Source organism: Anas acuta, chromosome 7 (genome assembly GCF_963932015.1).
Source record: "Anas acuta chromosome 7, bAnaAcu1.1, whole genome shotgun sequence".
NCBI classification, from domain to species: Eukaryota; Metazoa; Chordata; class Aves; order Anseriformes; family Anatidae; genus Anas; species Anas acuta.
Window position 1 is genome coordinate 27,621,874 of NC_088985.1, and position 112,599 is coordinate 27,734,472.

The 112,599-nt window shown below is 43.1% G+C and overlaps 1 protein-coding gene across 6 annotated transcripts; it reads left to right on the plus strand.

Moving 5' to 3' along the window:
• The first annotated feature begins 14,425 nt into the window (after positions 1 to 14,425).
• On the plus strand, positions 14,426 to 112,177 carry ADD3 (adducin 3). 6 transcript variants are annotated; one of them, XM_068688493.1, is made up of 16 exons: positions 14,428 to 14,561; positions 49,084 to 49,129; positions 86,604 to 86,827; positions 97,977 to 98,115; positions 99,377 to 99,528; positions 99,656 to 99,736; positions 101,008 to 101,157; positions 102,101 to 102,244; positions 102,333 to 102,431; positions 103,169 to 103,351; positions 104,158 to 104,415; positions 105,558 to 105,677; positions 106,980 to 107,069; positions 107,618 to 107,741; positions 109,009 to 109,104; positions 109,769 to 112,177. In XM_068688493.1, the coding sequence occupies exons 3-16, from the start codon at positions 86,633 to 86,635 to the stop codon at positions 110,068 to 110,070; spliced, it is 2,133 nt and encodes a 710-aa protein (XP_068544594.1). In that variant the 5' UTR covers positions 14,428 to 14,561; positions 49,084 to 49,129; positions 86,604 to 86,632; the 3' UTR covers positions 110,071 to 112,177. The 6 variants fall into 6 exon arrangements, with proteins under 6 accessions (XP_068544596.1, XP_068544594.1, XP_068544599.1 ...); XM_068688495.1 differs by lacking the exon at positions 49,084 to 49,129 and having other exon boundaries at positions 14,426 to 14,561; XM_068688498.1 differs by lacking the exon at positions 109,009 to 109,104 and having other exon boundaries at positions 14,429 to 14,561.
• Positions 112,178 to 112,599: the final 422 nt, after the last annotated feature.

The following is a 112,599-nucleotide window of genomic DNA, read 5'->3' on the forward strand; positions in this document are numbered from 1 at the left end:
ATTTCCACCCTATAAAATTACCTAGCATTTAGCACCTGCATTTTGGTATTGTATAACAGCAGCACGTAGCGTGCCGAGGCACGGTGAGTCCTGAGAATGGTTCAGCACAAAAGGGATGGTATTTTAAGCTCTCTGCTCTGAGTTAAACAGAGAGACTCCAAACACGTGTAATGAGTCTCTTCTGGATCACATTTAAAATAATTTTGGTATGTTTGGAAACAGTGAAACTAGAGACTGCAACAACAAATGGTGTGTTAGTTGGTTAATGTCAAGATAGCAGAGAGAGATTGAACAAACCTATCTAGAGATCCTGTCTCAGCTTTCCTTAGGAGGACGCCTCATCCAGCCAGCAGTGGAAGTTCATCGGGTTTGGCTGGTTCCAGCAGCTGCCTTTGTGCATTTAGGGTGGAAAGGGAGGCAGCAGCAGGCCAGGTAGATGTCCCAGGGCTCTTTTCAGTTGAGTAGCAGATGGTAGGACTTCACTCATAAACCTTTAATGCCAAGGATGGAAATAAAATCACAGAATCACAGAATTTTAGGGGTTCAAATGGAGCTCCAGAGATCATCGGGTCCAACCCCCCTGCCAAAGCAGGTTCCCTAGAGAAGGTTGGCAGCGTAGGCATCCAGACAGGCCTTGAATATCTCCAGAAAATATTCCAGAAAAATGTTTGCTGAGCTCTCCCCCCAAATCTGTTTCCACACTGAGCAGCACACATCCCTGCTCATCTGCACTCAGCTGTTTGCAAGGGAAGTGTGAGCCTCGTAGCAACTTCCAAGACCTCTTCATTTCCCCTTGTCTGCTATAGCAGGAAAAAGAAAAAAAAAAATGGAAAAAGCTAGATCTAATGCCTGCAAAGACAGCATGGAGACACTGCTGCCCTGTCAAGTACTTTAGGAGATGATTTGTTCCGCTTGCATAAAACAGTGCTGCTAAGGAGGTGTATCCTGATGGACTGGACATACTGTCTGTATTTAAATACCAAAAAAAAAAAAAAAAAAAAAAAAAAGTGCTTATTGTGCAACAGAGACTTTTCCTCAGCTAACTTGATGCCACTTTTCCCCGAGGTCTTCGTCAGCACAGACATTACTGGGGCTCAGTACCCGGCATGCCCACGTTTTTGCCCAAAACCTGGGAGCACCGTTATCACGCAAGCTTCCTGTGTCTCCCTGGGGAATGATACCAGTGATGCCATGTGCCTGCAACCCACAGCCTGGCCCCCCCTGAAGTGGCCAGGGCCAGGGCCAGCACCCATCTCCTCCAGCAGCACTGGCCTGGGGCTCTCCCCACTCCCTGTCCTGCCATCAGGCTTGCTGGGAGCTGCACGAGGGGCCCCAAACCTCTGTAAGGTGGTGATGGACGGGCGGATGGACAGAGCACACAGCCTGTGCAGCCTCATTTCCTTAGGAAACTGGTTACCCACCAGGCACGCATTGAATTCAGCATTGTCAGGACTCCACGATGCATCTGGCATTGACAGAGAAGGACCAGATGTGGATTTTGTTTGCAATTAGCATTCACCACAGAGCAGAGATTCATTCATAAATATACATAAGGACCCCACTTTACAAGCCCCAGCTCCCACCCGAAGTCACAACCTCTGCGAGCGAGACCTGCTCACCTGTGGAAAAATCCCTGGGGCCTGAGCACATGGGAAATAATTTGGCATACCGAGCTGTGCAATATATTAAATGGATCGCAGCACAAGAAACAGATGTTTATTCCAGTGGGTGCAGGAGTCCAGACACGAAGTATTGGGTTACCGTCTGTCTCAGATAACAGGACAAAGGGGAAAAGCTGGGATTAAACGTGCTGCCTGTGCCCCGTGTAGGGGCTGCGATCCCCAACCACATAGCCTGGGTCCTGTGGCGGGTATTTCGCACCCGGACCTGCCCACTGCACCGAGCACACGGGCTGTTTGGGGCTTAGTTTGCTTCCTGACCACTTGTTTTAACTCCTGTGCCCAAGGCAGGATGATTCATAGCCCACATCCATGGGCAGTTTGGGATCATGAGCCCCCAGCCATAATCCTTCAGGTCCTTGGGGGCTGCGAGAGTAGGGGCAGACCTCAAACCAACAAGAGCCAGGGCAGGGCTTGAGCAGACATCACATCTGCCCCCCAAAAGCCTGTGAGGAGCACACAGTGACAGCAGGTCAGGAGGACAGGCAAAAACTTGTCTGAAAGCAACAGGGAGGTTTTAACTCCACGTATAATGCTGGTTGGGACAGTCTGTCAGGTCTGGGTGCCTCTTCTGTCCTCCTGTGAAGGAGTTCTGGGTCTCCTTCACACCACGGCAACTTCAAATGATGGGCACAGAGCAGCAGGGGCTGGGGAACAGATTGGGCCGTATCTTCCCGTGGTTACCCTTTAACGAGCCTTCCCATTGTTCAGGTCACAGCTTATGGATCCTACTCCTTTGAAAAAATATGGTCTGTGTTATGGAAAAGCACAGATGACGTTCAGCCTGCACAAAGTGCTCCTTGCTATGATGGATGGGAAGAGGCCAAGTGCTTCACCCCGTCCTTGGGAGTGGAGGCGCAGGAAGGAGGTGGGACAGGGCAGGGGGAAACTTCCACGCTGCTGCCTCGACTACACCCCCACTGTGTCTTCCATGGGTTAAAAACCCTCCTCGTTCATTCAAGGCTCATCTGGCTCGAAAAGCCTGGTCTCCACCATGGTGTTTTTTTCTCAAGACCTCACACCAATGACTCAGGCCAAACTCGTGACATTGGGGTCGCGACAACCCATGGATGACATGGGGACGACCAGTCCCCTGCACGCCTGCTCCCAAATCACCCAGCCAGGATTCCCATAATATCGCCGCAGCTCTGCCAGGAAACAGACTGTAAAAGTTCCTGTTTTAAGCCGGGAGATGAGTTTTATTGTCGGCAGTCGTTATAGCAACGCGAGGTGCCGGCGAGCAGCACGGCGGCGCGTTGCAGCAGCCCCTGACAAGTTCAAGGCTGCTGCCTTGCTGCTGAAGCTTGTTGCCAAGGCAATGCAACAGAAGGCGAGAGCTGGAGAAGTGACTGCTGCCGGCAGCTCGTGCCAAAAGGCTCCGTCTGCTGCAAGGAGAACTTGGGGAAGTCGTGGTAGTGTCACAGCACAGCCCCACAGCAGAGGAAGGGGCATGGGGATGGAGGGAAGGAGCCCGGGGAGAAGCAGCTTCAAGCACCGGGTATCACGGAAAAGCAGCGCCAGGATGACCAGGGTGTCCTAACCTGCAGTGAAAAAAAATGCACCACGTGTTTGGAGGAAGTAAAGATAATCACAACATCCTAATTTTTTTACATTTCTTTAACTCAGGCAACACCACTTGAAAGGGGAATTGGGCTTTTTCCCAATGGCACCAACAGCAACAATTGTTTTCTCGATGCATTTGTTCTGTGATGTGGCTATTGCTGCTGCTGTGGTAAAAGGCATGAAGTAGCTCGGTTATCTCTCAATTTTATGCTCATTTCCAGCCTTTTTAAACATGCTTCATGACAAAACATTAGCAAGAAAAGAGATGGGGCTACATGCTGGTTGTTCTCTCCTGGCTATGCGTGTATGCTAATGTTAATGTTAATGTTAGCATGACAGCATCCTCTGAGTTGAAGGAGGACTACTTCTATTTGACCCCAGAGTCAAATAGATGATCAATGCAGAAGAAATCAGGTACCTGAGATTAATTTAATTTCAGCTACCAATGCAATATTTTGATGTGTGCTGGGTGGTACTGGAGTAGTAAAACACAGGTACTGCTAGAGTGCCTCAGATCCGTTGTTGACTTGCCTATTGATCAGTAAAAGCTTAATATTTCCTAAACAATTACCGTAGCAGTATTCTGATCCAATCCTACTTCCATCCCATGCATTTCACCTTTGCGTGGTCTGTCAATAGCTAAAAACGACCTCATCTTTTGCTACTGAAGGACTACTTCAGCAAGTGCGACTTGCAGTACAGCAGCAATGTGACCGTAGTATACCCGAAACCTCCAAATGTCCCACGGTGGAGTTTGTCCTCCTGGATCCTGCTATGGGCCATGGAAAATTGTCAGGTCTGCAAGCATTTTATGCCATCTAGAAACGGGAAACTAAGACGTGGGAAGTGATTTGTCAAGTGTGCTAAAAGTTTTTGTGTGAGATCATAGGCTGAGCCGTCTCTACTGACCTTCACAAAAGTAAGGCTTTTAATTAACTGTGAAGCATTTTTGTACTAATTTGCAGTTTTGAAGCTATGGGCCAAGAAGCAGAGAGTGACTGGTCATATGCTTGTAGCCATCACTCATTTTTCAGCAGCTAAATTATATTCAAAGGAATTACGATGTTTTACTTGCAACCTTACTGCTGCTACTGGTATTTTTCCACAGCCACCAGAGCTAGCTGTGAGATACTCTGTGATCAGAAAGGAGAGAAAACCTGGTTCAGGCAATTGTGAAGGGAATAAAACATTGCCCAAGAGGATGGTTTTGTTGTTTATTATTACGATTATTATCTTATTTTAAGACTGACTGTTGTATGAAGGAACACAAGAATCCTAAAACCAGGCATTAGCATTTTTTTGAATAAGAAAGCAAAAGGAAACTATTTTTAGTCCCAGTCTAATTTCTCTGCTGGTGATTCTGCACATGATGTTTACTTCTCAGCATATCCAGGAGATGGTTTCACAGCCCCCTGGAATAACCTTCCTTTTTTCTGAAGAGATGCACAAACAGAAGCCTGGCTCGTAAAAAGGCAAAACCATATGGGCAGGACCCTGAACTCGATCTGCAGGATCCCAGCCCGTTTCCAAGACCTGGCTCTCCTGACCACAGGTCCCATCTGCCCTTGATGCCTGTGACAGTAGGAGCCTCCTGGAAGCTTTCTGGACCTGCTTCACCACCCTGAGTGTGCTGTGTGATGTCTCCTCCAGGACAGATGGGATGTGTAGGGGAAATTCAGCCCCCCCGAAGAAACCAGGGCTGAATCGTGCTGCAGCTAAGTGCACCTCAGCAGATGCTCCACGCCATGGGGCACAGCCAAAGGGCATCCCCTCGGTTTGCTTCTGCCCGCTGCCCTGGCCCTGGCTGTGCCTCTATTTCATTGCTCAGGAGCTAGCCCCAGGAAGCAGGGACGCAGTGGGGAGCCAGGGCAGCGCCATCAAGATAGCTACTGGTAACAGAAGAGACGGAGCTATTTCCAGAATGATTAATACTATTAGCACATGCTGAAGCTTAAGGCTTAACATAAGCTTTAAAGGAATGGATTTTGATGTAAAAAGTGAATAAATGAGACAACTGTCAGAACAATGAGTGGCGAACCAAATAAAGATCCTTAGCGTAGGAGATAAAAATCCCTCCCTGCTGCCTTCTTTTCTCTGCAGCTGCTGGTAAAAGTCTTGCTGTTCTTCAGGCTGGAGAGGGAGCCTGGCAATGATGCGTGGCACTGAGACACCCAGACTAGCATGCAGCAAGGCAGCTCCCATGATTAAGAAGCCACATGGCATTTTAGCACGGGCACAGCCATTGCAAGGCACCGGGAGCCAAGGGCTGCTCAGTCCAGCCCCAGCCACGCTGCTGGAGCCTGCTGGGGGCATCTCTGGGCTGCCCTTCCCTGGGCACACCTTGGATGCTTGCAAGACTACCAGTCGGAGGGCTGGCTCATCCTCTGGCTGAATAAAAATCATGTCTCCGAGGGCCATCTTGACTGGATCATCTTCTCCTAATCCCCACCGCGGTGTTCTCAATGACATAATTGAAAACCTGCGGCTCATCTTTTGAGAGCCAGGTTTAACCTTCCATAGGCAACTCCCAGGAGGACAGAGGTTTGCATAATCTGCCACATAGCAGGGATCAGGTTTAGCATTATTCTGTTTTGCTTCTCTTGACACTCTCGTCTCACTGTAGAGCAGGCAAACAAAATCTAGTAATAGTTGTACAACATCCTCTTCCCTGATTCCTTTTTTATTTTAACTCCAGTCATGCAGGCTGTTTGTTTTGCTAAGAATATCGCGTTGCATGGGCGGCTTTTATTTCCCTTTCAAAAATATGTTCCTCTCCTCTTACATGAGACATTTGGAAAATAGCCGCCTCTAATGGATCCTCCAAAACCTGGTGGGTTTTGTTCCATTGGATGTGTCCGAGAGGAGGTCACACACTCAGTGTTTCTGTGGAGAGGCTCATTCAGCCTTGACCAAGCCCCGTGATCCTCCTTCCCGTCTCGCCTTATGGCCTCTGAGGAATGCTGCATTGGCTGCGAGGGAATTACGAGGTCTTGGCAAGACACGCTAATATCCTCGCAAAGACTTGTCGGGGACCAAGACTTCAGCCTCCAACTATTTCCTCTGATAAAGCCGAGCATTCACAGTAGTTCATCAGGCTCGATTCAACAGTTTGACTTTGTTTGAGAGAAATGCAAGGTCCGCACGGAGCAGAGAGGCTCTGTGAGCACAGCTGGCTGGTGCTGCCGGCCTGGCAGCAGGCTCTGCGACAGAAATCCAGCATCGGGTCCTACTGGAGGCATCGGTAGCTCAGGACACTTCAGTCTGGGCTTGGGAAAATGAGGACCCAGGTGGAAGGCAGGCTGCGAGTTATGAAAACACCTGCTGCATTAGGATTCAAAAGACAAATGAAGTCTTTCGGTACATCTGAAAGCTTGGACTCTCACATGTGGGGATGCAAATTTGATGGAAACGTTTCCTCCTGAAGACCTGCCAGTGTTTGTACACAAAGTTTGTAGCAGAGACAGAAATGCAATCCAACTTCATTGCATCTGTCCTTTGCTTGTCACACTCGGTGTTATCTTTCCACTAGCGTTAGGAATTACACTGATAATCCTTGAAAGTACGAGAGCGAGCATTGTAATGCAGCTAGATCTAGGCAGCCAGTTGCACAGCATGGAAAGTATTTTTGCTATCTTGTTTTGAACCACAGATAACAGCATCACCAGTGAAGGGACCGCATTGTTTGCTCGTGGGATAGGGATGGATGTCCCCAGCCCGTGGCTGTCCCAGCGCTACTCCCGCGGCACGGAGGCGAGGTCTGAGCAGCACGTTGCATGGAGAGGAACAGCTTTCCGATGGCGTCAGAGCTCTGGTGCCAGTGACAGAAGGTGGATCACGAAAGAGATCCAGCGTGTGAGAGGAAACGGCATTTGAACAAGCAGTTTGTAAGACCAGCAGAGCAGATGAAGCTGCCGGGAGCTCCCCTTGCAGTGACCCTGTGGGTAGGGCTGTCAGACTGCTGAAGGACAGGGCACCTGCAGCAGAGCCTTTTCTCTCCTCTCCACTTCAGCCTCCTGGTCCTCCTCTCTCCATACAGACCCCATGCAAAGCCGGAGCTGTCCCCTCCAACCTGCCAGTGCCACCGAGCTGGGCTCCGGAGCGTGGCGTGGAGCAGCTGCTGCCAGCCCTAGCCCTAGCTGCCGGAGGGCTCCAGGCAGGTGAGGGCATCATCAGATGCTCAAAAACTTCCAGCTGACTCAAGGCTTCTTCTCCTGGTGCCGTACCAGCCTCTGAACACCTCTGTGGTGTAAAATGAGGTGAAACAGATGGTTTCTTGTGTGCACCCTCAAGAGCTTTGGAAAGTCCCCAGCTTGTAGAAAACGGAGCAGAGCTGCCAGCTCTGGAGCTGGTTTCCCACCCAAACATCAGGCAGGATGCTGGATCTGTAGCTGCAGATAGTTTGACAGAGTGCCAGCTCCTGCACAGCCATCCTCATCTGCTTTAATGTCAGCTGAATATTTATGTACCATTTCCCCGTCCAGCACATCCAAGCCTATCCTGCAGGCTAAAGTCCCCCCAGCCTCCCAAGGAGCAGTAGCACAAATTGCAGTCTTGTACGGTGCCATTTGGTGTCACCCAATTCATCTCTTTTACACAAGGACTCAAACCAAGATGCCAGGTCAGCAGGTACACGAGGACCTGCCCTGTGCCAGTGCAGCACCTCTTGGGCTGTGCACGTCTTTAGCGAGGCACGTGTTTGAATAACTTGTTACAGCCACGCTGAAAGCGGAGGAAAAGAGTGATAGCAGGAAGACAGGGAGCCAGCTCTATCAGCCAGGCACAAGTGGATGTGTTTGAACCAGCTGATGGCTGATCCTGCGTGTACACACGGCAAAGCCACAGCACAGCTCGCTGCCCTGCTTGGCAAAAGGCTGCTATCGCCTCCTGGGAAACGAGCAGTCCTGATCAAACCCTCATGCAGAAAATAATCAGACAAAACTAATGCATGCATTTGTGTGTGTATATATCCAGCTCACAGGGATTTAAGAGATGTGTTGCGTACGTGATGTGGGTCCTGCTGAGAGTGTCGGGGCTGCTGGGGAAGCTGCAGCTCCAGCGCAAGGATGAGAATTTTCTGGTGAACCTCAGCATGGCAGGCAGACTAATCTCAGAGGTCGTTAAAGACTTCTGAAGCCTGCTAATTATACATTAGCCAAATCTTATTACAAATAAGTAATAAGTATAGGCACGTTTGTTGTTTTTACTAATGACATTAATGTCTTTTCTGATGATTTGCAGAACTCCAGGGGACCAGATACTCAATTTACACTGATGTATCTCCCACTCTGGGGAACTCTGTTGATGTTTGCTGTCTTTTTGCCATCGATCTTGAGACAATCCGAGGTCTGTTTTCTGCACAGTGGGTCGAGCTTCCTCTTCTGCCGTACAACAGTTACACAGATTTAGTGCTTTTCCTATATAATGGATCTGGGCGCAATTTTCCAGTCTGTAAGTCACCGTACGCAGTCTCACATATTACTATTGTTAGAGATTTGTGCTTTTCCTCCCCCGCAGCTTCCTTATCTCCCGTAGGGAAATGGCTGTGACCATTTATCTTTCCCCTGCAGAATCCCAGAGAGTTCAGGCACCCCGGTCAAAGCCCTGACGTTGCACTTCTCGCTGCGCCAGCAGCAGGGAAAGAGCCAGGCGTGGAGCTGGTTAAAACACTTTCTGCAGATTGATCCGGCTTTGCCGGGCACAGACAAGCACGGGTTTTTCCCTCGCATCCATCCACGTCTCTCAGGGACTGATGTGCTGTGAGTTTCCACCGGCTGTTTGCACAGACCCGACCGTGGGTCCACGCCGCCCCGCTCCGCTTCCTGTCTGGGAACAAACTGGGACAGTCAGCAGAAACAGCCTCACGTCCTCGCAGACGAAACCACGGAACACAGTTTGTCCCGCCAGGGAAATCAGTGCTCTAAGTGCATGAGTAATCCACTGACTTCATAGGAATATCTCCGGGTGGGTTTTTTAAGCGTGCTCTCGGCGGTGCCAGGATGCTCGGGGTGCGTGCTGCTGACCCGTGCTGCCCTTTGGGGTTTTGGGCATCCCGGTGGCACATCCCACGAGCACATCTGGCCCCTGCTGTGCTGGGGGGTGAGCTCCTGCAACCTGGCTTTCCATCACTGACAGGCAGCCGTTCCTAGCGTTAGCATCCCTGGGAACACGCTCAGAAAGTACAGATGAGGTCATTCCCCAGAGTCTGCTTAGGTATTTGGGGCCCTTGACATAGAGAGGAGCTAGAATCTTACTCTCGCTGAATGGTTTTTAAAGGGAAACTGAAGCTCTTTTTATAGTGCACTCGGAGTTTGGTAATCTTGCAGCGGTAAATGATTAACAATTTGTTTATCCTAATCACTAGATGTTGTACTAGGATATGTTCTTCACTCTTATTTGCTTCAAAAGGGGCATTGGGAGTAACAGTTGCCCATGCAGAATCAAAATGAAACATTATTCATGAATTAATGTTGTTTATGCACATTAACAAATCTGAGGCTGATTTCATCTCTGTCCTTTCAAGTGGTCCCTCAGGCACGCTAAGCAGCGGCTTGCCCCAAAGGCCCTGAGTTTGACTTTATGCTCTAAACTCCCAAAACTTCAGCCCAGGAGATGACAGCACACTCTTCCCTGTGGGTCCGTGGTGAGAACAAGAAGCACGGTGCCAAAAGAGCCATCACTGCTGAGGGCAGGGAGGGCTCCAGCCTTGTCCTGCACCTGGAGGTAACAAAGAAGTAGGAGCTTGGCCCGGAGTCCAGCACAGGGCTGGAAATCTCCTGAAACTCACCCTCCAGCCCATCACCTTGTGCCCTGACACGTCCCCATGCTTTCCCCCAGCAGCCAGGCTGCAGCTCTGCCCCCAGCACACCCCCTGGGAGGGGGCGGCTGGCTTGGGGACACAGCCGATGTGCCGGCAAGGAGCTGCTGGCTCCTCACGCAACCAGCAGAAGCCTTCTGCCCAAGTGTGAGTGGTGCCGAGGCGACAAACCTGGCTTTCTTGCTGCAGAAGGATGTGCTGTGCTCCACAGGCATCATCAGAATCACAGATTAGAGAAAGTCTTTTGAAAACCGTGCTCTGAGCGTGATTTTTTTTTTTCTTCCAAAAATAACTCGTATTTTGCTCATATTAAAAGAGCAGGATGTTCTTTCCTGTCCTGCAGGGATAAGGAGGAAATGAGAACTATGTTTTTTTTTAATATGATATGAGCTACCATTCTTCTGGACTAGTGCTGTGAATCTTGATTTTTTTTTTCCCCAGACATTAGCATTTTATTCCCCACGGACCTCATTTCGCTTCCATTCATGCTGATTATCCCTCAGCGAAGCTCTCTTTGATTTCAAAGGGATCCTTCCATATTTACACCTCTCGCATCCCAAGGCGGTGTGGATTGAAGGGAGACAACCCACTGAACTCAGTGACTGCCGAAAGCCTCCGATCCCTTCTCACACGACACAAAGTCGGTCGAGAAACACGAGTGGGGGCAGAGAGCATCCTTTCCTGTCCTCTGTGTTTGAAGGAAAGAGACTGTGGTTTGGAGGAAATGTGAACGTAATGAACTGGACATTTGTGTCCCATTGTGCTGAGGTTTGACAGGAAACACTTGGGGCTTGATTCAGGAAAAAGTACATAGTATTCCTTTATTATACTCTCATAACCCCAGCTATCCTGCAGCACTGGCCTGCCTGCCTGCCTTTAATGTATATATTCTCACAGCTCTCTCCAGAAGACCAGAAGGAAATCTGGCCGCTGGGGAGCGGGGGAGGCATGGGAAGAAGCTGCAGGGCCATTTCCAGCGAGCAGCTCTCCTCAATGACAGCGCAAGGCCGGCAGCTCTCTCCCTTTCCAACCAAAGGGACCCCAGAGCAACCACCCCTGCTGCCTTGGAGGTCTGCTGGGGGATGAGGGATGCTTCTGCGGGCAGGGGGGCTGCAAAATGCCCCGAGTTTCATAAAAGCAAAATCAAAGCCCTGAATTACGCCATGGGAAGCAGGAGGGCGAGATGGCGATGCTCTTGCTGTGAAAGCCTCCTCGAGAAAGCAGCTGTGAATGCCAAACTTTGTGTAATTTCTGAGCAGCCTCCCCCAGGGCCGTGAGAGTGCTCCCCACCCATCGGCTCTCACCGTAACCTATGGATAGGTAGCCGAGGCAGGTCTCCTGGGCACCTTGGCTTGGGGCTCACCCTGCAGCAATGGGTAGAAGGCTCCAGCCCTCAGCATTCAGCACCTTTGATCCTCATTTTGGCCGATTGAAGGTGGTCCCTGGAGCAAGGAGTGACAGTCCCTTGTCCATGGCGAACGTGCAGTGCCATCAGGGGCTGGCGCTTCACCGCACGGCTCTCCAGGCTGCAAAGAGTGCAGGAGAAACCTCAAAACCCCACACAACCCAGGAGTGAGAGACTGAGGACATAGCGCCCTTGATTGGAAAAGGAGGCACCCAGGAAACCTTGTGGTGTATATATATATATTATTTTTTTTTAACTAGAGCTCAAGTAATTTGACTTGCATGTCCCCTGAGCTGCTTCCTAAACCACAGCTGCATGAGGAATTATCTAGCTCTTAGCTGAAGTAACTCCCTAAAAAATAAAAATAAAAAAAAAATGTAGGCCATTAAAGTGCTAATAAAAAATGTTGATGAATCTCTGAGCAGTGCTCTGATTATCTCTCTGTGGGGAACGAAGAACTCATTAACATGAGCTTCGTGCCACTCCCTCCTCCTTTCTTGGAGTTTGGCATAAAGCAAGGAAACAAATGTTTGTGGTTTGGCCAAGATTCTAACGAGTAGCTCAGCTCGGTCCCCTGATTAGACACATGGCTTTATGGAGGGTGAAAAGGCTGCAGGACCGTGTAAGTGGCAAAGTGCGTCTGCTGGATCGGGCCCCCAGGAAGGAGACACGTTATCTGTTGTATGTAGTTCTGTGGTGTTTTTTTGTTTGTTTGTCTGTTTGTTTAGGAAAGTATTTAGCTGGATGCAGGAAATGTGCAGAGAGAGGGCTTCACTGGCACTGCAAACAGGGACAAGGGCACGAAGCCCAGAGAGAGGAGCACAGCCCTAATTCCTTCTGAGGACCCACTCTCCAAAAACACAATGTCACATTAGCTTTCTGTGGGCTTGGGCTCACTCGTTAAAGTGCATTTTTTAATCCAGAGCTCCAGTCTGACCCCAGTGGATCTGTCCTGGCTGCTATCTGCCCTCGCTGCACTACCTGTTGCCTATCTGCAGGCTGATGGGCACCTTGGCAGCAGCACCCAGGCACCCCAGGAGTCTTGGCATCGAGACCTGTCCAACGGGACTGGGCTGAGCTCAGCAGCACCCAGTAGCCACTCCGAAGGAACAAAACCTCCAGAACTGATGGGAAAAGTCTCTCCTGTGCAGGAATGTTTCTTCTTGGTCCTGCTTGTAATCCGTTCATGGTCTGAATCGTGAGAATTTGTCATCTCCGTCAGCTTTTCAGGACTAGAGTAATGGGAAAACTTAGCCACATGCCCAGGAGAAGAGAACTTGCCCTGCAATAAACACACAAGGCATCTTTACATGTCTGAAAGCATTCTGCTGGGGCAAGCGGTGCCTCTGAAATTCAGATTTCCAGGTGTGTGATCAATGTCACGCAGCCCCTCAGCACTCAAATCAGCCTCCCCAGACATCATGTGTGCTGAGCAGACAGAGCCTCTTGTCATGGCTTTAATAAACTTTATCTCCAAAGCAGCGAGGTTTTTCCATTCCTGATACCCTCCTGGGGAAGGCTGAGCCTGATCGCTCTGAGGGTTGACAACTCCCCTCTGATTTCCAGCCGAAATTGGTCAGTGGCTGGAGGGAGTTCCCGATCCTCACCGCGGCACCACCCTCACTTCCAAAACCGCAACTGCATCGTGGCATTCCTTGGATTTTCAGATTGAAAGCTTACCAAAACATGATACAGCTGTATTATTATTTTTCTTCCTGCAAGGCAAAAACGAGCGTTGCAGCGAATAACCACGCACGAGGAAGCCGATTGCCTCAGCACACTCCACATGCAGGTAGGGGTGTGTGTGTGTGAACGCACCCGCTCCTCCCGTGCCCAAGGTAAGCTTTAATTCCCCACGGCCGCCAGATGGTTAGAGGTCCTGCACTAAATAACAGGTGCTGCTCCACCTCATCCCATTATTACTGGCCGGCACCTACGGGTTCCCAGAGCACTGGTCCTGCCAGCTGGGGCCATCTCAGCTGTAAGTAGAAATTTGCAAAGCTAAAACACGTCCTCCTTGCACACCCCAGGGCTGGGCAGCTCGGAGCCTCGAGCAGTTGTGTCTCTGAGGCCCTCTGTAGCTCCCGAGGGACCTGGGGCTCACGGTGACGTGGTGGCACAGCCAGTGGGGCTGGTGCCTCCCTGCTGGCTCCCACCAAAGGCCCTCGGCGCACGCAGCCCTCGCCCTGCCCTTGCTGCATCCCAATCCTGTCCCTGCCATCGCAGTCCCCAAGGAGCCCTTCCAAAGCCAGCAGGTTGCCGAATTACAAGGCTCTGTCCCCAAAACCACACAAAGCCGGTTGTGTGAGCGGCTTTACACCTGCAAGCACTGCTGTCGGGTCTCAAAGGGAACTTTTAAGCCCTCCAAGCGCGTTTTGCACAACTTTTGAATCTTAAAAACGATTCCAAATATAATTACAGGCTCTTAACATTATTATTATTATGGCATGGGATTTATTTTATTATTTTTTTTTGCAGGCATGCATGCATATCACCCAGGGCTTTATGCATGCACTGAGACGTGCTTCTGCGAATTCAAAGGGCTGGTCAGGGGTGGGCCAGCCAACCCCAAACCCCAAACCCCAAACCCCTGTAACGCCGCGCAGGGAGCAGCACAGGGGCGACTGCAGCCGCAGAGCCCAGCCGCGGGGCCGGCTATTGAAAAAAAAAAAAGAAAAAAAAAAGCGATTTGCATGTTGCGCACACACTGCAGCACAGCGGGGGGGGGGAACCAGGTCCCTCCCCTCCTCTCCGGGCGGGAACAACAATGGAGGGAGGCGGGCGGGGCCTCCTCTTCCTCCTCCTCTCCTTCCTCCTCCTCCTCCTCTTCTTCATCCTCCTCTTCCTCCTCCTCCTCCTCGCAGCCCCCCCCCCCCCCAGACTCAGCCTGGAGGCGGCCGCTGCCAGATAGTGCTCCACCGGGGGAAGGAGGAGGAGCCCAGGTGTCCCTTCCTGCCACATCGTGCACCGCCCCCCCCGGCCCTCCCCCATCCCGTCCCCTCCCCGGCCCTGCCCCCTGCCCCTCCCCGGCCGTGCCCGCGGCGGGGCGGAGAGGCGAGGAGGGAAGGGAAGGGATGGAGTGAGCAGCGGGGCCGCCGAGGTAACGCTGCCGTGCCCGTGATGGGGGTCGGGGAGGGGGGATTTGAGGGTAGGGGGGGTCCCAAAATGTCCCCTCCAGGCCCCGCCGAGGGCGCAGCGGGGCGGGCGGGATGCGCTGGGGATGCGCTGTGGGGCCGGGCTTGGGGTTGGGGGGGGGCAGGACCCAAACGGGGGGGCTCCAGGGTTTGTGTGTAGGGTATGGGGGTGTGTATGGGGTATGGGGGTGTGTGTAGGGTGTGTGTGTGTTGGGGGGGTGCAGTTGGCGCCGTGCGCGTGCAAGCAGCGCGTGCAGCCCGGCGGGGCCGCGCGGCGGCGCACAAAGGCTGCGGGGCGGCTGCTGCTGCGCGCCCGGGGGCACGGCGAGGACCCCCACCTTGCACCCCTTTTTCACCCCCTTTGCACCCCCTTTTTGCACCCCCGCACCCTGGTGCCGGACCCACCGCACCCCCACCCGCCTGGCCGGAGCGCAGCGGTGAGTGCGCGGCGTTTCGCTGCCTTGCTCTCCCCCAAATCCCCCCGGCGGGTGGCCGCCCCCATCCCTTTTTCCCCTTTATTTTCCCTCTCCTGGGGGGTCTCTGCACGCTTGGGAGCCCCCGGGGGTGCTGCGGTGCTGCCTCCTTGGCTGCTGGCTCCGGTGCGGCTGTGGAAAGGACGGGGCGCGGAGCAGCGCGCCTGGGTTTGGAGACGCTGACCCCAAAAAGCCGGGGGGCTGATTGCAATTAGGGCCGGCCGTTAGCACGGGGCCCGGCCGCATGGGGCTGAGAAAACCGCTGAGAATCTGCGTGCTCCGTGAGAGCCGGGCTTTGGAAATGCTCACACACGTCCAGCTCCACCTTTGCTGCTTGTAGTGGTGCGGGCAGCCCGGGAGCTCAATTTCAATGCGTTCCCATCGTGGATTTGCTGGGCTGCCAGTGGCACAACCCCCAGTGCCACCAGTACCTGCCCTGACACCACCAGTACCTGTCCCCCTTATCCCCTTTCTCCTCTGCTTTCTCCCCGAGGAGCAGCCTCTTTTGGGAAGAGTTTGGTGTTTTGGCTCTGTCGCGTGTTGCTCTGTGTGTGTGGTGGTCACGACAAATTTCAATGTTTGTGTCTTGAACTTTGGTAACAAGGTTGCAATGGGATCTCCTTTGGGGAGTTTGGAGACTGAGTCCTCTTCTCGCGTTAAAACCACCTTGAATTTTTAAATGAGTTTTTATTATATAAACCAACATTTATCCCAGACTCAAGGGTGGTCTGGCAGCTAGGCAGTGTCTGCATTACCAAAGGACACGGTTTCAGTGGGGAAGCCTTGCAGTGGTGTAGGGAAATGAGCGAGGAACTGACTTGAAAAACAGCCAGCACCACCGCTGCTAGCGGAGGTAGTGGCTTGTGGTTTGGTCTTCTGAGCATCCTTATCTTGCCGTTGAGCCCGCACCAGTGGCTTGCCCTTCGTCCAGGGGTATGGGGCTATCTCGAGGGTGGTGATGTGCTTGTGAGCAGAGGGAAAAAGGAGCAGGATTGAGCCTCATCTGGGCAGCACTCCTAGAAGGAGCTAAGTTTTCAAACAGAATCAGTGGCAATGAATGAGCAAAAAAAATAATCAGCCAAGGGTTCTAAAAGAATCAAGGTATGAAATTGCCAAATTACTTATTGTGCTGGATAAGCTGTTGCTTAAATTGGCTTTGGGACCAGAGGAGTGAAGCTGCTAAATGTGACCTCAGCCGCTGGGCTTCGGTGTGACCACGGGGACTTCAGGTTTCCTCCTGCTCCAGGCGCAGGTGGCTGGTGCCGCGCTGCCACCAGCGGTGGTGGCTTTGGAGGGACAAGGCTTACTTTGTGCCTGGGGTTGCCGGGACATTTTGCACCAGCGAGCTCTCAGTGGAGGTGTTCTGCACACCCAGGCATTGCGGTGGCGTGGCCAAAAACCCCAGGTGAGTCCTTGCAGCCTGCTGCGGCGCTGCCCAGGGCTTGGCGAGGAGAGCAGGTGTGGGTCTGGGAATGCGGCCGGCTCCTGGGCTGGTGCCAAAAGGGCTGGCAGGTGCTGCTTTGAGAAAGGAGAGCACGAGCTCCTTAATTTGTTTGCCCACTCGTTAATAGCGGATACTGGTTTTAGCTTTACGAGTCTTCACGTCCTCAGCTTTAGAACATTTCTGTTTTTTCAGGACAAATTATAACTTGTGCTTAGTTTTCAGTGGGAGAACATGAAGCCTAAAGCAGGGGCTCTTGAGGGACCGAGTGCTCGGTGGTTGGGGTTCGCGCATAGCAGTGATGACCGAGCACGTCCTTACTCCTTGACCATTAGATGGAGTCTTGGTTAAATCCCTCATTATCCTTGACTCTTACCTGAGGATCGGCACAGTTGGTGTTTTTATTAAAGGAAACAAAGATTTGGGGGTGATGCCGTGGTGCATCCTGCAGGGCAGGGTGCAGGCGGCGCGTTCCCCACCCGCTGCAGTGCTCCTGGAGCAGTGGGGCAGGAGCAGGGCTGCACGCTGCAGTGCCTCTGCCTGCCCTGTGCAGCTGGGAAGGGCTGGGGTGCCAACTGGAATGGGTCCCCTGGCCCTGCTGGGCTTGTCCCTGCCCGGTCTGGTGCTGGAGATGTTGGTGATCACTGGGGTGCATCGTGAAAATTCCTGCTGCTGGTTAAACCTGCAGCAAACCTCCCTAACAGCCTGCTCTGCGGCTGGCGGCACTGCAATTACAGCTCTTAAAAGAAATAATGATTTAGGGAAAGAACCCGAGTGTGACCTTGAGCTGGTGCATAAAGTAGGCCTAGCTAGCTTTTTTAAACAGGAGGGAAATAAAATTATTTTTAAAACGTCCTGTAACTGTAGTGGCCATAGCAACCTCTGGCTGTTAGTTCTCCCGTAGATCAATTCTGCGATTTCTCAGTGCTGGTGTTTCAGAAACCGAGTAGGTCATTGTTTTGGTATCGACCCAGAAGAATGCAATCTATAGGATTTAATAGCATTGCTTCCTGTTACATCACAGGCTTTTCCTCAAGCTATGTTTTGAAATGCTGGTGGCTGCGTTAGGAGAAGAGGCGGTGGTGTGGCATCTTATGGTTCCTGGGGGGCAGTGTCTTTTATGTAGTGTTTTTTGGTGCAAGAAGATGAATGAAAGCTACTTGACCCTTAGGGAGCAAGCCATAACTTATTTGTTGTGTTAGTGTTAAATTATATGGTGAACAGGGTTAGTTCCTACATTAACTTTGAAACAAGTGGCACGTGGGGAAGCACTTCTTGTTCTTTTCCCAGAGCGAGGTAACAACTCATTGTAGTCACAAGTGAGAATTGGAGGTGTTTCTTCTAAATTCATCCTGGCACGTACGTGGTGGTTTTGTGGATAGCTCTTGATCTGGATTGTTAGTTAAGACAAACCAATTTTTAACTGCATTAATAAATTTGGTCAGATATGGAAGTGTCTTCAATTATAGCTTGCTTTCAGTCCAGGCTACAGTGGAGGGTTTTTTTTCCTTCCATCATCGGTAAAATGGAAAATATTTTTCACTAAAAAGTTGAGGTTTTCTTAGGATTCCTTGAAAAGTTTCTGAAAGAAGGCTCCTTCTGATGATTCTTGTTTTTCTTATAGCTGGCATCTTCACGGTTTAGCTGATGTGACATAGGCAATTATTTAGCCAGGACTCTGGGAGCATATAAGATTCATTATTATATTTAAAGTCATTCAAAGGGTAATAATGTAAACTCTTCTTAACAAGGATGCAATCAGCTGGTACAAAGTGCTAATTAAGGAAACAGTATAATAGCCCCATTCACTGTTCCAGTCTCTTAAACTGCTCTGGTCTTGGCTGGGAAGAAACTCTTTCCTTGCCTTGTGTTGTTTAATGTGTTAAAATCCTGGTGACTTCAAAGCAGCAGGGAGCTGTGGGGTGAGCTGGCAGCTTGGGATGGGGTTCAGTGAATGTGCTAACTGCTGGGTCTGTTTGGCATTTGCTTGACCCGATGGCTAACAGCTGGGAAAATCCCTGTGCCCCCACACAGCCAACACCTCCTGAGTTACTTCTCCAACTGAAGGATGTGGTGATCTTGAGTACCATGGAGTTAAATTGCTGTCTTGTCGAAGGTTTTATTGCTTCTCTTACTGTCGCTGTGCTGCCTTGAATGAGTCTTCAGCGTGGTGCTGGCACTGCAACCAGGTGCTGGACTCTGTTGGCCCAAGTGAGAAGATTTTGTTAAATCACTATGAGAACTTGTGCTTGCTGTCTTCATGTATACCCACAATAGTTTGTCTTAAGATTTTTGTTGTTGCATATATTTAACTGTATTATCACCGAATCATGGGGTGGTTTAGGTTGTGAGGGACCTCGGGAAGTCATCTGCTCAAGCAAGGCTACCCAGGTTGCCCAGGAAGACGTTACCGTTTTTATTCTTGCAGAAAATAAGCATTGCTGTGCACATCATCTGTACCTGTTGCACTGCATGTGATGTTCTTCAGAGGCCAGTTGGATCTGCATCTTCTTGTGTTTGCAGATGCACAGCCGATGTCAGATCTGGCAGCAAGGTGTGTGCCACCCAGCAAAGCCCTCCTGTGCATGTCCTCATGGATGCAAAATAGAAAGCCTTCCTTATTGCCTAGTTTGCTTTATTGTGTTAACGTAGAAAAAACAAGAAAGGTGAAATGTATCTTAAACGTTTTGTTTCTGTCCCTCCAAGCATAGGCTGGCTTTGGGTGAAGAAAGGCTTTCGTAACAGTTCTGGAGGTCTTGTCTGAAGCCTGTGGCATCCGTTTGGTACTGACCTTGTCTGTGCGACTCAAATCATTTTAGATCAGTGGAAATTTCAAGTTGCTGTGTTCAGAGATGGCTGGTATGAAAGCACATTATTTCATATAACCCAGCATCCCAGCACTTCCTCAGCAACCCTCATGAAGGTAGGTGTGTGCTGGGGGGCTTTTGTCCATTCCAGGTCTCCCTCACCAGCACACCCTGAGCAAAGGATGACCTCAGGAGACAGAGTTCAGGTCTTTGGGCAAAGTTTGTTGGCCAGTCTGGTCTTTTCCAAAACACAGGTTGGGTGAAGACGTTGCAGGCTGCTTTTCAGAGCACACAGTGACATCTCAGCACTTCCGACTGTGCCCAGCTCAAGAATCAGCAGTGATGTCTCACCCCCATTTCAGTCTTTATAGATGTATGTACAAAAAGCTCTGTACTTAGAAAGAACATCAGTAAGGCCACAGAGTCAAGTATTTGAAAGCGAAGTAGTGCTTTCCAAAGAAAATATCCTGGATTTAAACGTGAAAATTAAACTATAGCATTGGAAAGCATACTTATGAGCCCTTGTGTCAGGAAGAGTTGAAGTGTTTTGGCTCAGATGCTTCAGATCTAGCAGACACTTAGCAGAGGCAACCTTAAGCCTAAAATATGAAAAAATAGACAAAACTGAAAACAAGCTTTGGAGGTGGAGAGAGTGAATGATACCAGACAGCATGTCTAGCTCTGTCGAGAGCCAAGCATGGTGACACACAGGTGGTGGCATGGCAAAGTACCTGTGTATTTTCCTGACACGAATACACAGCTGTTTGCAGGAGTGCTTGTGGATTGCACAGTCATTTTTCCAGGCTCCTGGACGATGCTAAAACGTGATCTAAGCCAGTTAGTTATTCTGGCGTGCCTTTAATACACCAATCTTTGCTACACAGCAGACAACCTACTGTATTCGCTGTGCATCCTAAAACCCCAAAACCAGATTAAAAAAGTTAATTGTTAGAACATTCAAACTTTGAGATTTCGTGATGTGTAGTACTCTGTGGAGGGAAAGATCATGTATCCTCTTATGGTTGTTTTCAGTTGTATTATCTGCAATTTTTATGGTGGTTGTGAAAGTGAGGGTGCGAGAAGCTGGTTTCTATATCAAATTAACAGCTGGCACTCCCATGTTAACTGAGTTCAACATTAGCCCCTGTGATATAATATAACTGCCATAATAAATGAATACCTAGTGAAATATTTCTGTTATCGTGATTAAAATGTGGCAGTGCCCGCAAGCCTATCATCATGTTTCAGATCTTGATTGCATATGAAGTATTGTACTAAATGCCAAGTTGAGGAGTCTTAAGTCTTTGTAATGTTCGCAGTTAATCTGTGGAATTTTTGGCTTCGAATGGCAGCTTGCTTTAAATGCATGCTTGTCTAAAAGTATATGCAAAGGCAAGACTCTTCTAGAGATTCAAAACAATTAAGTTTTTTTTTTTTCTGGCCCAGCTGTCAGGCTAGAAGGCAGAAAGCAGAGATGTTCATGATCTTCAACTCATTTAGTAAATGGGAGCTGTTGTCTCCTAGGGCAAACTGTATATTTTCATGCCAAAGGCTGTGTGTTTTACTTATTCCTTAAATTCTCAATGTTATGAAAGAGTATATATACATGCATTGTTTTTTTTCCCCCCGTTCCCTTCAATGTACATACTACCAAATACAAATTAGGTTTCTTGTTGGCGTGCCGATTGTTACAAGTTGAGTGTTCAGAGCTATTTGTCTTTGACGCATAGCTGACTTGGCATGCAAAGGACACGTGCGTGTTCTGTGTTAAATGGCTTAAGGACTGGAGGGACACAGCTGGAGCGCTTGGCAGACACCTCTCGTGTGCATGATTTGGAACAGAGTGCTCCGTCTCCTAAGACGAAGTGTCCAAAGTAGATCTTTCAGTAAAATTTTCATAAATATTTTCATTGCAAAGACTTAATCCTGAGCAGCTGAGGGAGAAAAAGGAAGTTGTGAGACGTGCCTTAATAATGGGCAGCGCAATGATTTCTAAAGCAAAATAAGCCTGTAACCAGCAAAGCCCGTTTTGTAGAGTTGGCTTGTTCGTTATCAAGATAATCAAAATCACGGGTCTTGTACCAGTATTGAGGAAAGAAAAAAAAAAAAAAAAAGAAAAATAGAAGAAACATGCAGAGGATTTTGCAAATACTTTGAAACTTGTGGGATTTAAAAATCCATAATTAAAAAAAATACACACACAAAAAACAGTCCTAGTGGTCTGGCAGTCAGGTTCTCCCCCTCCTTTTCTCCTCTATTTCAAACGTTGTTTAAATAATTTTGCAGTGTGCTAAGAGATTGAATACATCTGTAAAGCACTAACGTGAGTGAGTCTGTGCTCAAAACCAGGTTAATTTATAAAGAAAAAGAAAAGTTTGTGCCTTGAAATGGGTCCAGGGAGCTTCCTGATTAAAACATGTGAACTCAAGACAATTCTGTTTAACTACATAAAACGTTTAAGCTGTAAAACACCAGGAGGTGGTACTTAGAGGTACCTGGATAATTCGCCCCGAGGCGGCAGAGGGGCAGCGTGGGTTCCCTCTTCGCATCAGATGCTTTCCTGTGCGCCAAGCTCTGGGGGGAAACTGAAACACTGCTTCCTCTTCAGATGCGGGTTTGGATGTATGTTGTGCTTCCAGTGTGTTTGTTTGCTCAAGCTTAGATGTTTTTAAACAGCAGTGCCTGTGATTTTACATGCCCTGAGATGACAGCTCAATAAGGGCTAGACCAGAAGGACTGCTTGGTTCTTCTCAACCACTGCTTTGTTCCAAATGGCAATTTTTGCTGTCAGATCAGCAGAAAATGTTTGTTCTTGTTGTTCCTAACGTGAGGCTGTCACCGTGTGTCAGTGCTTCTAATCAAATCTAATGACTTAATTTACTGCCAGGTGGCAACATTTTTCCTTCAAAATATCTTAAACCTGAAGGTTTGCGACCGCCTGGGTCAAGGCGCTGTCCCCTGTGATGGACCCGGTGTGGCCACCGGCGGGCGTGTGGTGCTGCCAGAGAAGTGTCCTCCAGCAAGGGCAGTTAGCCTTCCAGTCATACCCTTTGTGAAATCCTTGCTGAGCTGCAAAGATTGCCAAATCTTCCCTCAGTTGGCAAGCACCTAGGATGCAACTTGAGCCAAGGGAAGGGAGAGCTCAGTGCTTGGAGGTGCAAATGCCTGGTCAGGGCTGCTCCGGCTCCCTAGGCGAAGCCAGCAGCAGCCCAAAATCACCCGGCCATCCCAGGGCCAGCTCAACAAGGCGGACCACAGCACAGTGGTGTGATTGTCCCCATACTTGGGTTTGATACTATCTCTGATGGAAAAATTCACCATGTTTCCTTGCTGAAAAGGGTTCCAATAGTCTCCTTTGGGTTAAAAAAATAAATAAATAAAATGCATCGCCTCCTTTCCTCTTAATGTTCGCTAATACTTTGCATAAGACTCTCTACTGTCTGCGAAACATTGACTAAAATGAATTAGCTAAAGGTGGGAGTTGGAGTCACGGAGTCATATTTATAACCTGGGCTAGCCTTTAACAAGAAAAAAATAGCTTGAGGTATGCCATGTAACAGGAGAGTCTGGCTGCTATCAAACATGCTGCAAATGTATAGTAACGGGTATTGTGTGTAGGAAATTTATCTTTGTAGTAGAAACCCGATGTTGCTGCTGTTCCCAGGGGGCGAGTTGAGTGAGGTTATTACCGCGGCAGAGCTAACAGAGCTCTGCTTATAGCATGCATGCAGACCAGACGGTTCTTCGCAGAAGGGTGACCTTTGCTGTATTTTGGTTTCAGATTTCACAGGGACCTATTTCAAAGTTTTTAGCTTCAGTCCACACCCTGCTGGTGGTTAGCTATAAAACTCTCTTTGAAGAAAGTTTAAAAAAAAAAAAAAAAAAATCTGCCTTTTATTACCTTAATAAAGTTAGATAGAGGTCATTTGTTTACTCCTTTTTGTAATAATGCACTGCTGCCGCTGTTATTTGTCAATATAACTGATAGTTCAAAGATGGAATTAAAGCTGCAGAATTACCAGCTATAGTGTGTAAAAGTGTAGCGCAAGTAATTCTATTTTATGGCTCTTCAGTTTATTAGTTAACTTGAAGAATGTGTGCTGGCATATATTTGTGCTGGGGAAACCATTCTGGTTCACATGGCATAATGTAATGTCCTCCCTCCAAGGTTATTTCACCTTCTTTCTAAACTTTTTTTTGGTTCTTCTCTCTTGCTTTCCAAAACCAATTTAAAGAAATACAAGAAAGCCACATACAGTTGGATCCTGTCCCAAACGCTTTTGTTACAAGTGCTGGTGCTCACTAAACTTAAGTAGCCCAATGTGAAAACGCAGCAGAACACCTCCTCTCCTTTCACTTTCTGCATTAATTCTTTTTAATAAGTTGAATTGGCTCCAGGAGGAGCCGCACGAGCACTGGAGCAGGTGCAAGGTCTCAATGGTGGGAACGTGCCAAGGACAGGGGAACCTGTCTGTACTGAGCTTGGGGCTCCGGTCCTAAAATCCTACAAAGGGGGCAATGCTGGCTTGTTGAGTCCATTCAAATACATTTGTGGACATTGTCTGCAAGCTAAGCCTTTTGCAAGACTTGTTTTAAGGCAAGTCAGAATGAGGAGGCAGTTTCTCTCGGCTTTGAGATATGAGCTGGCAGCTCCAGGTCATTAGGTTCCCCCTGCTCTGCCAATACTCCCAAAATCTGTGGGGAAAAGGTCTTGTTTGAGGGGAGGATCTTTGGGGTGAAGGCAATGTTTTGGAGAAACTACATAGACTTCAGAATTATTTTAATTAAAACCTCCTTGTCCATTGTTTATTTTGGCAGTTCTTAAGAGGCTCAGAAATGTGTCAAACCTTCCAAGTTTTGAAAAGCCACTCCTGTTATCTGATAGTTTGGAGAGTTTCCTGTCCTAGATGCTGGATTTGAAGAATGAAAGTGTCATGTGGGGAGGGGGAGGAAAAAAAAATGGGGATAACCAGGCTGAAAGTGGGACTTGCTGATGTAACTGGTGCACAGAATGCAGAGGAGGAGTGAAAAAGCTGATGAAGCTTTAGGAATAAGCACTGAAGCGTGCCTACGTATTTTATCCTTAGACCATAATATGCAGTCGTGTCTGGTAGTTATGTATCTGTGCATTTGGTTCACCGAACTCTTACTGACTGCAGGAGCTGGAGGTATGGAGCGTGTGTGCAGGCAGGACAGTGGAAGGTGTCTCTGCGATTTGGGTTTTTCTCATTTTGCATTAAGGCCTTGAATTCAGCTTACTACTGGAGTAAAATAACCAACTGGCTCCCCTCGTCTGCGAGCGTTAGTGTGTACTGACATAGAGCTGGAGTGCTGCTGGGGTGTCAGACACATGGGACACGGGATGCTGGCAGCCAGGCAGACCAAGCACATTACAGCAGCGAGTGGCATTGTGCCACAATGTCCTATAGCAGCAGCTGCCTCAGGGCAGTTTGCACACACAGAGCTGTGGCCTGGCACAGCTGCACACTGGATGCAGCCACTCCTGGGCTCAAGCATCGTACAGCCATGTCCCAGCTCCTGGCTGCTGGTGGGTGGGTGATGGTCCCAGGCTTGGGGTGAGGCATTGGGGTTGCTTTCTGTTGCACCATTCCATTGTTTTCAGTCTGCAGCGTTCCTGTACAGAGCAAAGCATCATAATTAATTTTTCTCATGTAAAATAAAAAGGGTTTCGCTATTGAGCAGTGTGTAACATTGCTATTTTTTAGCTCTGTTTCATGGTTACGTACAAGAAACTGAGGCAAAATATTGCCATGGTAAAACTTCATTGCATCAGGTAAAGCAGGATGTCTGTTCTCATATGTTAGTGTTCTGCAACATAGAGACCAAAGTGATTGTTTTGGTGAGAAAGAATGGGGCTGTGCTTGGTTCTGGCAATGAACTTATGCATACGGCTGCAATACAACTTTATATGTGAAGAAGTGACAATTGCATTGAGGAAAATGTGTACAAATAGGTTGGCTTAGCATAGCTCAGCCTGCCTCCCAGAGTGTCCTGTAATTAAAACCTGTGGTCTCTTTACATCGTTTGAACAGTGTTACCCGACTTCTCCTTCCATCCAGGTTTTCATCGGTTAAATGATGTGTAAGAAAACCTAGTGTTGCTACTAACAAACTTGGCACAGAAATTGTTTTAACAATTTTAGTGCTGACTTTCCAACAGCAGAAAGCTGTTTGCTGTTGGAGTTGACTGAAATGGTTCCAGTTATTCTCTGCAGGTGGTGAATGATACGCGCTCACAGCATGCATAGCTGTCCTGTAGTTAGCACTTCGTGTCCTTTATCCTGGTGTGTTCCTCACTTTTCCTTTTGCTTTTATTTTTTCTGTGTTTATTTTCGCTGTTTGTTCCCCCACCCTCAACTGCAATGAAGCATTATCTCCAGAAGTTTTTGTGCTTTTTTTTTTTGTTTGTTTGGTGTGATGTGCCAGCTTCAGCGTAGATACTTAAGGAGTCTTATCAAAGTAATACTGGCTCAGTCAGAGTAAAGATGCTTTAGCTAAATAGACTATGGCTGTGTTTAAAAATAACAGCCCTGGCTGTGTCAGCGTGTCGGACGACCTGGTTTCGGCGTTAGATGAATCAAAAGAGGGAGGCTGAATGCTCCCGAATTTTCGATGTGATTAGCCAAAAGGCTTAGAGGGAGCTGGTTATGCTGGGCCTTTTAAGTGCGTGAAGGCTGCGTGTGGTGCCTCTTGCTCTCGTTGGGCTGGGTGCAGGCATTGTCCTCCCCCAGGTTTGGGTTCTCAGCCCTTCTTCTCAGGGCTGCCCTGTCAGCCATAGCTCCTGTGTAAGTCTCATGCCCTGGGGTGCCAGTTGTGTCCCCCAGCACTGCCCTGCCACATCCCTCCCTGCTCTGTTTTGGGGGGCTTGCTGAAGGCTGGCCTCTCACTGCCCCTTGTAAAGGGGCTCAGGTAGTGAGAGAGCTGACGTGCAGGAGGGAAAAAAAAAAACTTCTTTGAAAATACCATGTGCATCTGTTTGTTTCATTTCTTGTTCCGTGTGGGTCTTCTATGCTTTTTTTTTTTGTTGTTGTTTCTTGGCAAGGAGAATAGCATTACATTCTTGTACCCAGAGGAAGGGTATTAAGCTAACTCGTAAAAAAGATGATTTATTATCAAATGTAGTTTTTCATTTTGTCCATTGGAAATTCAAAAAAACAACAAAAAACCCTCTAACCATACCCAGATTACTGGCTTCATTCATGCAGTCTTTGTATCAAATTTGGATACTGTCTTTGTTAAATTATGGCTCCTTAGGGTTTTCTGCTACAGAGGCTTCTTCAGTCGGGAAATGAGGGTATAATAAAGAGGATCCAAGGACCGGACATAATGATTCTATATAATTGAAACAAACAATGCCGGGTTTGGCTGATGCTGGTTTTTCCATCAATTTTTTTATTGGCGCTTGCTCATTTTGCTTTAAGCAGAGTTTAAAACTGAAGCAGCTTGAGTGTCTGAAGTAGTTGAAAGCCCAATAGCAGGCAATTCGGGCAATACTGTTAATCACTGTGTCCTATCTTTATGCACTTCCCCTGAATTCTGGCTTATTCAGGAAGTCTCTTTGATTAGGGCAGTAAATTCAGCAGGAGACATCCAGAGTCACTGGAGGGTGTAACTGAAGCCAGCCTGATAGGTCTGGTTGTGCCCAAGGTACTCGCAGCCTTGTGCCAAGCACTGGGCTCGTGCCTGGCAAGGAGTGGTGAGTACCCGGTGCTCCTCGCCACTCTCTGGTGTGCCTCAGCTGGCTGCTGCTGTTGGCTTTCACTCCTGCTTCTGTCATAAGGTGATCTTAATTGTAAGGGTAGAATCATCGCAGCATACTTCAGGATGCAAAAACAGCTTTGCTAAGCCTTCAGCAAATGACTGTGCCTCTTGGGTGAAGCAAGAAGCCAGAGCACACTGCTGGCTCGCTCTCATTCTGATGCTGAACCACTGCAGAAGAGGAATGATGCCGAGTCCCTCGTCTCATCTCTGCTGTGCCAGAACACTTGATCTTTCAGGCCAAGGAGCGTGCGGGGCTGTGGTTTTGCAGATACTGTTCAGAGAGAGAGGAGGGAAAAAAATTGCAGTCTTGGCATTAACACTTACAAACTAATGTATAATCCTAGTAAAGCTGCTGAAGTCAAAGCTGTAGGTATTTTTAATGTCCTCTTAATCTGATTCTTTTTAAATGTTTTGGTGGTATTTTCTCCTCATTTTTGTTCTCAATAACTGTTGTGTCTTTGCATGTTGGTATACAATCAGGTACAACTTTGAGTCATACCTAATACATAGAAATGTTTCTTTTCACTGTTTATTTCTGCATGTGCTGTTCAAAATGCCTTATTAATTTATTTAATCTAGAAATCCAGAGCAGCCTTTCCTAATGCTCTTTCTCATATTCAGGTTCAACTACATAACTCCTTTTCCACTCTTTTCTACTGTCCATGTTAGAAACAGCTCTCAGGTAAAGTGAAAGCCCTTGCTGTCACTAATTGTATAGTGCTTTGGAAGATGAAGACTGGATTCTTCATGTAACAAAAAGCTGTGTGTGATTTGAGATTAGCACTTTCAGTACATGACTACAGTGCATTATTGTCAAATATAGCAAATGCAACGTTTTCAGTCTTTTTGTGTGATTTTTTTTTTTGTGCACTATATATGCGTATGACGCACACAGAAAATGTTTTCAATGAAAAAGAAAGCTGATGAAAGGGGTAAAACTGTATATAGCCTCAAGGAGAAACTTTTGGAAACATCTCTGTGGACTGTAGCAACGGGTGTTACGTAAGAGAGAGGAAAAAAAAAAGTTTGCCCTGAAGTGCCTAAATTACTATAGCAATTCTAAAAGTAGGGTCTGTCTGCCTGCCTAGAGATCATTGCCATGTCCACTTCTGAACGGAAGAAAGATGAGCATGGATGTGTTGGAAAAACAGAGTTATTTACAGGAGGCTGTGGGCTGTGAGGGTTACAGGGTTGTGTAACTCAGTGCAAGAGTAAACGTTCCAGTGGACATCCTCACATTATTCAGTTAACTTGAAATTGTGTGAAATTCAGTCTCCTGAGTGGTCTGAGTTCGTATTTAGCACATGAGGATCTAATCTTTTATTTGTTTGCTCTTTGTGGTAAACTGAGCTAGTGCAGACTTGACTGAAGTGTGCAGTTGCACAGCTTTCTAATTAATTTGAGTGCTGTCTTTGGCATATTTGATGGATTGGGGGGGTATAAAAGCACAACAGTAGATTTTTTTTTCATCTGTGTTGAAGGATTTTGTTGTAGCATCTCGTGATGCTTGTGGGGTTTGCACTGGGCACGGATCCACAGCTGGCTCAGGAGCCACAGAATCTCTGTCTGGGTCCCTGAGGCAGAGGGAAGGCAGGAGCCATTCAGCCGCCCAGCTCATCCAGCCCAGGCTTTCTGCTTAATCACATCCCTGCCTCGAATTGCTTTCTGGAGAACTCTATTGTTGGTGGAAGCCTTACAACGAGGCAAACCCAGCTCAGACTTAGCTGGCTAATTAGGGTGCCCCGTTAGGGAAGTGTGAATAGAGCCCTTACACTGCCGTGCCTGCACACACGTTCTTTGTGCGGTGGGGTCCGGATCCTTGGGTCCTCCCAGCTCTGCGCAGATGACACATGGATAACAAGTCTCTGTTTAGGTTTCAGCTCGTCATTCAGACTGCTGTAATATTTGACTGCCCCATCTGCATATTGGCTTAGCCCATGGAAAGTCTTCGGCTGTGAGATTTTGTTTTAATTATCTTTTTAATATAAACCGTGTAAATGCTGCGGTGTTATTCTTCTGCTTTTAGGGTATTTGAAGCCCCCAGTGACTGACAGCTGCTGGCGTTCCTCCTTTCTGCAGACAGCCCATAGTGTGAAACAGCTGGTATCCAGTAAATGAAAGGAGTTTTGCTGTTGACTTCAGTGTGGTCAGATCCACCTGGAGGTTTCAGGTTCCTAAGCAGTTCTGTTTGTTTGCATTCCCTCTTAAGAAAATAAACAAACACACACATCCTCATTTGTTTCTACTGCTCCCCCTCACCCCATCTGTAGGTCAGCTTCACTATTAGGTACAAATATTCCCAATTAGGTTTTTCTTTTATGTCCTTTTGTTTTAGCAAGCCTTTTATTACAAACAGTTTAAGCTCCCACACCTTGGTGGGCTCTTCTTTTTGACTGAGGATGTAGCATTGAAGCTTGTTGGAAGCAATCTTCAGAGCTGCCTACCTGCACCCTCCTTCCCAGCCGCCCCAGGAAAACCAGGGTAGGCACATTGCTGAGCTCGGGAGAGCTGGCACGCTCTCTGGATGAATTCATCGTTTCCTCAGGGAGCAGAAACAAATGATTTGCTCATCTCTGTGCTCTGATTGCCTTCTTTATCCATCTCAGCCAACGCTTCCTCTCTGAACAAGCCCTTAGTTCTAATCACACATAAAATTAATCTGATTCCGCCTCTAAGGACAGTATTTATACAATTATCTTTTCTTTCTAAAATCCTGTTGAAAATGCTCAATTCGGATGCAATGGATGTTTAAAGTTCTCGTTAGAGCTTGGGTGGCATGTTTTAAATAGTTGTGGAGGACTGATGCTGCCAGGTCTCACTGCCTCCAGAGACAAGCACAGCAACGTACCTGGCAATTCCAAGCTGCCTGACTGCAAGAGGGTTTTCACATTGAAGTGCCAATTGTCTCATCTTTCATTGTGTTTTTTAGGTGAAAATTGGGCTTTTTCCTGCTTTGAGTTTGTTCTTCAGTGTTTTTATAATTTTATGTGACTTTTTTAATACCCTGCTTGGAAAATAATCTAGGTTAATCAAATACTTGCTTTAATGATAAATTCAGGTGTTCATAAGTGGCAATGTCTTGTGAAAGAGCCAAGTTATTTTTTTCAAAGGTTCAACCTGAAGATAATTTGGCAACAGGGATTGTTTTCAGTTGTTGATTTAAGTGATGTCACTGGTGGTTAACTAACCTCACTTCAACTACTTAAATTCCTATGATAAATACATCATCAAGGCAATAACCTTTATAACCATGAACCACTTGGGTTTTACTAATTTAATTTTGCATGAATATGAACATGAATGTAGAGTGAGAGTAAAATGACTATATACAGAGAGAATTTTTCTTAAACGTTGGATTCAATACCCATGTGAATATGAACTTGCCTGATCCAGTTCAGGAGTGCACTTCTTAAGAGTGCTGTTCATAAGTACTTCAATATCTAGATATCAAATATGGTACAAATCTTCTGGTATTGGATGGGAATGATAGTCAAGCTTTGTGCTGTTTCTAACCTATTTTGAAATGAATATGAGCTTGAATAAAACTTTTGTGAGCTAAGTTGCTAGTATTTTATAAATTGGCATGCATGAAGAATGTTACTCATTTTAGTTTAGACGTACTCATTTTCAGTTGAGAACTTATTTATTATTCTATTAGTTTTGTTGATTAAGTGGGTTCTTATCAGAATTAAACAACTTCTTGTGTTCTCAACAATGATGGAGCACACTGATTTTTGTCATGCAATGTATATATTCGAGCTAACTCAAATTGAGTTATCTGGCCAAGAGCTCTACAGATTGGTTAGAGATGTTAAACATGTCATTAGTGATCTAAAACTTGGGTATGTATCAGCTGAATTTCTTTTTTAACTAAAAACAGTAAAGATATTTGAGTGAAGTATCTTAAGTGTCTCCACAAAGGTGAGTAGAGTTATAATAACCGTTTATGTACTTTGAAAATAAACACTTGAGTTGGGGCAGTCCTAGGTTAGCATTGTTTGTAGTAATGAAACTCAGACTAGGCTTAGTTCTCTCCTGAAAAGTTTTCTTACAGAAGTGTTTCCTAAGCAGCATGCTTAGCTTTTTGTAGATAAGGGTACATGTGAATTGTTTTTGTGGTGGAAATATGAAAAGGTGAGTTTGAACTTGTTAGTTCTAGGAAACTTTGTATGAAAAAAGATAGAGGGGGGAAAAAAAAAAAAGATAGCAAGTAAAATGATTAAATAGAGAATTTTCCCTTAAACATTGGGTTCAAGATGTAGGCCACATCTGTAATCATGTTTTTAGAAATGAGTCCATATTAAATGGACTCTCTGCCAACAGCATCTGGTTGCACTTTATGTACGTGTTTTCTTTCATAAAGAAAGCAAACCATATGACATAACCCCAGTCAGATAAAAATGATTGTTTATAATACTTTGTTTATTTATATAGCACCACAAGATGAAATATTTCTTCATCCAAAAACTTTGCAGCACACTACAGAGGTGAGCAAATGAGATGTGCGTTCCCTCAGGAACGGTCTGGGGTACTGGGTGGTGTGGATAGTAAGTCCTGGGACATAAAGGGACATAAAATTAGGATCTGAGTCGATAATGGAATGTGAGCCTGATAATTTCAGGTGCCTTTGGAGGTAGTGCCCCACATGCTCTGGTGGCAGCGCAGTGCCGGTAGTGCTCCCAAAGCATTGTGTGGATTCAGCAACGGTGAGACTAAGCGGTGAAAAAGCCTTGAAGACACGATGCCTTTGAGGACTAGCAGCAAGCCCTCGGTGCTGCTCGCTGCTAAGCAGTGGTCTGCTTTTAATAAAATAGACTGCACAGCAGTCGTTTGCATGAGGTGTTCAGACTAATTTGAACAGGTTGATCTTAACGATGCTTTTTAAAGTGGCTTTTTCACAAAAAGAGCCACCCCTGTGGGGCTTGTAAAGAGCTCCAGCCTGGACAGACCTTTTGTGTTCAGCTTAGGAAGCAGCAGAAAGACAAGAACTGGAAATTCAGAGGTATGATTTCCTGTAATAAAAGGGCAGTGAGTTGTGAGCACCCCCTGAGCAGGAGGAAGCTCCGTGGTGGGGCTTCACCCGTCGTAGTGCTCAGCCACACGTCTCATCGGCACGTGCCGACCCGTGTAGCTATGGGTGCCAGCTGTAGCTTTCTAACATGAAAGTTGGGCCACCCACGGTTGCAGAAAAAGCTGTGGACTAGGGAGTGTTTAACTGAGTGTGGATGTACTGTACTTCTACCTGGAGGTGTTTGGAAGGAGCAATTTCCGTATAGAGTAGCAGATGCTTGAGAGTTGTGGTGAGGAGGGGGGCGAATACATCTGCCATAAGGTTTATTTTGTCCCATAGTAGGCTCTGATCAATTGTGCACCAGAAAAGGAAGTTTTGACAATTTATACCTAGATAAAATGTCCTTGTGTGATTAACTGTCTTCACCTGGGATCCAGGTTGACTTTCATTTTGGATTTTCAATAGATTATTTGTTAGCAACATAACTTTTTTTTTTTGACTTAGTCATGAGAATGATGGTGGTCTAAAACAGATTTTCATTGCAATACTAGAACAAAACAGGAATTTAAGTATTGTGGGTATTAGACCTGTTAAAATTAAGCATTCTAATTAACAGAGCTAAACACAGCTTAATTACTTAATGTAATTAACAGAATATGTATTACTTTTTTTGTTGCTAGACTGGAAGGTTTTTAGCCAAGCACGAGCTTTTGCTGTGCATGATGACCCTGAAAAGGCTTTTGGGACTCTCTCCAGCTGGCAGCTTGGCACTGCTGAGCAGATGTGACTGGTCTCTGGAGAGCTGCTCTGTACTGCTGGCTTTATTCATTCCTGATGTTCATATTGATCTGTGGGTCCAAACAAATGTAAATAGTCTCATATGGAAGTGGCATAATATATGAGTTCCTGTCGGTCTCTTCCTGATATGTTCAGGATACATTTTGGTAGGTCTAAGATAGGTCGTACTTACTTTTTGTACATGTGTATGTTTTACAGGTTTTTGGCTTCATGTTCCACTCTTGGTGATTCATAGAGCACCAAAATATGCAGAAACTGTTCTCAGCACTTTTGTAGACCTCTCCAGATGATAATTCTGAGTACTGCTTTTTCACGCAAAGCAAGTGGGCGAGCTGGAGGAGCATTCAAGTTTTCTGGAAATGCCCACGATTACTAAGGAACTGCTTTTCAGTTACCTTCTTGGAAGAGAGTTCTTCCATATATTTAATGATTAAAAACTTGAGTTGGAGAGGGAGTGAATTTTCCTGTGATAAGCACAGATGGTGTTGAAAAACCAATTGAAAATTTGTTCTGATGGACTTGAGTTTGATTTCTCCTAGACCCTAATTTATATCCGCAAAAGGCAGGCAGTAGTAAACTGGGATTAGTAGGACAATAAACTAAAATCAAAAGTTGCAGCTTTTTGTGTTAAGCTGGGGCATATAGTCATGTTGTTTTGTGTATGGAAAGTCTTTGTCACCTTTCAGTGTATAATTGTCAAAATACTGAAGTGAATATTTCTTATGCTTCTGAAAATTAAGACAGAAAATTGAAATGGTTTAGGAACATGTTGGAGATGTTGATCACAGGCAATTTCAGATAGCATTCTGAAGCTTCCCAATGGAGGATGCCAATGGTTAATGAATTTCCCTGTTCATTCACATGCTAACACAAACAAACGTACATGTTACTGCAGCTAAGGCGTTGCATTAATGCACATTACTGACCTCATCCCAAGAAATGTACAACACAAGCCAACTTCTGATATAATTTGGGGAAAACATTGATTTAAATGGTTAGTGAAAACAGATGTTTGAGAGGTTTTTGTGGGTATGCTAAACTCTTTAAAAAAAATAAAAAAATCTTGTAATCCTGAACTGTAATTATAATAGCTGATTGTTTATACCTTTCCAATCCATGGTCTCTGAGGCTGTGTTCTGGTGATACTGGCTTTGATAATTTCTACAAGGGAAGCACTTGCTGATCAGAAACTGGATTCAGATTGAGACCACCCAATAGTCACTGAATAGCAGTCATGGAAGTATGTATGTTTTCATTTAGGATAAACATTTTGAACTTAATGACTTCCTGTTTCTAAGGATGAAAAAAATCTTTTTTTTTTATTTAAAAAAAAAAAGGGGGGGGGGATATTAAAACAGGAAACTTGAGTACATGACAACATTTTGCTGGTAAGCCTATAGGTTGATGCTCAACAAAGAGCTAACTCTAAGGAAGGTTCCTGAGATGTTATGCTATTACAACATGCAACTTCTAACATTCTTCTAAGTTATGACTGTTTTTGTACAAATACCTGAACTTCTTCATTTTTTAAAACAGAAATAAAATGAGACAACAGATGAGGAAGGAGTTGGGTGGCCAGGAAGACCATAGAGAATAAGAATATGGAGGGGGTGTTAAGCTGAATGTTGACTTAATGCAATGTTACAGAGGATGGGCTTTCTGTTTAAACAGATAACAAGCCTCTGTTTACGTTATCCCAACCCAATCTAACAAGCAGATAATGCTATAGAATAGTAAAAAGAAAAATTTAAATAAAACCTTAGGATTAGACTGGAATCATTAAAGAGAATATTCAGCAGTCACACTCAAGTTGAAATGTCAATTAATTCTATCCCAGTGTTGCTCTTTTTTTGTAACTGAATTTGATGTACAAGTTATTAATATGGCAAGCTTTTAAAAGCAGCATATGAAAACAACTGTATTCATTTTGTCTTTTGAGTTTAGCTGGCTTAGCACTGGAAGTGAGTGATTTGCAAAGACTAGTAAGGGCTTGTATAAATTCACTGAGATGTGAATAGTCAGGAAATGTTACACTCTTGTAGTGCTATTTTATTTTATACTTGAACTCAGTAAATGGTGTTGGCCTGTGATGTATATCTTTGCAGCATTACATTGCCACTTCATGGAGTGCTCTGTTTGATCAGTGCATGTGTTCTTCGTCTTTTTAAGTAATTTCTGTTGAAGGGATCGTAGTGTGCACAATAAATCCTCATAACAGAAATTCAGGATCCCATTAGAAAGGTGGCTATCGAGAGGTGAGGAGGAGGAGGCCTGCGTGGTTGGATTCAACTTTGGGGCTGAGAGGGGATCTTTAAACCAAACTAGGCCTCATCCCACCTTTCTTGGGGGAGGAACATATAAAACTAAATAGCATCCTTTTTGTTTAGCAATAACGTGCATATGTATTGTTCTTACTGTACACTTGAGTACCATTTTGACTTGCAGTTTTGAAAAAGGAAATATAATTCCTTCCCAAAAGAGCTTTGTTAGAAGTGTGATGGAGGAGCCTGGGTTATAAGTGAGTCAGCTTGACTAAGCTGCAAATAATGCTTTGTCTCATAACTGAATAAAAACAGAAAACTTTCTTTCTGAAGGGGGAAAGAAAGGTTAGCAAGACATGTTCTTGTACCCCAGTCTTGAAAATGCAACTCACATTTTCAAGAATACTAGATATATGTTAAACTGCGATGTTCATACTGACTTGGAGTTAGAGTTATGGGACTTGGACAATAATATGCGTATTGTGAAATGAAGGCTCTTCCTGAGTCAAAACGTAAGAATTTCCTTTAGCTTTTGGTGGCAAAATAAGTTAAACTAATTGAGCAATCTTCTGAAAAATCTTCTGGAGCTTTGTGCTTTGCAGGCATTCATCAAGGTAGGGATTTGTCCTATGAATGTAAGCAAATTGGGGTATTATTATTGTTCAAATCTTCTGTAAATTGACTGTACCACTTACATATAGTTCTAATGGTCCTTTTTTTTCCCCTTTTCTCCTTTGGAAATCTGGAATCCCTGTGGTGAATGACAAACCAGGATTGCATCAGTTAGACTTTGTTATAATGGCTTTTGCAGCAGTATCTGACAGGATCTGTCTTTCGTCTCAACTTGGTGATATCAACCAGACAGAACTGTGCAGCAGCAGTATTTTCATTGAATGACCCTAGATCCGTTCCAACTATCTTTCATTTAAGAAACTCTGCATTTATTTTCCTCTATTGCTATTTTATAGTGTTTCCTCACACCTTAAAACTAGGTAATTTTCAGCTTGGAATTTATTATCTTCTTTATTTCTTGTAAGTGGCAGTAGTTGTTCGAAACTAAAGCTTGGCAGTGGGGAGGAAAAAAAGCTAAGACTTGTGTATCGTAGAGCAAATAGAAGTCTTGTTACTTTTATATTTGAAACAACTACTGTCATCATGTAGACACTGAAGTTCTTTATTTGTGTTTTTTATAAGATAGTTACACAACTCAAGAATTTTCAAATAATAGAAAAGAACAATCTCCCCTTAATAATGTTGACTTGGAACGTGTCCTAACCTGTGCAGTTTAGTTTTATACTATAGGCAATAGCATAAAGAATTGTTCAGTGCCAGATATAAAGAGGGCAGCTGTCGTTCATGATGCTGCTGATCTGGGTGCGCTCATCTGATGGTACCTGCTCAGCTTTAGACCTTCCTTTTGTACGTCTCTGTTTCTGCCTGGTTCTTGTTCTGTAAGGCATGGGTTCTTTGCTGTGGGTATTCCTTTCTTCCCCTCTCCAAAGCATTAAGTGCCTCTCATCTCAGGGATTTTTGAGTGCAGCCTTCCTTTGTAGACATTTTCACAACAGAAAACAATCACAGTTCTCTTGGACAACAGTAAATTGGCAAAAAGAAAGTTGTTGCTTCTAGTGTTTTTGTTGTTGGTTTTTTTTTTTTTTATCAAGGCAATAAATGGCTATGTTATTCTATTTGAGGAAATATAATTATTCATCTCTACTGAAATATCTTAAAGAGTATGTTTTATAAGGAAAGGCTTCAAAACTTAAAAGGCAAAAATATGTGTGTGTGTCTATCTGTACATATATCTACCACTGAGAACAGAAATATATCTTAAAGAATTGTGTTCTTGCCAAGGGAAAGAACAAAGTTATTTTACAATTTTGCACTGTGTTTACAGCTAAAAACACCATTCTACTTTGCATTCAGAATGATGCGTGTGACAGGCCATTATCTGGATTATTCAATGTGTGTAATTAAGCATTTACTTTCTTTTTTCTTTCATAGTACGTGTGCCGGGGTTTATAAATCTGAAGTAATAATGATCTGTGCATTTTAAAACATCATTTGAATAACTATTTTGGGAGGTTGATCAAAAGGATTTATTTTAAAGCTTTTTGTGCCTAAAATACATTCCTTTATTTTTTTTTTTTAAGATAGGCATTGAAATACAGTCTGCATTGGAGTTGAGTGCAGAAAATATCGTGGCCTGTGGTAACATACCCAGGATTTCAGACCATGTCTGTAAATCCCTGGGCTGTTAGTCTTTGGGCAAACAGTTGGCAGTAGTTCTTAACACTGATGCCCTAAGGTATATTGATATTTTCCTTCTGAGAAGTAGGCATCTGTGTGAAAATCTCTGCCCCAGCCAACACAGCTCGTATGCCACGAGGAGAAGCTGGAGCAGGACCTGATGCCTTCTCTCTGGAGTTCAAATTAACCTTGCTAGTGCCTTTATTGAAACTGCTTTAGAAAGATTTCATTTTGAGCTCTCTGTGCACTTTGTATTGAATGGAGAGGAGACCTGAACTTACCTGGAAATGTGAATTTGAGGTAACTTTTTTAAAAACCCTGTATATACCCTGCGGAGAAGCTGCCATGCCGTGTGTTGGGGATATTGGGTAACAGGACTTGCTGTGCCTCTGGCAGACCCGTGCGTGTTGCAGCACCTGCTGCTAACCACTCGTGGTGTGGGTACTTGGTGGAAGGAAGGAATGTTTCATTTTAAAATTTCGGAAGTGCATCACATACCTCTGAAGTTTTTAAATTCTCCAGGGGATTCTGGGTGTACTGGCCTGCAGCAGCACCGTGGGCCTGCCTGCCTTTCCTGCTGTGGCGAGGGGCTCCTGGTGTCCCCAGTGTGCCAGGGTCATCTTGGGGTGTGGAAGACGACCCAGAGCCACCACAGGTCCCTCTGGCAGGGGGTTTGGATGCTCCCACCACACAGGAAGGTGGCTCAGGGCTCACAGCCTGGAAACCCCTCCTGGAGACCAGCGCCTTTCACTTGCCCTTCCTGGAGTTCCTGGAAAGAAACATTTTCTGCCTCGCTGGTGAGAGATACTCTTTCCTTGTGAAAGAGGAACCGTGAAATGTGGGTAGTCAGATGTTTCAGAAATGTGGGCAGTCGGATGTTTCAGCAGTCACACAGGACCGGTGGCACACGCAGAGGAGCCGGCTGTGTGAAGTGCTGGGCTGGAACTGCAGATGACTTCTGCAGGATGCTCAGCATTCAATTCCTTAATCAGTTTGGAGGGATTTTGCTTCATGTGCCTTCTGTAGCTGATGCTGTTCACTGCAGAAGCAGCTCAAAAGCAAAATTCCCTCAGATTCTGACAGATTTCTGTAGAAACTAATTTCATACCATAGCTGTGGACTGAAAATCAAGTTGCTTTGCATCCTTTCCTCTAGAAACACACAATCAAGTTGATGCACACTAAATGCAAATGTATTGGTCCTTGGTTCTTTGTGGACAATGCAGTTGATCTTCTCTTACAGATCATTTTCCTACTTAGATGCATTAAAGAACAGAGTGCACTTAAGCTGTGATCGCCGTTCATTTGATAAAGTTGTGAGATGTCCTTGCTTGAAGCAAAACATTCTTAGTGTTGTCTTACATGAAACATTCAGCTCGTGTCTTGAGAAAAGGCAATTCAGTTGTCCGATTTATTCAAGTCCGTGTCTTCACTTCTAAAAGAAAAAAAAAATTACAAATTTTAGGGAAAATTTGAACAGCTTGAAATCATACAAGAGGGGGAAAAAAAGTCCTCGTTAGTGGAGATATTGCTCAATTGGTAACAGATCTCCCGGGGTTTTGTTTCTGATAAATAACATAACAATGCTTCCCAAAAACAGAGATGTGTTGCATCTTCACTGTGTTTCAGCTGATTTTAATGACAAAACATGTTTATTCATACTGGTGGCCCTTTGTGGGTTTTGGAGATGAGGAGGAAAAAACTGGAAAGGGATACTGTTGAATCAGTCCAGAAATTGGAAACAGCAACTGTGAAGAGGCAGCATGTTTGGGTTTTTGTGAATGTGGCATTAAAACCTTAGCTTCATAGACGTGGAAGAGGTAAATGTTGGCAAGGGAAGTGTTTCTGCCTCTGCTTTGGCCCCTTAGTACTGTTGACCCAAGCATTTGTGTGGCCACAGAGTTTGATGTGAAATATTAACTTTCTATTTTGCATTATTTTATGTGTGGTGGTATTTTGGTGAATTATTTCAGTAGTCATTTCTCACATGGACGTGTTGAGTTGCATTTCTAATTCATTGTTTTCTTTATACAATGTGCATTTTCTACTCTAACAAATTTACTGTGGTATGCAGCCTCCTGCACGTTCGTAATTGAGCTTCTACTCCCTGGTATTCCAGAAGAGCTGTTGAAGAGATAAGAAAATACTTGACGTGGTCATTAAAAATCATTATTCCTCTGAAGGGTCACTTGTTTTGAATTACATTTGGAAGCTCGACCAGAAAATAAACAGCAGCAGGTAGTTCTCTTTAAACAGTCACCCCTCAAGGTGTTTTTCTTTCAGTATGTATTTCCTAATTTCTGTTACCACATAGTTATATGTTAGCATTTTTCCCTTATCACAGCCATTAAATTAGTTCATTAAATTAAGTTTTCAAATGAATCAGATGTTTGAGTCAAGCATTACAAAGCATCAGGAACCTTCAATTCCCAATTATAAAGCTAGCTAGCTGCCTTTTATGTGCTGCTGATGGCTTTCATGAATTTTGTCAGTAACAAAGGGGCCGGTCTGGCTTTCATTGAAACTTAATGCAGATTTCTCGTGCCTGTCAAGAGGGGTAGAGGAAAGCTGCAAAATAGCTTTTAATGATAAGCTGTAGCTGGCTACCTTTGATAGAAAAAGATAGTGTGCCTTGAAAAATAGGCTTATAAAACGTACTAAAAGGGAAGAATTTTACAGCAGCACAGATAAAAACAGATAAAAAGCAGGCAGTTTTTAAGAACATGTGGCTGATGCTTAAAAACCAGTTGGGGAGACTTTTGCAGGTCTCCATCAACATGTGGGCGTCTGAGCGCTGGGACGGGGTCACAGTGCGGTGCTTGTGGCAGAAGGCCCTCAAAGTAGGTAGGGCTCCAAAAGTGAATCTCAGTCTGTGTTGCTTTTAAAACTTGTTTCTGATCATGTTTTGGCAACAGCTGATTTCATTTGCAGAACTGTCACTTTCACTTCAGTGAATTTGGTTTTTGAATGCTTTGGTACAGCTGCCATCGTTCTGCTCTATTGTGTGTGAGGTTCAGCGCTGTTTGTAAGGGCTCTTGTGCGGAGGGATTGAAAACCAAGGGGAAAAAATACAAATTTCTTACAAAAAAAAAAAAAAAAGCAGCCCTAGAAAAGGGTGAATGAAGAAGTTGTATGACCCCAGTAGAGCTCACAGAAAATATTGTGAGAGCTTCCCAGAGGGCATAATTTTTTCTGAGAAAATAAGAACTTAGAAAATAACTGTGCAGACATGACAGGAAGATAGTAAGGGGTTTTCTTTGTTCAGGAACAAATTTAACTTCTTAGTAAAGTAAATACAGTCCAGATGGCTGGAAAGTACAAGATGCTCCCAGGGGTTAGGGTGGAGGTTGGATGAATTAAGCTTTGTAGAAGTCAGAGGTGAACAAGTGAAAGATGAAAATGCAGTTACAGACTTCAAAAAAAAAAAAAAAAAAAAAAAAAAAGAATAAAAATATATAGTTTCTGTTCTTCCTGAGGTTTGGGGCTGGATTGAGCCTTTCATGATAGTGATTAAATGAAAGTGTATGAAGAGGCAAAGTCTCTGTTTATTTATCAGAAAGTAGGAAGAAAATGGATAGAAACAGTTTTTCTTTTGGTTTTCTTTCAGCAGTGGAGATGGTCAGTTTTAAAGTTATCATTTGTTTAACTTCCAAATACAGTTTGTTTCAACAAATGAGTGTTTTGGTACTTTGTAGCTGAGGAAAAAGATCTAAAGAACTGTGTGCACACTGTTATTACCTTTGCAGCAGTGCTGTTGTTACAAATCCAGCTATGACTTTATCCAGAAATTATTACTGGAAGAAAATAGCACCAGACACTTGAAGTTTACGTTGTGAAATGTGTTCTGCTCGTCTACCACCAGGCACGCAGGCTGTGCCATGCACTCAGTCGCTCTGTGGGGTGTGGGGAAAGGCCTCCCTCCAGTCTGTGGCTGCAGGGCTTCCTTTTCCTTTCCTCTTTTCTCTTTCTGATTTTGGGTGTGGTAGGAGACAAGTTCGGACAGTCTCAGAGTGAGATGTGCAATCACAGTAACCTTGCTGGAACTGCTCAGTAGTAATGCTGCTGAGGTACAATGGGGGTAAACACTTTCACATCAGAGCTGGAGGAGAAATCTGCGTGCTGGAGCAGGTGTAGGGTTGCTGTAGATTTGATGACTTAAAAATAAGAACATGATATGAAAGGAAAAGATGGGATTAGAAAGGAATCAATGGCTACGTAGGTGGTCCAAGCATTGAGTTAGTAGGCATCGCATCATTTCCTAGTAAAGACATCCTGAATGGGTGTTTTCTGCAGTAAAACATCAAAGACAGTTTGCAAAAACCATGCTCTGAAATGACATCTAACGTGAGAATGTGTTGGATCTTATTGATACTTTTTCAAAAAAAAAAAAAGTATGAAAAGATTTCCTACAGACTTTGCATTGCTTTTTATCCTTGGGCAGACCATTATTGCTATACCAGTACTGTAGCTGCAAATGTTTGTGTGTTTTTTTTCTGTGCAAATCTAATGAGAACAGCGTGTCAAATGCACATACCAGGGTCCTGGTCTTATTATCACATGTCAGACCCAGGGGCAGAAGTCTGGCTCCCTGAAATGCCCATGCCTTCTTTGAGGTGAGGATGCTGCAGAGGACGTGTTGGGCTGAGAACAAAAAAGGACTAAATAAGTGCAGGGCTGGTTCCTGGGAGCAGACTAGTATATTTGTGATTCCCAGGCATAGGAGGTTAGTCTAAGGAATGCTGATAGGCAGTTCTCGTGACAAGAGCACACATGGCAATAGCAGAAGAGGACCAACGATAAAGTTGTTGTAAGTGCATTGAAAACTGAACGCAGGAGTTGGAGCAAAGAACGAAAGGACGGACCTGCGAAGGGTGGAGGGTGGGATTTCTTCATGCTTCTAGCACTCTTGACATTTTTGAGCAACTGTGCACTGCTGAGAGTAGGGTCCTGGAAACCACTAGGTAGGAGTGGTTGGGGTGGATAGCTTCTGGTGAGAAGCCAAGAACAATTTTTAAAGTGTGCAGTGCAGCATATTAATAGATGAAATCTGGTGGTCATAATGAGACTGTAGCAAAAGCTAATGAGTTGGAGTTGACACTGAAAGACTGGTGGAAAATGACATTCAGTCTCAGGGACAAGAAGAAAGCAGGAAACCTGGAATAGCAAAAGGTAGGAGAGGAATCATGTTGGGCTTTCACATTTGTATCTTCTTTTCTTTTTAAGAATTTAAGATTATTTTTTTCCAATAGAGATTTAAAGTCTAAAGAGTCATAATACCAGAATACATGTGGTACGGGACAAAGAAAGCTGTGAAAATAAGATCAGGATGCAAGGTGGGTAGGCAGGGGCTTTAAATAGCAGTTGGAAAATGCTAGATGGCTTTTTGGTGATGATTACCCAAACCTTGGGGACAACTGAAAAATTATTTTGTGTGTATTGTGTGTAGCTTTTTCTTTTTTCGTAATTAAGGATGAGGGAGCACAGTCCATCTCCCCTTGACAGACCTTGAAGCCAACAGCGAGCATTTGTATTTTGTCTGTCTTGAAATACCAGTCACTGAAAGAGATGCACTATATTCACAAGTGTGAATGAATAGAGCTTGACTAATCCTGCTTTCAGTCAGGATTTCACCTTGTTTCAAGGGGGCGAGGCAGGGCAGAGGTATGCAATGCTCAAATGATTTTCCCAAGGCCAGGCAGGACGCCTGTTACAGAGCTGTGCCTGTCATCCAGACCCTTAAGTCCATTCAGGTGATTTCTGAAACTGCCACTTTTCACTACTTGGACTGCATTTATATCAACTAAGTTTAAGTAATAATGTAGTGCTTAAAATACCCTACCTGAAAAGATCTTTGCAAACTTGCTTAAACATGGTTAGTAATTAAAATACAGGCTGCAGCTGTGTTCTTTATAACACTGAATTGCTGAGCACTGAGCCTTTTATAGTGGGATCCGAGGTAAATGGAGTAACAAACAAACAGTAAGGGAAATGTGAATTAGCATTTTCATATTTACATGTATTTAGCTGAGCCAGAATTCATAATTTAAGCCTTTTAAAAATTCTTAAATAGCTTTGTCACATTTGTCTAAAATCAAGTTCTACTTTCTCATGCTAAAGCTTGCACTGACACTGCTACTCAGGCTGAGCTTTCACTACTGTTACATGGACTCTGCTCTGTAGTTTCTTGCTGTTCTGGTCATGCATCTTGGTGCAGAAACTGTAGGAAAAAATAAAAATGAACTGTGTGTTTTTAATCAGAACCAGCAAATCATTTCTGGCATAGCTTGATACTACTCTGCTCTAATTGTGGAAATATGCGGTATATTCTAAATACTGCCTTGCCTTACAATCTGCATAGTTTGGGTAGTCAAAGCACAGGGTAGTTCTCTGTATAGCATCATCAGTAAGATTAAATTGAAAAGCTTTTAGTGTTCATTTTCCTCTGTGTTACTGAGAGTAATAAAACTAAAAAATAGCTTTCGAGTAGTCTTCTAAATCTCAGTACAGACTTCAACATATCAGCTGATGTTTTATTTTGCTATCTAATTAAGGCAATGACTAGAGAAATATTTTTTGCTGTACTATTTGTCATTAAGCCAAGTTGCTTTTTTTTTTTTATACTTAACGTTTAGATCTTCAGCATCAACTAAAAAGGAAGGGAATGCTCATGTGTTTGTAACTTCAGAGAAGGTGAGCTATCTAAGACCAGGGGCCCTTTTTGGTGGCTTGAAGGGTAGTAGTCACTTAGTGCTTCAGGCAGCTATGAACTAAAACTGATGAGTCTTGGAAATGTTGAACATCCCCCCCACAGAATATCTATGTTGTGGGTTGCATGAGCAATGAAGGGCCTGGTGGAGGCTGAAGGAGCAGCATGCTGACAATGGAAGGGGTTTTCTATAATCCCCAGGGACTCTGTAATCCTTATTCCATCTATTACACTCACAGTACAGGTCTGGGTTTTGTGTTTTAGGCCTTCTCTGAAGGGTAAAGCTGATACCATAACTGAAAAGAAGAGGGAGCATTCCCTTCCCCAGCTGTGAGCTGGGACTGTCATAACTCCTTAAAGAAGGCCATGCTTGGTGTTTCGTGTGGAGATGTCTTCCCTGGCCCTGTGGGCCTCCTTGGATGACAGAGCCATATCCTTTCCTCCTTTCTGAGAAGCATTGAGCATTTTTTTCCATGATCTGTTTAATTCAAAAATGGGGCATTCCAAAATTTCCAATCTTGTCATTCTAAGAGTGGATTTCTTGAGTACTGGTGTAATAATCCTCCTACACAAGCAAATTCTTCTAACATCTCTGTCTGAAGTTGAGGCATTTGTCTGTCTTCATACCATCCAAACTTCTTGACTTGACTTGTCTGGCGCACTAAAAACATCAAGCTTTCTGTCTTTCATGAGTTTTGTTTGCTTTGTTTTTTCCTTCTGAAAATAATTTGGGCTCTTTGTAGCACATTTTGTTTTTGTTCTGTTTTTATGACTTGTTCCACTTGCTTTCCTTCAGCTGCAGTGGAGAGAAATTAAATTCAGTTGTAGCCCTGATTAAAATCTTCACTTAATTGAGTTGCAAATTTGTGATGACAGATATTTGTCAGGGTGGTGATGATCAGTACCTCTTTGCATTCCTGGTACCTTTCTGAATTCTGATGATACTCTCTGGTTTTATCACTGCTTATGTTCATTTCTCCTCTTTTTCTCTCTTCTCTACATGAAGCTCAGCACAGGGTGTTAATTGCTTTTTCCATGATAGAGTAACTTGTTAATTAGCTGTCAAGAAAATCTAGTCCCTTTGTGAGGCCTGTCTTGCATTTCCCTTGGAGTGTCTCTGATGCTTGCTATCATCACACAGGATCTGAAGGCCAGTAGATCTCTAGTACTGGAAGTGCCATTGCACATTCCCATATGCTTTTTTTTGGCTTCGTTCAGGGATGATTTGTAGTGGTGATAAGCTTTATTGAAATAACTGTGAACTGAGAAGTTGTAGCGGAAATCTATTCATTAGGCTAATGTAGGAGATACTGTATAGGGTGCAAGGGGTATACTACCATTAGTGCTATTTTCATCCAATGTTCAAGTAACCACCCAGGTTTTCATAGCAAAGCTCCTCACTGGCATTCCCCATCTTGCTGTCAGGGAATGCTGCAGGACTGAGTCTTTTTACTGATAATAGAGTTGAGGTTTGGGGTTTCTGGTTGAGAGAGGTATATTTTGGTGAAATCCAACAAAGGAGTAGAAATTGCAGTTTAAAAAAATAATAATAATAATCATTAGGCAAAGATGCTCAATAATACAACCTAAGTTCTCTCTCTAACCTTCTGGAAGTATATTTGTGTATACCTCTCAGTTGCTGAGCTTTAAGTCTCATGGCCCTGATAGTGATTGTACACCACTTCTGTATCCTATTATGTCATCTATTTTGTATGCTGAGAGCTGAGAGTGGAAAAGATGGAAACATGGTTAGATTGTCAGTTGTTTCCAATGAAGAAATCTCTGTTTGGTGGAACTGTTTGCATTCCTGTGGTCAGTGGTATAAGGAAATACCATGTTATGAAAAATTCCCAATTGTTTCCTTAAGGGCTCTTTTAGAGTTGCACAATCTTTTGATGGTTTTGTTTGTTATTTAAAAAAAAGGGGGGGAAAAAGTTGCCAGCTCTTCAGTTCAGAACTCAAAATTCTCTTAAATATTTACTAGGGCTTTGCTTTCTACACTCAAGGTTTGGATTCAAACCAGAAGTGTATTTTCTTAATATGCACTGATCAACCATTATAATGTGAGTAGTTGAAGATTATTTTTTCATTCCAGAGGATGTTTCTTTGGGATATCCCATCAGTTCCTTGACTATCCATCATTGTGATTACTCATACTTTCTGGATGCAGCTCTAAAACATTACTTCTTTCTCTGAGTGAGCAGGGGAAAGCTCTCAAATAACCAAGTGGCTTTCACTTTAATTCTCGAGAAGAGAAATGGCATCTTTGACACACAAATCCATTTGTCTTGCAGGCTGAAGGCTTCTAACATTTAATGTGTACTTGTGTTTTCAATATCCTGTTAGGATTTGTGTAATATGTCTAATTTTTGACATATGCATTCATTCAGATGTATTCCAAATTTCTGAAGCTGCTCATGTTCAATATTTGTCTTACCGCTGTCATATCTTGAGTTAAAATCAATCTCTCTTCCTAGCCCATTCATCCAAGAATGTCTTCATTTTCCCTGAATTGAGAGCTGGCTTTGAGATGATGTTTACTGTGTGACTCTTAGTCCTTTTGCAGATATTTTTCCCCCTGTCCTTGATATGATCTATATCCTTTGGTATTAGATGTGCAATTTCATTTTGGCTGTAGAGGCATTTAATTAATCTTTACTCTAGTGAAGAAAGCTTCATGCATGTCTTAAGCAGTGCTAAGCTCAGCGAAGCCAACTGCTGGTCAGTGCCTACACCAGAAGGTTTCTCAACCATGCCGGAGGAGTGGTAGGGTGGGATGAGAAGGCCCCGATCGATTAAGCAGAGTGAATTACGACATGATGCCAATGTTGTGGTAGTGTTACAGTTGTTGAGGGTTTTCTTTGTTTGATTACGGGAATTTTAAACTGTGGAGAGGGGAAGAGATTATGAAAATGCGTGCAGTGCTACTGAGGAGCAGGGATGTGAAGGAGAAGAAGAAAGGGCTGCTAGCAAAGAGCTGGTGACAAGCAGCAGGAAAAGCATCTGCTCAGGGGCCTGTGATGTTTCTAGCATAATGGCTCCAGCAGTCTTCCTCCCTGCTCCCTTCTGCTGATCGCTGTAGGGTCTCTGGCCTCCAAGGTGGGGGCACAGCCTGGCCACTGCTTGCCACGGCTCACACTGGCCCCTTGGTGGGTACTGTGGACTCCAGGGGACTAAAACATGCTGACTGCCACCATAAGGGCCACTGGGCCCTGGGCTGACAGAGCCGAGGAGGGCACTGAGGTCTAACAGAGCAGCTGCCGGCCTGCAACACAACATCTCCTCTCGCCGGTGACAGCTATGCTTAAAATAACTGATCAGGAGCTCGCATAGAAATAGCATTCCCTTATCTCCAGCAGCGTGAAGTAGATGAAAAATAAACTGTACTCATGCCAAGAATAAATGGCCACGTTCAAGTGTCTAAATTCCTGCTGCTGTGGAGTGCTCCGGCTGCAACGTGGTGCTTTTTGGTGCCAGCCCGTGTCCCCTGCCCTCCCCAGCCGCTGCCACGGTCCCTGGGTGCGCTCGGTGAGGAGCAAACATGCCCCAGGCCTGCCCCCAGCTCATGCTCCTGCTGGCCTTGAAGGCAGGGGAATTCCGGTGGTGGCTGCTTACCTGGGGTAATGCTGAGTGCCAGCACGTCCTTTGCTCCCAAGTGCAAACTGGCTGAAAACAATGCCAGAGTTTCTTTTTGCAATGTTTATTTTTCTAGTGAGTGGGGAACTAGCTTTCTCTAACACAGTAATGTAGGGAAAGTAGACTGTGAATATCTTGTGACAGCAGTGCCTTACATTAGTTTTGTATCATTCTACTTACTTTTTGTGCCCTTTTTTTTTTTTTTTGGAAGTCAGTTCTGTGCAGTTGAAACCACAACAGCACTGGATAATCCACACACTTCAGTCAAGGAGAAAGGGCTAGGCTGAAGTGTTGAAACTGTTGAAGTACTTGTATGTACTCAGAAGACCAAACCTGTAATGCTTGAGGATACAGTGTTCAAGTCCTGGAGGAGTAACAAGGCAAAGCTGGTGATGGTTAAATTTGTTTCAATTTATAAATACAAATGGTTAGCTGGTTAGAAAGAAGCACCATCTGTGCTTGACGGTAGAGCTCAATGTCACAAGGCATAAAAAGTCTAATATACGATGAGTCGATCTTTTTAATTAAAATTAATAAAAGCACGTGTTCTGTATGCATGTATGAAATCAAGGAGCCTGGCCCCTGTCCACCAGGAAATAATTGCTTTTCCTCAGAGGAGTGGTTAAGGGAAAAGGGAAGGTGATGGAAATAGATTTTGTTGGGTTTGACTGGAGACAGTTTATGCTCAAAGACTGAAAAGACAAAAGATGATAGAAGCAAACAATCGCTATTTTATTTACTCGTTTTACTTTCATGTTAAAAGATGAAGGTGAGAGGGAAACCCATAGCTGCTTGGTGGTAGGAAGGGGTCAGGGAAAGGCGGTGGTTGCCGTGTGAACTTTGCACGCCAGCAGCTCTGAAGCTGCCGGCCTTCAAAGAGGGGAATTGTGTTCCTGATTGTGTTCCTCTTTCTCCTGCTTCCCACCCTGGTCAGGGTCTGCCCGCCCGGCAGCACAGCAGGCATTTGGCTGCTCTGAAGTTCAGCTGCTGGCCTGGGGAGGAGTTACAGAATATGGGGGTTATTTTACAAAATTCAGCAGGTAGCTGGGTTTGGTTTCTGTTTGCAGCCCGTTGTGCATGAGGGACATGGCTGGATTCTCCACCCAGGCTCTCTTAAATGAGACTTCCCTGTGCTGAGATTTATTATTTTAATGAAGAATGCATTGTATGGTATCAAAGTAAAACATAATTAAATTAAATATTCTGAAAAAGAGTTCAAGAAACCTAATGTTGTGTTAATGATTTCTAAAGTTTTAAGTGTACAGCATATTCCAGTAATACTGAAAAGCCTACCACAAGTCATTAATCTTTCTTCTACTTTACAGGTCAACTGCATTAATAGAGCAAGGAGAGCTGTGGAAAAAAATCAAGGTACCCAAAATATTTTATTACGTGAATTCTTGGCTGTGTTCTTGCTGGTCATTTAGTGTAATGATTTTAATTGGGGGGTGGGGGATAACTGAATTAGCGAGCTGCCACTTTAAAGTGGTTTTATTGAAGCAATTGTGGTTTTTATCTATGCTTTTTAATCTCACTACAGTTGTGTAAAATACTTCTGTGGGGAGAAGCTGTGCATTAGCTTTGGGATGAGTGCTGGAGCCTGCACAGCACCGCCTAACACTTGCTTTAAGGGCACATGGAGCTTCCCATGTGCATGGGCAGCGAGATGGCCTCCAGCAGGGTGCTGCCCACTGGTCCAACCATCCCAGCTGAGCAAAGGCAATGCTTGCAGCTTGGCCTCTCATCACGGTAATTAACAAAATTCAGCACTTTATATAACTGTTACTTGTATGATTCCTAAAGCTGCAAAAGGAGGAGTATGAAGTCTGCAAAAGCTGAGCAGTAGCTGATATTTTACAAGTTAGGAACTCTTCAGTTTTCATACCTTTTCCAGACACTTCTATTTTGACTTACAAGTGTTACTGTGCTATGGCTAGGATATACAATATTGTGTTCCTCACTTTCGTAATAACAGGCAGCAAACATTCTCACAATGCTTTATGGATTTCCTTTCTTCTTTTTTTTTTTTTTTAGTTGGAGAAAGTTTATCTCCTTTATTTGTCATGATTTTGGAAAGAGAGGGGAGTGGATAAGCAGATAGAGCCATAGCAGATGTTATTGAATTTCTTCTTCCCAAATAAATTCATATGCATAAAGAAGAAACTGGAGATGAAAGAGTACAACAAAGTTATTTCTGTCCATTGATTATACGTTTAGTTGGAACATAATTTCTTCGACAGAAGCACAGGAACACCTTGCAAATGCAGGACTGAGGCAGAAGCAAGGAAGAAGTCAAAATGTAAAGCAGACATTTAAGTAAGAGCTTACTGCATCCTTCCATGCTCTTCAAACTGAATAGTGCTGAGATACAAAGCTGCCTTCTTCCCATAAGAATACGTGAAATTGCTACTTAGGAATGCTGTTGTAGTGAGCTCTGCAGCTTTCTGCCCTGTGCAGGAGTTTATGCTAGGTGAATGTATTTATAGCTGTGTAGGTTGTTCATGCGCCACATACAAAAGTCTGATACAGGCAAGAATACGGTTCATACAGAAGTAATCTCTCAAATTTCTACTTCTAATACATCTTTTAGAGAATGATTACATCAAGCGTTTGTTTTGGCTTTGTGATTGGGGAAAAAATAACGTGTGTTTTCCTTTTGAGTGATGTCTGCAGAGGGTGAGAAGCTGAGAGAAGGGCAGAGCAGCCTACAGTGCTGGTAAAAATGAAAGGTGTCCAGTTCTTGGCCTGCCAGTGGGTGATTACACTTACATGGCAGGTGGTGCACAATTGCTCTGCTTATTTGCTGGCACAGAACTAGCAACACAGAGAAATCCTGTCCCAGAGCAGCGAAGCGGTGGCATCATCATCAGCGTGTTCATCGGGGTACCTTTTTATTTCAAGAAATGGAGGGATGCCTTATTCCCTCAGCTTTGCTCTCTTCCACCTTTTTAAGTGGCTTCTATGGTACCTGGGGTGTTCAAAGCTCCAGCGGTTCCCAGGGGCTCGGCAGGCTGTCTGTCTGTGCCGTAGGCGCTGTGTTCCCCAGCGCAGGCGCCCCCAGGCTCTCGGTAAGACAGGAGCTGGCAGAAAGCACGGGAAGGAATTTGTGTGCAACTGGAAAAGAGATACAGGCGAGCCTCAGACATTTTTATCTGGCGTCTCCATGCTGAAGGAGAGGTTTCTATCTCCTTGCCCAATATAGACAAGAGATTTTATTCCAGACGTCTTCTTGCCCCTGACTGTGCAAAACCTGTCAGATCCTTTTCCTGACACTTTCTCCCTCGTCAGTCCCTCTAAAAGACTTCAAAAGAAATTTTCCCTATTGCAAAAGGAACCAGACATGGTCTTTCTTTACTAGCCCTGCATTCGAAGCATTGATAAGTAACATGTGGCTGGCTCCAGGCTGCAGACTTTCCCAGCAGTTTAAGGAAACACTGCTAATCACTTGGTTTTAAAGGAAACTATAGGATCCTTCTCCCTTTTCTGTTGCTGCTCATTTGTGTAACATATCCCAGGAGCTATTATTCCATTCTGTTTGAAGCTGTCAGGATTCACCACTGTCTGATTGCTGAAAAATAATAAATATTTTTCATTTTTCCATGTGGGACGAGATTCTTTATTGATAACCCATGTCACAGCTTTGATTTTTTTTCCATAATGCCTTTTGGATCATCGCTGTTTGGAACACTTACTTCAGGATTGCCCTAGCAGAAAGAAAAATATTATTTTTAAAACTAGAGACTGAGCAAGAGGAGCTTGGAATCCGAATGCACTGTCTTCAGTAATTGTTTAAACCTGTCGTGCTGTTTGGCAAAGGTCTGAACCAAGCGGTCCTTTCCTTAAAATGGAGCTGGGGCTGCTGCTTCAAAGAGAGGGGATGCCTGAGGACAGCCTCTGATCCTTTTAATAAGAGCAGGGCTCACTTGAAAGGCAAGGCGGCAGGTGCAGGAAGAATGTAACCTGGGGGGCTTACGGGTTTGCTCAATAACTCCAGGCTGGTGCACCGCCTTGTAGCAGTAGGAGAACACAGCTTCTTATTTCCTGCTTTGTTTGGGGATCGAGCTAAAAGCAAACAGTACAAAAATATAGTCAGATGGAAGATGAATGTAAATCTGTGTTCAAATTTCTTGCCTAAATTGCTTTTTTTGTTTAAAAAGAAAAGAAAGTCATCCTGGCCCTGAAGTGCAGAGAGGCCAGCAGCAATCCCCAGAAGCATTTAACCTGGTCAGATAAAACTGGGAATTGATCCTTAACTTCTGGGCTGCCTGCTCACCTCTGCATGCATGGTCCTTGTGAGGAAGGGCAGATGCTTGTGAATCGGTGGGGTTTTTATGCTTTTTCGGTCTGTCTCATAAGAAGCGTGTTTCTAGGCTCTAATTGGCATTGCTAGTTTTGCTAGAAATTAAAGCTCTAAAATCACCTTACACCCAGCACTGAGGAAGAAGTCAATGCAGGGCAGGCTAGGACAACTACTGAAATATTTCTGTTTATTTCCGAAGTTGGAGCTGACCAAACTTTTTGTCTCTAACCTCCCTATCAGTCTATTGTGTCCCAGTTTCACTCACATGGTCCAGGCCCTGTCTGCAGGGTGACTGTGATGGTCCAGGTGAAGGTTGTGCCTCTAACCTGGCCATTGTGGGCTTTGTGCTGTTGAGCCCTGGGCCTTCAGAGCCCACACGGGGACTAGATGTTGCTCGTGGGGTTATTTTAAGCATGTATTTGAGTGCTTTTTTTCACCCAACACATCTTTTGACTCGTACATCTTTTGACTCGTCTGTCTCTTACATTGCAAAGCATGATCTCCATTTTCCTTCCAGGCCAGCGGTTGTGATGACCATTGACTCAAAATCCATTTAACCTCACCCCTTCCCAGGCTTGAGCAATGGAAAATGCTTAATAAGTGCTTACTCCTGGATACATGCCATTTCAGGCCAATGTGAAAAGCTTGATCACCTCCTTCCATCAGTTCCCAGTTGTACCGTAGGATCTCAGAGGCCTGGAGTCCTCCTGCTCAATGTGACTTTCTTGTCCCCACTGAGTGCTGTGCCCAGGGTGAGCCTCCTTGGTTTGGGCACTTTTTGTCATCTGGGCTACTTCCCAGGTAGCTCTTCAAACAGCAGCGGCTTGATAGTCATATCTGCGTGAATAATGAAGCAGGATATGGGTACAGGTGCAGCTCTGCCTTACATGACCCTTCCCAATAAATATTTGTGAAAATAAGTTACTCGTGCAGTCCATTAACAGAAACAAAACTAAACACACAGTTGGGCTTGCGCACATAACATAAAATAATGTTGTAATCCGATGTCTCATTCTCTGCCACAAATCAATTTGAAGATTTTTTTTTCTTAGCATGAGAGGTTTCAGAGCAGGAAAGTCTTTTGAGTTAACCTTCTCACTAAATATTTGTAGTTGCTGACAGTAATATTTGTTCATACTGTGTCTGCAGTCTGCATTTTTTTCCACTTAGAATGGAAAAAGAGATCTGTATGGGGCGTGAAGACAACTGTATTTTCTGTACTTCTCTGGAACTGGAGTTCCTCACTTGTTGGACTGCTTTTCCCGTTCAGCTGAAGAAACGTTTTGGAGCTTGGTCCCTGTTGCTTGGCTGGTGGCAGCCACGTGCTGTGCTGGACGTGATGCTGGTGCTGTACCTCCTCCACCTCTCCAGCCCTCCCCGCTGGTGGCAGCGCTCGCGCTGAACTCAGCTGTTCCCTCTGACCGCTTGCATCAAAGCGCTGGAGCTCTGCCCAGATACTCGTAAACAAATGAAACGCGGTGTGGGATATATATTGTGCAAGCTAAAGTAATCAAAAGAGAAAATAAAAAGACAAAGGGAGATCCTGTTCGACTGTTCTGCAGTTGTTGCCTTTCTCATGAAAAAGCACTTCTTTTGTATGTAGTTCCTGTTGCTTTATTACACGTATGAAAGGGTTGTGTGGTTTAGGTCTTTGAGAAACATCAGCTTCAACAGGGATTGCCATTTAAAAAGTAGGAGCTGGTTCTTTTTTCAGCACCAAGCTGAAGATTTTCTGTCTTAAGAGATCTAACGTCAAAGTTGTTCTGGCAAGACTTGGCTAAACTTAACCCCCTCTCACCGCAGCGGAAAACTGTAAGAGAAGAGCTTTAACAGTGGAGGCTGAGGAAGCTTGTAAAGTACAAGAGGAGAAAGCATCATCCCAGGGTATTTCTAGAATTGCTGCTGTGTCTGCGATCCATGGTTGCAAGGAAGACAACCAAATTCATGCAGCCTTCTAAAGTCTTAGTAGCTGATTGAGGCTTTGTGCAGGATTTCTGTAGATAGTATTCCTGTTGTGGACTTAGGAAAAAGATGATACATCTTTCAAAGGCATTATTTTCAATAAGTTAAAATCCTGAACCGTGGGCACTGCGCTTTTTTTCCACAAGTACCTGGAAGGTGTTGAAGAGCTCTGGATGGCTCACCACTCTTTTCCCCTTCCCTTTCCTATGCCCCTATCTTGGAAGCAGTTTTCTGGCAGCTGATAAGTTTCTATATCTCATTCCCTGTCAAATTCCTTGGGCCGTGCAATAAAGCAGTTTCATGCTAGGCGGGAAGAGGAAGAGGATGAATGGAAAGTATCCGATTGCACTGGGATTGGGGGAGCTTGGCTGTCGTTTCCAGAGGGAATTGCAGGGAGAGAATGCAGCCGAGCAGTGGGAGGGAAGCAGTGGAGCTCTGGATTGCACCAAGCAACAACAACAACAAAAAAAAAACAATCTTGAACAAACTTGTTGGTTTTCAGCTTTTTCAGTTGACAAGAGCAGGCTGTTAAAAGTTAGTAGCACAGACTGTGTTATCTTATCCTGTTAATGATGAATTAATGAAGACCAGCTCTGGAAAAATGAGGTGATATAATTACTAGCTTGTGACATGCTGATCAGATTTTCAGCTGTTTCTATGTGATGCTGGAATTGAAGCTGAAAATTTTCATTCAGCATTGCAGATTGGCATACGTTAAATCAATAGGCTTATAACTGAAAAAAGACAGATCTAGATACTGTTTCCAAAAGGCAAAATCATTCCATTTTGCTAGCATTATAACTATTAATGAAATTTAAATGTCACCCCTATCTCAGCCACACCACACTTATTTTTTAAAATGCTCCTTAGTCCAGGAGCAAGCCTGTACTTGATGGCTTAAAAATACCATATCTTTTTATGAGCATAAAAAAATGTTGCTAGATATGTATCAGCTCATCACTGTGACTTAGAGTGGAGATTGTTGGGTTGTTTTTTAGCAACCCAGTCTGGTTTGGCTTTATTCATAAGCTGAGTGGAATGAATGAAGAATGAGTGTTTAAAAGTTGAACTTTTTCCAAAATAATTATAAGCCTTAAAACTTCCATCCACTCGATACTGATTTAATAATTTCAACAACAGCCTGTCTTTTTAGGATTATTCTTTTCCCTTTGTGCATTGGACTGTATATAGTACTGCTGACCTTCTTAGCAAATGTTGATATTTAGAAAGTCAGTTTAATAAACACTCTGCTTTTTGTTGCGCCTCAGCTGAAGCTGGATTTACTTCCCAACAGTTCAGTTGTAACAACAGGAGGGCTCTGTCATTCTGTGAACAAGCAGTCACTCTTCACAGAGAACATCTTGCATTCAACTTTGTTAAATGTGGACTGAGTTTTAAGACATGGTTTAGTGTGTACCCTGGCGTATCAGGGTAAAACAATGCCAGTCGAGTGGTTTGCAGCTGAGGCTCCCTTAATTCTGCTCCTAAAGGGCCTGTGCTGTTAGCTGAGTTTTTCCAAAGCTGTAGCCTCTGCTTGTTATCAGCATAGGGTGCTAGGAAACGTGACTTGTCTTGTGTTATCTTTAAGCTGATGAGAGTCTTGGTGAAGAGAGGATGGGGGGGGGAAAAATATCCCTGATGTAGAGTGAGTGTGAGTCCATTTTTTTTATGCTCAGTCTGTGTTAGGGAATCATTTTTAGTGGTCAACAGTTGCTGCTATTGCATGGTGTCAATGCCTCCGTAAGGAGAAGCAAACACAGGGTTTTACATCAAACCATGCAGATTGAGGTTTATCTATATGGCTGTTTGGAATTAACTGCAATTAGAACTTTGGATTTTAAGTATAATTTATCCATGCTGCTGAATTAAGGTTAGCATAAAAATGATGACTTACGATTGATGAATCAAATCTGTTTGTTTTGAACTTAGGTCTGTGTTTAACTGTAAGGATGTCATAGACCCATTATACTTGATGTAGGCTGCAAGTTAAGGTTAAGTTAGTTCTTCCAAGCTAAAGCAGTCCAAGACCCCAAATGTAATTACTGAGCAGCAAAACAAACCCCTTTGTTTACATTGTTAGCATTCTTTGGATATGTGATCCTTATTTAAAAAAAAAATAATAGTATAAAAATTTGTAAAAATAACAGGAGTTACAAGGCTGGTTATAAAATAGCGAATAAATGATATTAGGAGCACTGGCATGCTCCTGTGAAGGAGCAGAAGGAGGTAAGTTTATGAATGCTCTCAAAGGAGGAAGCCTGTTGATACCAGTCTCAAGCTTGCAGGAGGAAGTAGCCTCAGAAAATATCAGTGTTGCTTTCAGGACGTTGGTAACTGGACTCTAGTATAGCAAATTCCATCGACAGTTCCCATGTCAGCCTCCCGCCTCTGCTAGTTGAAGCCTTTTCGAGACTTTTTCGTGTCTGACACAAACACCGGTGTGCCCATTACAGCCTTTCCAGAGCAAGAGTTGGTAAGATGTGAAGATATTTTTTTAATTTTGCATAGCTTTGAGACTTTCACAGGGCCCTGTAGCTATTTAAAATATTGCAAGCACTTCGTGGATAGACCTATCAATACGAACAGGTGAATGCAATGCTAATATTTTTAGTAGACAGAAGTAATCTGTAGGAGAAATAAGGCTGGAAATCTTATACTTTCGGCTTATCAGTGTTGTTTTTAATTTTATTTCTTTAACCTGCCGTTTCCAGTAAGCTTTTAAAGTCAATACTAACTTCCTGTGGCTTTTTTAGAACTATAAACTGTACATTAGGGTATCTTCACGAATTTATTTGATCATGATCTTGGCAGTTCTTGTAAAAATGACCTTGTCGTCTTTGAAGTGAGTACAGCAGGAATTGTTCATCCAGTACAGCAAGGCAGAGAAAAACATTTAATATGTCCTTTTTGTCAGTAGTAGTTTCATCCTTCAGTGATCATATTTAAATTCCACAACTGATAATTAGTTTACTTATCCCTAAACACTTGAATTACTGCAAAAACACCTTCATCAGGGTATTTCGCTTAGTCCCTGGCCATTGGGGTTGAGCTCATAATTTACAGAAGCACAGCTGGAATTGTGTAATGATGTTTTCTTTAAATTAGTACTTGCAATCAGTATGGCAAGGGTAAAGAGGTGCTGAACTGAAGTGGAGCTTTGAAAATTGGATAGCTCTGATAGTAGACAGATTTAGTCATTTTTTGCAAAGATACTCGAACTGTGGCAAAAGTGGCTCCCTGCACACTTGTGCTCCCTGCCATGTACACACCAGTGCTTCCATTGTTTTCCATGTAAACAGTTGCAATTAGGATATGTAATTGGGACAAATAATTTAAGTAGAAGCAGGGTAACTGGCAAGTCACATCCAAATTAAAGACAAGTCAGGCTACAGTGGGTGAGTCGGTTATCAGGTGCACTAGGGAGAAGGAAGACCTGTGGCTGCAATGATCCTAGACCTCAGGAGGCAACTCAGCAGATCTTTCTGAAGGTCTGGGAAGGAGCCAGGGACCAGCAGTACAGGTAGGACAGAGTTTCAAAAGTCAAATGTATACTGGCAGGAACCCTTGGGGAAGTGGTCTGAGGTGTTCCCAGGATCGTGTATGAAGTGTTGCTGAGGCAGAGACAACTTTGGTTTGTGGTTGTGAAAAAGCATGGAGAAAAGAGGCTTTTGTTCAATTATGAATAGGAGGAAAAACTCAATCAAAAGATCTGAAAAAGGAAGGACGACCTCATGCTAAATCAACAGGGAATCAACAAAAGGTACTCGACATTTTAGAAGCTCGTGGACAAGTTTTCAAACTTAAGGGGGAGAGGAAGTCAGCTATTGGTGGAGTCAGCTTGGCGTGTCCTGCCTTCTAGGAGTGAAATTGGGAATAATCTTCCAATGATAAAGGTGCAGATTAGCAAAAATCAGCTCGGATGGGATGAAGAGTGAGAGAGACAAAGTGCACAGAGTCCACAGATAGACCAAATAAATGCCTTCTTCCACCTGAAGGTTTTACAAAATGCCAGTGGGAAGAAATAATTAAAAATGGTGATGTGTGTCTTTTAGCAAGGCCATAGATGTGTCAGAACTTGATGGTCGGAAGAAATCCCATAATTGCAAGGCAGAGGTGACTGTTGATAGACAGCTTCTGGACGTTGAAGAAAGCCTCAAGGTGAAACAGAGGATTTGTTTCAGTAATGAGTTACACTTCTAATTCTGTACAATGAAAAATGCTAGTATTGCTCACTCATCGCTCACTCAGAACAAAGAGTGATATCTTGGGCCAAAAGGGTGCTTTGGGGTGCAGCTGGACAAAGAACCTGCAGGACGGGGAGCAGTTCGATCTGATCCTGTGTGCATGGGCTGTATCTGTGGCTGTAATAGACTGTAATTCACCATCTTTGCAGAAATAACCAGAAGGTTCAATATGGTAGAGTTCTTAATTTAGGAAAAAAAAAAAAAAATAGATGAAAACAAGGAAGCTGGTTGTAAGGAAATCAAAGCTCACAGGTAGTAAAGCAGCATATTAGAGGTTGGATAAAATACATGCCATATATCAAATATGTCATATTCCATTTTTTTCTGCTCTTGCCACTTTTTATTTGTAAGAGACAAGGACGGTTTTATGGCAGAGTTAAGGAATCTATTAGAAACAAGGAGACATCTTTCAAAAGCTGAAGCTGTGTTCAAACAAAGAAAATAAAAAGGAAAAAAAAATACCCTCTCTCAAATTAAATTTTAAAGTATAATGAGGCTGGTCAAAAGATATTCTGAGAAACAATTCACTAAAGACATGAGAGCCTATGATAAATCATTTATATTGAATCATTTCAGATACTTGCAGGAAATGGAAGTCCTGCCAGACAGGCTGGAGAGCTGATGGATGGCCCAAATGTGAAAGGAGAGCCCAGAGAAGATAAGGCGCAGAATGAAAGCTAGGTGATTTGTATGCAAGTTGACTTCCCTGGGAAGTCTTCGTGCAGGAACTTTGCAGTTGAATCTTGAGAAATGATTTCATACCGAAAAGTTGTTAGAAGTGACTTAGAATCTTTTTTTAAAAAAAAAAAAAAAAATGAGAGAGAGAGAAGAAGAAAAGTAGCTAATTGCCCAGGAGCAGATAATATTTGCCCAAGAGATTGTAAGGTAACTCCAAGTGAAAATGCTGATCTAGCAACTGTGATCCATTGCTTAAAGCTACCTTAGGATCAGAGGTATGGAAATGGGCAAACGAAATTTCAGTATCTTAAAAGCATTCCAGAAATAGTCAGGGTACCACAGGCCCAGCGAGTCTATACAGGTGAGTTGGTATGTGTCATTACAAATAAATAAACCCCACAGAATTGGTAAATATGTGGGCATATATCATTTATTGTGTGGTTTGGGAAAAGTGAACGTGTACACTTCAAATAGGTTGATACTCTTCAGTCTTATGGCAGACGTGCAATTTGCTGGTTCTCGTCTGCCCCTTCAGCCTGTAGAATTGAAACTGACAGTATCTTAAAATGCAAAAGTGCAATTATTTATTCTGCAATCATGTGTCTTTGAAAAGAATATACATAATAACCAGAAGCTTAATGCCATACCACAGCGTAACTTTGTGTAAAACCCGTGGATGTCAATGAATAATTAGATCATAAGAAATAGTGTACTGAAATCAACTGTATTATATTGAGTACTTTAAATATCCTAGATGTGGTCAAAATATGTGACTGCAAACCTATATTTAGATGTGTTTGCTCAGTTTTGGTCAAGTCCTGACCGCAAGATGTAGGTAAAACTTGCTTTGTGGTGAGTGGTGGATGCGGCATGGTCAGTAGAGTCCTACGAAATCTGCCAAGTCTGAAATTTCTGCTCTCTTCAGATGTGATTGGCATGAGTCAGGCTGGATGCCTGTGGCTTTTTTTAAATGTTACTGCTGATCTTGCTTCTTGGTAAGAGGACACGTAATGAATAAGGTATAGTGTCTTCCTTGTATCTGGTACAAGAGTTAAAGAAAAAAAATTTCTTGGGACTAATTCTGGCTTTGTGCTGGCTCTTCCATGTGTGCAGCCTCTTTGAGATGTCTAACTTTGTGCGTAGACTGAAAGCATTTTTTTGTGTGTGTGTTAAAAAATTTGTAATAGATTCAAACACCAGTTTTTACCTGCTAATTCATTGTTTGTGTATGAATTCATGATCTGAAAGATAAAGTAGACATTTAATGAACTTCATGTTTTCTGCAAAAGAGAAAAATACCTGATTAAAAGGAAGATATGTTTAATACACTTGTTCCCATGACATCTCCCTTGAAAAAGTAAACAGTTGCACAGAGCAATAAGGCTGTCTGCCATGAGGATTTTTTTCAGCTGCTTACCACCCTGAGCAGGAAGGATTTGCATTTCGACTGTATATAAAGTTGCTGATGATATTTGAAAAGATAAGTAACTGAAAAAAAGCACTGAATGTTGATCTGTGTAAAATTTTAATACCATAACAGTGGTGAGATAGCTTTAAAGTAAAAAAAAAAAAAAAAAAAAAAAGAAAAGTTTAATAGGTTAGAAGAAAGGCCCTCTCCTGCACCTCTCAGCTATGTACCAGTTTTGTACCAAGGAATCGTAAAATGGGGAAAAGTCACAAAAGAGGTCAGGTTCCTTCCATTGAGCCTCTTTATTTGACAAAACCTGTTTTCTGTAGGCTTTGTGGAGATGCATTTGCAGATACATTTATTCTAGTCTTTTAAAACCAAAAACGTCAAGTTTGTACTGTTGTTTTCTTGCACACGTTGTGTCATATGGAAGAAAGCATATGCTTGTAGGTGGGTGCTGCTGAACCTACATGCTTCAGAAAAATATTCAGAAACCCTTTCATCTTCACCACCATTTATAATGTTCCATGCTTGCCATTCATCGTAGCAATTCAACCCCAAAATATCTAGCTGTGGTATAAGGGGGCTGGGTTTAAATTAGCCTTTACCAAACAGTGTAACAGGATGTTTGTAATGGGCTGATGGATGTGTGGGTTTTGTTTTTGCTTCAACTCATCTTTCACTGTGGACTTTTAAAGGATTTCTGATAGAAAGCATCACTTTGCTTATTTACATGTCATACAAGCAGTGTAATAGAAAGATTTTAATACCTTGTTGAGGTCCAGAAGTGTGAGCTGTTTAATGCATTTGCTGACTCTTTGGCTCATTTATCCTCTCATGACAGCAATAACAAAATACAGAAAATTTGGTCTTCAAGATGTACGTTAGCTCCAAGCATTTATGGGGAACAAGGGGGAAAGTGTTATAGTTGCTTTAAAAATTTTTTATGGAGCTTGTTAAGCCCCATTTCCTCTTAAGGTTATTTGTTTTATAGTAGCCTTCATGGGAATACATTTTCCTAACCAAGTAAACCTGTATTTTGATCACAAAATACAATAAAATGTAAATTACTGTGTTTCCCATTCCTCCTCCCATCTCCATTCCTCCTGCTCTCTTCCTCGCATGTCGACATCTTTGGTGATTTATATTTTTTAAGGAATCAGATGTATTTTCACTCAGCGCTTGTTATGTTAGCAGCTCCTGCACTTGATATTCTGCAAGCTTGTTTGTGCTGGTGACATTTTCTCGCAGCATATTTTAGCTGTACATCCACATTCGCACCACCGTTGCCAGATCTTGCTGTTTGCTTGGTAGCTGCTCTGCGCTCGTTTCATACCGCTTTGTGTCGCAGTGCAGAAAATCAGTATGTAATACAGCTTCTGGAGGGGATCGATACCTCTGAAGTTAGTGAGAAGCCTGGAAAAACACATGCCAAAGTGTGCTGCCTGCGCTGCTGTGTGAATTGCAATAATTTACTGAGTAGGCTCTTGTTTTAAAATCCACCATTTGTCATTTTTCTCCCTTGGTATTTAAAATAACTAAGTGATCTTGTCTTGCTGTGTACTTCCCCAGTCTTGCATGTACCCTGCTAGTGTGGCAGAGCAGCATTTGTCTTGCATAACTGAAGATGTCTGCAATATGGATGTCTACTTGTGAATTATGTGCTTCTGTTTTGATGGATGTCTAGGCAGTACAGCCAGCGAAGTCTAGCAAATTATTCACTTCAGCCTAGTGGAAGACTTCAGACAATGACTTGGAATGTTTGTAAACATCTGAGCTTAAGCAAAAGAACCCCTCCTCTAGGACCTAATGAATTTATTATCAAGAGTTGAACGTGAAAACGTTGTTTTTCTGTAGTTCATCATGTGAATGAGGAATGAGAACTCTGTTATTTTGCACTTTCCCTATTTCAGCAATGCATGTTGCACACCTCATCTGTCCGTTTGTTTGGGCACCTTCTCAGCATGAGTAATAATAGCAGCTTCCTCACGCTGTGGCTGTGTGTGGAGGCTATGGGTTCTCTAAACACCTTTCACAACCTTTCCCTGTTAAATCCTCAGTGTGTAGCATATCTGAGACCTCTTCAAACCCCGCTGCTGCAGTCACCCTTGACTGTTTTGGGATGTGAGTGGTGTGCGGGCTTGGAGCCTGCTCTGCCTAAGACACCTGTCTTGGGCAGGTGTGCTGCATGGGGAAGAGTTTTGATCTGTATAAGGAAAAAAAGAGTAGTCTGAGTGGTTGTGTTGGGTTAGCCTGTTGGCACGCGTACACCTGCAGGATTCGTTTGGGTTATTTCTGTCTGTAGCACTCAGCTGAGCTTCACTGATGCAGTGAGGTTTATTCTTGTCCCTCTTGATACATCGATATTTTTGCAGCCTTGTAGGTCTAATAAAGCTTTTAATCCCTGTGAGATTTTTAAATCAACAACTTCACTGTATCTGCTTTGCTGTTTGAAGTAGAGTTTTGCCTTGTATAGCACAGTACTTAATATAATATAAAATAATTGTGATAAATTATTATTTATTATTTGTATTCCAGCAGCTATGAAAGGAGCTAACTCTTACAGAGCTGGCATTATGCCCTGGAGTTCCTGGGGCTGCACAGTGTGAGTGCTGCTGCATCCCTCTCCTTCCCCCCATGCTTTCCTTCCTGCCCTAAAACTGGATTGAAAGTATAAAGAAGCATTTTGCGTGTGTTTCTCGTATATGAGAAACTCAGATTTTGCTGTGGCAGACAACGAACAGTGTAGGAAACTGTCCCTCAATGGATTTGCCCAGTGTAGAGCAGCTAGAATTGAAATTACAGGAAGATTTATGAGAGCTGATCGTGCTTTCAGTAAGCAGTGGAACTGCTGCAACAGTATAGTGAGATTACTGGCAATGTAAAGCATGCTATACTTGTGATTAAAAATAAATAAATAGTTTGCTGCTTCTGTGTACCCATCAGTAAATCATTTGTTCCAAGGAAGTAAAAAGCGAAAGTATTTTGAACAATGCATGCAGCACTGCTCTCCAGTCAACCACAGAATTTGGATTGACTTTCCTTGGAAAACTCTAAATTGCCGCAAATCCTCTGTTTTTGTAGTTTCCCACTGATAACACTGAATGCTTGTGTAGGTGTTGCAGAGATTATACAATCTTCCTGAAGCATACATCTAAACTTTACAGATTCGTATTTAAAGAGGTAGTGCTGAAATATTTCATCATTGTTACTTGCTAAAAAAAAAAAAAAAATTAAAAAAATATTGTTCTCATGCTTGTTTTTCTTCTCAGAAAGAGCGGTCAGGTATAGGGACAGGTTGCCCAGGGAGGTGGTGGAGTCACCATCTCTGGAGGTGTTCAAGGAAAGGTTGGACATGGTGCTGAGGGACATGACTTAGTGGGTGACATTGGTGGTAGGGTGATGGTTGGACCAGATGATCTTGGAGGGCTTTTCCAACCTTAATGACTCTGTGATTCTGTAATTCCATACAGAGATAAGGTCCCAGTCCTACTTCTGCAGTACTGTTTTTCTTCCCACATGATGGTACCCACGCCTGTACTTTTTGCAAACCAGATTTATTCAGTGAGATGGGCAAGATGGCTTTTCCTGGTGCCTTTTTGCAGAGGGATAGCCCTCCAATAGTTACTTAGACACTGGTTCTGAAAATTATCGAAGGCTTGGCGTTTTCTTACTAGTGTTATTCTTCTGAGGAGCTGTGCAGTTTGAGAAGTTGTCCCTGCCTGATAGATCCAGCAAGCCCAAAAGTGACCTGCTGTTACTAATGAGCAAAGAGCTCTTGAGCAGCAGGCGTTGGAGAAAAAGCCAGTGATGCATATTAAGAGTCTGCTGTGTGTGGCTTTACCCAGTAATAAGGAATCCAGAGCAATGATTTGGAGTTCCTGAATGGGGGTTTAATTCAACTAAGGGAGGAAAGAAAAAATGTATTTTTTCTTCTGTTCGGATTGTTTTGTTTGCTTGTTTGTTTAAATGTGTTAGAGGAAGCAGGTAAACTGCCTGTAGCCTCATGAATTTATTCCAGAGTGGGATGAAATATACCAGTGTTTGGTGGAGCAGGGTTTGTGTTTGTTACTGGTACCATCCTCTTTTCCCATAAGCTGCCCCTTTCCTGAAATCCCTTGGAGGGTGAGGGGATTATATTCAGAGGAAAGACTAAAGGTATGTCCCACCTCGTCCTTGCCAGCAAGCAGTGGCCGTGGCTGTCCTGTTCCCTGTGTCCTGTGCTTCTTGTCCTCCACACTGGCCTGGATTTCGCCTGGATTTCACCTCTCCTGCACACTGCAGGGCCCACTCTGCTGTGGGGCAGGGAGAGGAAACGGGCCGATTCCTCCCTGCGCAAGCAGCTGGGCAGCGGTGGCTGGAATGAATTGCTGATCTACGCTGCCCGTGTTTTTCTTCTCTTGTCACTTCCTTTGCAGCTGTGACAGGGCAGGTTTTCAGGCTTTGAAAACAGCATAGACCTCAGCGGTAGTGATGCAGAGGTGCTGAAATACGCGTGCTTATTTGGGTTTGCATGCGAAATAAAGCATCACCTAACCAGTAACAACCAATGCTGCTAACGTCAGTGCCCAGATTCTGACTATGCCTTCCAAAAGTCATCTCTGACTTAGGATTTCCAGTTTGAGAAGTTCCTCAAGGGAGATTTGGCCTTCTGAATGCAACATGCAGTATTTTTGGAAATTAAGCTGCTTCAAGGAGTTTTCCCTGAGTTGAGCGCTGAAAGTAATCAGTTCTGAAAATGTTTGTCTTTCATCTTTGGAAGACACGTCTCTGGTGTAATAGCTCCAAGGCTATCACACCAAATGGACTGACACTGCTGTATCCAAATGTGAAACAGTCAAACTGCTGAAAGTCATGTTGTGGGCCAGCAGTTATGGGAAATTTATCATGGGGTTGGAAAATATGTGCGTTATCAACAGTGCTGCCTCGAGGCTTCCCCCAGCCCATAACAATTCAAAAACAAACCACCCATCACAAATCACAAAATGCTGTCAAAAGTAGGTTCTGAACATGAGAGATGTCTGAAGCTGCCGCTTGCTGGTTTTAGTTTTAAAATCAGTGGAAAAATGTGCAGTATCTACCACTGAAGATAATATTTTGCTAGCTTCCACCCTGCAAATCCCACAGATATTTTTCCTCTTGTTTATTAAACTGTTCTAAATGCATTTGTTTTATGGAAATTGTTAGGCCTCCCCTATTAGCAAGCTTATTATGCTGGTATGCAGTTTACCCAGGAGAGCATCTATAAGCTGTAGGAACAAAAGCACTTTTGCCTAAATAACTACAACCTCCCTAGGGATTTTGCTGATGCATAGAATCACGTACTATAAATTTATACAGAATGTGATGTATAGAATGAATCGTTTATTTCAACAAATGCTGGAGAAAGTGGTTTTGTTTCTGTTTTTTAGACCTGGTCCTAATAACTAAATAAATGAAGTTGTACAAATACGCTGAAAATGTCCTCACAAGCTTGTGTTGTGCAATTACTTCTACCACAAGATGAGTATTCCAAAGGTCCTCAACCATTATTTGTGGTAAGAAATACTGTGCAGGGTGAGGAAGGGATGACAGACCAAGATCTTAAAAATAAAATAAATGAAAAGTTACACAACTCTCGTGAGGAGGCAGGCTTCCAGTCACAGTGCCCACAGCTGCCAAACTTGCAGAGGCTTCGGGGAGACCTGGGGGACTGCACTTGCAACAAATACAGAGGTGTGCGCCTTACTTTAGCCTCTTGTGCAAGAGATTGCCACTGCTAACTAACATCTGACACGGCTAGCACTGTGCAAGGAGATGACAAGCCAGGCTCACACGACAGGCAGGAGTTGGGCTGTAGTAACTCCATTGTAAATCTGAGCCCAAGAGTCAAGTGTGCTCAAGCCATGGTTGCTACTTCAAAGAGTAAAGGTTGGGTCTTACAAAGTCTTCTGGTCTGTATAGCTGCACGAGTTAACTGCTGTGTAAGTCATATATTATGCCTATATATGTATATATTCGTATGCTCATATTTTATTTTAAATATACACACAGCATAGGCACCCTGTCCTCTCTCTGTCATACTAAGCACTTTTTTGGCAGGTAACACAAGTTATGGAAACAATTAAAATTCCTCTGCAACATTGGATTGCTTACTTGTTTGGAAGAGTGGGTGGTGTCGGGGTGGGGGGAAAAAAGACAGATCTGTACTTCAAAACAAAAGCGTGAAAGCGGCCTGATCTGTTTTTACCAGGAGGTCTTCTCTCGGTTCGTGTTTTGACAGAAAGGCTTGAGTATCAGGAACATGGCTCTGGGTTTTGTACTGTGGTGTGTCTGAATGATAAATATTTAAGAAATCATAGAGCTGCAGTTGTTTTTATGGCCAGTACTGTGTCTGTATCCACTTCAAGGCGCTGGGCAATGTATGGAAACAGCTCTTAGCTTCCCCTCCATTGCAAGGGGCTGTTCAAACAAGGGTTAGGAGCAGGTTGGTTTCTGCTCTGGCTTCATGCCCTGTCTTTCCTAATGTACTTTAATCTCATCCCTGTCTGACTGAGATTAAAAGTGGCAAAAATGAGTTTTAAGAACAGAGAGAGTAGGTGGGCAGTGTAATATTATCCTGTCGGGAACATCTCGATCCAGGGAGTCTGTGGCTGCATTTGCCTGTGGGTTACGTGACAGGTCAGTGGCGTGATGGACTCTGCAAGCCTGCGAGTGAGTGCGTGTTTGTGAATCCTGCAGCTGTGGTTTTTCTCCACCCTTTTCTCATGAATAAACTCGAACGCTCTTTAGGGGAAGGTTTCTCTGGAGTTGCCACATCTGATGGTATCTTTTCAAGCAGTGGTCACCGTCTGTTGGCATTTCTGCGGTGATGGGGAGGAGTAGCGCAGCGTGCCTCCGTGCAGTGAGAAGCAGCATCAGCGAGGAGTCATGGCGCTGTGACAAGAGCAAACCACACCAAATCTAACACTGTTGTCAGGAGGAGCCTGTGGGTTTGGTTCTCAACCCCCGTATTTGTTTGTTTTGCTTTTATTTTTTTGCAAGCCAGTGACTGTGAGCCCAGAAGTGTTCGGTCAGTCATGGTGAAATACTCCTTGAAAAGATTTTCATCTAACCAGCAACTCCATATCTCAAAGTGCTTGCAAGTTCAATGTCTTAACCAACCACCTGACTTGCCACATGAAGTCATTACGTGCAATTAATAAATGTTATGGATTGTTCTGCATGTAACTTGCACGCCATAGTTGGCCAATCAAATACGTGACTTAGCAGTGCTGGAGCTCGAGACATCGTTGCATGAACTTCGTGTAAGAGTGGGTTCATTCAATAAAATATAAAAGGAGCATTTAAAGAGCCTTTTATTCCTGTCATAAAGATGCTTTGTGCTATTGCTGTTGTGTATTTGACAGAACAGTCAGGGATGGATGCTGAAGAAAATTGTCTTGTATTTTGATTACCTTCTATTTCAGGCTTCTGTGATTTTTGTCTTTGGAGTAGCATCATGGCTGGTGAGTTACAATTTTTGTGTTTTGAGTGTGGTTTTCCAGTGCAATTGGTATCTGTGTAGTCCTTAAGTCAGCTGTTCCCTGCTTGCCTCAGTTGTTCTACGTTTGTTTGTTTTGGTTAGCTGGTTTTTGATGAACATGGGATTTAGTTTTGCTTCTGTTTAAGTGGAATAGAATGCCAGCTTTGAGAGGACTGGCCGCTGGATTTCAAGTGTATGCTGTGACTGTGTCAGGCATAGGACTGATCTTGCTGTGGCACAGTTTTGTAGTTTGCCTTACCGGCCTTACAAATTTCAGTTTTATTTTTATGGAATAAAACAAATATTTCTGTATGGCTGAGCACAAATAGGTAATTTTGATTTAATTCGCAAGATGTGTTTTAATATATATAATATATGGTTCTAAAATACAGCAGAGTACTGGTCATGCAGCTGCAGCAACTGTTGCACTCTAGTTCCGTATCTTGGTTTATTATATCAAAGCAGCTCAGCTTCCATGAGTATGTGTGCTAATGGGCTTTTATCATGTGTATAAGTAGTAGCAAACAAGATATTCTCCTGTATCAGCCATTGCAGTAAGAGATAGTAGAGTCTCTATTCTTTTGGAAAGCTATAGGAGAATGTGTGAAACAGCGTTCATTAATGTATACTATAATAGTATTGACTGTCTTAGATTATGTCAAGTAGATTTCTTACAATAAGCACATCATGAAATATGTTCATTTTGCCTATCAAAGTGGATTTTCAGGGGGGGGGGGGGAGGAAAAGAAAAATCCTCATGCACTTTGAAACTCGTAAACTTGAGTTGTGGAGAAAAGACAAAGAAAAAACTTCGATTAGATGCTTAAATACGCTTTCAACATCCGGAATTAAGCCTTTTTAATGCAGCTTTGAGATGCGCAGTACTAATCTCAGAGTTTTCTGTGGACATGTAGAGCTTAGCTGAAGCATCGGATGCTCAGCTCTGGCACTATTATTTTTTTTTTTGCATTGTTTCCACATTCTGGCACTCCGCTTCGTTTCCTCGCCTCACTGAGCACTGCGAGGGACATAAATTGACATAACTAGATTTCTCTGACTGGTGCAGGGGAAGCGGCCTGAAAGATAAACTTTAACCTATCATCCTGTCAACAAATTTACATTGTTGTGGGAGTAAGGATTTACGTACTGCATAGTCAAAAATAGTATACAGGGACAATGCATTAAGATTAAATAAACAAAAGTGCGTGTTTGAAGTTGTATTTTTCAGCCTAAAAATGAGTTAAGCATTCCACTATCTGATTTGCTTTTCCATATTTTTGTCAAAAGAAAAGTTCTGAACGTTTTCTCCATCCCAAAGTGAAAAACTCTGAACTACAACAAGAGATGAAAAAATTCATGGGAAAGGTATAAAAGAATTTGATCTGTCACTATGATTTTGTGACAGCCAACCCTTTCTTAGCAGCCTGTGCTGTGTTTTAGGCATGCCACGGTTTACTTGTGCAGTCCTGGGAAATTAATCTCTCATTGAATGCTCTCTTCCTTTATTAAGGCTAATGGGAGTCATGTGTTTATGTCAGCGGGAAAGCAGACCCTTAAAAATCTTTCTGGTAGATTTGGTAGAAACAGAGCTCACGTTCATTATTGCTTTATTCTGGGCAATCGGAGGTCTCATTAGTGCGATGTTAATTAAGTTCAGTGCACTTCTTTATTGGGCGAGAGGATATGGTTGAAAATATTAAATGAGTGACTTCTCGATTTTATCATTTCCTGTATGGTTGGATTAATTTCTCTGTCTATTGTGTCCTTTCTCCTGTGCTTATATATTGTCTGTAATCACCTCCTGTGCTCAAATATCACCTACAGCGGCCGTTACCCATAACCTGCTGCTGACATAGGTCGCAGCAGAAGCCAGGCTGGGGAGCAATGGGATGGGTTGGGGTGGGCCCCAGCAGGTCCCATCCAGCTCCTGCTGAGGAATAAACACGACTTCAAACAAATCCACTGGAAATGGCCCTTGGGTGATAAAGCAGGAGAGCATAGGCCAAGCAGGCGTGCGTGCGGAAAGCTCACCCCCAGCACTAAGAGCAATGGGGCAGCCGGGTGGCCTGGCCCCCGCAAAGCCCAGCCCTGGACCGTGACACATGGTGGGAAGGCTTTCCCCTCCGGAAACACTGCTTTTTGGTGTTTTATCTCGCTGAGGCAACCGCAAGCGAACAATGGGCTGTTAGAGCAGGGGAACAGCGAGAGCTCTGCGGCTAACCCAATATTTACTTTGTTCCGCAGGCGGTGCCGCAGGGAGACGCGGGCCGGGCCGCAGCAGTAACGTGGTAGATGTCCTGCGGGGCCCGAGCCAGTTTGGGGTGTGAGGAGGGAGGGTGGTGGCGGTGTCAGCTTTGGGAGCTTCCTGCCGGGGCTTCCTGTTGTAAAGGGACAAAAATAAACGGAGTAATCAAGGGTGTTGACATAACAAGAGCGTGGTTTTTCTTCCCGGTACAAATTCTGTCGTATTCCTTCTGCAGCACACGCCACAAAGCTATTGCTGCATTGACTGTTGTCATTGGGACTGTAATAGTGTCTGAAAATGGCTTAATCGCTAAAGTGCCTGTTTACAAACAAAAAGGTGTTTGTTGACCTTTCCTGTTTTATTTGGGATTGGACAGTCAGGCTTTCACCTCGCTGCACAGACTGCAGGCTTGCTGTTCTCCTCAATGTAGCCTTTGGAGCCATTGTCCTGCCTCAGACTGAGCACATCTGTAAGTAATTTGATAAACTACACCGCTGATATCTCAGAGATCAGAGAGTCAAACTTGCTCTGCTGTGAATTTGCTCAGTTTCAGAGAAATGAGAATACAGGGGAATGCTTCAGTCTACAAACAAGGTGCCGTCCAGCTGCAGGTCTCTTGAAGGTGCACTTTTAAGTCACTTGATTAGATGTGCTTTTATCTCAGCGTTGGTTAAAATGTTAAATTGTGGGGGAGATGTATGTTTTGAGGAAGTTCACGAGGGACACAACACTCAGATGTTTTGACAGTAGCTCCTCCTTTATAAAACGGAAACAAGTTTTCTTGATGCCTCAGCCTTCACTCAAACCCACACCCTTAACTACCAAAACCAGAAACCAGTCCTCCTGATGAGTTTCGTACTCTCCTGGATAAAATTTTTCTGCCTCTGTTGCAGAAGAAGGAGCCCATGCAGTACATGAGCAGTTCATCTGTCTGGACATGGTCCTGGGCTCCAGGTTGAGCAGGAGGGTTGGACCAGACAGCTTCCAGAGGTCCCTGCCAACCTCAGCCATTCTGTGATTCTGTGTTATGTAGGTCAGTTAGTGTGTCCATTACAAAAAATAACAAGTGATGAAACTTGTTTTCCCTTCTGCACCAGTATACTTGTGGCATCCTGAGATTATTTTTTTAATTTTATTTTCTCAAGATATTTAATAATGAGGAACTGTGGCATTCGCTTTGGGCATTTGCCTACTCATTATGTAAATATATTCCCCTGTGCCCTGACTCGGAGCCTGCTGGAAGCCTCCCAGCCGGTGGCCTGGTTTTACAGCTTTTGGGTTGCATCTGAGGGTCCAGTCCTAGGGACTTGGCCATCAGTCTGATAGGGGCAAAACATGCTCTTGATGCGGGAAGACACATTTAAAAGTTATGATGTACACCTCTTTTTTTTCAGATGGGGAAAAACAAGCTATGGCAGCAGCTGTACCATGTGAGAGAGTGTGTCATGAGCCTGCTGGGCAAAGGCATAGTGAGGGGCATTATTTCACTGGGAGGTTGGCACTGGCCATGGCCCTCCGGAATGGTCACAAAGGATTTTCTGTTCGGCATCTAACGCAGCAAGAACATTCATATGTTTGCAGAGGGTTTCCATGGAAACCGTGTAAACTGTGATGCTAGCACACAGAGGCAAAGGTTATACTATTGTAGAGGCCCTTTTGTATTCTCCTTAATGTTGCAGAGCAGCTATATTTCTTAACTGATACTCTGAGCACACATTTTGTTCAGATTTTTTTTTTTGTTGACTGAGCGTTTGTCATAGCTGTACTGAGGAGGTCAGATGAGCTGCAAGAATAACAATGAATATGTTATTTTTTAAAACGTACAATCGCTTGAATATATGATTTGATTTGTCTTTTTGTCAGTGATAACGATGCAATTGGAAATGAAAGAACAGGGCATGGAAGAAAAAAAAAATCCAGCTATTCTAATACAGTTCCCAGCTCTGTTAAGTGCTTTTTTCGTTCAGGTGGAACAAGCACCCTGAGGTTATTGTTCACTGGCACTTAGGGAATTCTGAATGCTTCTCTCTGAAGTGTGATCCTCTGCTATTTATAGATACCAGTTGTAACACAGTTCAGTATGCTTTGATGGCTCATGCTGTCTTTATACTACATATTTAAATTTTCAAACATATCTATTGCGTTGTTTGCTCACATCTCAGGAAACACTACCACTACGGGCATAAATGCTATTTGTTGTTAAAAGAAATGTGATTATCCTTGTACACGTTGGACTGTCCCTGTCTGCAAAATTGTGCTTTCTATTCTCCTTTATAGGTTAAGATTAATTTTAATGGGAGTTATTGGTTGGGTTTGTTGTTTTTTCTTTTTGACTGAACTAAGTTTTGCACTTGTGTTTGGGCTCACACTGCAGGTCAGCGAGAGCTCCAACATACTTGGTGCTCTAAGAAATTGGGGCCTTCTGTGATCACACTGTGTATGTATTCATTCCTGCCATGTAGCTTCTGAACCTGTTGGTTACTTTAAGCCAAACTTGGTACAAGTTGGTAGAAAATAATTTTCTAATACATTACAAAAATTGATACCTGTTTAGAAGAGAAGGTTGTAGGATTTTGATGCTTAGATCTCAATGAGGGGCAAGTTGTTCATTCCATCTGATCACAGGTCAGTGACAAAAAAAAAAAAAAAACAGTCCAGTAAAAGTGGACACAATCAAACTCATGATCAAATTTTCTAAACAAAGAGACAATTTCAATTTAAAGTTTTTTATATTTTATTGCAAAATGCACAAAACCTCTTGGGAGTATACGTAATGCAGTCAAGTAACCTAAAGGCAATGATTGCATTTCCAAACAACATAGTTTTGAGAATGGTCACTATTGTGCTGTCACAATAAATGAGGCAGCACTTGGTAATTACTTTTCCTTGTGTATGTCCCGTACATGGATGAAAATAATACTGTGACAGCTGCCTTAGAGCAGTTACTGTTGTGGGCAGTAGTTTCTGACACAGAGTGAGAGGGTGCAATGTGCTGTTAGCTCAGGAGAGCTGTTGACCTACCTTTGGGCTGTTGGGCACACTGGGCTCCTTGCTGCCCCATCACAGGGTGGATTTGTTCATTTATTTACTTTTTGTTCTCAATTGCATGCTTTGTCATTTTAGGTATCATATATAATTATTAAAAGCTTTGTATCCAATGTCTCATTAATGTGACAGTTGAGAATAACTTCAAAAAAATAAAAAATAAAAATAAATTCAACCACTTGGAATAGTTCCACCCGTTTTAGTTTTTGAGAAACCACAGGTCTTGTTGCTCAAAATCACCAGATTACAAACACCACTTTCAATGTGACATGAAAACGAACACAGGATACACGTAATGAAAACCTGTCTTCAAGTTTCATATTGTGTAATTGCTCTGAATGAGGGGCAGGGGTTGTGCACCAGGTAGGAGTGTTTTTCATTATGAATCCCGGCTTTCTGAGCTCCAAGCCAGAAGTCACAGGAAACAGTCTGTTCATTCAGCACAAAACTTCGCATACTTTCCTTCACCTCTTTGTAACTGCTCTGCAATGCTAACTCTGATCCATTTTGATCATTTATCACAGAGAGAACATAATGCTGATGAGGCAGGCAGAATTCAAAATCCCATAGCGATGTGCTACAGAACTAAAAAACCTACATTAACTCGCAAATTGTATCTTAAATACTTACTCTAATGCACACTGAAAGTGCCACCCAATAATTAAGATGAAAAACAGAAATCCTGCTACATCAATGCTTGAAATAATACAACAATTTAGCAAGCTAGAAGAATGCATCTTTATTAAGAGGTGAAAAAAGTCTAAATATTTCCCAATTCCAAAAGAAGCATTCTCTGTTATCCCTCCAGAAGCCTTTGAGACCAGACTAGGGGGACCAGATTCCTCCTCAGCCTCCTCTTTTCCCTTTTTGGAGCAGGCGATGTGTTCCAGCACAGATGCGGTGCTTGCTGCAGAGCCAGAGCCCGCTGGTGTGGTGCCGTCCCACACAGCATTCCTGCATGTCTGTGGATGCTGTCGTGAATGCAGCCTTTGGCAGGCATCTAATCACCTATTATTCAGCACTTTATTAATCAGCTTTCCTGGTATTTTTTTGGCATGGTCATATGTTACTACAGAGGTCCCTAATTCCTTGATGAAAATTAAAGCAGTGTTAGGTTTTTACAGATGTGGAACACAACCCAAAACATAAGTGACCAAGATAACTGAAAGCCATAGAAAAGACGTGATTTACTTTCAGTCTTCCAGCAGATGTAATCTGTGTAGCCTCTGACATTTCTGTGTCATCAATAACTTTTTTATGGCATAAGCTGAAATACCATGTTTACCTGGGATGATTTCCATGAAAAAAAAAAAAAAGACAAAATTACTGTGTTGTTTTTACAGTAATTTTGATTACATTGTAAATCAGTTGCTTTTGATTCATGACGATATAACTGAGAGAAGTATTTGCCCCAACATCTCTCCACACTCAAAGATTCTGAACTCCCAGCCAGGGGGTTACGTGCCTGTTCCTGGCTTTCAGTGCAAATATAAGCAACTTTAATTGCAAACAGGCAAATATCATTTTTAGCGGGTATACAAATGAGCTTAGAAAATTAAAATAAAACAAGTTTTATGCTACTTTATGAATTTTGTCATAATCTTCGACACATTATCTTGAAATCATTGTATCTGACAGATCAATCTAATGTATTTGTTGCTTAAGAATATTCTTAAAATTATAAACAAAGAAAAATAGAAGTAAAAAATGGAAGAGTTGCTTAGGGAAGAAATAGCAGGAGCATCTGCCATGCTGGGTATATGATCAGTTAGAGGCTGCACACGCTGATCCAAAATCATGACCAGGGTCTTAGCAACTGGACACGGGTTGCTGCTGCTGTAGCTCATTCTAGGAGCCTGCCTTGTTTTTTCTCTTACAGAAATTGTAGAAAAGCTTTTCTTCACTTGTATGACAGTGTTTTGGTGGAAGGTACATGTCTTGTGAAGCTGTTTGCTGGTGCTGCCTGGGATGTTAGGAAATTCTGTCACCAGTGCCTTGGACTGCCTGACCACTAGACATGAAAATCGGCCAATTTTACTCACTTTTCATGGAGCTGCTTAGGTGAAAGAGAATATGGTGTAAATCTCCAGCAGGTTTTGATGTCAGGCTGCATTCTAGAAACAACCCGTGCAGATGTTTGCATGTCCCTGGGATTGTGGACAGTATGCAGGGTGCATCCGGGGATACTGGAGTAGTTTGTGGAGCATCTTCTATTTTATCCAGACTTTCAGTGCTTGCAGGTGGTAATGGAGAAGACAGGATGAACGTAGATAATTGCTTGCTTGAACTGGAACGTTATAGTAGCCTAAGTATGAAGTATTTATACATTCTGCCTTTGACATCTTAACTTTCTTTGCGCTTAGCACTGACTCACCATACCCCTTGGTGTGTGTCCTACCAGGGCGTTTGTCAATAAATCCTCAGCACTTGTTCAGGGGTGTGCTGGCTGCTGCGCTGGGCACATCTGCTTCTCTGCTCAGCGCTGTGGCTACGTCCAAAATGACCATTTGACTTCAGACTGGCTGCCTTGAAATCCAGTTGAGTAATTTTCCATTCCTGAAGGTATATAAGACCTTTGCCTCTCTAAATTCAATTTGCTTTTCTAGTGCTGTTAGCAGAAGGTGCCAGAGACAAGAAACAGGTCAAATGCAGGCCAAGTCAATTGAGATTAATGTGCATATTTATGTAGGTAAGGCTTTGACTGCAGTGGAAACTTCTTGGATTTACTAGTCAAGTATTTTTTAATTATTTTGAAGCAAGCTGAAGACAGTATTAGAAATGTGCGTAAACACAGCAAAAAAGCATTAGTGCACCACCATTAATCTAGGGATTTCCCAGGGAAGGATAATTAAAGCAAGATGCTTTGAACTCTGGTAATTAAGTATAGCTGTCTTTTGAACTTTCATAAAGGAGGTCCTGGCTGCCCTCTGAACCTCCATGTGGCCCTTCTGTGCTCCGTACTTTCCCCTGCCCTCCTCTCCCCAATTATTCTTAGCCCTGATGTGTTCATGTATCTAGTTCAGCCCCTTTCTTCGTGGGCAGATGTGCTGGGGTGGCAGTTGGAGAGCTGGGGAGCTGAAACGTGTGAGTTGGGAAGGATCACCTCGAGCCAGCCTAGAAAATATGAAAAATAGTAGCATAAGGTGTGAGTTTTGAGTTAAGTCCTCTGCAGATGAGAATTTTGCATGTATTTGGCAACCTTAATTAAATGCTGCTTTCTTCTTGTTATGTTTTAACACACATTAGCATTTAATTTATGGTTGCAAATGGACCAAGAAGGGGAAAATTTGTCCAATATGTTGAGGCAAAACTTATTCCAGTAATGAAAAGAAAAGCAAGATCCTTCTGAGACTGAATGGAGTGAGGAAAGGCACGGTCAGCATGATTTGGAAATAGTGTGCTACGGGGTTTGGGTTGTTTTTGTTTTGTTTTCTCCGTGCCATCCAGTGGATGATATAGGCTGTTAAAGTTCTACTAACAGTACCTCCTCTACACCTCAGTTCACAGATGTCTTTGGGTGAGCTTTAACTGGAGTAAATCTCTAGCTTTATTCTCAAGATGCCTGCTTTTCTTTTTCCATTCTTCTCCCAGCTGGTCAGTGGCAACGTGCCTGCTGCACGGTCAGGCTTGGCGTTGGGGCCATCGTTTGTTTCAAACTGTCATTGATTCCCAAAATTGCTATTTTTAAATTATAATTAAAAATCTAATCATTCCCTCTATACCTGTTTGTCACACATGAAATAAGTATATGCAGTTGTGTTATCTAAAACATACTTATTTTTTGGCTGTTACTATCGTGAAACAGCTTTTCTAAGTGACATTGTTTTCTGTTTAACATGAAATATCTGTATGGGTCAGTAAAGTGTCAAAATTCCTTTTTTTGAGGAGTTAGTCAACTTTTACATGGCTAAGCTGGGATCAGTGAATTATTATGGATTATGTTGCTGCTGCATATTTAAAATTTATAGTAGAGTGATTCAGAGATCCTGAGGTGAACTTGGGGGAATCACGCAGGGCGTGGTGCATCACATAAATAAAGATACAATTTGTCCTGAGGACTTTATGATCGAAGGCCTGGCACAATTTCATCTTTTCTTCACCTCTCCGATTACAAATGTCCCCGCTGGGATCAGCTGTTGGCTGGGTTTCCCCTTCCTCGCCGAGGAGTTTGGAGGGCGTTGAGCTGCAGCGCGGTGTGCTCGGTCCGCGGCCCTCGGGTCCTCGCCGAGCTGCTGCAGGGAAAGGTCAGGACTTGGTGTGAAGAGGAGGAATCCAGAGGTTTGGGCTATAAAAAGGTCTGGCTGCGTGATGCCATACCCAGGATGGGCTGTTGGGGTAAACACGTGTGAAATCCAGCAGTTGCTGCGTGTCCATCATCTGGGTTGCCCACCGTCACAGCCTCCGACCTCCGTCTGGGCCCGGGAGGCAGCTGCTTTGGCCGTGACACTTCTCAGGATAATCGAACTGTCATAAATCAAGGCTTCTGATGTGCCCTGCGATCGATAAGATTCCTCTCTGCTATCTGATGTCACACGTTGTACCAGCAGTCAACAGGGAGGCCTCTCATAGATTGCCAGAGTAGCCCTTATGGCTTCAAAAGCTGCTTTCCAGATTGGGATTAAAAAAAAAAAAATCCGCATCAAACTTTGTTCTTCCATCCGTAACACTGCGTAGGTCTGCGTGAAGAGTGAAATTGTTTCCTTCCCGCATCAGTGCCGCTCAGAGGAAGCCCCAGAAAAAAGTCACCGGAGGAAGTTGCAAGAGAGGGAGGGGAAGGGTGTTGCAAAACGTGAAAGGTTTCGGCTGCAGTCAGCTTTTCCAATTAAATGATTGTTTTTGTTTTTCTCACAAATAAGTTTTTAGTTTGAATTGTAGAGGAAGCTAGGTTCTGGTTCTCCCTTTTCCAAAGGATTTAGGGAGGTTTTTCAGCCATTACTTGTGTATGTGTGGGTTATGTGTGCGCGTACTTTCACAGCTTAGTACGGATAAGCACTACCAGAACATAATCTTTTAATTTAGCTCTCTGTTGCCTACTGACCCGTGAAATATTTTAGGTAACTTAACCACAAGTGATTATGTAGATAAGCAGAGATAAGTCTTTAAGAAAAAAATAGCTTTTTATTGTGTTTTAATGTTTTGGAAAATACTGCCCATTTTTTCATTACCCAAGTCCCACCTTTCTTTAAAGCAGTACCAATTTTAAAATGCAATCTTTTTTTTCCACCTGTGATGTACTTTGTTTCCCTTTGCTGACAGTTGTTTTCGAAACCTCGTTCAGTTTGTAGCATGAATATAAGCTAGGTCATGAGAACCAAAAATTGAAACTGCTTTGGTGCTGCAGTGCTTGTGTTGCCAAGGTTTCATCAGAATCCTTAAAACCAAAAAAGCAAAGCAATCACTCTTATTGAAAATAGGTATTTCTGTCTTGTGTCTGCGTTTATGTTTTAAAATTAAATGGAAATGAACACTTGGGGTTAAAGCTCTGTGACATTACTCTGAGGGGTTTTTGTCCCCTGAGGCAAGGAAGGTCAAACGCCAGTAATGTGATCTCTGCTCTGTAGGTTGACTTGTATCCGTGCTGGTGCTCTGAAGTGCTAGTTAGCCTTGGGAGTGGATAAAGGGAGGAAGGCTTTAACACCCAACTAATAAGTACTGAGATTCTTTGTAATATGTAAATATTTGCTAATCTTATTTATGACTTACTGTGGTAGGGGCGTTGTTAATGTGAGTGATTAAATGGGGATGAGCAGTCCATTCTTCGGGATGCGTAAGCTCCGAGGTGGCATCGGGAGAAGGCTCGTGCTTCTGTCTCCATCTGGAAACCACTGCTGCTGCTGGCATCGCTGCTCTGTCTGCAGCTCTGCGGGGGGCCCTCTGCCTGCAGATCCTCTGTAGCAACCCTCAACGCCACGAGGAAACGCGTTATTAGAAAGCGTGCAAATCAATGGGCTGGAAGTCTGCCCTGCTGCTGTGGTCCTTGCCCAGTCCTCTTGGGCAGTGGGGCTGGGAGGGTGCTTTCTGTGAGCGGTGGTTGGATCGAAGTGGGGACAAGCAGAAAAACGTACGTGTAGAAGAGGGAGGAGAAACTAACTTCAGTTGCATCCTTGTTGTTCAGTGCTGCTGTGCTTTGTGAGAGCAGATTTTTGCGTCTGCTATAGGGAGAGGTCTTTCCCCTGGTCTCCTTCCCTGTGCCGCAGTGAGGACACCTCTCCAGGAGAGCTACCTTGCCATGCCATAAAAACAGGTGGTTTGAGCTCGGTATTCAGGTGTTTTTTGGGCGAACCCTTACATCAGTGTAGGGAATTTTGATACTAACACAGAAAAACAACGTAAACCAAGACAGACTTGAGCACTCGTCGCAGAGTTCAGTTTTACTGTGCTTTTTGTGAACTTTATAGTGTAGAAGGTGGAAGAGAAACAGAGGAGAAGTGGGTGTGAGGTAGGACTGACATGCTTTTCAAGTCTAGTAAGTACAGAAGCTAATTACAGCTTAACAAATGGTTTAATTTATTAGCCAGTCTGGTGCTTTTACTCAGTTTCAGGAGGTGATTTTTTAAATTGCCTCAGAAATAGCCTTCATGCACAGACTCCACACCATTTTGTAGGATCAGTCACCCTGTGTACCCAGGCAGAGGCGGCAGCTCTCAGGCGCTCCAAGTGCGCTTCAATGTCATTTCTAAATATATGCATGTATCTGCATATGCAAATGAGACTTACATCCAAGCAAAATGTAACTCACCTCTAAATTAAAACTCCGTCTGGTGAATTGCAGCGTACTGCGTACTTATTAAAAATAAGCAACTACAAAAGAAATAGGAATAGCAAAAGAAAATTTGCTTGTAAAGGAACAAGTATGGGGACAGGGAAACAACGAACCGACTTGGCATCTATGGTGACTGACCTTCTTTTAAAGTGAGATTTTAGGGACACAACTTGTGTGCATGTGTGTGTAAAGAGCGGTGTAATCTCAGTGCTCCTGCTGCCTGCACAGCCATAGCACCGTGCTGGTGCAAGCAAACAAGCGGATGGAGCGAGGCAGGGAAGCCCCACAGTGTGGGAGCACACTTCTCTGGGGCTGTTGATGCTCTTTGTAGTCCTGCCACGCAGAACAGGAGCTCACCCACAGGCTCTCCATCGTTAAAAGCTGTCGCACAGCAGTGAAAGGATACCCGAATGTGTATGACTAAAGTAGTATGTGCAAGGTTAAGTACAAAAGTTCAGTTCTGAGACTTAACACATGCAAGTAGCATTTATGGCCATGTGGTAGAGCATATTGTATGCATCAAACCCTCATTCTAGGCTTTTTTTTTTTCTTTTTCTTTCCTCACTCCAGCTTGTGCTGCAATATACTGGCAGGCCAACACAGCGAGCACGGCGGTGCAGCCTGTGGCGAGGCAGTGCTGCTGCTGGGGCATGGGTGGGCACGCAGTAGGCGACCTTCCCCATCCCACCAAGGGTCACGTCCTTGGGTGAAGGTGCCATCCTCGTGTTTTGGGTGGATATCAGCAGCCCATGATGCCGTCTCACTTTTCAGCAGTGGAGGAGAAGCTGGCTGTGGTTCAGCTCCAGCTTGCACTGAGCAAAGCATGAGTTGAGCTGCTTGCATATTCATGTTGACTTCAGTGTTGCACCATATGAGCGTGCAAAAATGATGCTTTAGCTTTAGTGCAGAAACAAAAAATGGGTTCACATACACTCAGGTTCGTACATCTCAGGAAAAATATCCTGCCGCCACGGAGTCTGCCTAATGTGGTGTCTGAAAGGAGATGATGACTATTTCATTAGCTTACTCTGTTCAAAAGCAGAAAGACTTAAATTAAGTGCATGGCAGTGGATTAGCATAGTTGGTTTGTAACCAGTTTGGGCTGCAGTATGACGGATCACTGTGCCTGCCCTGTGCTAGCAAGAGCAGTGTGAGGCAGCCCCGTATTGTCACCAGCTCCACACAAGAACAAAGTAGGTAGCTGTGCAGTGAGCTGGCCGGGGGGCTGATACAGCCAAAAGTAACAGCCATTTAAAAACAAAAGCTCAAACTGAAAAAAATAAACCAAAACACAAAATCAGCAGACGAGTAGTTTCTCCTACCCATCCCACTTCACAAGCTGGCACGAAGGTGAAGAGGTGACAGAGGCAGAAGGACTGGATGGCTGGGAGGGTTGGCGGGAGGTGTGACTGCTTTTTTTTTTTCCCTAATGCAAATACTGCCTTGTGTCAGTGTGAGGGTGTGATTGGGCCGTTTGACTTCCTTGAGTGCCTGTGTACAAAATCTGTATATTAGTAAAATCAATTAGTTTTGAAGAAATGCTAACTACCTAGTCTAGTACAAGTATTTTCAGTTCCACAAGTTACGTTTAGAAGATGCTAGTGTATGAATGCACATCGTATTCCTCTTACCAATGTGTAAAGTGAGACTGATAAATGAAATCCAAGCTGCTTGTAACGTAAGAGGAAATGTAATCTGTCAACTTATTGACAGATATTCATGGCATTTGATGTCCTGATCAAAAGAACATAAAAAAAGAGAGAAAATAAATGAGTTTTGAGCTGTTATCCAAGTATTTTCTTGTCCTAGAACAGATGTGATTATTCAATAATGTATCACTACTAAAATTTATAGAGGAGAGGATTGCTAGCTGAATTCCTAATGCTAAAAGATAGCGACGGTGACCTTAGTCTCGGTCCATATTCCCCTACCTATTTTCCTGTCCTTCTTAACCGTTCTTTCATATTCCTTACGCGTGTTTCCTTCTGCCATCTCGCCTGTGTAGCCGACAGCGTTGGCGAGAGCCAAGTCTTTGATTCAGACTGGAACCTGCCTGTTTCACAGGGAGGCTGGAACCGAGATCAAGAGACATCCAGCTTGCTTCCAACAAGTCTCCTGGCAGACAAGATACCGGAGGGGGGGAAGAAAGAGCAGACTGTTCCTTAAAAGCAAGCAGGCAAGAAATAGCAAGAGCAGAATAACACAATGTGCTCCTTAAAAGTGCTCGGATGCGGTCTCGTCTAGCTTGAGAGCTCAGACCCGAAATCAGCCGTAGTGGCTAATTATGCGGTGCACACACTGCTGGTTTACGGTGCTGGAAACTCTAACAGATGGATTGCACTGCCTAGAGAAAGTGGGGATGGCTGAAACCCGCCATAAAAAGTCAGAATAAAAGGTAGGTTAACGAGTTGTTGCTAGGCGATCTAATCATTTGGTCCCTTTTCCATTGCTGAATTTCTCTTATGGTGGTATTTATTCTAATGTGTGCTCTGTACGCTGTGAAGGATACATTAAGTCAGTGCTTTCTGGGGTGTTCTTTGGCAAGAATTTTTCCTTGTCTTTGGTTCCTTTCTTGCTCTTGGTTTTTTGTTGTGTTTTTTTTTCCCCTTCAGTACTCTGTGTTTCTCTGACCTCATTATTATTTTTGAGCTGCTTCTGTGATTTGACATTGAAAACAGTTATTCCAGCAAAAGCAGCACAGCGTGTTACTCAGGCATTACAAAGTGTCAGATGGGCACGATCAGGGCTTCATCTCGCAGCCTACAAGGCGCGGATCCAAGTTATTACAATTAAATGGAAACTTTTGTTAAATAAAACTTCTCATAGAGCTGCGCATCCTCCTGACAAAGGTGCTGTGCTCTACTTTGTGTCACCCAGTTACAGGTACAAAACACAGAAAGAAAGAGGCCAAAGCAGTGAGCTGTGTGAGGGCATCAGAGGGAGGCAGCATGCAGCCGATTTTCTGCTGTGGTGGTGTCAGAGGTCAGTCCGGCAGTAAGTGGGGGAAGCTGGGTGACGTTAGCAAGTGCCCTGCAGCAAAGGCTTCAATTTTCTTTGTTTTACAGGTTCCTAAAACTATTTTCAGCGGAGATGGAGACTCATGTATAAAAAAAACTCGAGCACGCTGACTTGCTTTTCAGGGTTTCTTTTGCCCCCCATTGGAGGAGCTGAACCACAGGTGCCAAAACTGCTCCTCTGCGTGCTTTGAGTCTATTTGGCACAACGGCTTAGCACGTTAGGCCAAAATGTGGGCTGAGATGTGTGTCTCAGCTGAGCATGAGAGATCATGTCAGCAGGAAAGAATCAGATCCTTGGTCAGGTTTGATTTCTTTGTGTATGTGTCCCATCTAACCAGTCTAGATTTAGCCTCAGGTTGCTGCAGGGGCATGAGGTTTCTCATTCCCACCTGCATCTCAGGCTCTGTGACCACAGATTTCCCCAGTACAAACAATACAGCATGCATGGGGAAAATCACTGCTCAGGAAGGTGGTAGCTCGCTCTTGCTGTAATTCAGAAGCATCACTGGAAGGGGTGGAAGCCCAAAGCAGCCTTACAGCAAAACTGCTTTTCTCCTAGGTAAAAGAATGGCCACAGAAAATAAAAGTGGTGAATGGAGAGTGATAATTCTCTATCACAACTCATAGACTTCAACTTCTGGATTTTCTGGGGTTATCTTGCTTCTGTGTCGTTGCCAGTCCTGTGCTGAGAAGGAGGTAGAGGTTCTTAGATCCCCAGAAACAGAACATGTTTTAACAAATGACCCCTTTTTAGAAAAAAATCAGTGCAAGATACAAATAATAAAAGAATGGCTGATTTGTTTGAAAGTTTTCCAGCCGAACAGTAGGGGTTATGCAAGAGTCAGCCTGGGCCCAACAGAGCAGGCATTGAACCAGGTCTTGTAGGAACAACTGGACCCAATACCCATATTATGTCCAGTAATAGAGGTTTTTGTAGCACAAGGACTTTAATGTTGTAATCTTAATGGCTAGAGGTAACAAACCAATCTGGCAGGAAAGAGGAAAAAACGAAGTCCAGAGCAATTAGAAAATCTCTTTTGTGGCTTTTGAGCCTTGCCAGCCACATTTGTGTCTTTTTCCAGATGAATGGGGTTTTCTGTCACTGTAAGGCAGCATTGTAAAGTAACGGGCTTGAACTAATTGTGTCCTGTAAACCTATTTAAAATAATCATAATAATAATAATCAAAGATTTTTGAAGCCCAGACATGCGTGCAGTTGGCCCAACCAGAGCCACGTGGGCTGGCACTTGAGCAGCAGCTTGCGAGTCGGGCTTAGCCGGGTACAGGAGCATTTTAGCAAAAACAACTGGGTAACGCAGCTCTTCTGAGGGAAAAGTAATGAAAAGTTGTGAGTGATTGCCACCTGGAGCGAGGTTCTCACCTTCTGCATTTCTACACCAGTTTTGGCTACCAGCAGGTGTTTGAGGGTGTCTGTTCTGACCCCGATGGAGAACAGCTCTGGTCCTGAGCTCCTTGTGGCACTTGGAGACCGAGCTGGTAGGCTTGCGTGTTCTCATCATGGTCTGCTTTTTCTATCTCAAACCCCACAATTATTCAGGGGTGGGGGGAAAGGAACAACATAATCCATTGTTAGATTTACAAGGGTCTCTCCTGACCTTGTTCTAACCTGAACAGAGGGAGGTTGAGCTGTGATGCTATCCCAAGTGCTGTCCCCAGAGGTCTGTCCTTCTGCTTCAGTGCTCTCAGCTGGAAAAGACAATGGCTCATTCTTTAGCAAAACCTTCTCTCCTTTTGTACCCCTGCTTGTAGCACATTGCCCTAAGCAAAGACTTAAACGAAAAGGCATTAACTAATTACAGTCTGTAGTGGGAAATTCATGCACTGAATTTTTCCCCCTTCCCAAATCCCCACTTCCTTGAAGCAAGCAGTGTCTCCTCGCCTTCTCAGCATCCCCCAGCCAGCCGTGCGTGGCAGACTTCAGCCAGCAAGCACTGAGTGAGCTCAGCCATGGCAGAGCAGCCAGTGCAACACAGCCTCCATAAAGAAACCATCCAAGTTTGTGGAGCTTGTGTCCAGGATGTGGATTATACGTCCCAGGAGACACTGTGTTCATCCAGCAGGCCTGGCACCCTCCTGAAAGCTGGGTGTGAAGCTAGATAGCGTTGTAATTTAGTGATAGCCTGTAATATATGAGAAAATGGGGGATGTGGTTTTGCTGTGCCTTATCTGCGAGTGTGTTCCTTGCTCTGTAGGTGCTGTCTAGCCAGGGTTTCACATTTTGGGGCAGTGCAGCAGTGCCTCAAGCCTTTCATGCTTGCACTGCCCTGTGCAGCGTGCCAGCAGAGCCTGCTGGGCGCCACGGTGGGAAACTGGCTGAAGAGAAACCCACATCCTCCTGCCAGCCCGTTTCTGGGGCTCCTCACAGGCAGGATGAGGGCTGAGGCTGCCAAAGGGGCTTTATGGGGACTCTCCCCAAGCATCTCATCTGGAAAAGGTGGGAGGTTTTAGCTGCACAGCTCAGATCCGCACATTGGTTTGATGCCCATAGAGCTACAAAAAGTAGTCACAGTGACCCAAAAGAGGGATCTTTTCAGCCTCTAAAAGTATCATGTTGAAGCACATTGCTTACTGCTGCTTCCCAAGCGATGTTCCTTCACATTTGGCTGTTCTGTGCATTTTTTATATACTAAAGATGTTTGCATGCAAATATTCTTATGTTAAGTACGTGACTGAATGTAGGTATTTGCATGCTAAAATGTATTTTCATAGTATCTCTTCCTACAAATCTTGCTTCTCTTTGTTCTTCAAACCTGAGAAAACCTTCCTCTTGGTGCCTGTTTGAGGAATGGTGTCCTCAGCATGTTTCTGAGCCCAATTCTGTGTATGAAAATGCAGGCGTCAGATTTTCTGCTTTTGATCCGCTTCTGTTTGTGTTTACAAATGCTTATCAGTTTTTTTTAATGATGTTTTAAGTGCAAGACATGAAAGTTGTTTTTTCGTTCCTAATGTAATGAGCTTTGGTGAGAATCCTTGCTTACAATTGCATGCAGAGGAGACGAGCTAAAGCCCTGATGTCTGCAGCAGCTGAAGCCGCAGTCCAGTGCCACCCTTTTCTGCTGGTTTGCTCTCTTTGAGCATGAACTCCTAGCACAGGCACTGGCAGAGATCTGCTAGCAGGCTGCGAATGGGCCAACAGCATTTCTCTAAAGTGAAGCTATGGGATGCTTTGGAAATGCTGTAATTAAGGGATGCCTTCGTTGGAGCTGGGAGGTGAGCTCTGAGCCGATGTTAAGCAGAGGCCCCGTCTTCTGGATGTGTTCTGTTGAAGTTCAATGCGTCAGGAAGGAGAAATACAATAAAAAAACATGTTGGGGGGTGATGAATGTGATGTAAAATGAGACAGGAAATGTTGTCATAAAATATATAGTGTGTATTTTGGATTTCATTATTTGTAATATTGTTCTGCTGTGGTTTTTATTTGAACTTGAATAGAGATGGTTACAAAGTACCAGAGGTCTCATTAATGGTTTTTAAACACTTTTCTACAGTTTTTCCTTAACTTCCTAATTATGGTAATTATTCACTTGTTTCACTCTCATATTAGACATCATTCTGTAGAGTTGAAGGGAACAGTTATTTGTGTGCAAACCTGGAAGTTGCATTCAAAGTTTTCCATTTAATTGCTAACCACTCTTCCCCCTTTCTCACTTTTTTCCAGGTGAAGGCCATCATCTGCAGAGCTGAAGCATGAGTACGGATGCCAGTCAGGTGGTGATCACTACTCCTCCCCCTGCCACGATGCCTCACAAGGAGAGGTACTTCGACCGCATCAATGAAAACGACCCGGAGTATATCCGGGAGAGAAACATGTCTCCGGACCTGAGGCAGGACTTCAACATGATGGAGCAGAGGAAGAGGGTCACTCAGATACTGCAGAGCCCTGTGAGTAGGATTTGGGAGGGGGCTGAGAACTAAAAAAGGTTCTTTTCTCAGATTTCTCATTAATTTGCTGAGACTTAAAATAAATAAAATTATGTCACAGTTAGCTAGAATAACTCTGGACTGTCTTATAAGAAGAGCCATGAAGCAGATTATCCAACGTTTTGTTTGCATTGCTTTTTGTCTGTGAACAAACAGTCTTTATTGTGAGTTGGTTTTTGTTTTTTTTTTTTCCTCCTGATGCTTTTATGGTTTTATGCTTCATTACAGCATTACAAAAAGATCTGGTTGGCTGCAGGGTACTTAATTAAAAACTTAGGCTCGGGGAAGAGAGTAAAGGAGTCACCGGTGAAATAGGAACAAATTACTGCATTGCTAGGAGTTCTGCTTCCTGGTTTGGAGTGTGAACCTATCATTTGCATCAGGAATGCTTTAATTAACGTTTTTAATGCAGGCTACAGTCGTTTAAATGCTAGACTGTGCATTCTTCTCGTGTACTTGGGGGCGATTGTACCCATAGGTAGTCGTATTAGCACATCTCTAGTGGTTGTCTAAGTTCAGTACTTGTGTAGACTGCACGTAACACTTAAATCTATTGAACCACCCTCAGATTAGTTTTAATTCATATTGTAATTTATGCATGGTGTGGATTTAAGCTGATGAATGCATTAGAAAGTAATACTGGTGTTTTGAAGCCACGGGGAGTAAGAGCTGTGCGAGGGTGGGGGCGTAAGGTGAGTGATGCAGACAGCAGGGCGCAGTGGGGTTAAGCTGCTTCACGGATCCTTCCCTGCTCAGTTCCTCTGTAAGTTGGGGTGTTTCTTGTGTCATTTTCCTGAAGCTTTTCCATATGTAATGAGATTGCAAACAGCTGTTAGTAATCACCCTATTATAGTCATCCATGAATAACAGGATTGTTTGCTAAAGTGTTGTCGTGGAGTGCCTCTTGGATCTGTGCGTTGCTCTGGGTATAATGTGAACCTGTTGACTAAGGAATTTATTGCTTTTGAGTCCATTTGTGCAAGTTTAGTTCTGCAGCCAGCCCCTTTATTATAAAGAAAATACTCCAAGGAGGTATTGCATAATGCTTTAATCACGATAAAATTATGTTAAACACTCAATTGTAAAATGTGACCAGCCTGCTCCTTCCTGTTAAAATACTCCCATTAAAAGTAGCCAGGACTCACAGCAAAGACTAGATAGATCCTCAGCCTGTTTAGAAAGGGCAGGGTAAAAATAAGTTACAGAGGTCTTGTTTGGGCTTGTGTTTGTGGCATTCCTGGGTTCTTCCGACAGAAGCTTTGAGTCTGCTGGGCGTAACTATTTGCTTAGCATTCAGGGGGACCATTTGCTGCATCTGCCAAGTGTAATAAATGTCTCTTTGCTGCAGTCTCTGTTTTTTTTAAAGAGGTGAAGTGTCATCATGCAGGTTTTAGGAAGGGATGAGGAGGTGCTACCTCTGAGTCTAGGTAACTGTTTTAGCAGACGGCTAGAGGACGAAGAGCCACCAGGCGGTTGTTGGTGTCCTGCTGCAGGAGAAGCTGAGCCCAGCGCTTTTGGGAAGTGACTGCTTGGAGCTGCCAATAAGTTGCAAATTTTTGTTTTGCAAGGGAACAGTTGTCCAAATAAGCCAGGGGCCTGCTGGCTGGGTGGCTGTTGGCATCTGGCAGGGAGAAGATGGGGACATGGAGCCGAGTGTGTGAGCAGGCACAGAGAGAAGGTGCCTGAGCTACCAGCTTCCTTCTCGCCATGTCTCCTCCTGTCGTCTCTTCTCGAAATAGAAAGCTTGAAAGAATGCTGCTAGGGTTTCTCTTGTGAGGAAATAAAAGCATTTGTAATACAACATCTGTGACTGAACATCCATCAAGTGAATTTCATAACTGCTTTGGAGATAGAAACTGCATTATTTCTTCCAGAGTCTGGCTGCAATGTGACACAATGTTCTTGAGAGTCAGGACTGAAAATTATCATCTTGTTTCCTCATAAATGCAGTATTTTTCACAAAAGTACCAGAAAGCATTTGTCTTCTTACTTGTCTGCCTAACACAGGTCCAGGATTGCATTGAGCATGCTTTTGTTGTACAGCTACAGAATTACAGAGTATTAGAGTATTGCATAAGGCTTCGTTGCTCCTCTGGTTTACTCCAGTTGACGAGTAGGAATTGGTTTGAAGGTGTTTTGGAAGAGGAGGAAGAGTTTATCAGACACAGTTTCACGAAGAGTCTGCTCACTGGTAAATCTTCTCCTGGTCTTACATGTTGATGTATGCACTCAGATCGGAGAAATAGTCCTTGACTCATCTCCTGGCAAGTATCAGTAACTGGAGTGTACATAGCAAGGATAATGCCTTTCTTTTCTAAAAATATATGAGCACGTATGGACTTGAGGTGAGCTTGAGTGAAGACATACTTTCTCCAAACAAAGAATTACGGTATAAACCTAAAGGGTTAAGCACTGCCACACAGGAGGAAGCTTTGGTACTCATATATTGAATTAACAAGCCTTTTTCTTTGTTCCCAGTAAGAAAATCTACATCCCTCAGCAAGAAAATAAATTAGAGAATATATTTCAGGAACCACCGTATATTTTGAGCAGTGTGTGTTATTGTAATGGCTACAGCCCTGACCAGACACCCTCAGACATCAAACTGCTGCATCTCTCTGATGTGCCATTTGATGCACATATTGATGTGCAGTCTGACTGCTCCTCTCTGATGTGCAATTTCCCTTTCCTAAATTAAATAATTTAAAGGCTACCGAAAAGCTATTCTCATTACCTCTGATGTTTGCTAATGTCTTGGAGCCTGTTTGTAATAACTCTTAAACAAATCATAGGAGTTTTGCAACGCTGCCCACAAAGAATCTCCTGACATTATCAGTGATTTCTCAGGCATTTGCCTGATGCTGCGTGTAACCCATGTGCGTCTGAAGGCCTGCACAATCTGATGGGACCCACATGTGTTGTTCTGTGTCTGTCTGGTGGAAAGAAAGTACGTTCAGTCAGGTTAGCCATGTCCAGCCTGATAGCATCTGGAAGTATCACTGGCCGTGGTTTTAATAGAAGAGCATTTAGGTTTGGTTCAGTAATGTCTGCAAGTTCAGAAGGTCTGGGTACTGGGCTTACTTTTAAAGGAAAGATACATTTTTGCAGGTGACTAATTTCATTGCTTTACATTGTGTCTGAGATACTTTACCTGTAATAAATAGGAAAAGCTTTTTCTTTTTTTTTTTTCAATTTTCATGGTTAACTCCAAAACTAAACCCCATTTTTATTATTTTACATGCTAAACAATCATATTCTGCTTATACAGAATAACTACTTTCAATGAGTAAACGTCTATCTGCTATATCATCAAAACCCTAATTTAAGATGTGGTATGCAAGTGCTCCTGGCCTTCCTTTCTTTCTGGCATTTTGCTGGTGCCCTTGCCATGGCAACTGAAAGCTTCAAAAACACTTTTTTTTATTATTATTAAAAAAAGAAAAGGCATGAAAAGCCATGATTGCCCAGCTATCCTGTATGGAGACGGAGTGGTCACTTCATTATTGTGTTGTGGGAGCCTGTGGGGCACAGCAGCTGCCTGCCTGCTGAGTAGGGTCAGGGTGGAAATGGAAGAGGGTGCGTAAATTTACTTGGCATATATACAAAATAGAATTAGATCTATTTCATAATTTCACTATGAAAGGAAAAAGTAGTTAAATTTATGTATGAGGCAACGAGCTGAATGGTTGAAACAAACAAATGCCTGGCTACTGGCATTTAAATGCCAGGTTTATGTTTTGAGCTTACCCAGGAACGTTTCTGGTGGCTCATCAAGGTGTACTGAGCATGCCCTGGCCATCTTTGCCGATGAAACATGTTTGGTTTGAGGCTGAGAAGCAGCTTGCTTGCGGGATCTCATCACGCTTCGCTTTATTTCTGTGCTGGCTGGGAGCGCTTATCAGGCCCCTGCGGCCCCGCAGGGCGATGCTGCTTCAGTGCCGCTGTTGCATAACAGCAGTAATTCACTTGTGCCCGTCTGCAACACAGAATCGGTTTCCTTACGGTTAGGTTAAATGTCCTTCTGTCCCTTGTCTGTCCTTCCTGCCTCTACATGTGCCTGCCCTGGCTGGTCCTGCCCAACCCGGTCCCGCTTGGTGGCTGCCGTAGCATGCAGGACATGGGCAGACTTTTCTCCTTGTAAACAAGCAAATAAACCCACACTCCATTTTTTTCTGGCTATGTTTTTGTTTTTTTTTCCAAACCATCAGTTCAGAGATGAAGGATAGTTTTGTGTATTTACTTTTCCCCCCAGGTTTTCCATTTGTCTGGCTTGCTTTGCTCTGTATCGGATGAACATCCAGTGTTTTCACAACACCGCTCCCTTTTGAGGCAGTTTATTTTTTTTTAAATACCAAAGTCCATTCAGTTGCTTGTGTGTTTCAGCTTACACTGCTCCTTCCCCATAAATTCAGAAGCCCTGTGGGTCCTTCAGGAGGGCTGCCCACCTCACCCGTGCCTTGGGGCCCCTGGCTGCACCAGCTTCTCGTTCTGCAGCTCCCTCATCTGGTTTTGGGCGTCTCTGACATCTTTGTGGCTTTCTGCTGGGGAGGTGTGGACGTTTCCCCTACCCTCCTCTTATTTAAACTTTTTTTTTTTTTTAATATGTGCTATTCTGCTCTGTTATGTTAGAAATGAAAGTTACCTTTGACTCCTCTCTTACTCCCATGTTGCTGCTTTCCATTTAGTTTGCACTCAGGCTTTCGTTAGATAAAAGTGCCGATGTTTTCCGGATTGAATCAATAAACATGTATTTTTATTTCTAATCTTCCTGTTGTTGAGCTGCGTGGGTTTGGGTTTTTGTTGTCTGAGGGGGGGGCCGTGGTGCAGATCCTGCTGTAAGGCATCAAGTCAGTCTGGTGAGCGAGCAGGAAGAGGGGTTGCCAGTGCAGCACAGGTAATGAGTGACAATTAAAAGGACCTGTGAGCTCTTAGCTGTGCTCACTTTTAAGTCTTTTTTTTTTTTTTTTTTGACATTTTCTTCCTGGAGACAAGTTGTTAAATAATCCTGTGCTTTAGCACGAGTTCCTAACAGCACCTGGGAACTCGTGGAGAGCAGTGTCTGCTGGCTGCAGGATGCACCCTGCGCTGTGCTCTGGTCCTGGGGTACCTTTGTACCCCTCCTGCAGGTGTTTCTTTGGGAGCACGGCCCCGGCTGGCATGGAGCAGGAAAAAACAGCCCACACTGAGTCAGCTGCAGGTCTCTTCTTGTCCTTGGGGTCGCTCAGGCCAGTCCAGATACCCACACACTTCCTTACAAGTAAAGAGATCATCGCAGCTGTATCCAGTTCCCCACACTTATTAATAAGCCTGTTTCTTTCTGCATTAACACCAAAGCCTCTCTTACTTTTTTTTTTCCCTCCTAGAGTTCACAAACACTTGTTGCTCTTATCTCCTCCTTGCAAGCCTTTACTCAGTGGCGGTTTTTTGCGGCCGGCTCCACCCTTCCCCACTCGGGCACGGGTTGTTTGTATCTGCGCGGCGGGCTGGAGGCAGCCTGGTGCAGAGCTGCTTTCGCCAGCTGCTCTCGGTGAAGCTTTTCCTCCCTGGGTGCTGCAATCGAGCACCAGAGGCAGGTAGGGTGTCCGTGCTCTCCGGAACATAAAACACCAGTTAAGTTTTAAAATTTTTTGTTAATTGTAGTGATTTGGCTTAGAGACTGTGGGTGCGTTTATAGATAGATAAGTTGAATTATACCCTGTTAAAATATATATTTAAATGCTTTGATCAGAAATGGGCAAAAGAGGCTAAAGGGATGTCTTGAATCTTTCTGCAGCTTTTAGGCTAATAGTGCTGTTACTCAGTGTAGGAATCTCACAAATCTTTTCTAGCTCTTTTCATGTAGGCTGAGGTACCGAACAGTTGGGACCTTGCTCTTATTAGCCCTGATAGGAACATGTGCTTTTTCCTCTTTGTAGTTTGCTGTGGTGTGGGGTATTTGCAGGTAACCTGCATGTGAGCCATTTCTCTGTCCACAGGGGAATTCTTTTTCTCTTCATTTTGTTTCTATTTCTGTTGAGCAGATAAGTCTCATCATATACATCCTTAAATCAATGGTAAACAAACAAGAAATGACATAGAAAGATACTACTTATAGTATAAGCCTAAATACTTATGAGCCTGCATGCTTCATGACATCCTGAGAGCTGTCTTTTACGCCAGGGGAGTTTTAGGTTAGATGTTAGGAAGAATTTCTTTACTGAAAGGGTTGTGAGGCATTGGAACGGGCTGCCCAGGGAGGTGGTGGAGTCAACATCCCTGGAAGTCTTCAAAAGACGTTTAGATGTAGAGCTTAGGGATATGGTTTAGTGGGGACTGTTAGTTTTAGGTCAGAGGTTGGACTCGATGATCTTGAGGTCTCTTCCAACCTAGAAAATTCTGTGATTCTGTGATTCTGTCTGCCAAGATGAAGAGATTAACAGAATTTTTCTAGTAAAAAAAATATCTAGCAGAGAACAGCGGGGCTATAGGTTATTCTAGCAAGCTAGTTTTTCTAGTTGTCTGCTTCTGTTGACTGAAAAATACCAGCTGTCAACCAGTTGCTTTGATTCTTAAAAGCCCCAATTTACACTGTCAGCTCATACGTGAGCTAAATGGAGGTGAATGAGTCAGAACCAAAGCCTGCAACTTTGCTGCTGAGTTTCAGAGAGCCCTTGCAGGTGTAGGCTAAAAGACTTTTGCATCTAAGCTGCTTGAGTTTGTGATGTGCATTTAAAAGATGGTACCGTGCTCTGAGCTGGGGTGCTCTCTGGTCATCCAGGTACCGTGGCTTTGAGAACAACCTCAGCTGGTACTCGTAGAAGTTGGGCTTGCAGCCGGTGGCTTGCCCGGGTCAGATGGGGAGGTTGTCCAGTGCCAGGTGATTAACAACTCTAATCACCCTGCTGCTGGCCCTGCACCTTGTCTGAAGAGTGGCTTTGCCTCCTTTCCAGCGGCTGTCCTGGACCCAGCTTTGATACCGGGGGCTGTTTTCTGTGCAAACTGTCATCGGGATGCTCAGAGTACTGCTCCAGCACTGAAAAGATCTGAATCCCAGAGCTGAACCTTTCTCCTTACTGAGTGCTGCTGAGCATACAGCTGAATAACATAAATTTGTCATTCATCTGGCAGTACGTTTTTTTCCTGTGTCAGCATTTTCTTGTCAAGTACTACATCTGAAATTACTAGCGACCTTTCCACTTGAAAAATTGCTGCTTTGTGTTGGAGAAGAGCTTTTTGTCTCCCTTTGGAAGACACCCCCTGTAGGATGCCTCTTGTGGGCACAGCAGCAGTGCAGTGCCAGTGTTACAGCCCTGTGAACTGCAGCAAACCAAGCTGCTGGGGCTGCCGATGGATTTTCAGAAGCAGATTATTGGTACTGAATGGGTTGGATCCCAAAATCAGAGCCCTGATTTACAGCAAATGAAAGCACCAGTAAATGTCATTCATTTAATGGGGAATAGCTGAGGTAAATTGTTCTCCAGAAGACGGTGATGCCCCTCCTGTGAGCCTGTCAGGAGCAGAGGAAGGCTGTGTCAGCACGGTGGGTGATCACCTACGGGCATGCAGCGGAGCACGTGGAAGTGGGAAGAAGCCTAAACACAGCAGAGGGGAGTACTACGGGTCTGTAGGCGTGACTGGAAGGTAGGGAAACATGCCTAAATATGCGTGGAGGAATGCGTGTGAGTCACGAGCGTGACACTGAAGGCTGCTGTCTACTAGATAATGTCACTGTGCACTGGCATGTAGATAAATGGCATACCAAATTTTATTTGTATTTCAACATACCCACACCTGCTTTGTTCATCCCAAACCACCGTGTTTGCTACTTGCCCAGGGTTTTACCTGTTGTCTGGTATTTCTGAAATTACTTCTAAGGAAAGTTTGTTGTGTTATGAGCGACTTTATTAAACTATAAATCCTTATTTGTAGTAGTGTTAGCGTGTAAAATATACTCCTGTTAGCACTGAAGTACAAAACTGAGAGCAGGAGAATGAAAATAGCATGATCAGAAAGCAAAAGAATAAAAATACAATATAAAATAAAATTGTTCCATCAAAAGCTGTCCAAAATACATTATCTTTTTTTTTTTCTGCAATAGCAGTAATATTTCTCATACAAGTTGGGGGGAAAAAAAAAGTCTGGGTATGACTAATAGGAATTTACTGTGAATGTTTTTGCAGATCCTTTCTATAGTCCTTGTTGAATTGAGAGTGATTTAATATAACACAGATAACTGTTTTTCCCCATCTCCTCCCAAGCAAATACTAACATAAATTTCATGAATTCTGTCTTCTCCATGGCCCCCATGAGACTACAAATGTGCAATTTCCTTATATACAGATTATAAACAAGAGTAGAAGAGTATTTCAGCCTTCCCGAGTGTGAAGTGGCTGAGCTTTTGTGCAGGGGCCTCTTTCAGGAACATTTGAGGAGTAATTGCATGTCTTGGAATGGCAGGGCCTGAAAATGAGGCTTAGTATTACTTGTGGGTGAAATATATGGGCCAGTCGTTGTCTCTGCTATCTTAATAGATCACAGTAACAGGAGGAGAAAATGCCATAAAGCTGTAGCCACATTATGAACCATTAGGAGAAAACAGCTGGTTCTGGGAAGTCTGTTATGGCAGGGCAGCAGTTGTGTTGCGAAGCTTAGGCAGAACATGAGGTGAACTGCCACAAAATCTCTTGCTGGTTTATTTTGTGAGGTATTTTCTTTGTTGTTTTAAAGCTTTCAGTAACATCAGGAATATGATGTGCAAAGGGATAGGAAGCACCTCTGCTATTTGACACTTCTTGTGCTTTCAATAAGGTTGGTAAAGCATAAAGATTGGTCCTCAGCTCCTTTCTCTATGCAGTTGTGAGCTATTTGATCACCAAAATCCTTTCTTCTAGCTATGTGATACATCCCTATGTCTTATACAAAGTTGCATAGATCATTCATGTCTGAATTTCACCTGGTTGCAGTGACAGAAGTGCTCAGGGCCTGGTCCCGACCTGCCTCAGCATCTCCTCCAGGTTGTCACAAGCGATGCTGACTCTCCTGCTTCCTGGCCTTGCAGTTTTGGAGTTTGTATTTCCAACTTGTTCCCCTGATATACAGCAGTGTGCATTAAACACTCAGAGCTGCACTTGGATTTTCAGAGGAAATTGGGCTTGGAGTATGTAAAAAGCTACTTGCTGCTGAGTGCTCTGCAGATCAGTCCCTGGGCATCTCAAAATGAATGTCCCAAATTAGTGGAACCGTCTGACCTCTGCCTCATTGCTGTTCTGTGAAAACGGTGATAGCGCCCTGCTTCACCTTAAAGGCGTGTTTGGGGGATTAGGAAGTCAGTGCTTCAGAAGCATTTGGATTTACAGTACTTATCTGCCCCAGAGAAAATCTTGTCAGATAAGTAATAATTGTTATCGCAACAGGGTCTGAACAGCATGCTGAAAAGGCAGGGGGCCACGTGCTGAGCTGTGATGAGGGAAAAAACACTGAATTTCTTCTCTAGTGAGGGCTTGCCACCATGTGCTATGTGAGGCAAAGGGACAAAGCAGCTGTGGTAGAATGACAGGCTGTGTGCAAGGCAGGCAGAGAAACATCACTGAGAGCCTGGCCTCTGGTGCTGTGGGCTTTGCAGCCATGTTAGGGCCAGGGATTGTGCTCGCAAAAATCTGGCTTTGCCCATGTATCTTCAGGCTAGCAGGGAGCTGGTGAGCTCTTCTGTGGGCATGCCGCGTGCATTTGGTTTGCTCTGAGAGATCTGTGCAGCAGATCACTGAGTAGTCAGTCCACACAGATCCTTAGAGGCTTTTTTTGTGAAGAACTGGTAAGTCTCAGGTACACGTGATCCTGACAAAATTACTTGGAGAAAAAGAGCACAGGTGGCTGTGCTTGAAAATTAAATGTAGTTGTGGATGCCCAGCTGAGAGGCCGTATCAGGCAGAGTCCTGCAGATGTTCTGGGGGTCTGGCAGCAGCACCCTGTTCATCAGCAGTTCTGAGTATACAAGAGCGTGTTATGAAACTGGATCTTTCCCAACCAAGTTGGGTGTTTTGGAGGAATGAATTAAAATTCAGTGAAGGAATTGTGTTTGCCTTACAGAACTGTTTTCCTTTTTAATTGAGACTAAATACTCTACCAAGGCAGGCAAACTGAAAGGAGCAATTACATAAAGGGAATAGCCTGGAGTTATAATAGGAGTCAGCTGCGTTGTACAGACACCAAATGTCTCTCTGGAATGAACCAGCAAGAGCATTCGCCATACACCTAGCTGGTGGTGTGTGCAGCCCTGTGTGCTGCGTGTTCAGACAAAAGCTCGAGGATGCTGCCAGAAAATAATGAGAGGGTTAGAAAATATAACCCGTAAGGAAAGTTTGAAAGAGCTGAATTTATTTCATCTAGAAATGTCAAGGCTGAAGTAGTCCTAAAACAGGCGTTTGTTAGGAGTAGTGGTTCGTCTGCCTTCTGGAAAGAACAGGCTTTGTCCACAGTGTTAAGTATATTAAATCTGATACTGTGCAAACTGCTTCATAATGTATTCTGCATGAGTTTATCTTGTTGGGGTTGTGGATATTTTATACTGGGAAAAGAGGGGAAGGGCTTTTCCCTTGAGGAGAAGGAAAGAAATAGGAAGTGACCTCCTGACATTCCTTCTAGTTTTTGCGTGTCTGCGGTACTACTTCAGCGTGGATGAACTCCAGTTTTCCATTTGTTTATAACTTTATCAAATTTGGATGGATTTTCAGAAGGATTACTGAATTTAAAAGAAAAAATATCCAGCACTAAAAGCAACATATCCTGGTCAGATTTCAACTATCTCTTCCAAAACATGGAGTGTGCTTTAATTGTTGATACAAACACTGTTGTTAGTGTTTACAAAAATATATTTTACCTTGTGTTCTTCTAGGAAATAGTTAACCCTCTGTGACCAAAAGCCTTCCCCCTCAGCTCCCCAAATTGCCAGTACTTAGGATACAAAGCTTAGATCAGATGGTGGAAGTCTGGTGAGGTTATAAGCAGCTAAAAACAAGGTCTAAGGGGAAGTGTCATGTAACATTAATAACAGGCAAATCTACCAGCCCCACCTATAATAATCTTTCTTCTATCAAATCCAGGTTTCCTTGATGATTGTCAAATGTTTCCACAGGCTTTTAGAGAAGATCTGGAATGCCTTATTCAAGAACAGATGAAGAAGGGCAATAACCCAACCGGACTGCTTGCGTTACAGCAGATTGCTGATTACATTACAGCAAGCTCTTTTGCAGGCTTTTCCTCATCTTCACTCAGTAAGTGAGCTATGCCTATAATGGACCCTTTTTCTCTTCACTTTTATTATCACCAGTGGCTAGCACTGCTGGGATCTCTTCTTTATCTGAAAAAAATGTTCCGTCAGAGCCTGCTGAAGCTGTGAAGTAGTACAGACGGTGGTCTTAACTTTCCTTTTGGGCCTTCTTTCTCTCAAATGCTTTAATTTGTATGATATCCAAAATGTTTTGAATCTTCACACTTGGTTATTTTAGAATTTGCTAAGAGGAGTTACATTGAGAAAGAGAACAAAATTCTGTGCCTTGCTATTATTAGCAATTTAACATGAGCATAAACTGAGATGTGAAGTTGTTTGTTTTTCTGCTCTTGCATGTAAGTTGTAAAAAGGAGGAACAGCCTGCCGGACTGGATTGTTACCCAGGCATCTCCCAGAGTTAAAAACAGCTTCTAGTATGCACTATAGTTACAAAGATGTCACTGGGACCTTCCAGTCTTTCCAAGTCCTGCAGCACTGAAGTGTTAAAGTCAATTTAAGCTCTGTGGGTGGATGATATGATACGGGAGCTTACAAGCCTGAAGTACAGTAGCAGCTGTCAGCATTCAGCATCTTTTGAGAACTGGTCCTAAAATGGCGCTTTGGTGTTCCTACAACAAAACAAGTGGAAGAGAACAGCAGAGAGCTCAGATAGCCTTATCTCCATGTCTCTAGCCGGTCCTGCAGGTCCAACTGTTGTCTCTGCAGCATTTGCCCAGGGACTTGGACAGGATGACTAATCTCAAAGTGCACACTCCTTCTGTTGCAAACCAAACCCTTTTTCCTCTAGTAGTAACTAGTTGCTCTAGTAGGGTAGTAACTTTCCCTGTAAGCAAAGGCAGTAGTTCTTAGAGGGGTATCATGCTCTCGCAAAAGGGAGATGATGGCCTTCACGAGATGTTTGTGCAATCACAAGTCAAATAAAGTAATTAATTTTTATGCCTTCTCTGTTAAGAGATGATCTAGCAGTCTGACAACTCTTGCACTAATCCTAATTCCTTCATTAGGACTAACTTAAAGGGCTCTGACTGAGACATCTCTTCAGAGGCTTAATTTTGGGGTGTGGTTTCTACTCTCCTAAAGTAACAGAGGTTTCAGTAAAGACCTTAGAAATCCCTGGAATACAGGTCCAGTCTAATAATTGCTGTTATTGCTATAATGACAATTTAAATATACTGCTTCTGAAAGATCATGCCATAGCTAGAAGATACCTGACGTGCCACCATCTTCATCTGTTTGTTTTTCAGGCCATGGGATGGTTACCCCTATCAATGATCTACCTGGAATAGATACCTCCTTGTTTGTTAAGGGAGAAAAACTTACTCGTTGCAAGTTAGCCAGTTTATACAGATTGGCTGACTTGTTTGGGTGGGCACATTTGCCAAATGCCTATATCACAGTAAGTATTTCAGAGAATAAGAATTTTTATTTGGGATCTCAGCTATTCAGTCAAATTAATTTCCCCCCCCAATAATATAAATTCAGAAATATGTCAGTAATCCATTTGTCTTTTTCCTCCATTGCAGGTCAGAGTAAGCAAAGAACATGACCATATTCTAATCATTCCGAGAGGTCTGTCCTTTTCTGAAGCTTCAGCTTCCAATTTGGTATGTAATTCACCTGCAGTAATAACCACCAAGGCTCAACCTGTTTTCTAAAATACTTTTGTGGCTGCTAAAATGGACCTGAACTATAATAATGCTGTTTGTTGGGTTTGTTTGTTTGTTTTATTGTTTACCCACCAGATGCAAAGCTGATTAACTGTTTAGATAGTAGCATCCTTAATACTTAGCATTTCATTTTGGGTTTAGCTTTACCTTGTGTTGCTTTGTCTCCAGCCTCAGTGTAGAGTAGCAGAGTTTTGTTCTGTCTCCTGAAGCTAACCAAATTGCCTCAGCAGCAACCTTTTATAACTTGACAATATGATAATGCAGGGGAAATCACTCTGTAGGAGTAGTGTTAGTAGAATCAGCTCCTGTGTTTATAAGTGGGAAAATAAATTGAATAATCTTCCCTGGGCTTAACAAAGGAGCTGGGTAAAGCTACAGGTTGGCATTTAGGAACTGGTAGCTGCTAAATCACACATCTTGTGCTGCAGAACCTGCCATATGTTCTTCATGTCAGTACGTATCTGTAAAGAAACTGTCTCCAGTTGGAAAAGGGCAGCAGATCAAGATCGATAGCATTGCACCAGCAAACACAGAACCAAAATTAAAATGTGAGAAGATGACCTGATGTGCTATTATTCTAATGTTACTACAAATTTGAAAATTCCCTATGCATTTAATTTTCTTATTGGACATTTCTCAGAGCCTGAAGTTTCTTCAAATGCAAAATCAGGAAATCTTAATAAAATTAATTTTAAACTGCCAGAAATGAGAATGCCTCACTTATAGAAAGTCGTTAGTAGTGGTTTGTATTTGTATGTCATTTATGGGAAAATACTGAAGGTGTCTTTTCTCCTTTCTTGCGTGGTTGGAAGATGCTTCCATAAACATGCGAAATATATTTACAGGTTGAACAAAATCTTTTCTTTCACATAGCTGTTTTCTGTTCCAGTTGTGATTCCAGTTTTTAAGTTGCTGAGACTTTCTTTTAAATGAAAGGTCAGGTAGACAAAGAAGAGTGAATGATATGATATATTGGGTTCTTGTCTTTTACTTCTTCCACGTTAGGAGAAGTAAATGCTATCAAATGCTATTAGTGTCTTGGATGGTAGAGTGGTTTAATGACGCACAAACTGATGGCTGCTCTCCTTTTTTTCTCATGATCTGAGCCCTGAGTATATGAGGACCAAGTGAGAAGGAGAGGGCAGTTCTCAAATAATTGTGGTTGTCACGGACTTCTTAAATATTATTCCTTTGCTTGACTTTTCCAGGTTAAGGTAAACATCCTAGGAGATGTAGTTGACCAGGGGAGCACAACTCTAAGTATTGACTCGGCAGGATTCAGTCCACATGTGGCCATCTACTCCACGCGCCCCGATGTCAGGTGTATAATACACATACACACCCCTGCAACAGCAGCTGTAAGTCTTCCTCCTTCTAGCATGGAGTAAAAGAAAACAGGTTTACCTTATGAACTTGGATCACCTTTCTGTAGCTGAATCACTACTCATGGAGGTTTTATTTTTGTTTGTAACATTGGCTCTATGCTGCTTTTTCTGTTTTTATTTTAAATTTAATTTTTTTAAAAGCTGATTCTGAAAGGTCATGAAATCAGCAGAGTAAGAGGGCTGAGGCACTACGGTGAAATGAATAAGAATAAGCTGATGTACAGACATGATGGTGCTCAGGTTGAGGAGGTTACAAAATACAGAGTTTACTCAGGGTTTATTTATAGCATCTCAGACCGTACAACGTGCTGTATGCATCATCATTTACATTCTGCAACTGCATTTTTAAATGGCTTAATTATTAGTTATGCTCGGTTTGGATTTACCCTACTACAGAAGTATCATAGTTAAAATACATCAAAAATGGTTTGTACAGCAATGCTAAAACATAAGGAGACTTGAAAAAAATGCTTTGAAATACAATAATATGAAATGTATCTATTTACTTTATATGCATATATAAGCCTTCCTTGACTACAGACCAAAAAAAAGGTAATGGCTAAGTTCTCTCCTGTTAGCTTTTTGAAACTATAAACAAGGGAATGAAATATCTAGTGGGAGCCTTATGTTGAAAATTAAAGGAGGATAACATTTACAAAAACTAACTTGAGATAACTTGTCTTTTCCTATAATCGACCTGTCCCTAGATTGTGTAGCAGCAGCTTTCTCACTCTGTTGCAAGTTAGAGCAGTTAAAAACACAGAGGTATTATTTCTCAACTCTCTTGTTATGGAGAGTGTTTTTTCTGGCAAAGATATATCATACAACCTGCAAAGACTTGGGTGGTTAAGGTGTGTTTTAAGAGTTGTTTTTTTTTTTTTCTCCTAATTATCATTACTTCATTTTTATGAAACAGGTTTCATCTATGAAGTGCGGCATCCTTCCAATATCTCAAGAGGCTCTGATTCTGGGAGATGTTGCTTATTACAATTATCAGGGATCTCTTGATGAACAGGAAGAGAGAATTCAGCTTCAGAAAGTTCTTGGACCCAGTTGCAAGGTATTCAGCCTCATTCACGCTTTCCAAAGGCAATTTTCATGTTCTGTGCCAGTTTCTACCATTTAACATTAGTGTCTTCATTTACTAGGTATTAGTCTTGAGAAACCATGGTGTGGTAGCACTAGGAGAGACACTGGAAGAAGCATTCCACTATATTTTTAATGTGCAACTGGCTTGTGAAACACAGGTGAGAGAGAATATATTTGTATTTAGTCTTGCAAAAGGTGTGACTCAAGATAGCTCAGTATCCAGCCCATTTATCACAGCTGAATGTTGTGTCAAGGGAGGAAACTTCTCCCTGTGATCACAAAGAACTGTAGAACCCGATAAACAAAAGGTCTTTAGAGTGCAGGTACAGGGTTGCATGTTTAAAAATAATTTGAATCCCCAGATCAGTTTTTCCCTATTGTCTAACTTTAGCTGTCGTGTTGGCCATCCGGGCATTATTTGTAATCTGTGGGGAGAAACCACTGAGGTGTCCTCGCCTTTCACAGAAGCCTATCCCCAGAAACATCATCACTTTGCTCTTACGTGTTCCCCAGCACATTCCCAAGTATGTGTTTGGAGGGGAGGTGCAGATGGCAGTCTCTCCTCCCTCACCCTGCCATTCATTTTGAATTCAACTACTCATTCATTTTAAAACTTATATTAAAATTGAAAATATTTAGTGTTGTAATGCAAAAAGACCTTTTTAGGGTACTCTGAGAGTTAGTGTTTTTGTCCGCTCCTTTTGGAGTGCAATTACCAGTAGACACCATCATCCTTTCGGTAAGAATCGCTTTATATTTTAATACATTTTTGCACAGAAGAAAACTAGCATGAGAAATAGTTGCAGCTTATATATGAGTTTCTCCAGTGCATCCAGAAAAGGAGTGACTCCAAAAGCACTTCCACAAACAAAATAACGTTCATTGATGTCTTTAGGTGCACGCATTAGCTGGAGCAGGTGGGATAGACAATCTCCTACTACTGGATCTGCAGAAGTTCAAGCCTTCCACACATGCTGTGGCAGCAGCTGGAGGAGGTGGAGTTAATATGGCTTCACAACAGAAATGGAAAGTTGGGGAACAGGAGTTTGAAGCACTCATGCGGATGCTGGACAACCTGGTGAGCACGCACGTGGGGCATTGTCCATGCAGCCTTCGTAAGCTGCTGAGTGTAGGGTCAGCTTCTGTACCACAAATGTTTCTTTCTGGCCATTTTTGTGAGCTTGAAAATGAAGGCAGAATGACTTCTTATTGTATATTAGATCTCTTCTGCTTGATTTAGTTCTTACTATGTCAGTGTACTGAAAGTAGTATCCTGCCCTGATAAGAGTTTATAATCTGTTGATCTTAAACTTTATCCAACCCATCTCACAAGCGTTTGCTCTTTATAGTGGCCTACTAGTGAAAATGTTTTAAATGCCACCCTATTAAATAGATGTAGAATATTTCCTCTGTTTTTGTTAATAATTCTAATATTAGGAAATAAGACTGATTATTTGAAATGTCTGTTCACTACACTATGAATTCTGGAACAGCCTTTTAATACAAATAGAGGGAGAAATGGGAGAGTGTGATGAGCTAGAATTGTCACTGTGCAAGATAGGAGGACTTCAAGAAGATATTCAACCAAGTCACAGCCTGAGCAGGAAGGTCACCCAGTAGCTGTGTATTCACAAAGGCAGCAGGAAGGTGAAGTGTGAATGGGGGACCTGTTCAGCTGCCTACCTGCAGGGTAGTTTGTGGGTCTTCTGAATGTCAGAAGAACAGTAGGAATGAATTACGGCGAACACCACTAGCCACTTCTCTGAAAAGCTCAGTGAGCCTATTCAGTGCATACAGAGCAGCACAAAAAGTTCATGACTACTTCAGTTGTTTTTTTCTGACTTTTTTTCTTTATAATCATTTTCTCTTTTTCATTCTCCATAGGGATACAGAACTGGCTATGCCTACAGGCAACCATTAGTCAGGGAAAAACCCAGACACAAGAGTGATGTTGAGATCCCAGCCACTGTGACTGCCTTTTCCTTTGAAGATGATGCAGTCCCACTGTCCCCACTGAAGTTCCTGGCGCAGAAGCAACAGAGGGAGAAGACAAGGTGGCTGAACTCCCCCAACACGTACTTGAAAGTGAATGTGCCTGAGGAATCCTGGAATGGAGAAGCCAGTCCCAGGACCAAGATCACGGTAGGCCGATGCTTCGAGTAGTTGCTTTGTTTTTATGCTGCTTGAGAGAAAGCAAACTACACATAGCTTTTTTGAAGACATCTTTAACAGGATTAGCAAATCAGTTAATCAAGCAGGCAGAAATAGATTTGTGGAAGGTTTAATGACACCAATGTTGAGGGCTCCAAGTGTTTTGGGCCTTGCCGTTGTTTGGAAGAGCAACGGTTCATGTTAAAACGTAACGATTATTTTCCCTTAATAACCAGTTCCTCCAATTCCCTTTTGTGCTATTAATTATTGGCCAAATATAGTAAGGTTTTAAATCACATGTGGGCTACTCTCATATCTACAAGTTCTAATTCTAATTGAGCAACATGGTCTGGTGGGAGGTGTCCCTGCCCATGGCAGGGGGTTGGCATTAGACGATCTTTAAGGTCCCAACCAACCCAAACTGTTCTGTGATTCTAATTCACCTCTGTGAATTGAAGGAGAGAGGGAAAAAAAAAAAAAAGTGGGAGGGGACTCTGAAGAGTCTGGTTACTATGTCTAAAGATGATCAAGACATGAACAAGACTTTTCCTCCTGCTTCCTCTGTGTTTCCAGCCTGGGGAGTGGTGGCAATGTGTGTGTGGAGCACGTTATTTGCTGTTGGGCTACTCCCAGATGCACAATGCAACCGTCAAAGCATCAGCTCCTCCTGCTGGCAGGCCAGCAGGCTTCTGCACTTAAGTTTGGGAGAAATATCCTCAGCAACAAATGTAAAACCTTTCTACAAAGGAAGAAGGCTCCAGACAAAATGTGCAGTTAGCAAAGGTGGAAGTTGACTGAATGAATGAGAGAGGACAGGCTCTGGAGCTTACAGATCTGTGTGCCAGTCGCTAGGAAGCATGACACTTCCTAAACGTGACTTCATTAGCACATAGTAGTATGTTTTGCAAGAGTAAATTTTGGTGTTTACTGGAAGTAATCTTGATGGTACATGTTCAAATCCCTTTGGGGAAGCAGAATAACTTGCAAGGACTTGGGATATTTGTGGATGTCATGTGGAATAGAGAATAGAGTCAGGAAGGATTTTCCTTATCTCTGTTCTTTAGCCATAAGTCAGAGCTGAGAGTTGTCCCTCTCCATCACGCTGATTTTTAGCATATTTTTTTTCCTTTAAGTGGATGAAAGCTGATGAATCTTCGAAAACTAGTGGAGGAACGCCAATCAAAATTGAAGATCCAAACCAGTTTGTTCCTTTAAATACAAACCCCAGTGAAGTGCTGGAAAAGAGAAATAAGGTAAAAGATGTGAAAAGAATAAAACTGTAACATTTCCAAGTATAATTATATGTTAAGTAACGTAAAATTTTTAATTGTTCTGATTTTACTAGGAAGTTTGTGTGATTGTGGCATCAGAAAGCACTATAAAAACATGTATTTAAACACTTGATATACATGAATTCTGTAGAGACATATAAGCAACATTTGTACATTCTGAATGCAATAGTTTGAATGATGAGCATTAACTCTGGAAATGGAAGATTGGAAATGGTAGTGCCCTGCTATTTAGCATTGTATTTAGTGGATAATTAGGTGTCAGCATGAACCAAATTGTCGTGCATCAGGTGAACCATAATTCAGTCAGTTCGGATGGGTTCTGCTCTGTGCTAATTCTCCTGGTGTTTATTGAGCTGGAGTCTCTCTGTCCTAGTCCACTCTGTAATGGCAATGGAAAAAAAACTCTCTGTAAACACAAATGTCTCAGTGCTTTTCCCTTCCAGCACATAAGGCGCTGACTGTCAGACTGACCAAACACTCCACCCTGGACATTACTGTACGAACAGATATTTGGGACACTTTCCATTTGATTACAGAATCTTTTATTTCTTGGAAAGCACCGTATCAGTGTCTGTGGGGATTGAACTGGAGTCAGAAGGAGCAACTCCCTTCCTTAGAGCGGGCGAGGCACCCTCTAATCATCTAGAGATTTATACTGCAAGTCCCAGACAATGATTTTCAAATTTGTGCAAGTCACTGTCTCCTTAGGTAGTTGGCTCCTATTTTTCTGCTGTACAATGTTTTTATCTGATCTATTTTTTGTTTAGATCTGATCTGTCAGTCTCTTAAGCACTGACAATGTGCTAGGATCGTTGTTTTGGGGAAAACAGTGAATTTTGCTCATAAATAAAAGTTTTGCCTTCCTTTCTGACCACAGAGAACTTTTTTAGAGCTTAGCATGTGATATGCATTTTGGGGATGGAGAGGACAGATTCAGATAGCATACAGATTCAGATAGAAGACAGATTCAATAGCGTACTATTCTTTGGAGTTTATTTCTAAATACTAGCTCACTTGAAGCACAGAAGCCGGGGGTAAGGTGGATCTTCAGTGGTACCTGAAGAGCTAAACAATATACGCAGTGCCTTCAAGAGAGGAAAGGAACATCTTGTTTTTTAGTGCGCCAACATACAATTTGTTCCTCTGGCCACACACTACTGCCTGTATTATTGGTTTTACAAAGTTGATGGACGTAGCATTTGGTTAAAATTAACAAACACATAAATAACTGCTTCTAACCCAGTTTACTTTCTTTATGTATAGATTCGGGAACAAAACCGATACGACCTAAAGACAGCAGGACCGCAGTCTCAGCTGCTTGCTGGGATCGTTGTGGATAAAAAGCCAAGTCCAGTGAGTAGGACTAATTCACTGATTTAAATATATATATATATTTTTCACTTTACTTTCCTTCAAACTTCACTTTGGGTCATTTTCTTTCTAAATACTTCATTATAACTAAATGTTTTAATGGCATTATTTAATAAAAAAATAAAAAAGGGAGGGGGAACATCATGCATTATAGTTGAATCTCTGTTGTTAAATTATTTTCACTTCTCTGAAGAAACTTATCAGAAGAATATCTTGGTCCCTGAGCTATAAGCTTTTGAGAGATGTCTCTCCTTTGAAGCTATCATACTTCATACAAAAAAAGACCAAATGAAAAACCACACACAAAAATAACACCCCACCTCAAATAATGTGATTGTGACACTGTAAAAGAATGGTGAGTTATAGCTCTGTAGTTGGTACTTATTTCTACATAAATGTCTATCCAATGGGGTAGTTTTAGTGTGGATGTGTCTGTCTGTCTCTCTGCAGGTCTGGTGTCACCAAACTATTAGCCACGTACATGTCCCTTGCTTCTCAAGCGTTCATTTTTGTGATTTTCTCTTTTCCAGCCAATGCAATTTGAAGATGATGAGCACGCACCACCAGCACCACCCAACCCATTCAGCCATCTCACAGAAAAAGAACTGGAAGAGTACAAGAAAACAATTGAGCGCAAGCAACAAGGGTTGGAAGGTCAGTGGTGCATGTTTTGTTTTGTTTTGTTTTATGTTGAGGTTTACATTTCAATCATCAGTTCATTCCTAGTTCAAAAATCTACTGTAAAAATGTAACTACTTGCTTAATTGTTCCTTGAGGCAGTGGAATTATTTCTTAATTTTTCGCTTTTAATTTGGTAAATGCTGAAATTAAAGCAATGGAGGATTTGCACAGCAGTGGGATTGAGAAAAAAAAAAAACATGCTTTAACATAGTGACATTTTTCTTAGAAATCATTGGGTTCTTAGAATAATAGAAGTTAGCTTGCACAAGTCCGTGAAGGTCATTTAGTCCACCATCCTCCTCCAAATTAATTTCAAATTTGGGTCACATTGCTTAGGGCCATGTCCAGCTGAGCTTTCAATACCTGGAAGGATAACGATTGTGCAGCTAGTCTGTAACAAAACTTTGACAAAGGGCAGAAGGTTAAGTTATCTAAATGATATGGGACTAGTTGACTCTCTGAAAAGTGATTTTTGCCACTTAATTATGAAATATACGGTAAGGTAGAAGAAATCTTTGTGATCTCCAGGGTCTTTTTTTACCCGTTCAGATATCAGAGTTCACAGAAAAAAAAAGCTGCTGAGCTCTCACTGAGAACATGAAATACACTGTGATGCTTCACATTTGGTACAGCGCTGTCGATAGGTTCTGCATTTTCTGACCCTTAAATTCCAGTGGTTCTGAGTTCACATTTGTAATTTATTACTTCCAGAAGTTTACTGAGATGTTTGATCTTGGCTTCTTTAATTTTTCCTTTATTCTCCCAATGTGTAAGACTCATCTGCTTTCACTTTTTATGTCTTTTCACCAGTACTGCTATTCTGTATGGAATTACTAATATATTTTTTTTTTTTAACAATAGCACTTACTATGCACTTTTGTTCACTAATACTGTGTAATAAAACAACTTTGCTATATACCGTGTTCAGGATATAGTGTGGTAGCCTATTGTAAGTCACACGCTCTGCTGTTACAGCTAGATAAAACCATGGGCATGCTCCTGGAATGCAACCCTCCCCCCTCTCTTTGTGTTTTCTATTAAAGAACTAATATATAATGATTGTTAGCAGATGAAATGTGTAAATCCATAATTCTACAGAGTTTAAACTGTGTACTGCAACTTCTTGATGTTGTCAGCATGAACTGCACAATGCTAGCAGAGCTGTAAATCTTGTAACGCTAGTACTGACATTCTTTATTTTTACTTTTGCATGGCTACTAATTAAAATCTTGTCCTGCAGATGCTGAACAGGAATTATTCTCAGATGACGGTTCATCTGTGTCACAAATTCAGTCACAAACTCAGTCCCCGCAAAATATCCCAGAAAAATTAGAAGGTATTCCACGTAGTTTCTCTGAAATACCAATGGCTCTGATAAGCTGAGTCATCTGCTCTTTTGTTGGGTTCTTTAGATTTGCATGAAGTCAAATGATGGGAAAAAAAGAGCCCTCTTTTTACCAATGTCTGGGTGGGACTCTATCCAGTAGACTGGTTTTCCAATTTTTTTCAAATACCTAATTCTCACAAATAGAAAATAACATGGGGAATATTGACATTTAGATATTAACAAGGTGGAGGAAATAGATGGTACATTTTGGTGTTAAGATTAGATTTTTGGCCTAAGGGTTTTCCAGAAAGCTCTAAGAAAGAACTTGGGAACAGTATTGCTCCAAAGATTTCTGTATGGAATTGCTGAAGTTTTGTAAAGCGGTCTCTGGAGTAAAGTAGGCAGCTTGAGATGTATATGTACCTGGCAGAGATGAGGTTAGCATTTTCAGCCCAATAACCTTTACTTATGTTTTCAAAGTATTTGTCTGTTTACAACAAGTAGGCATGTGGATAAAGGAGAAAAGTCCCCATCTAAGCACTTTGGGTTTCATTCTTTGGATCACAATCCAGACTCACATCTTTGTTTCAACTTTGGGGTTGTGTTCTTTTGTTTGCTTCTTTGTTTTCATGATAATGCACCTAAATAATTGCAAATTTTTCCATTCTCTTAGAAAATCATGAAGATTTCTATACCCAAAATGCCAACCTAATATCTGTGGAGCTACCCGTTGTGGTGGTGAACGGCAAGGAAGATGCACATGATGTGGAAGAAGACCTCAGCAAGAGGGTCAGTCAGTTAACCACTAGTAGTACTGTGGAGAGCGTAGAGATTACCATTAAAAGCTCTGAAAAGATAGAAGAGGCCCTGTCCCCTGAAGGGTCACCTTCCAAATCCCCGTCAAAGAAGAAGAAGAAATTCCGGACCCCGTCTTTCCTGAAAAAGAATAAAAAGAAGGAGAAAGTAGAAGCATAAATGCAGTTCTGTTGTGAGGAGATGTTGCACATTTTAAACGTTTAAGTTGACCATTAACAGAGTAGTGTTAGGGGTGTGCAGTAACTGGACTTTTTAACCTAAACAAAAAGGAACTGGAAGAGGTTTTGCTTTAAACAAAACAAAAAAACACCGCCACCAAAAAAAAAAAAGACTTTCATGTTAACTGAAAATTAATTCATCTCTCACATAACTGAGTCCAAAATTGCTATGAGGGTTTGAAACATTCATTAGTTTTGTGTAGAACTACACTGTCAGGTGCTCAAATACCATCATAGCAAGATCAAATACCATCGCAGTATGCAGCAGCAAGTTCTGCTTGGAGAATTTTGCAGACCTTAAAATTTTCAGTACAGTAAAGTCTTTAATAAAGTTACTTAGAGTGATCACATGAGGTTTTTTTAAAGAAAAAAACCTGCTGTCTCAATTGGTAACCACCAGATCATGCATTTTTGTATTGTGATTTTATGACCATATATTTTATGTTTCTGTACCCCTGTTTGAGTGGGTGCATATTAACAGCACACCTTTAAATCTTTTTTTAAGATTAGATCATGTAGAAATACTATACACTGGCACATAATACTAGGGGAAGAACTGTGTAAGAGAAAGTTTATTTGGAATTATACAAAATGTCTAAGAATTCCATTCATCAATAACTTCTTTGCCAAATACTTCATTTTAGTGAATTATAATTTTTGAAGACTTCTTTTTTATTCTATCAGTTGGGGGGGAACCCTTATTTTTCAAGGAGGGGGGGTTTTATACACTTAACATTGATAATTTAGTTTAAGTGGCAAAACAAAAAGAAGATTTTATATGTTCAAATGTTTCTATACCATTCAGTATAAAAGTATTATAGGCATGTGAACCAAGCATTTAATAGTAGAGTGTATTTAAGAATGCTTGGTTTAGAATATACTTAAGTATAATTCAGGAATCCAGGGAGTTAGAAATCAGAAAGAAAAACATACAAAATTATTGAACTGGATTCATGTTTAAAACTTAGTGTTGGGTTTTTTTCCTCATGGTATTGCTAATGAATGAAGAAAAATAATCTCTTAACATAACCAAATGAAGGAAACAAAACTGTTAAAAGGGAAAGTGAAATAGTAAGAAAATAGGAGGAGACAAAGAAAGTAAAAGTTTGGTGATTATTTTTTTTAAATATATGATATGGATTGTGGGATATTTTTATTAAATCAGCAAAGTGACATTTCCATATTAGAAGTTTTAAATAATTTGTATGGATTCATGTGGAGTGTAACGCTTTTTTGTTGTTGTTGTTCCTTACTTTCATTTGAATTGTAAAAGGGTCTCGTGAGTCTGTGTTGTCCTTTGGATGAACCCAGAGCAAATCAGAGCCTAGTGCCATGGGTAAGGGTGGTACCGCCACTTACTCATTTTTACTGATATTGTCATTTTATTACTTTTACTGTATTGTAAATACAAACTAAGCATAGAAATTAACATAGGGTTTTCTTCACTGTGTCAAACTGTCTGTAAATCAGTCATCGCAGTAGGACATACATTTGAAAGATCCATGTGATTCCCAAATTGCCAGTTGAAATACTATACAATATATAATTGTTAAATATGGCTGGAGAGTGGTTTGGCATGCAAAAATGTTGATTATAGCATGTTCGGGGGCTGGTTAGCTTTGACCGTGTAAGTGTGATAATGCAATGTTGGAATGGATCCTGGAAACAATTTTCTAGCTATCACTAAATACTGGAATCAGTGTTTTTAATCATAGTGGAAACTTTCAGTTGCTTACTTTTTTTTTTTTTATGTTCTACATTATTTGTGTTGTATTACAACATATGTAGAAACAGTAACCTGTGAACTACGCTTTTCATAACTTTTTTAAAAATATATCTAAATGAATGCAATGTGCATAAATATTTTTTAAAATGCAACCGTGAACTATTTGCACCTTTTGCTAATGCCTCTATTTACTTGCTTTGGCATAAAGAATGAGCCAGCCAACTCTTGTGTCCTGTGGAAAATATATAAATGTTATCTGAAATTGCTCATAGATGTAATGCTAATTAATGTTAAATCACAAATAAACAGTATTTTAAATAGATGCATGTTGTATGGCTGCCTTTTGTTTATACAGGGCTTTCACATCTTTTACTTGTAAAAAGCTGACTTGATTATGCACACTGCTTCTACAGAATTTATCCTGAAGATGGGTTTTCTTGGGCTTATTCTGAAAGTTGTGCAAGAAGGTAGTCTGATCTTTCTAGAGAGTTTTCCTTGTCTTAGATCCTGGAAATGAAGAAGGACAGGCCCATCATAAAAAATAATAATTATTATAATTATATTTAAAAAAAAGACACAGCATCATCAGGCAGGGATTTTGAACCCCGGTCATGCTGGTGCAGCCAGCTTCTGCTTCATCTGTCTCTTTGCTCTGCATCATGGGGTTAAGCACGATGGCCTCGACGTGGAGCTGGGGTGGTGTAAGTGCTATGTAAGTACAGAGCAAGGAAATAGCTGCTGGAA

Bases quoted from the DNA above. Each gene is read 5' to 3' on its own strand.
- ADD3 (XM_068688495.1), top strand. From the start codon at position 86,633: ATGAGTACGGATGCCAGTCAGGTGGTGATCACTACTCCTCCCCCTGCC. The intron at 99,737-101,007 runs GTATGTAATTCA...TGACTTTTCCAG, and splicing joins AAGCTTCAGCTTCCAATTTG to GTTAAGGTAAACATCCTAGG. The intron at 105,678-106,979 runs GTAAAAGATGTG...CTTTATGTATAG, and splicing joins TGCTGGAAAAGAGAAATAAG to ATTCGGGAACAAAACCGATA.